This window comes from Corythoichthys intestinalis, chromosome 10 (genome assembly GCF_030265065.1).
Source record: "Corythoichthys intestinalis isolate RoL2023-P3 chromosome 10, ASM3026506v1, whole genome shotgun sequence".
Classification (NCBI taxonomy): Eukaryota; Metazoa; Chordata; class Actinopteri; order Syngnathiformes; family Syngnathidae; genus Corythoichthys; species Corythoichthys intestinalis.
Window position 1 is genome coordinate 46,341,980 of NC_080404.1, and position 144,179 is coordinate 46,486,158.

General features: G+C 38.6%; 3 protein-coding genes across 12 annotated transcripts; 1 reads left to right on the forward strand and 2 right to left on the reverse strand.

The window, feature by feature from the left end:
* The first annotated feature begins 20,790 nt into the window (after positions 1-20,790).
* Positions 20,791-83,898, forward strand: fancl (FA complementation group L). Of its 3 annotated transcripts, none has more exons than XM_057848164.1 (15): positions 20,791-20,888; positions 20,982-21,115; positions 23,965-24,023; positions 25,016-25,076; positions 25,764-25,820; positions 29,225-29,322; positions 43,817-43,913; positions 46,457-46,525; positions 57,046-57,196; positions 59,621-59,704; positions 69,367-69,412; positions 73,983-74,064; positions 81,445-81,561; positions 83,319-83,390; positions 83,771-83,898. In XM_057848164.1, exons 2-15 carry the CDS (start codon positions 21,029-21,031, stop codon positions 83,804-83,806), a joined length of 1,116 nt encoding a protein of 371 aa, XP_057704147.1. In that variant the 5' UTR covers positions 20,791-20,888; positions 20,982-21,028; the 3' UTR covers positions 83,807-83,898. The 3 variants fall into 3 exon arrangements, with proteins under 3 accessions (XP_057704147.1, XP_057704149.1, XP_057704148.1); XM_057848165.1 differs by having other exon boundaries at positions 20,813-20,893; XM_057848166.1 differs by lacking the exon at positions 23,965-24,023.
* LOC130922906 (uncharacterized) lies at positions 63,681-67,200 on the reverse strand. Of its 5 annotated transcripts, XM_057848169.1 has the most exons (13): positions 67,122-67,200; positions 66,309-66,435; positions 66,049-66,186; positions 65,872-65,947; positions 65,490-65,593; positions 65,360-65,414; positions 65,038-65,205; positions 64,824-64,939; positions 64,551-64,622; positions 64,392-64,463; positions 64,142-64,228; positions 63,930-64,041; positions 63,681-63,832 (listed from the first exon to the last, which is right to left on the reverse strand). In XM_057848169.1, the coding sequence occupies exons 6-12, from the start codon at positions 65,406-65,408 to the stop codon at positions 64,015-64,017; spliced, it is 591 nt and encodes a 196-aa protein (XP_057704152.1). In that variant the 5' UTR covers positions 65,409-65,414; positions 65,490-65,593; positions 65,872-65,947; positions 66,049-66,186; positions 66,309-66,435; positions 67,122-67,200; the 3' UTR covers positions 63,681-63,832; positions 63,930-64,014. The 5 variants fall into 5 exon arrangements, with proteins under 5 accessions (XP_057704152.1, XP_057704153.1, XP_057704154.1 ...); XM_057848170.1 differs by lacking the exon at positions 64,392-64,463; XM_057848171.1 differs by lacking the exon at positions 64,824-64,939 and having other exon boundaries at positions 65,136-65,205; positions 67,122-67,199.
* On the reverse strand, positions 83,882-112,296 carry vrk2 (VRK serine/threonine kinase 2). 4 transcript variants are annotated; one of them, XM_057848161.1, is made up of 15 exons: positions 112,111-112,295; positions 111,709-111,771; positions 111,403-111,537; positions 106,723-106,778; positions 106,530-106,599; positions 105,088-105,175; positions 104,900-105,008; positions 102,636-102,728; positions 102,403-102,535; positions 100,045-100,165; positions 99,483-99,541; positions 94,888-95,069; positions 92,143-92,205; positions 88,651-88,806; positions 83,882-84,200 (listed from the first exon to the last, which is right to left on the reverse strand). In XM_057848161.1, the coding sequence occupies exons 3-15, from the start codon at positions 111,530-111,532 to the stop codon at positions 84,006-84,008; spliced, it is 1,455 nt and encodes a 484-aa protein (XP_057704144.1). In that variant the 5' UTR covers positions 111,533-111,537; positions 111,709-111,771; positions 112,111-112,295; the 3' UTR covers positions 83,882-84,005. The 4 variants fall into 4 exon arrangements, with proteins under 4 accessions (XP_057704144.1, XP_057704145.1, XP_057704143.1 ...); XM_057848162.1 differs by lacking the exon at positions 111,709-111,771 and having other exon boundaries at positions 102,409-102,535; positions 112,111-112,296; XM_057848160.1 differs by lacking the exon at positions 111,709-111,771 and having other exon boundaries at positions 112,111-112,292.
* Between the last annotated feature and the right edge of the window lie 31,883 nt (positions 112,297-144,179).

Consider the following 144,179-nt stretch of genomic DNA (forward strand, 5'->3'; position numbering starts at 1 on the left):
AATTGTCCCCACCAACTTTTAAGCAACCTTATTTGCATTTTATAAAGACTTGAGTCATATAGGTCATTTAGATTGTCTTCCCATATGTTAAAAGGATAGAATTGACCATTATTAAGTAAAATATTTTCATTATGTTCAGACTTACATTTACCCCTTTGTGCCAGTCCAATTTTTTTCCCCTCAAACGAACGTTTGATTGACTGATTCGTTTTACAACATGTCGACAACATGCCACCTCCTAGGCCCCCTTCGAAGAGGAGGAATATTAGACTGTTTTTTTTTTCCGGCCAGAAGCACGAGCAGCCGCTGCAAGTAATATAAAAAGATGTCAATGTTGTGGAGGTAGGGAACATATGACAAATTTTGCTACTGAAAATCCGACGTGCATCAGCGGTAGCATAACATTAAACTGAATTTTCGAACCTGCAAAACTCGGGTAGGAATCTGTTTGGAGAGAAGTGTCCTCCTAAATGTGTTTCCTACTTTTAACATTAATTAAACTGTGGGGAATGTAGTGAAACGAGGTTTACCCCCTTCTTCCCAATTGTCATTTTTATTTTATTTACGTGGTCTTAAAGCAGCCCAAAGGAGCTTTCATTCTTTGTTGTGTTTGGCCGTGCTTGTTGACAAAAGCAGTGGTGTTTTACCTAAAGGAAGGATCTATTTTTATTATCTGGGTTTTTGAAAAAGACCAGATAGCGTTGTTCTGCAACTTTAGCCTAATTATTATTATTATTATTCAATCATTATTCTCCGCGTTTTTTCGGTGCGCCGCGCAGCCCGAACCGTTGCACCGATCGGCACCGTTCGAGTATCGGCACGACCGGAATTATCTGGCAACACAGGGAATTTTTCAAACGGCCCCGAAAAATTTTTCGTTCGCCCGTAAACGGCAATTTTCCGAAAAAATTAAAAGTTTCAAAATGTATCTAGTTTATTTTTGTTATTTTGAGTTATATTTAATTTCTTTACTTAGACAGACAACGTTGAGTGGTCTTAAGTTGATTAATAGGTTAGTTAATAGGTTATTAACAAGTTTGTATTTATTGTGTATGTTCATAAAATGTAAGTTATTTTGCAAATATTGCCATTTAAATTTGCTAATAAAATCCAGACATTTATTCTGGAAATTTTCTAAATGTTTCTTTCGTAGCTTTTGAAAACAAACAGTTTGAATCGAACGGTGTATCACCTGAACCAATACACGTGAAAGTATAAATCAATACAGATTTATTTTGCATTGATCATTTAGCCTATCCATTAATTTGGTTGATATTCGTATTGGAGCTGAAATGAATACTCGAGCAACTCGAGTAACTCGAGTTTAAAAACTGATCCGAGTAATTTTATTCACCTCGAGGAATCGTTTAATTTTGCCAGCTCTAAGCATCACGTTTTGCCCCGACTACTTTTAATGCGGGACAACGCACCGATATCACGCGCGTAGAGGAGGAAGCAATTTTTTTTTAAAAACAGCCGCTACAAACTACACCGATGTTGCTAAAAACTACGCCCGCATGATGCTAGTGTGGTAGCAGATAGTGTCCGATGCGTCTCATAGTTATCGCATGCATTTAGGACTAGATGCGAAATGACAGACTCGGCCGCGTCTGGGCAGCGTTAGTAAACAGCCGCCATCTTTAAGCAGTAGACTTCTCATCGCTAGTAAATATAACGTTACTGTCATTCAATCACGTACAGTAACGTTAGCCCCTCGGAGGGCTTGGTTTCTATTGATTATGACCACTGTCAGTGCGTGGCTAACGTGTCTTACATACAGGCTTTATTTAATCTGTAAAAAAACAGCGCTGTAGAGTGATGAGGGTGTAAAATTAAAACATAATAAAGATCACTGTCAATTTTAGCTCAGTAGTCACCAAGTAGCACTGGTCCCTAATGTGCTCCAATACAGCAGGTATTATAAATTTATTTTGAACACTGCAAAAACTCAAAATCCTATCAGTACTTAGAGTTTAGACTAACTTAAAACTTAAATAGAACTTAAAAATAGCTTGACACAAATGGAAATTAAATTGAAACACGTGGGAAAAACACATAGCTTTCAAGTGATGTGTGTTATCAAGCGTAATTACATTTTTAGGTAAGACATATGTTTTTTGTTTTTTTTTTATAAGATCTAGAAGTTTTGGGAGTGAAAGCAATTAATTTTTTTTCTAGTCACATCTTAGATGCAATTGTTGGCTGTTTTCAACAATGTACATGGAAAATAAAGACATTGATTGACTGAGAATGGTTCAATATTGGATTAAATGTCCTTTTTTCTCATGTATATGTATAATTGCTCTTTACCTAAAAAAAAATGTTTTATCCGATTACTGGATTAATCGATAGAATTTTCAGTCGATTACTCGATTACTAAAATATTCGATAGATGCAGCCCTAATTCGTATATTCAATCTTTTGGTCATATTAGTGTCTCGTCCCCAACAAAAAGTGTACTTTCAAGTTATGCTGTTACATCGTCCCTATCCATTGTTGAGACCAAACCTACGCCCTTGGTGTGAGAGAGTTAAATAAGAGGGGAGAAGATATTGGGTGGGTGGTGGTTGTTGGCATCGTGGGGTGGGCTGGTACGACATCTGTCATCATATCATCAATGCTGTCACATCATAGAACAAATGGGCTGTGAGATTTTTACAGCCTAAAATACAAGCGATGGCAAAAGGTGCCGTTACGTCTGATCTATTGCTGCTGTTTTGTGCTTTTTTCAATAAAGCACAAAGCTCTGACCAGCACGTCAACTCATGAAAATCTTAGAATGGGAAATGGTTTTTTGAGAGAGAGCACAGATGCAAATCTGACAACTCGGAGATAAATTTAAAAAGGCGCCACAAGCTTTTGAATGCAAACGACCTTGTCTGAGGCCCAAAGTCACTTTCGGGTGTGTAGAACAGCCACTTCTGCACGATGATGAGTGCTTAGACTTAGAGACGGGAAACATATTATGTTTAATTTCTCCCATCACACTTTTTATTTTTGAAGCAGGTCACCACACTGAGGCAAGGTGTTCTCTAATGAAACCTTGGCTGTGAAGAACTCCATCCTCTGCTTTGCTACCTGGCGCCTATGTGACAAGACGACCCGCTTTGTTGCCAGGAGAATGAAGGAGTGCTTTGAACTGCTGACTGACAGCGCGAGGAAGCCGTTCCAGGCATAAATGTAAATTATTGTTACTTACACGTTTAACCCAGCACCTACAACCCCCCATCCTTTTTCTACTCACCCGGCTCCTCATTGGGTTTGCGGTGCAGTGGTTTGCAGGACCATGAAGGGGGCGGGGGTCCAAAACTGACATCATGTTGCCCTCTTTTGGCAGGTATTTGCAACTGCCTGTCACTGTCTTCTCACCTCAAAGGCAGCAGCTCATCTATTCTCAAATTCAAAGTCGTGAGAATCTGTAAAATTGTGGAGATTTTTTTTTTCTTTTTGCTGGGGGGGACTAGCTGATCGAGAAAATTCTTAAATGGTTAGATTGGGAAACTTAAAAATGTATAACAATTTATCCATCTCAGTACAGAAAGCAAGTGACAAACTAAAAAAGAAAGTCCAGCCTATAGAAGAAAATTTAATTGAATGTGTCTTAATTCTTTATTTTTATTACCAAAATCAAGGAAATAAGAATGCAGATTACACCAGTTTTTTTACACACACCTAATGCTCAAGAGTAACTGGCATTTAGTAAAATGTTCTGTGCATTTTCAACATTGCGCAACTAATATTAAAATGTCAGTCAGCATGTTGTCTATTAAAAATGGAGGGTGCTAATACCCGCAATGGGACAAATCTGGATGGCCAAATATATTAAGATTTGCAAAAGAATGAAGTGTGTGGAAAAGTCTATCATGCACATAAGGATTCCGTGCCGATGCAAAAGATCATCAAGTTTAGTCGATGACAGATTGGAAATAAATAACTTTAAATTAGGGATTGAGACTTCTATTCTAAAATTAATCATATTTTACATGCAGCCACTCCAGGGCTGAGCTAGCTGGCACTGCCTGTCATCAGGCAACAATCCAAGATTTTTCCACCAGATGCATCTCGACGAAATCAATAGGGCCCTCGCAGCATATCATTAGCCATAAGTATTTTAATTACTTGTGTTATTAATTTTGCCTTAATACCAGGGATAATATGAAATGTAATTCAGCCCTGTTGAGGGAGGCGAAAACAAGATAATCACAAATGCATTTCTTACGAAAGTCAATGTTGTAATGGATATTCCGATAATACCGCTGTATTTTATTCTCATGCATATCCAACAATCATTTTCTGCATTCATCTGGAAAAAAAAATATAGAAAGATGCCCGACATATTTCACATGGGTGCCCGAGACGGAGGCAAAACAATATGGATTTGTGTTGCCTTGCAAACAATTTTAATAAAAAGCAATTGATTGGGCATCGAGCAGCTAGCCCGTAGGCGTGAAGCACCAGACCCCAGTGGGTCCAGATCATTAAAGTCCTCAACTGCTGGCGCAAATTTGTTCAATAAGGCACTGGAACTCATGCTTGAGGGTTTGATTGTGATACCGCCATGTCAAGCTGTTTGTGGCTGTTTCACAGACCGCAAATGACTGAAAGTGTTCTGAAACCAGACAGCCAATTTTGCTGAAACATGATAGTCATATGTGATTGGAAAGATAAATAGTGCAATTTTATCTCATCTTGAATGGGGTTAAATGAATATAATAAATGGAACTGCAGAGGAGTCTGCCCAGACATTGATGGAAAATATCGCCTTACAAGAATATGCAAGTAATAACTAATGAGACAGTCATTAGATTACAAAATGATATCCATGCTTAAGTTGTACCATAAACACACAGTCCGAAACTAATTTCTCTGTGTCAAACTTCACCACAATTTTTACACCTATTATATGCCCATGAAGGCAGATTCGTGGGCAGGCAGACTTTCTGGAGTCAGGAATAAAAGCTTTGGTCCTGTGACACAGTTTTTAATTACCAGGTACTTTATTTATGCTTAGGATTTCAATTTCTCACTACAAAGCTAGTAATGATATTCAAAATGCCTGCTGGCAACTGTGAATCCTTATTGTCTGCCGTCTTTCCTTCCCTCTAAAATATGAATACCTAGTTTTATATGGCTTATTTGTCCTGCAGTCACTTTGTAAAATCTTTATTCTGTGGCACATATATTTTTAAATGTGAGGTTCGCTGCAAGGAATGGCAATAAAGCGGTTTTTGGGGGGGGAGGTTGTGAGGAGGATCAATGTAGAATGTATTATCCTGCACTGCTGAGACTGACTTCAATAATAAAAGAATTGATCCTTTAAAGTGAAGCTTATTCTGGGCCAGCATGGTAAAGGAGGACGTTCCATTTCAATACTACACAGATGGAGAATCACAGCAGGCAATTTCACCCCCTATCCCAAAACTTGTATATTATTTCAAACCGATGTCAGATTCAGATAGCAATTACTACGTGGAATCGCACATAATCTAGAGAAGCATGTCCAACAATAAAGCCAATGGGATAAGCAAGCTAACCAATGGCATGCATAAGGCACTAAAGACAAAAAGGATGTGTAAGCAGTATGAGTCAAAGGCAGATTGCGTGGTCTAAATTCACTTAGTAGATTTACCTGGATGAAACGATAGTGCCATTGTCCTGAATAGATATTTTTTAATTAAAAAAAAGGGCTGCACGTAACAAGAATAGCTTAATTCACGTGTCACGCACTAATCCCCTCAAGTGGACTTGTGTCATGTGTTACTACTCTGCTAAAATGTTAGATGACCAAAGCAGTTACCGTATTTTTTGGACTATAAGTCGCACCTGAGTATAAGTCGCACCAGCCATAAAATGCCTAACGGAGAGGAAAAAAACATAAAAGTCGCACCGGAGTATAAATCGCATTTTTTGGGGAAATTTTCTTGATAAAATCCAACACATAGAACAGATATGTCATTTTGAAAGGCAATTTAAAATAAAAATACAATACAGAACATGCTGAATAAGTGTATAGTATGATAATGTTACATGATACATGAACAACAAAATGCGAACATGGACGGTATCTTAACCTAACATAGCTATTAAGAGTTATTCATAGTGATGGGACGAAATGAGCCGAGGTTCCGAAGCTTGTGTCGAGTAATGGGAGGGGGGTTTCCACGAAGCTTGTAGCGAGGCGCGCTTCATTTCGGCAAAACCCGGAAATGATGACGTGGGAAGCCTCGCCGGCGGCCGGCTGAATCTCGTGAGTGCTTCGGAAGTGATCCAACGTTTGGCACATATTGCAAAAACAGGACAGACTACGGTATAAATTGGTTGCAAAACGCAATGGCGATCGCCTGTTATCTCACATTTTGTGGATTTCGGGCTCCTGTACTTGTTACATCTGTGAACAGTGCAACCGGCGCAATCTTTTTTCGAGCCTTGTCCTTTGCTTGCGATGGAACCTGCGCGAAAAGAGCGATCCTCCCCTGTATGGGAACATTTTGATTTGATTGCTTTCAATAAGGTAAGGGAGAAAAACTACTTTAATATAAATGTGAGTGTGTGTGTGTGTACCTATCTGAACCAAACATCAACAGAACGAACAATCCATTAGTGTACTGGGAGGCACAAAAGAATACCTACCCAAATTTATATAAACTGGCACTCACACATTTCTCTGCACCCCAGCTTCATTTGTGCCTTGTGAAAGAATATTTTCTAAAGCTGGTGAAATATTTTTTTTTTAAAAAAGAAACTGTTTAAAGCCAGCCACTGTGGGAAAGCTATTATTTCTAAATAAAAATGAATAACAAATTACCCTTAGCACTTGTTGTATTTTGTTCACATACTAAATTATTAACACAAGCACATTCATATCTTTGTCTTAAGCCATTGAATTCTCAACAATGTTGACCTCTTGGGCTTCTAGACCACTTGATGGCGCCATAGGGTAAATGAAGCACCATGAAGCTTTGCTACATGTGCAAACCAATTGGCTGCAAAGCTTCATTGCTTCATGAGGCTTCATTTGGCCATCACTAGTAACTTATTCAGATAACTATAGCATAAAGAACATGCTAACAAGTTTACCAAACCATCAGTGTCACTCCAAAACACTAAAACAACATGTGAAATGATATAATAATTAGGGTTGTTCCGATCATGTTTTTTGCTCCCGATCCGATCCCGATCGTTTTAGTTTGAGTATCTGCCGATCACCGATATTTCCCGATCCGATTGCTTTTTTTTTTGCTCCCGGTTCAATTCCAATCATTCCCGATAATTTTTCCCGATCATATACATTTTGGCAATGCATTAAGAAAAAAATGAATAAAACTCGGACGAATATATACATTCAACATACAGTACATAAGTACTGTATTTGTTTATTATGACAATAAATCCTCAAGATGGCATTTACATTATTAACATTCTTTCTGTGAGAGGGATCCACGGATAGAAAGACTTGTAATTCTTAAAGGATAAATGTGACTTTGTATATTGTGACTAAATATTGCCATCTAGTGTATTTGTTGAGCTTTCAGTAAATGATACTATAGCCATTTAACTGTTCTGCCCAAATGCATGATGGGAAGTGCAACCATGACTGTGCGTAGTGACACCAATTGATATATCTTCTCTGTGTTGAGAAATAACATATGGTGTTAAGAAAAAGATCAACTACCACCTTTCTTCCCCACATTGCTTCCCACGATATTTTTAATTGTTAAGAGGGGGATTTTAAGGCTTTAGCCAATTAAATAAAGGCTCCAAAGACTGCCTAAATTCACTCTACTCATTTTACACTGCCTTTTAGCTCTATATATATAGGTAAAACGGCGCCTTTATAAATTGAACGTGACAATGCGTGAGTGGGTCGTGCAGCACATGCATTAATTGCATTAAATATTTAAACGTGATTAATTTTTAAAAAATTAATTACCACCGTTAACGCGGTAAAGTTGACAGTCCTACTTTAAGCCAAAACTAAAAACTCTGGATGAGTGTAAGACATTTTATCTGTAACGTGAAATACAATTAGAAAACGATTTAATTAAAATATATATATGTTAAAAAAAAGGCATGTCCGATATTTTTTTGCCGATTCCGATACTTTGAAAATGACGTGATCGGACCCGATCGATTGGGATGCCGATCGATCAGGACATCTTTAATAATAATTTGGTAATAATTCCACACATAAGTCGCTCCAGAGTATAAGTCTCACCCCCAGCCAAACTATGAAAAAAACTGCGACTTATAGTCCGAAAAATACGGTAATATAACCATAAAATGCTATTTCTGTTGAAATTACATGGGAAGGCTTTCATGCTGTGATACGTTTTTGGTTAAAAAGAAGAAAAAAAAAGACCTTTTGGTCTTAGGCGGAGTTTGAAGGGGGGCAGTAGGGTCAATGCCCCCCCCCCACGGTGGCCGAAAAATGTCATTGCATGTAATTGACTTTCCTATAAATTCATTTAATGGGGAAGTTCAGAATTTTTGACCGAAGGCTTAATCTTCGGGTTAGTGGGGGTTTAAAGTGCGTAAAGTGTTATCTAAGTAAAAAATCTTATATATCATTATTACATGAATTAGAATCATATTTTGAGACGATTCGACTATATACAATAATTTGGCAAAGCGCAGATGACGAGAAATTTGTGTTTTAATCTGCCGTCTAGCCACGCCTATCATTATTGGGCTCTACCGTCCCCAACAGGTGGATGACGTCAGCGGTAGAAGGGTTTCATCTGATTTAGTATGCAGCCCATTGAGTGAGAATTAATCATAACGAGGAAAATGCGACGAAGAGAGCTCCAAAATGTCATTGTTTCAGTCTCTCTACTGCAATATTTCTAAAGGATATTCTTTTTACCAAAGTATTTTTCCCAATTGCTAAATAAACGGTAGGGTCATGAAAAATAATAATCTTGTGCTAAATGGAATATGAAATAATAAAAATGCATTTATCCTAGGGCTGTCAAACGATTAAAATTTTTAATCAAGTCAATCACAGCTTAAAAAATCGCAATTAATCGCAATTCAAACCATGTATAAAATATGCCATATTTTTTTGCAAATTATTGTTGGAATGGAAAGATAAGACACAAGACGGATATATACATTCAACATACGGTACATAAGTACTGTATTAGTTTATTATAACAATAAATCAACAAGATGGCATTAACATTATTAACATTCTCTTAAAGCGATCCGTGGATAGAAAGACTTGTAGTTCTTAAAAGATAAATGTTAGTACAAGTGATAGAAATTTTGTATTAAAACCCCTTTTAATGTTTTCGTTTTATTGAAATTTGTAAAAATTTTCAATCAAAAAATAAACTAATAGCTCGCTATTGTTGATGTCAACAATGAAAGCCATAAAATCAGTTGGACCCAAGCGCCAGCAGAGGACGCCAAACATCAAAAAACAAGTAACAAGCAGACATTACACTCTGCTGTCATTTTAATCTGTTTGAGCGGGGCATGTGCGTTAATTGTGCCAAATATTTTAACGTGATTAATTTAAAAAATTAATTACCGCCCGTTAATGCAATAATTTGGACAGCCCTAATTTATTCAGTACGACATGGCAAAATTACTCCGTAATGGTCATAACTGTCGACTTCACCTTTACTGTCGCACCTCCCGAACGCTATATTATACTGCTGTAGTTAGTCAGGCTTTGGTCATTTCCCTGTTTCCCGGCTTCGGAGAATGTAAACAAACCAAGAGGCGTGACAGCAAGCCGACATGCTAACCCGAACCGAGTGACGTCTCAAAGTCTTATTTTGCTTTTCGAAGCAAAAAATCACACAAAACTAGCCCGTATCATGTCACTCTGCCGCGGGGTTGTCGGTTGTCTTTGCCCGTCGGCAACTCGCCCGGCGGAGAGCAGGTTACAGCTCGTTCCCCTGCTACTACGGAAAGGAGAGCTCGCCAGGGAAGCAGCTGGAGAATACCGCCGGACAAACCGGCCGACGTCGGAGGAACGCGTGGCTGCCACATGGTCAACACGAATATAATGAAAAATAATGCTTTACAACATGGCGACGACGTAAACAAAGAGCGGCGTGCAGTTGTTGAGCAGCTAACATGACATACAGAATGTGTTTTAGGAGATCTTTAGGAGTATAGTGCTCTCCCGGCGGGGGGATGTGCGACTCGGTCGTCGGCCGAGTGGTCCAGGAGCATGTTGGCCACAAAATGCAAGCCACCTATGTATTAAAATGATCCCAGTATTTTACATAATACAAAACACGATGTTTTCTTTTCATATTGTGTCGAAGTATGGGGGAACACTTACCAAAGTGCATTATATCCATTGATTACATTACAGAAGCGAGCAATTCGGATTATACACAAAGTGGGTTTTTTAGATCACACTCATGATTTATTTACTCAATCAAAACTGTTAAAATTTAATGATCTTGTAAAATAAAACACATCAATATTTTTATTTAAAGCATTTCATAAGCTATTACCCCTCAATTTACAATGTCTTTTTACAGTGCAAGAGCAATCTCATAATTTGAGAAGATTTGCCAACTTTTCACAACCAAAATTCCATACTACTCTTAAAGGATTCTGCATGTCTGTATGTGGGGTAAAACTCTGGAACAGTTTGGGATTACATTATAAGCAGTGTCAAAGTATCCAGAAATTCAAATTGCTGTATAAACATCAGGTCTGGTCACGATATACAGAAACAGGCCTTTAAATGTCTTGGGTGTATGTAGAAATATTACATGTTTTATGTATAATATTTAGTACATATGTAATAGTTACTCATATGTATTATTCGTGATGTGTGTGTGTATGTATATATATTAGAGCTGTCAAACGATTAAAATTTTCGAGTTAGTTACAGCTTAAAAATTAATTAATCGTAATTAATCGCAATTAATCGCAATTCGAACCATCTCTAAAATATGCCATATTTTTCTGCAAATTATTGTTGGAATGGAAAGATACGACACACGACGGATATATACATACAACATACTGTACATAAGTACTGTATTTGTTTATTGTAACAATAAATCCACAAATGGCATTATTAACATTCTTTCTGTTAAAGTGATCCACAGATAGAAAGACAAGTAGTTCTTAAACGATAAATGTTATAGTTACAAGTTATAGTAATTATATATTAAAACCCCTTTTCATGTTTTCATTTGAATAAAATTTGTAAAATTTTCAACCAAAAGTGGAGTTAATATAATAATAATAAAAATAAATATAACACTATTAAAAATAGAGTGACCAAAGTCTAAGTTTTACGTGTATTTTGCATAGCTATTTTGATATGGAATGCCAGTTCATTTTGCATTGTTGTTTAACTGTGTGTCAGAATAGGGCCTCATTACTATCAAAAAGAAAGACCGCCGGTTTTTGGGGGTGGTCCAAAAGTCGATGAGAGCCAAAAGGTATTATTTTTGTGGGTCCCAGCTTTATTGTGAGATTTGATTATTGGTTATTGGACTTTTTTTTGTGGGTCCAAGAACATTGACCGTGGAGTCAAATAGCTCCAAAGGGTTCAATGTGTGCTTTTTTGGTGGAATCTTCCACTATTTTTTCAAGAGGAGCAGACAAAACAGTTAGAAGGTTTCGTTCTTTTCTTTTTTTTTTTTTTTTAAATAATTTTGCGGGTCCGAGATGAACGTTAAAAGGTGTGAATCGAGAAATGTTTGACTGTCTCCATCCCTAACAATGTGATTTGAATAAGCAAATAAGCAATGTCGATGTGCTAGGTTCGGTGTTGTTACTAACGGCATTAGAGTATAACGGCGTTATTGGCTCGGAGCATTAGCATAGCATTAGCGTTAGCATTAGCATTTAGCGTGGCGAACGTCATCTTAAACTATCGGGCAACTATTTTTTATTACTAACTACTTTTTTTTTTTTTTTTTTTGCATTCGGTTCGTGTTGTCCAGGTGAGTACAATTAATTGAAAATGTACTGTTTTCCACTCATTGTGCATTATCATTACCAAGTTGGTGTTGTCCTTGTAGATGCTACAATATAATATATACAGTATATCTTTTTTTAATTAATAAAAATAGTCATTTGCCCCAAACCAGACATGTCCAAAATCCGGCCCGGGGGCCAAATGCGGCCCGTGGTCAAATTTCATCCGGCCCCCAGCATCTGTCATAAAATCAATAACGTCTGGCCCACACACAGACCCAATAAATTTGTCAGCAGTACTGCTACCAGCATATGAGGTAGCTTACACACTAAATGCTGCTCCTCATTTATCCACTAAAAAGCAACATTACTCTAAGCAACATTACCCCGTGTGACCTTTTACTCGCAATTTTCTAAAATGACGACAATCAACAAAAAAAAAAAAAGAAAGTTGACTGTGACGGCCGACGCTTCAAAGATAGGTGGAAATTGGACTATTTCTTCACTAAAATACGCAATAACTGTCTGCCTCATTTGCAAAGAGATAGTCGGTGTTTTTAGAGTTCAATGTATGACGATTTTACCAAACAAGACAAGCTGACATGTACGATAAGATTACAGGGAAGATACGTAGCAAGAAATTGAAGCAACTTGAAACTAGTTTAATGTTACAGCAGCAGAGTTTCACAAGAGCCCAAGAGTTGAAAGCTTAGCCACAAAGGCTAGTTGCGAGATTGTTGAAATTATTAATTTAAAAAATAATAATAAAGCAAATGTGACACACATAGTGGCTCGCTAAAATTTGCTTAAATATATTGTTTAAGATAAAGGACAACAGCCAAGGTCGGCCACCCACATGTTTATCACACCAAATCTGGCCCCCTTTGCAAAAAGTTTGGACACCCCTGCCCTAAACTTTTCGTGAATGATGTATTCATCAACCTTGTGTGATGTTTTTAATCAAAACAACTAGAGCAAAGACAGAAGAGGCAGGAGATTCAGAGGCTCACCTGCATATTAAATATATCTACACTGGGGAGAACAAGTATTTGATACACTGCCTATGGGTTTTCCCATTGACTGTGTATCAAATATTTGTTCTCCCCACTGTATATATATGGCGGAAAACACAGACAAGACTTAAAAAGCAGTTTCTGCTCTTGCACTCCTTTTTAAAAGAAACTGCTGTATTTTAAGCTAAAACAACAGTTGTGTTTGATAGAACAATATGTCTATATGCTGCCATAGCAGATTCATGGTGCATGAAGCTCCTGAACTATTTTTAATTTGTCCATTTTACCCTGAAAACCCCCGTTTACAGACGTCGTGCAACCGCTTTTGTTTTAACCCGGCCATAAAAGAAAGGTAATTAATTATATTTATTATTCAAAATGTCTGTCGTTTTTAGCTCAGAATCATTAATTGATGTCTCATATTTCGTTTTTAAAAAAAAAACAACTTTAAAAAATTATTCACTCACATATTTCAAACTTTTAAACAAATTATGTCACAATTTAAAAATTGGCGTCTGTAAAAAAGTCACGGATATCTACCTCATAACTATCGCTTAATTGTTTTTTTTTTGTCACTGTCGCATTTTCTCCGATATTTTAGATTAGAAATAATCGACCCAAACAAAAAAAAAAAAAAATTGAAAGAAACGTTTAAAAGGGAAAACATATGAAAAAGAAAATCTCGACCACTCCTTGATGTCTGCGATTTCTGCATCGCGACCCTTGTCATATTACCATGTTTCACACATACAAACCCCCCAAAATCCAGCTTTGGCCATTCATAGCAGTGTCTTGACACTCAGTGATACATAAAACATGGAGTTTTTGGATAAAAACAAGATAAGTATGGGATAATATCTCGTTAAAGTCATGGCGTCTGTAATTCTGTTCTCGCGTGCTCTCACCTCCAGATAGGGTTTTGCTGTTTAAAAAATATATTTAAAAAAAAAGCCCTCCTGCTCAAAATTTTTCTTACGCCAGAAAATTGAGATTTTAAGCTTTCCAATGATGTATCACACATGCATATCGAACAATTTTGAAAGTTGGCTAAATTGGGGGTCTCAGAGCGGAACTTCAAGTCACCTGAGTGTTTTCCGCCATATATTAGGGGGGCGATGATACATACAACTCAGTCGGTTCAGCACAACGGGAAAACCAAAAAGGCTTTTTTTTTTCTCACAGCATTTGAAAGTTAGTTTGTATACCATTCCCGTTACACTCTTATATAGGTGAAATTTAAAACAAATAAATGAAAAGAGTGACCTACATTTTTTTCTTTAAGAAAAAATCAATTAAATTCAATCAGTTAATATAAACATCTTTGATGTGAAAGATGTTCCAGAATGTATAATATAATAACGTGTAGAACATGAAAAGTAACGTCAGTTACTTTGCTGACTAATTACTCTTACAATGAGGTAACGAAGTTACTAACTCAATTACAAATTACTTTTCTCAAAAAGAAACTGTTACTAACTACTTTTTAAAAGTAAGATTAACAACACTGGTTGGTTAAATGTGCAATTGGAAATGAATGAGGAGCCTTTTGTCAAAAATTGCTGGAACAGTGCGTTTTTGGAAATGACTTATTTTTCTGTAGTTGTAGAACATAGTGTTTCAAAGTTTTGTTGGTGTTGTAAAGCCACACACACCTAAACACACACAAAAAACCCAACTTTCCATCTCATGCCTCGGTCACCCATTGATGGATGAGGTGTGGGGGGACAGGGCAAATACACACTCTATGTAATCCCATCAACTCTTGTCAGTCAGCAGTCCAGACAGAAACCTTTTATGAAACCTGTAATCCTTGGCTAAAACCTCACACACTGCCCTCCCACTTATCTGGAAATGTGCACGTGCACACACACCCACACACACAAACGCTATTAAACATGCTTGGAAAGGAATGATGGCTTCTTGAAACGTAAAAGAAGCATGCACATGGTGTCATTGTGTTCTACCAGACAACCAGCATGCTTTGCCTTCAATTTAAGGTTAAGGTCAAGTTCGACTCATACACAAAAAGTAAATGTAAAAAAGAAACTAAATTTCAGCACATGCTAAAGTTACTCTTATTTAATAAGAGATTGTGAAAGCAATTAAAAGTAACTTTTTGTTACAGTCTGGATTCTACGAAAACAGCACCGCATTATATATTTTATAATGCATATACTGTAATTGTATACAGTAAGTCATATGTTCAATTCAGTGTATGAAACTACCATCTTACGTTGAAATGAAAATGACGAATGAATTCACTAGGGAAGAGAGTTCTTGTTGCTTTAAGTCTGATAGCTGTTTTTAACAATTTTTTTGGGTACGGAATCCAAAATTGATCTCACTTTTCCTATCAGTTTTTTTAAGTATAGGATCCCAGTTATCCTGATGCTTGTTTTCAAAAAGAATTTAAATGTTGACATAAAATGAAATATAAAAGAAATAGGCATGACAGTAAAAATGTTTATGGCAAGGTGTGTACGTGTAGTAACAACATATCAAGTAATAAATTTATGTTCTTGCTTTCTTTTCAGATCGATTATTTTGTATAAAATTTGAAACCCCACAAGAGTTCCTTGCAATCTCAGTTCACACGATTTCCAGGTTGCTTGAGAAATTGTTGGTTAAATTCTGTTACCAATATCGAATTTTATACAAAACCCTATGCAATAAGCTTTCTTCAATTTTGTTCATTTTTAGTAAGAGTTATATTTTAGAAATAAATCACAAGTACTCAAAAGTCAGGAGTTACTTTTCAATCACCCTGTGAAGATTAAAAACATGACGTGATAGAGTAAACAGATAAGTTTTCCATTCTGCACCAAAAACACAGTTAAAAAGAGCTGTAAGACTTAAAACAACATTTCTCCCAGTATTATGGTATTCAGTCAAAATGTGACATGAAAAGAAAACGCACCAAGAATTATATAGGACGAATGCACAAAATACTAAATCCTTCAACCATTAAATCAATAAGCAGTCCTGGGAACAACATGTTCATGTCCATTATCATTCAGGTAAATTCAAAACATTAATGCAAAAAAACAAAGTGCGAGGGAGAAAGGTATCTTGGACACTTGCAGTTTTTTTTGCCTTGCTTCAAAGCAGAAAGAGCGAGAGAGAGAGAGAGAGAGAACGGAAGGGTACAGGACCCACACGGTGTAGTTCCAGCCAATTGCATTCCAGAGAAGTGACCATGGCCAATGATAAACAAAGCACCATACATCATTCCTCACACAGACGGAGCCCAGCAGTGGAGACGGAGGAAGTGAGAGCAGTCAGAGGCTGAGAAGGAGAAGCAGACCAAGAGAGACGGCAACAGAAAGCTCGGCACCTAAATAATATGCATCTGCTTCTCTCCTCTCCACCCTCGCTAACATTTTGTTGCATTTTTTTGCAACTGGAATGCTATGAAAACCAGTCATGCTGCAGTCTTTTAGATTTTCTTTCCAAAGAATAAGCCGCGGAGAAAGGCTGCGAGAGAAAAAGGGAAGAATGCTGATGGTTCCCCTACGGCTACATTGCTGCACGCCCTATAAAATAAATCCTCTGATTGTTCCAATTTCCCTAAGAGAACCAGAAAAAAATTGCAACACTTACCCAATCCCAGACACAACATTCAGGATCATTAGAGCCCAGTGTGCGCCACAACAGAAAGCTGATATATTACTCCAAAGCAGATGTGGGGCTGAGAGGTTCTCTCTCTTTTGTTTGGGAGCTGAATATGCTAGATTCCACTGTTTGCATCAACTGGCTGTTTGTTGCAGCTTTGAAGCAGGTGCATGACAAAACATCAATCTCTCTCAGCACATTGTGTGTGGCATGCATGCATTGAAGCACGTCTCTCACTGGGTCTTTACAGAACATTAACACATTCCTATTCTCTGCTTACACATTCAGGGTGGAATATGAGTTAAAAAGGTACAGGAGGTGTACCATTATGAACTAATAATGCTGTATTTGCTGTAATTTGACAATTTGCCATACCAGGGCAATTTGATAGGTAAGATATTAAAATGTGAATTTACAGAGGGAGTTCAAGAATAAGCTGTCATTTTTTTGTTTACCTCATTGAAAAAACATCATGCATATGATAATTATCTTGAATAGAAGGAAAGAACAATATTACTATCAATACAAAAATCCAGGATTCCTTAGCTTTGATTAAATATCCCCCCAAAAAGAAAGATAGATAGATAGATAGATAGATAGATAGATAGATAGATAGATAGATAGATAGATAGATAGATAGATAGATAGATAGATAGATAGATAGATAGATAGATAGATAGATAGATAGATAGATAGATAGATAGATAGATAGATAGATAGATAGATAGATAGATAGATAGATAGATAGATAGATAGATAGATAGATAGCTAGCTAGCTATACACAGTACAGTGGTACTTCAACATACGATCGCATCGACATACGATCCTTTCGACGTAAAATTTGACTCGTCTTATAACTGTAAGCGGCCATGCTCTTATTTGAAGTTATTTGGTGGAAATTTGATGTTTAATCCATCTTTACAAATGTAAAGTTGCTCAAGTCTTCTTTCTAAAGAGGCATCAAATTTGAATTATGTACGGTGGAATGAAAAAGTATCTGAATTTTTTGGAATTTCTCACATTTCTGCATTAAATCACCATCAAATCTGATCTTTGTCAAAACTACACAGATGAAAAAACAGTGACTGCTTTAACTAAAATCACCCAAACATTTATAGGTTTTCATATTTTAACGAGGATAGTATGCAAACAATGACAGAAGGGGGAAAAATAAGTAAGTGACCCATCACACTTAATATTTTGTGGCCCACCCTTTTTCAGCAATAACTTCAACCAGACGCTTCCTATAGCTGCAGATCAGTCTGGGACATCAATCAGGACTAATCTTCTCTACAAAACTGCTGTAGTTCAGTCAGATTCCCTGGATGTCTGGCATGAAAAGCTGTCTTTAGGTCACGCCACAACATCTTAATGGAGTTCAAGTCTGGGCTTTGACTTGGCCACTCCAGAACGTGTATTTTGTTCTTCTGAAACCATTCTGAAGTTGATTCACTTCTGTGTTTTGGATCATTGTCTTGTTGCAGCATCCATCCTCTTTTTAACTTGAACTGTTTGACAGGCGGCGGCACGGTGGCTGAGTGGTTAGCACGTCTGCCTCACAGTTCTAAGATCAAGGGTTCAATCCCGGGCTTCGGTCCACTCCTGTGTGGAGTTTGCATGTTCTCCCCATGCCTGCGTGGGTTTCCTCCGGGAACTCCGGTTTCCCCCCACATCCCAAAAACATGCATGGTAGGCTGATTGAACACTCTAAATTGTCCGTAGGTATGAGTGTGTGCGTGAATGGTTGTATGTCTCCTTGTGCCCTGCAATTGGCTGGCAACCAGTTCAGGGTATCCCCTGGCTACTGCCCCGAGTTAGCTGGGATAGGCTCCGGCACCTCCGCGACCCTCGTGAGGAAAAAGCGGCATGGAAAATGAATGAATGTTTGACAGGCGGCCTCAGGTTTTTCTGCAAAACATCCTGATAAACTTTTCAAGTCATTCTTCCATTAATGATTGCAAGCTGTCCAGGCCCTGAGGCAGCATGACAGCCCCAAATCATGATGCTCCCTCCACCATGCTTCACGGTGGGGATGAGGTGTTGATGTTGGGGAGCCGTTCCATTTTTCCTCCACACATGTTGTTATGTGTTACTCCCAAACAATTCAAATTTGGTTTCATCAGTCCACAAAATAATTCACCTAAATTTCTGAGGAGTGTCCAAGTGCCTTTTGCAAAAATTAAACGAGCAACAATGTTTTTTGTTGTTTTTTTAGAGAGCAGTGGCTTTCTCTGTGGAGTCCTCCCTTGAACACCATTCTTGGCTATAGTTTTACAAATAATTGATGTGTGCACAGAGATACTTGACTGTGTCAGTGATTTCTGTAAGTCTTTAGTAGACACTCTAGGGTTCTTTTTTACCTCTTTGAGTATTCTGCGCTGAACCTTTGGCTTCATCCCGGTGGATGGCCACTCCTTAGGAGAGAAGCAACAGTGCCAAACTCTCCATTTGTTGACAATTTCTCTGACTGTCGATTGATGAACATCCAGACTTTTAGAGATGGTTTTGTATCCTTTCCCAGCTTTATAAAAATCAACAATCTTTGATTGCATCTTCAGACAGCTCTTTTGATCAAGCCATGATGTACATCAGACAATGCTTCTCATCAAGACAGTTCTTACCAAGTGTGTTTTATAATGGGCAGGGCAGCTTTAAACCGCTCATCAGTGATTGGGCACACACCTGACTTAAATTGTTTGTTAAAAAATGGTTTCAATTGCTCTTTAAGTCTCCTTAGGCAGAGGGTTCACTTACTTATTTTTCCTCCTTCTGTCAATGTTTGCATGCTATCCTCATTAAAATAAGAAAACCTATAAATGTTTGGTTTCAGTTCAAGCAGACATTGTTTTTACATATGTGTGTTTTTGACAAAGATCAGATCACATTTGATGGTGACTTTATGCATAAATGTGAGAAATTCCAAAAGGTTCAGATACTTTTTCATACCACTGTAAGGCAAGCACATCGGTCAACTCCTGTGCTAATAGGTACACATTTTAAAAAATGAAAACAATGAAAACAAAATGAGATTACTTGCGCGTTAACTTTGGACTGCATGCGATTTAATCTTTTAATCGCTGGACGGCACTAGTATTAATACAGGGTGTTCCAAAATGGTTGAACCCATTCTAAATGCACATATCTCCGAAACTACTTGATGGATCTTAATGAAACTACCGTAAATACACTTTATGTTGAAGGTAATAACTTGCATTGGTTAAATGTACAAAGAAAAGTACAAATATTTTCTGGTTCTGTGACAGATTTTCATAAATTTTCAATATGAGCACCGCCTGTGTATTCAAGCTCGTGCCAAACTCGCTGAAATCTCTTGAAATTTTTGGTGCCATGTCCTCATTTGTTTTGTAGGTGGTGCCTTCTTTGCAAAATTTGTGAAGACGGCACGCTGCACTGTCTTCGTTGACTGAGTCCGAGCATACTCTAACACGCAAAATGCCTTTTCTTTTAAAGTGAGCGGCATTTCTTACCCCGATAAGATAGAAATGCCAAACGTTACAAACAAAACTTGAAACGTTTCTAAACAAGCTGTGAAAATTTGAGGTCATTCCAACGAAAATTGTCAAAATTATTGCCGTATGAAATGGGGTCATACATTTTGGAACACCCTATATTTGATAAAATAATGGGACAGAAATCAAGCATTTATTTTATTTTTTTACATAAAAAAGTGAGTTAACTACAAGTTAACTATGCAAAAATGCGATTAAAATTTTTCCCGCTTGACAGCATTAATATATTTATTAGCATTAAAATTTATATTGTTTGCAAGTCAAGCTTCCGCTCTTAAGGGCATCAAACCTGTCTAAAGTTGACAAAGTTGGCATTCTTAAGAGATTCCCCCTGGCCTGACCTGAACCATTTTCATATCGCCTAAAACCTGCTTCATATGTCATTAAGCATACATATACGTGTTACAAACACGTGGTGTACTGAATTACCAGTCCGTACTAATGCAGCTGCACTCACAGGCAACAAAGACATAAATTAATTTGGGTGAGACTCAATATTTTTATCACTGCTCTGCTTCATATTAGCTGATCATGCTGGTTCACGTAAATGAATTAATCTTTGGAATTTTACTCACATCCCTCAAATAATGCCTCTTCAAATGCTGCTATACGTAAGACCAATTAAGTATGTAGTGTACCATTGATTTTCTATTGACGTATTGTACATGTGACAATATAAAAGTCTGACATTCAATTTTACAATACTTTCCCTTAGGTCCCTGAACGCACCTCAGTGACGTTTCTGTTTGGATAATCATGGCGGGACACATGGCTTTTTCCTCGATTTAGTCTATCAATGGTTGTGAAAACAACGCGAATAGCCCACAAAGTGTATGGTATTTAAAACGTTAAAGTATCACTCTTTTCAAGTTTAATCCAGGTAATTGACAAAGTACTGCTTTCGCTGGCGTTCTTGTTTTTTAGCGAATGAACGTTCCTCAAAGTAGGTCTCATAACTCAAAGTGAGCGTGATGTCTTCTATATTGGTAAAAGACAACCCACTTCTCTTACCCCTCAACGTTGAGAAAACGATCTACGATGGATTTATCACTGTACAGGTACGATGGCGCGATGCTCTAGTGACAACAGACTCCAAAGAATTTTACTGCGGTCAGGCCATTCTCCAAGTCATAGAGACGAAATCAAGCTAACCGCCCCACATTTGTTTCATTGTTTAAATTATGTGCATTAGGTTAATGCATCGCGGTGGCATCAAAGTGAAAGTCCCTTTATACAAAAAACTATATATTAAAAAAACAGGGAGCTATTCAAAAAAGGGTCTACTTGAGTGGGACACTGGAGCATCCCAAGAGTCTTAAACTTTTTGGGATTTCAAAATAAAAGTACTCTAAAATTGCTTATATGACGGTCATTTCGCCTGTTTAAATAATTTACAACAACAACAAAAAATACTAAAATATACTCCTGGGCTATACTAGACTCCGAGACTCGAACAGAAGTACTCTCATGAAATTGTGATGTGTCATTTAAAAGTACTTTGAAAATTGATTATATTCCCTGTCATTTTGCCTGATTTAAAAATTAACTTAGAAAAAATTCTGTGAGATATCCAAGGACTGTTTTAATGGACTACCCCAAGACTCTAACTAAAGTAAGTAAAGACGCCACTATATATATATATATATATATATATGTATATATATATATATGTGTATATATATATATATATATATATATATATATATATATATATATATTAGGGCTGTCAAAATTATCGCGTTAACGGTCGGTAATTAATTTAAATCAATCACGTTAAAATATTTGACGCAATTAACGCACATGCCCCGCTCAGACAGATTTCAATGACAGTACAGTGAAATGCCCACATGTTAATTGTGTTTTATGGAGTTTTGCCGCCCTCTGCTGGCGCTTGGGTGCAACTGATTTTATAGGCTTCAGCACCCATGAGCATTGTGTAAGTAATTATTGGCATCAACAATGGCGGGCTACTAGTTTATTTTTTGATTGAAATTTTTACAAATTTTATTAAAACGAAAACATTAAAAGGGGTTTTAATATAAAAATTCTATAACTTGTACTAACATTTATCTTTTAAGAACTACAAGTCTTTCTATCCATGGATTGGTTTAACAGAATATTAATAATGTTAATGCCATCATATATATATATATATATATATATATATATATATATATATATATATATATATATGGCGGAAAACACAGACAAGGCTGAAAAAGCAGTTTCTGCTCTTGCACCACTCTTTAAAATAAACTCCTGCATTTTAAGCCAAAAGAACTGTTGTGTTTGATACAACAATAAGCATATGATGCCATAGCAGTTTCATGGCGCATTAATCCCCCGAACTATTTTTAATTTGTCCGTTTTACCCTGGAGACCCCCGTTTACAGACACAGTGCAACCGTTTTTGTTTCAATCCAGCCATAAAAAGAAGGTAAGTAATTATATTTATGACCTGAAATGTCTATTATTTTAAGCTTAGAATCATTAATTGATGTCTAATATTTAGTTTAAAAAAACAAACTTTAAAAAAACAAACTTAAAAAGTTATTCACTCGCATACTTTAAACTTTTAAACAAATTACGTCACAATGAAAAAAAAATAGTGTCTGCAAATAGGTCACGGATATCTACCTCATAACTATCGCTTCCTTGCATTTTTGTTTGTTCCTGCCACATTTTCCCTGATATTTTAGATGATAAATAATCGATCCAAACAAAAAAAAAAATTGAAAAGTTTAAAAGGGTAAATATTAGAAAAAGAAAATCTCGACCACTACTTGATGTCTGCGATTTCTGCATTGCGACCCTTGTTATATTACCGTGTTTCACCCATAAGATCCCCAAAAAGTCCGGCATTGGCCATTCACAGCTGTGTATGGTGATACATGCTACACTGAGTTTTTGGATCGAAATAAGTTAAGTACGCGATAATACCTCGTTAAAATCTGGTGTCTTTGATTATGCGCTCACCTTGAGTTAGGGTTTAGGAGTTTAAATTATTCTTCCACCAGAAAATAGAGATTTTAAGCTTTCCAATGGCGTTTTACACATGCATATAGGACAATTTAGAAATTCTGCCAAATTGAGGGGTCTCAGAGCAGAACTTCAAGCCACCTGAGTGTTTTCCGCCATTTATATATATATATATATATATATATATATATGTATGCTCCCATTACACTTGGCTAAGGCTTTCCAGTGTCTTGTGGTGCATCTGAAACGCAGCCCCTTTGTTTTACCTACATTTCGATTTGTATTCGGCTACCACTATGTTTCACTTGGATTCTGGTCTTATTTGTAATTTGAAAAGTGTTAGCATCAATTGATACCAGAGTATTAGGACTGCAATGGTTGTAGGGTGACCCCCAGATTGATAGCAAAAAATATATTTCCATCAATAAACAATTAACTAGGCGGCACAGCGGCCAAATAGTTAGCACGTCGGCCTCACAGGGTTCAATCAAGGGTTCAATCCCGGGCTCCAGCCTTCCCGTGTGGAGTTTGCATGTTCTCACCATGCTTGCGTGGGTTTGCTTCGGGTTCCACATCCCAAGAATATGCACGGTGCCTGGTGCCTGATTGAACACTCTAAATTGTCCCTAGGTATGGGTTTGTGCGTGAATGGTTTTCTCCTTGTGCCCTATGATTGGTTGGCAAATGATTCAGGGTGTACCCTGCCTACTGCCCTGAGGTAACTGAAATAGGCTCCAGCACCCCACGACCCTTTTTAGGATAAGCGGCTCAGAAAATGAATTAATGAATGAACAATTAACTGAACTAGTTCAGTTTTCATAAGTTATTTTATATGTTAGATAGCTCATTACTTGAAACGGCAAATGCCACTTTGTTTATGTAAACATATTCTCAAAACTAAACCATTTAACTCCCCTTTTTTTAACAGGAGAAAGACCTGAGGCTGAGAATACATTTACCTCCAGATCGGCAACTCAAAAAAGCCAAGTAAAAATTGTCACTATGTATTGTTGCTATAATTTAACATTTTGGTTTTCCAAAATATCTCAATTTTACACAAGGAATTAAACTATTTGATGTAATAAGCTTAACCCCTAGCCCTAAACAATCACTTGTTATTGTTGTTCCTATTCTTTGTAGGTAAAAACATACAGTGTATCACAAAAGTGAACACCCCCTCCCATCGCAAATCTGCAGATAGTTAAGTATATCTTTTCATGGGACAACACTGACAAAATAACACTTTGACACAATGAAAAGCAGTCTGTGTGCAGCTTATATAATAGAGTTAATTTATTTTCCCTTCAAAATGACTCAAAATATAGCCATTAATATCTAAACCCCTGGCAACAAAAGTGAGTACAGCCCTATGAAAAAACATACATCCCTAAATGTCCAAATTGAGTACTGCTTGTCATTTTCCCTACACAACAAAGCCTGCCCGTCTCATCAGACCATAGGATACGGTTCTAGTAATCCATGTGCTTTTTTGGCATATCTTCAGCATTTGTTTGCGGGCTTTCTTGTGTACCGTCTTCAGAAGAGGCTTCCTCCTGGGGTGACAGCCATGCACACCAATTTGATGTAGAGTGCGGCGTATGGTCTGAGCACTAACAGGCTGAACCCCCACCGCTTCAATCTCTGCAGCAATGCTGACAGCACTCATGTAACGAGTCACATGACATTTTGGAGGGAAAATGACAAGCAGTACTCAATTTGGACATTTGGGGATGTACGTTTTTTCAAAGGGGTGTATTCCCTTTTGTTGCCAGTGGTTTAGTTATTAATGGCTATATTTTGAGTTATTTTGAGGGGAGAATAAATGAACTCTATTATATAAGCTGCACATAGACTACTTTTCATTGTGTCAAAATGTCATTTTGTCAGTATTGTCCCATGAAAAGATACACTTATATATCTGCAGAAATGTGAGGGGTGTACTCACTTTTGTGATATACTGAATATTCTTGTGCTTACAGGTTGCATTGCTGTTGGAAGTTAAAACAACTGTTGCAAGGATATGAACACATTCTAAAGCAGGTGCAGTAATACATTACAGTAATCTTTTCTAGTCTTTATTGAGTCAAGCCATACTATCGAACAAAAATGTCATGAAAACTACACAGTCATTAAAAGTCGATATGAAATTTCCTTGGTTGGCTTGTCACTACGTCACGTGCACTGATAGAAGAACAAAGATACAGATATTTGCAGTAAATAACTAATAATGTATACTTAATTAATTTCCTAGACACCTCATAATCTCACATGACACATTCATCTTTCACGGCAAAGATGTTACGCAGCACACTACGGAATGCACATACCATACTGACAAAAATCTTTTGATTGATTGTTTTTGTCCAAGTCATTTCAAATCTTTTGTGACGACTGTGTCATACCTGGCATTGTTCCCGTGCACCCATCAGGCACACTTCACTCAGAAGCGGAGAAAAAATATTTTTCACTGTTTAATTAACACTGCCTGGAAAATGTCCCTATTTGTTATGTGGTCCCTCAGGGTTATTTGCATGAGATTGATATTTCACCTCAGGCTGCAAAGTTCATTATTTTCGCAGCCTTTAAGCTATCATTAATTATTAAAGGAGGTGGCAGCCCCCATTAATCACAAACACGTGTTTGATTTGAATAGCTGGCTTGAGGAAAAAAAAAATAGTGTCACTTTATTATCTTGCCATTCGACGATGTCTGTCCCCTCTCTTGCAGAGGCTGCATCAGTCGACTGACCTCGTCAGTTTCATTCTGGAACTGAAGACAGTCTTGGTAAGCAGGGCAATGATAGACTATGTATTTCTTATTGATGCTTTGTGAATATTGTTGGTTCAAGAAAAACAAATATCAGAATCTCACGCTATTAACTCATTTGCTCCCAAAAACGTATAAATATGTTCTATTTTTAATTGTTTCAGTGTCCCAAAGACGTATTTATACGTCTTTTACGTTTTTTTTCACAAGAGACATCTCTAGGTTCTGATGCAACTTACCTCCAAAGCACAATGCTGAAAATCCATTTCAAAGCAATAAAACTGGCCACTGGATTGCAGTAGCGCATTTTATAAGACCCGCAACCCGATTCAACGGAACGAACGGCCAGGGTGCCGGCGGAAGACGACCGAATAGATGACCAAGACGCCAGGCGCGAGAAGTCTGAGCAGGACAACCGGGACCACCAGTGCAGCCGACATTGCCGTTGAGTCCGTGCTGCTCGCCGAGCAGACCCCGCGCCGCCGTGCTCGGCCACTCACGTCCCCTGCTACCCTCCAGTGTCCCGGGACTCAGCCGGAAATGCGCACGACCAAACCAGTTCCCCCCAGAAACACAACATGCCCCACACAAGTTCACCAGGCGAACTCAGCCACGAGGCAGTGGTCACCACAAAAGAAAGACTAAAAAAAAATCCATCTTGATGAGACAGGCGGCGATTGATGTGTATTTGTTACACTTATAGATATTAGAATGATCAGGCCGTTGTGGGTTAACACAATGTAGCACACGTCTTTAATCTCACAACTTTGCGCTGCGCCGCACACATCAAACATAAACATATATTCCCTGCAGACTCAGACATGACATGTCGAACAAGGATGTGTTTCCCAGGGCAAACCAATCGATCTAGGATGACATAGATCATCCTATCAATATATTACAGCGATGAGGGAAACGTTTACCCCGGCTCTCGCGGCCACAACAGTGTCATCTCTCAGTTCATTAGTTTAGTTATGTGTAAATAAATTGTTACTTTGCTAACAAAAGCTCTATTTGTCTTGTTGTTTGTTATTTTGTAAAAGAAAAACATTATTCAGATGTTTGGGATGTAATAAAAGCCGAAAATAGCTGTGTTAAAGTCAAAGTTATGTTTGAAATGTATGCTTTTACAAAATGCTGAATTTCTCAGTTTTTTTCATCAGAAATGGGAAAATTGGCCAAACTAAGCTATTTTCAAATGCTGATTTCTTTTTTTTTTTTTTTTTTTTAAACCTGTCCTGTTTAGCTGTTTGACACAGAGAATGGAAGTCTAAGTGCCCGGATTCTGAACAGTTTTAATGTTTCACATTGAGAGTCTGACATACTCCCATTGTGATCATTCAAAATACCTTTTTATTATGACAAAGCAGCGAACAGGAAGGGATTATGGGGGGACAGAAGAAAAGAAATACAAGAGAAGAAAGAAAAGAAACACATACACAAACAACAACAAGAAATACATTGAACATCTAAACTAGATACTAATATGCTGGTGCTATCGTCAGCGAGATGTATTTCCGGTTTACACCATGTGGGGGCCTATTGGCCAGTGAAAGAGGAGAATGGGGGTGGGGGTGTCTATAAGACTATAAGCTAAGTGATTGAAAGGGGTAGAGTGTACACAAATCAGTTCTGTGGTCTAGAACCCAGTAATCGTGTGAATCTCTTATGAGTGTGAGCCCGTTGGCGACCAACCCTGAGCCGCCGCATCGCCAATCCCGGCACCGGAACCCCCAACCCGAGCATGCCCTACCACATCCAGCAGCATGCAAGCCCCACCGGGCGCCCGACAGCCACGCAGACGGGCGGAGAAACCGTGTGAGCGCCAACCCAGGGCCACGGCCCCCACCCAGCCAGCCCGGGGAGGGAGGGCGGGCGGGGGGGTGGGGGAACCATGCGCAGCCCATCCCTCCTCCCGCCGCCCAGCAAAGGAGCCATCGTCCCCCCCCCGGGACCCAGGGTGGTCCCCCGGGCCACCCGCGCGCCCATCAACCGGCCTTCAGGGATGGCAGGAGGGGACGCATCACCAACCCCACGCCTACACCCACCCCCGCCCGCCCACCCGGGCCACGAGCCACAGCCACAGCCCCCCAACCGGCACGGCACGCCACGGGACCCCCAGCGGTCCACCAAGCCCCAGGCAAGGCAGGGTCCCCCGCCGGTGCAGGCGACACCCCGCTGATACACCGGCGCCCAGCCAGCACCCGCGACGGAGCGCAGGGCGGATGCCCAGCCAGAGAAGAGAGGGGAAGGCGGAGGCAGGAGAACGCCCAGGAACTGCCACGGGGCGATGCAAGATCGGAGACCCGACCCCCCAACCCGCTCCCGCGGCCGGCAGCCGAGGCAGAGGGGAGGCCACACCCCGGGAGCCACGCCATATAGAAAAAGTGTGGGACCCACCTACCACCCTATTACTGTGGCTGCCAGGTTCCCGACTGGCAGCCATCACCCATCACCCAGCACCGTGATGGGGGTGTGAGGGGAGGGTAGTGCAATGTATGCATTAAAATAGGAGAGCTTGGCTTGGGGCAGTGGGACCGCAGCATGGAGTTTCTGCCCAGCCGCCCGTCCCACCGCCCTTTGCCGGAGCTCTCCTGTGAAGTATGATGTGTGTGGTGCATTTAAAAAAGGTGCAGGGATGGCGGGTCCTGTGGTGAGGAGGCAGCCGTGAGGCCCCCCCCCCCCCCCCCCAACAGGTCCCAACCATCCCACAACCTTGGTGTGTGGTGCATTAAAAACGGGGGAGTCGGGCTGGGACTGTAAAGCCCCGTCCCAACTCTCCCCGGAGAAATGTATGAGCATGTAAGTGCCAGGGTGAAAAATATTTACAGTGCCGAAGTGAGAAGTGCATGAGTTAAGAGGCAGGCTCCCGCGGGCGTGGCCCCGTCCACCAGAACCACCGGCCCCAGGGCGGAAGAAGCGTCAGGGCCCCGATCAATCCCCGCCCCAGACCACCCACGCCGCCTCCGTGACCCCCCTCCCACCCACCGAGCACCCACCCCGCACCCCGAGCAGGCGCCACACCAAGCGCCGGCGACCAGGGGGCGTCCACCCCACCGGCAAGGGACAGCAAGCCTCACCCTAGGCTCAAATGCTGATTTCTAAAGAATGGAAAAATATATGAACTATTTTCTCCTGCTGAAAAAAAAAAAGAGTCTAATCTTTCTTTTGGTGGGTTCCATGTTTATATAGCAATAGAACAGAATTTTCTGTGGGTCTTGCAAAATCAGTCAAAATCCAGTAATATGGCCGGGAGCGAAGGGGGTTGCACCGGTGAAAATGGCTGGGCGTGAATGAGTTAATAACATCAATTTTGTAGGCATATGTAAAAATACTGTATGTGTGTTGATGCAGTATATTTATAATTATGCAGTGCAAAGTGTTGTGTGCATTGTAATTCGGGGTCATTGTTGTCTCTGCAGGAAGTCTCCATAAAAAATCATCCTGTGTCTGACTCCATTCCACCTCCACAGTACTACTCCCAACTCATTTTGGAAATGGAAACCCTCGGGTGGGACAAGTAAGTGAGGCTCTTGGAGATCAAGCACATCACAAATACAGGCAACAATATCTATCTTCCCAAAAATTGTAAAATCTTTCGCTTCATATTAACAGCCTTGTCACTTAGGGCTGTCCTAAACAATTATTTTTCTCCTGATTAGTCTGCAGACTTTTTTAACGATTATTCGACTAGTGTAATAATTTTTTTGCTAACGAAAGATTGAAAGGTAAACAGATTCGGAATGTTGTGACTTAAATTTTCTAACAGGATTCAAAACAATTCTTACTTTCTCTTTTTGTTATATGTCTATATTGTTCTCAGCATTATAGTGAGAACCAGCATCATATATAAATGAATGTCACGTATCACGGGAGTGAAGTACATGAAAAAAACTCAATGATGCACGTTGATACAATGCTACGACGGGTTATTAGTAGAGATGTCCTGATCGATCGGGTCCGATCACGTCATTTTCAAAGTATCTGAATTGGCAAAAAAATATCGGCCATGCCTTTTTTTAATATATATATATTTTTTAATTAAATCGTTTTCTAATTGTATTTAACGTTACAGACATAATATGTTACACTCATCCAGAGTCTTTAGTTTAGGCTTAAGGTAGGGTTATCAAATTTATCCCGATAACGGCGGTAATTAATTTTTTAAAAAAATGTATCATGTTAAAATATTTAACGCAATTAATGCATGCGCTGCACGACCCACTCACGCATTGTTGCGCTCAATCTGTAATGGCGCCGTTTTACCTATATAGAGAGATAAAAGGCAGCGTAAAATGAGTAGAGTGAATTTTGGCAGCCTTTGGAGCCTTTTTTTAAATTGGCTAAAGTCTTACTATCCCTCTCCCTACGATTAGAAATATCATGGGAAGCAATGTGGGGGAGCAAGGTAGCAACTGATCTTTTTCTTAACACGATATGTTATTTCCCAACGCAGATAAGATACATCAATTGGTAACACTACGCACAGTCATGGTTCCACTTCCCATCATGCATTTGGCATGGCTACAGTATCATTTACTGAAAGCTCAACAAATACACTAGATGGCAATATTTAGTCACAATATACAAAGTCACAAGTCTTTCTATCCGTGGATCCCTCTCACAGAAAGAATGTTAATAATGTAAATGCCATCTTGAGGATGTATATATTCGTCCGAGTTTTATTCATTTTTTGCTCAATGCATTGCCAAAATGTATATGATCGGGACAAATTATCGGGAATGATTGGAATTGAATCGGGAGCAAAAGAAAGCAATCGGATCGGGAAATATCGGGATCGGCAGATACTCAAACTAAAACGATCGGCTCGGGAGCAAAAAAACATGATCGGAACAACCCTAGTTATTAGGGCCAAAAAAATAATTTTTAAAAAAGGACTTCGAGATTAAAGTCGTACTATTGCTACGGGGGAAAAAAAGTGTCATTATTACGAAGGGGTAATGTAGCTGTGAGCCACTACGCACTTTACATGCATGTACCTTAGCTGGGAGCTACAACGAAGCATTAGTATAATCTTCTATTGATTATAATTTCATGTAGATGAAGTGAAGTAATGATTTCCTTATTTGTAAAACCGATTCTAAAACACAAGATGCTTTCAATATTGTTGATTTTAACAGAGGCGGCAATGCGCTACGTACAGTGGTATAAAAAAAGTATCTTAACCTTTTGGAATTTCTCTTATTTCTGCATAAAATCACCATCAAGTGGGATCTGATCTTTGTCAAAATCACACAGATGTAAAAACAGTGTCTGTTTTAACTAAAACCACCCAAACATTTATAGGTTTTCATATTTTAGCGAAGATAGCATGCACACAATGACAGAAGAGGGAAACATAAGTAAGTGAACCCTCTGCTTAAGGAGACTTAAAGAGCAGTTGAAACCAATTTTTATCAAACAATTTAAGTCAGGTGTGTGCCCAATCACTGATGAGTTGTTTAAAGCTGCACTTCGCACTGTAAAACACACACCTGGTAAGAATTGTCTTGATGAGAAGCATTGTCTGATGTGCATCATGGCTCGGTCAAAAGAGCTGTCTGAAGACCTGTGATCAAGGATTTTTGATTTGTATAAAGCTGGGAAAGGATACGAAACCATCTCTAAAACTCTGTCAGAGAAGTTGTCTACAAATGGAGATAGTTTGGCACTGTTGCTTCTGTCCCAAGGAGTGGTCTTCCACCAGTGATGACACCAAGAGTTAAGCACAGAATACTCAAAGAGGTAAAAAAGAACCCTAGAATGTCTGCTAAAGACTTACAGAAATCACTGGCAGAGTCCTGTATCTCTGTGCACACATCAACTATATGTAAAACTATTGTCAAGAATGGCGTTCATGGGAGGACTCCACGGTGGAAGCCATTGCTGTCTAAAAAAACATTGTTGCTTATTTAATGTTCGCAAAAAGGAACTTGGACACTCCACAGAAGTTGTGGCAAAATATTTTGTGGACTGATGAAACCAAAGTTTAATTGTTTGGGAGTAACACACAACGTCATGTGTGGAGGAAAAATGGAAAAGCTCACCAGCATCAACACCTCATCCCCACCGTGAAGCATGGTGGAGGGAGCATCATGATTTGGGGCTGTTTGGCTGCCTAAGGGCCAGGACAACTTGCAATCATTAATGGAAGAATGAATTCAAAAGTTTATCAGGATGTTTTGCAGGAAAACCTGAGGCCGTCTGTCAGACAGTTGAAGCTAAAAAGAGGATGGATGCTGCAACAAGACAATGATCCAAACCACAAAAGTAAATCAACTTCAGAATGGTTTCAGAAGAACAAAATACACGTTCTGGAGTGGCCAAGTCAAAGTCCAGACTTCAACCCCATTGAGATGCTCTGGCATGACCTAAAAACAGCGATTCCTGCCAGACATCCCAGGAATCTGACTGAACTACAGCAGTTTTGTAGAGAAGAATGGGCCAAGATTAGCCCTGACCGATGTGCAGGACTGATATGCAGCTACAGGAAGCGTCTGGTTGAAGTTATTGCTGCCAAAGGGGGGGCACAAAATATTAAATGTATTGGTTCACGTACTTATTTTTCCTCCTGTTGCTGTTTGCATACTTTTCTCATTAAAATGTGAAAACTAGGGCTGTCAAACGATTAAAGTTTTTAATCGAGTTAATTACAGCTTAAAAATTAATTAATCGTAATTAATCGAAATTAATCGCAATTCAAACCATATATAAAATATGCCATATTTTTCTGTAAATTATATCTATATTCTGTAAAATAAATTGTTGGAATGGAAAGATAAGACACAAGATGGATATATACATTCAACATACGGTACATAAGGACTGTAGTGGGCATTTCACTCTACTGTCATTTAAATCTGTCTATGCTGTCCTCACTCCGAAGCGTCTACTTTTTCCAAAGCTAGACAGCTAGTGAACGACGCCTTAATAATCAGATTTCTTCCTTTTTCATCTGATTTATTGATAAAATGGCCTCAAACCATTGCCCTCTTTAGACCGTCGTATAACTACCAAAAAAAAGGTACACAAGCATTGCATTAGCAACAACGTTAGCTTAGCATGCTATACAGGTTCACTAAACATAAACAAAAAGCGTCTCATACAAAAAATATAACATTTCGCTTACTAACATAATATGTACATTCTTTACAACAACCATACTTACGGACAAATCTTGTCCAAGGATCATAGAAGCACAATATTACAACGTAGGCGTCAGCCCGAGACGTCATGCAGCCATATTGAACTGGCAAGAAAATAAATCATGTCGCAAAGCGACCACAAGAGTTCGCTGTTAGACAGCACAAAAAGCCTTGCTGTAAAATTTACCAAAAGGCAGAATACTGTCTGAGCAGGACATGTGCGTTAATTGCGTCAAATATTTTAACGTGATTAATTTAAAAAATTAATTACCGCGCGTTAACGCGATAACTTTGACAGCCCTAATGAAAACCTATAAATGTTTGGGTGGTTTTAGTTAAAGCAGACACTGTTTTTTCCATCTTTGTGATTTTGACAGAGATCAAATCACATTTAATGGTGATTTTATGCACAAATGTTAGAAAGTCCAAAAGGTTCAGATACTTTTTTTTTATTCCACTGTAAAATGCGCAGCTGCTCATTCAGCTACATTAGCCACTAATACACTACATTAGCCACTAATACTCCATAGTACAGCGCACATACTGTAAAGGAAACTTCAATGAAAAATGTTGTTAAATGGACTTACGATCCCCCAAATTGTTGTTTCCTGTCGTCTTCCAAAATTATACCTGGGTGACGGCGTTTCAGGTGTTCATTCATGGCCGATGTGCTGCCGTGGTAGGCAATCCCTGCATTGCAGAGACTTCACACGACAGTGACACACTCTGTTTCGTCAAAATAAATGCATGCTCTGGCCACTCTGGTCTGCTTTTTGGGCTTTGTGCCACTTTCCCCACTTGCAACCCGAGTGTCTGCCATTTTTTAACTCGCCTTTTAACGTATGATGGGATGTTGTGCTCGTCAACGCGTTTACGTCATCGACGTTGACGTAGTCGGAACGGCTCTAATATCACTGCTATTTTACCTCAAAGGTATGTTCAGATTGGCTGGCTGCAACAACTTAACTCCACTCCACACTCACACACAGTTCTTAATGGCTTCCTTATTTTTACTTAAAGTTATACTGGTCTCATTTAATAACTGTCAGCCCACATGTTGGTACAAGCCCTGTAAATAATACTGACTTCTCCCCTTAGGAGGAGTGGAGAAGCAAAATGAAGATATCACTTCTTTTCGAGCCTGGATTAAACCTTGACTACTACACTCATTTTCCACTTTGCTCTTAATGACCACAGCTCCAATTATGATATTAGTAAAATGCAAATAGCTCTAATTGAAGACTCTCAGGTTTTAATAGAAGGGGGTAAAGATATGTTGGAAATTGGACCAACATCATTTTCAATGTGGCAGTATGGTTATGAGGCATTATACACAGTGGGCCTCAATCTCTAAAGCACTTGAGATTCGCTTAGCGTCTTAATTGGCATGGCTGTGTTAATAGCCACTAGGGGTTTTTAGATGTAATTCTGTCTGCTGATTGGGCCAGGTGAATGAGTTGTGCTCTTTCTAGTTTCTATTACTTTGGACCTGTGTCTCTAATTTTTGTATTTTGAGAGTGTGGTCATTAGGGGTGTTAAAATATATATTCTGACTTATAAAGCAATATTACGTCACGCAATTCTCATATTGATTAAAAATCTCTCTTTATCGATCTTTACTCGTGTGTTTTGGGTGCATATAAACGATTCACTGCACTTCTACTCCCATCCACGAGTTGGCAGCGCACCGCAGCATTGCCTTGCAGTCTGCTAAAGTAACAACAACATTAGACTAATCCGAGTAGAGATTTGTGTATGTCGCCCTCTAGTGGTTGGCCGCCACGACTGGGGTGTTTACACACTTATAGCAGCCTAGAGTCAGTCAGTGTAAACAGTAACATTAGTTGCTGTTGGAATTGTGCTGGGGGCGGCACACCCCAGCAATGGCGTATGGATTTGCTCTGATTAGTCATCTAAAATTGGGCTCATTATGGCTTTTACTGCAAAAACGGAGGCGTGGAGTATTTAGAATCCTGCATTTAAGCAGGTTTGCACCAAAAAAAGAGAGAATTTTATAATGAGTTGTTCAAACAAAAGCATTTTCACTTGAGTGCTGGATGAGGTTTTAGGAAGAAATTGCTATATATGTACTTTTATGCATATCTGGAGATTGAGGGGAGACATGCGGGGAAGTGCCCCCCTAGTGGCCGAAAAATGTCACTGTGACATCCTATATATATGAATTTAAAATAAATGAAATGCGGTCTATATAAGTTGTAAAGCAAGAAATCAAACAACAAAAGTGAGTGATATGAACAAGAATCCTACAAAGTACAGTAGTTCATAATGGGTCACAATTATTTTTTGAACAGATCATGCGACTAGTCTCTTAGAGACGGTCCTTTGCTTTGCTTAGCCAAAACTACTCCTGAGGAGGCAAGATGAATATTTTGAATTTGGAACACACGCACACAAAAGTCAAACCCTGCCTATGCTTTTATGTTCGTTTTTTATCTCTAAAGTGGTATACAAATATAAATAATCATCTGTGTAGTATCTTGATTAATCTGGATCGAACCGTGACATGTGAATCGTGATACAAATCGTATCACCAGACATGAGGCAATACAGACTAGGGCTGCAGCTATCAATTATTTTAGTAGTCGATTAATCTATCAGCTAGTTAGTTCGAATAATCGAGTAATCGGATTAGGAACATTTAATGCGTTGCAGAATTCATTTTAGGAGATGTAAAACAAAGGCTTAGCCTCAAATGATATAAAAAATAAATAAATAAATGAGGATCGAAGTACAACAAAAGAACAAGTGGCTAACTTGCATCGCAAAAGTCCGCTAGCTTAAATGCTATAGAATGGTAACATATTTTTTTAAACAATGCTCTTAATAAATCATTCAAACAAAAAATGGCTAAATATACCTATAAATTAAATTACGAATCCATAAAAAAAAAAACATTAGGTCACATAAAAACTTACCTTATGTTGGTCTTAATAGGGAGAAGATGGATTCAGCCATATTCAATAAGTTAAGTCATATTCACTTTTGCCACTAGAAGGCAGTGTATCCACCCAACTCAATAAAACTAAATGCAAACACTTTCAAAACAAACAATTACAAGGCCACTGTAATTAAACGAATACGCAAAGCAGCAAAAGCAGCAAAATTTGATTCGAAGCTTTTTTTCATAAACGAATTACTAGAGTCAATCGATTAATTGTTGCAGCATTAATACACACCCCTAGTGGTCATGTTAACTGGTCAAAGCTGACATGGGTTCCATAACAGTCTTTCAAAATATGCGTGACGTGGTGTAAAAGCATGTTGAAGACTACTGCTGTAAATTATACATTTACATTTATTTAATTAGCACAAAAAAACAGTCAAGTCTACAGATACTGCAGCCATATAGTGTACCTGGCACACGTGCATGTTGCACTGTCTGGAGTCATCTCAGTTGGCCATGGAGTTGCAAATGGGATGCTCTCATCAGTCTTCCCAGCATGATGTCTGACTGTCACGCTGTTTCCATCATGGCCAAGTAGGGATAGTAACTTGCTCCTGCTAACATGTGAGACACCAGTGGAGAAGAGGCAGAAATGTGTGTCTTATTCATGCTCTATTGAGACTAATGTCCAACACGAGTGTGAAAATCAAAACGGTCCACTTGTAAAAAGAAAAAAAAAAATATTGGCAAGTACCGTATTGGCCCGAATATAAGACGGCCCTGATTATAAAACGACACCCTGTTTTTCAAGACTCATGTTTGAAAAAAGACTTTTTGAACACCGAATTAATTTTTATACAGAAAATAATTACAGTACATCCGAAACAAATGATTATAACAATATATTTGAGAGACAAGGCATGTTATTTTGCCTCATTCAAATTTTAATATCTGAACATTTAAATATGTAAACTAAAGTGCAATCACATTCGGAAATGAATGGCTTTTGTTTTTTGAAATGTAAATAAACCAATCAATTGTGATAAATCAACAAAATTGCAATAATTGCATCAGGGGTCGCGTTAACCGAATATTTTCCATCGTTGACCGGTATTTTAAAACGGTGACGGAAAAAACAAGTCCGTCCGTCATTTTGACAGGTTGCAATTCACACCCCAGACCACAGGGTGGCGAGTGAGCATATTAATTAGCTATTGTCTCTCTTAATGCATGACGTCGTTGGCTATTCTGTCAGAATATTGTAGTGTCACCGGGGTCTGGCGGCGGCACCGTGATTGACACATCAATGCGAGGTTCTTATTGGTGCACCCGGTGTGCCAGCGCGTCATCCAATTGGTGGACTAGATTGCCGCCTGTGTATAGACCCCAATCACATGACGTCACAACTCCGCCCCCCTGACTGGAGCCGCCATATTGTCCGTCAGCTCGTCGTGTTTACACATTACCGCTACGTACATGCCTCCTATTACGGCGTGTTTTTCTGCTCGTTAACATTAATAATCAAAATGGTGAAGGTGTGTGTGGCGGTTGGTTGCAGTAACAGAGAAGATAGACGGAGAGACTTGAAGTACGAAGAGGAGAGCGAGATGGACTGCTGTAATTCGACAAGAAATCTGGGCACCAAACGATCACCACAGACTATGTAGTAGTCATTTTATATCTGGTAAGATGCATTTAATATATATTTAGAAGATTTTGGGCTGACAACCACAATTAAGATCATTGTGTGACGTTGGTGATTGGGGTCTATATAGTTGCCTCTTTTTCTTTGGGGGTGGAATTGTTGTTTTGTTGGTGTTGTTGGCGGTAGGCAGAGTAAAAAGAGGGAGAAAAATACACGACTTCCGTGTCTAATTTTTCGCCGCCAAGCAAGCGTTACAATATTGATTAAAAATGAATGAAAACTAAATACTATTGAATATGTCATCATCATTTTAAAAATTTAAGTGACGGGTAAAAATAGATTATGACCGGGTTTTTATGACCCTGTCAGTCAAAATGACAGACAACGAAAATGTCTAGCGCAACCTCTGAATTGCATTAACTATCAAAGTGAAATCTATCTGTAACTGTAGTCTTGAAACAAATCTGAATAAGGAAAAACATTGCAATAAAATAATGCAAACTGGTTAAACTTGAGAGTAGCTGAGATCTGTCATGACAGAACATCGCTTCAATGATATTAGTGCTGCAACGATTAATTGATTAACTCGAGTATTCGATTAGAAAAAAATTTCGAATTGAATTTTGTTGCTTCGAGTATTCGTTTAATTAAAGTGGCGTTGTAATAGTTAATTTTGAAAGTGTTTGCATTTCGTTTTATTGATTAGAGTGGATACACTACCCTCTGGTCTGCCTCATTTCATATGGCTGAATCCAACTGCTCCCTGTTCAGACCAACGTAAGCTAAGTTTTTGTTTGAGCTCACGTTTTTTTTTTGTTTTTTAATGCATTCGTAATTTAGTTTATAGGTATATTTAGCATTTTTTGTGGAAATGTGTGTCTGAACCATCTGTTAGGAGCATTGCAAAAAAAAAAAACGTGTACATAGATCCTTATTTATTTTTTTATACCTGCTGTGGCTCAGCTCAGGTATTTAATTTTTCATGTTCCTTATCCGATTACTCGATTATTCGAACTAACTAGTTCATCGATTAATTGACTACTAAAATAATCGATAGCTGCAGCCCTAAATGATATCTGGTGCCATCTAGCGTCGTGAATGGTTATAATGTCGAGACCGCAAATATAAGACGACCCCCTCTTTTTCAGTCTTATTTCAATGCAAAAAACACCGTCTTATATTCGGGCCAAAACAGTAATTGAAATAAAACCAAAATTAGCATTCATAATCTATACAATTTTAAAATGAGAAACCACCTATCACATGTGAAGCACAAGATGTGAATAGGCTTTCTCCTACTCTGGGGTCACCATTAAAATTAACTTGCATGATTTATTTGGCACCCTTCTGATTTGCTTGACGTGAAAATCAGCTAGCCAGTTAACTGTTGATGTTTTTTACTTGTTTCTCCGGTGGCTAGCAAATTTTTCAGCTCGCTAATTTAGCGTGTTGTTGTCAGTTGGAACTTGGTATTTCAAAAGACATGAGGCCTATTGCTGTTGCTATGACTGAGCTGCGATGTCACTCGATTTGATTTTTTCTTTTCATCGAGCCACAATTATTTAATTAATGTATTTCACAAAGTGTCAGCTCTTTGGATGCTTGTCACTTTGTTCACTTGGACAGATCTATTAAATGCGTGACAGATTTGTGCATTTATAGCTGTTAACCGTAATGGTTTTTTTATTGCTCTATAGTATTTGAGTATGAGTACTCGAGGATATTAAGTTATCATGATGCAGAAGCTGTCTTCTGCTGCTAGATTATATTTATCTACTGTTGGCATCTTGCACTCCTATCAGTATCAAAGTGAAAGGAAGTATGTGTGCAAATTACAAAAAAAAAAAAAGATTGTGTTTGAAGATAAATATAGAGATAAAGTAGATATAGAGCGATTGAGGATAAGAGGTGGGGAAAGAGAAGCAAATTGGCCTTATCATTACATTGTGTATTTACAGTGTGATATGAGACTTCAACATGGATGCCCTTCACTTGTGTACGTTTGCAAGCGTGCGATTGAACAGTCACATTTATGAGCTACTTTCTGCAGACATCGTCTGCCATCATTCCATCACTTTCCTAAGAGCGTGTATGTGTGTCATCCCTGAGGACACTGCTCCCATCACTCCTCCCTAACACACTCCATAAATCCTCGGCAGATATACAGCCACGTCAAGCTCAGCACACGTAAGGTACTGTAAATCTGGAGGAGGACTCTCCAAGTCCTTTGTCTTAGATCAGTCTTTTGTCTCGAAGTTTCAGTTGACTGGAAACTGTACTGGAGGGTAGGCAGCTCTGACTCCTTTATAGTGTGCCGGAGCAGCCAACAGGGTTGTAAATCTGACCGTGGTGTCGGTGCATGATCGAGACTGATCAGTGCAGTGTCCTCTGCCTCAGTAGGTTGTAATCAGCTCAAGAAAGAAAGGTGTAATTTATTGGCCAAGTAGAGCTTGTGACCATGATCTCACTTGTAAAGTCATCCATAGACGCATTATTTTATTAGCTTCAGTGTTGTTTTTGGCAGCCCTTTTAATTTTCATCTTAGTCTATTGGACTTTAACACTAATTAGTCGTAGTCATATTTTAGTAATCTCAAAACGTCTTCGTCTAATTTTTCTTTGACAAAAAAACTCAAGACTAATTTCGTCTAGTTTTAGTCGACGTTTGGTAAAAATGTTTTAATCTGTAAAATTAAAAAATTTTACTCCCCCCAAAAATAAAAAGATAAATAAAGGTTTCCAACTATCTCGCCAACGGCAACTTGGTGACTAGACACACTCAGCAGGAAAATAGTAAATAGTTTTTTAATTACACCCACCTGGACACCACAAACTATGTAAAAATAGTAGGGCTGTCAAAATTATCGCGTTAACGGGCGGTAATTAATTTTTTAAATTAATCACGTTAAAATATTTGACGCATTTAACGCACATGCCCCGCTCAAACAGATTAAAATGACAGCACAGTGTCATGTACATTTGTTACTTGTGTTTTTTGTTTTGTTGCCCTGTGCTGGCGCTTGGGTGCGACTGATCTTATGGGTTTCAGGACCATGAGCATTGTGTAATTATTGACATCAACAATGGCGAGCTACTAGTTTATTTTTTGTTTGTAAATTTTACAATTTTTATTAAAACGAAAACATTAAGAGGGGTTTTAATATAACATTTCTATAACTTGTACTAACATTTATCTTAAAAGAACTACAAGTCTTTCTATCCATGGATCGCTTTAACAGAATGTTAATAATGTTAATGCCATCTTGTTGATTTATTGTTATGATAAACAAATACAGTACTTATGTACAGTTTGTTGAATGTATATATCCGTCTTGTGTCTTATCTTTCCATTCCAACAATAATTTACAGAAAAATATGGCATATTTTATAGATGGTTTGAATTGCGGTTAATTATGATTAATTCATTTTTAAGCTGTGATTAACTCGATTAAAAATTTTAATCGTTTGACAGCCCTAAAAAATAGTTATCCAAGAGTTTAAGAGGACGCTCGCCATTAGCATTAGCCTAATACTAACGCGAACGCTATGCTAATGCTACGTGTTACAAGGGTGGGGGGGTGCAGCACGTCACAACCAAACACTGCTACAATTCAGGCTAACTACACATAAAATGTCACACATTTTGAACATGTGACGGAAACTACTGCATATTTTTGGCTCGTTCTCGTCTCGTCAGACAAAAACTGGCATTTGTCTTCTTATTCTTTAGTCTCCCAAAACAGGATTGAAGCTCGTTATCGTCGCGTCATCTTCATGAAAAAAGTGTTGGTTGACGAAATATTTTCGTTATCGTCATTGTTGACGAAGACAACACTGATTAGTAAGTCAAATTTGTCCCTTTTGTTCCTTTTTTTTTTTTGTTTTTTTTTTTTTTTAAAGAAATGGTGCCAAAAATATTCCAACTGATCTATACTGATGAGAAATGACAGTGCTGCAACGATTAATCGATTAACTCGAGTATTCCATGAGAAAAAAATATTCAAATTAAATGTTGCTGCTTCGAGTATTCGTTTCATTAAAGTGGCTTTGTAATGGTTTATTTTGAAAGTGTTTAAATTGAGTTTTATTGATTTGGGTGGATACACTGCCCTCTAGTCTGCCTCATTTCACATGGCCAAATCCAGCTGCTCCCTGTTAAGACCAACGTAAGCTAAGTTTTTGTTTCAACTAATGTTATTTTTAATTAATTTGTAATTTAGTTTAAAGGTATATTTAGCCAATTTTTGTGGGAATATGTGTCTGAACCATTTGTTAAGAGCGTTGTTTAAAAAAAAAAAAAGTTAGTATTTTATAGCATTTAAGCTAGCGGACTTTTGCTATGTACGTTAGCCAATTGTTCTTTTGTTGTACATAGAACCTTTTTATTTATTTTCTATACCGTTTGAGGCTCAGCTCAGGTATTTTAATTTTTTATGTTATTTTTCTGATTACTCGATTATTCGAACTAACTAGTTCATCGATTAATCGACTACTAAAATAATCGATAGCGGCAGCCCTAAAATGTAGCATGGTAAGCTACAATAAAATGACAAAAGTAGCTAAATTATACCAGAGCTACTTAACTCACTAGCTGCTACTGACGATGATGCACGTCCAATCCATTTGGAGTAGGAATGTTGGCAGTCAATGAACGGATTTTCATTTACTCCCACCCTCCCCTTTCAAATGGATTTGACGCCTTCTAGTGCTAAACTAGTGTCAAACCCATTTAAATTCATAGCATAAGGATAAAAAGAGCCACTTGATTAAACGCCTATCATTGTCAACGGCACTGAAAGAGTTAAGTTGGTATAAAATTACTATTGGGCTATAAATGAAGTGTTAAATATTTGGATAATCATACAAATTCATCTACCACTGCAATATCAATGTGTCACAGACTAAATCTAGAGACAGCACTGGGTTATTGTGGAAAAGTGTGTACCGTATTTTTCGGACTACAAGTCGCACCTGAGTATAAGTCGCGCCAGCCATAAAATGCCCAACAAACAGAAAAAAAACATATTTAAGTCACACCGGAGTATAAGTCGCATTTTGGGGGAAATTTACTTGATAAAATCCAACAACTAGAACAGATATGTTATCTTGAAAGGCAATTTGATATAAAAATACAATAGAGAACAACATGCTGAATAAGTGTACAGTGCATTAACAACGAAATGCGAATATAATGTCCTCACCAGGACGCTACGGCTCGGTCCTGGCTATACAGCGAGCTAAACTCCCAAATGACGATGCCTGGACGTCCGTATAATTTGCTGAATCAAACAGGTTCGCATCAACGTAAATAAATGATAATTAGGTGCTATTACAGCAATAACACAAACGATTAGCATGCGTTCGCTAGCATTAGCACATCGGGGTGGCGTGGCTCAGTGGTAGAGTAATTGTCCCCCAACCCAGAGGTTGTGGGTTCGATTCTCCGCCCTGATGAACACGTCTAAGTGTTCTTGAGCAAGACACTGAACCCCACGTTGCTCCTGGTGCTGCGTCACCAGTAGGTGGATGGTGAGATAGTGTAAAGCGCTTTGAGCGCCTTGAAAGGTGGAAAAGCGCTATATAAGTGTAACACCATAACCATAACCATCGTTCAAACAACCACACAACTGGCTCTAAGTGTCCGATCGCAGGTGGAAAACACACAACAACAGAAAAGATGATACACACAGGTGTTGCCCCTGTAGAGATATTTTACAAGCATAAACAATAGTTCATAAGAACATAGGTTCACAGCCATGTTTCTCTCTCGCTAACTCGCCACTACTGTCCATCTTTTTCTGGCGTGTGAGCGCTGTTCTTCGCGTAAACAAATGCGAGCGCGCCTCCACGTGGGCGTGAAGGCGCCACAAACTAAAAGCATGCATTTCAATATTAAAAAAAATCAATAATAGAATTGAACACACATTGTCAAAGGCAGAACGCGAACGTGGCCATAGCGATTAAGAGTTATTCAGATAACTATAGCATAAAGAACATGCTAACAAGTTTACCAAACCATCAGTGTCACTCTAAAACACCAAAATAACATATGAAATGATATCATAATGTGTTAATAATTTCACACATAAGCCGCTCCTGAGTATAAGTCGCATCCCCAGCCAGACTATGAAAAAAACTGCGACTTATAGTCCGAAAAATACGGTACCTAGGAAAAAAAAAAACATTACCATTTAATGTTGACAACCAGAAATGCAAAAATGTCCAAATGTCGCATTCCGTAGGTATTTTTAATAATGTTGCATGTACTGTATGTTAAATTGTTAATATATCGGACATGTGCATGGTGTGTCGATCCGCAGGCTACTTTTCATCGACACCCAGTTTCAAATGTTGAAGATGAAAGCTGAGGACTCTTCTGGGCGGCAGCATATTCTTACCATCAACCTTAAAAATAAGGTAAGTCTTAACTTAAATGTATGAAAACACAGTCTACATTCACTAGGTCATCTTCATGATGAAAATGAGTCTTTATCGCGTGGAACGGGATGTTGATATTCAGCCAATCCAGATCCAGGTCTGACTTCATTTAACACATGGGCCATTCAATTTGCTGATAGCAAATCAGTGATTTACATCTGGGTCCTCAAATCTGGGGCAAACTGGAGAGCTTGTACAGACACTTGATAACCCGCTGTGACTGAGATGTAGCACAGATAAAACATTTCCGCACAGACCTCAACGTGATAGAAAACGATCCTCTATGAACACAGAAAGCAAGTACCCTTACTCTTATCTACAATGGCTTGGTGCCACTTGTAGCTTTTAAGACTGTGTCTAATTTACATGGACAGTACCAAACCATACTACAGTATAAATGGCTAAAAGGAATTGTGTGTCAGGAAAATGAATTACTAGGGGTTAGCTTTTAACTGCCGTTAAAGATGAAAAACAATGATCACAAGACAAATGCTTAATTTCATTTTTAAATGTACAATTCCTGTTAACTTTCTGTTAATGCTTACTGCAAATACAGTTTAACATGGCCAGGTAATATGGCGCTTATTACGAATAAAGACTGTTGATTTACGGCATTAGTTTGACTTTATGACTGTGAGACGATGCTTAGCTAAGCCAAACTGACATCCACCTGGGACAAGAGAATGTTGAGAGCTCACTCTGTGCCCACCTGCCCATCTGGCCATTCACACTCTTCTGGAACTGTGAAAGTACCATAGAGTTTTTCCTGCCTTCCAGCTACTTCCACCATATCTAGCGCCAGGTTATCCCTCACTAAGCACAGCAAGAGGGACACAGTGCTGAAGGAATTGGCGGTGAATTGGAAGGTAATGCTAGGGTAAAATGGAAAGTTATGTATTGTTGGTAAAAGGGTGAAGAAATATGTTATTTGCTTATCATTACATATATCATAGACTTCACTATCAGTGGACAGGACACGGGGCTCGGGGCCGATCCGTAGGGGCCTACTTTCAATATTCATCCAAAGCCGCAAGCAACCTAAAACCAAAACAGGCACCTCCCTTAGGCATATATGAGTCTCCATGAGCAGCAACATAAAAAAAATTCAAAGTCGTTCCCCAATAAAATCTCGATTAATTATTTTTTATACAAGTATAACAAAACTTAAAATGGCTTTTAAATTCTCAAATTTCACGCTAGATGCACAAAAATCACCAAATGCATAGATAATCGCCTATATTTTCAGGATCAATAGCAATATTTAACATATCATATAAGTTTTTGCCCAAAATAGCAACTTATTTTTTTTTATTTAGCGCAAGTTTTCAACAGCTATTAAATCACTCAGTTTTCACATCAGAAACTTAATATTTAAGGAAAGCATGCAGAATCATCATAATTCCAATCAACAAAAGCAAAATTTGCATTTTTCTAAATACAATCACAACTTATTTAGGTTGAATTCCGATGTTACCATTGTCTCAGCACAGAGGCACGTCTTGCCACGTCGTTTTTGGATTGAAATGTTACATATAATAAAACATGTAAAAGACAAAATTTTGTTTTTATATGGACGCAGAAATGTCTACTTTTTTGTGAAAAACGGGCAGTTGGCCAAAAATTACCTGATCATTTGAATGTAAACTTACACTACTGTGTATGGATACAACATGTATCACAAAACAAAGAGCTTCTTAAGTTGAAAATTGCAATTTCTATAGATATGAACATAGAACAGTCTAGCTTCTTGGTTAAAAAGCAAAAAAACGGGCAGTTATCATTCATTTTACGTAAATATTTCAAGCTAAAATTACGCTATTGTGTACATAATCCAACGTGTCGGTCATCACAAAACAAAGAGCTTTTTAATTTGAAAATTCCTGTAAATAAATGCGTCCAATCCCTGATTTTCTATAGATATGAACATAGAACAGTCTAGATTCTTGGTTAAAAGAAAAAAGGCATTTATCATTCATTTTACATAAATATTTCGAGCTAAAGTTACGCTAATTTTTTCCCATTCATTTTTTTCACGTTTCAAAGTCAATGCATAGGACTGTTTTATATAATAATTACCCTGAATCCTTGACCAAATCACTCTTGAGACACTGCATAAAAATTTTTTCCACCTAAATCCGGCAAGCGCAGCGTGTTTTTGAGTTTATCACAGTGAAAGCCAAATGCTCTGCCTTGGTAAGCCCCCAACAGGAAGGCATGGCACAATGTTTGTGGTAGCTGTCTTGTCAACTGATGGTGATTATAAGTCTCTGCATATACGATTAAGTGTTGCAATGACGCCACGACTGTTAAAAGCATGCGAGTAATACAGTAATGCATGATAGACTAACCAGATCAATCCAGGTTTTTACTACATTTTTTATTTCTACATGGCAAACAATTTACCAGTAGGTGCAGTAGATTCTCAGAAAAACACTCCGCTCTTTATGAGCAATGTTATTTCAAAACAAACCTTGAAAATGACTTCACAGGACCTTTAATTGCCTAATCCTCCCTATCAACAGCACCCAGCAGAGGCCCCTGAATGCTCAGCTGACCTGCCAGTTCCCTTCCTCTTAAAATGGACACCACAGGTATGTTTTTTGGAATAAGAGACTAGAAAATTCAAGTTTTAAGATGGTGTTATGGGGTTTGATTATAGGGATGTCCCGATCCGATTATATGATGGGAAATCGGGTTGATCGCGCCGTTTTTCAGTGGATCTGAATCGGGTGGAAATAATCGGGTTTTTAATTTTAAAAAAATATATATAGTGATACCTCTACATACGCTAATTCGTTCCAGGACCTTGTTTGAAGTCGAAATGATCCTATGTCGAGCAGGATTTTCCCAAAACAATACATTATAATTCCATTAATTCGTTCCACAGCCCGAAAAACTATACTAAATCTTTGACAAATACTGCTGGTACTATTGAAAATAGCAATTACACGAAGCAAAACAAATAAATATGAATAAAAATCAGAATAAGAATGTAATAATAGGCATAGAAATAATAATAATACTTATAATAATGTAACGAATCGGGTTCTAATGTGGTGGATGTGTTTTGCGTGGTGTACCTGAATGCACCATGTGGCTGACGTGATAGAGTGAGAGAGGACTTTTTACTTTCACTTATCATTTTCAGCTGCGGCGGACAGTAGGCATGTTGCACAAGTTAATAAATGATTAAAAACCTGACGAAGCTGGCGATTTCTTTGGCGATGTTACCACAATAAAATTGTCACCTTAACTTATAAAGACTGGCAAAGGGAGGTCGGAGGAGGACCATCGAGATCGTAGACATTCTACGGCCGTATTGTTTTGCCAGTTCATGAATGCGCACACCACGGTCATATTTTTCTATCATTTCCATCTTCATTTCAATGTTAAGCCTCACCTTTTTCACCACCTGCACTAACATTCTTGGAACCCATGTTGATTTCTCTCACAAGAAAATCCGCCGTGCGTCTGTCTTGCGGGAAAACAAAGAAACTGTGGCGCTGTCATAAATCGTCGTATTTCGAACATGTCGTCGGATGTAGAAACAAATGGCGAGTCAAATTTTACGTCGGATGTCAAAAAGATCGTGTGTCGAAGCAATCGTATTTCGAGGTACCACTGTATTTGTTTTTCTGCTTCATGCTCGTACAGCATCCTGCTGCTTTTCTTGGTTATCAGTGCACTGGAGTTTGCTCGTTAATGTTAAGAATGAATGACAGGCGTTTAAGCTTTGATCTTTCCAGAGAAGCTTAAGAGCGCTACCTTCAAAGGCACGGAATGCATAAATCATCGTTTAGCTTGTTAAACACTAGCGATAGTGTGCTGTGGCAACTCATTGTGTGTAAGTGAGCAGCGTAATAAAAACAACCATATTTCTACGTTATTCTTGTTTAGAAATAATTCAAATTATGAAAGCAGCACGGTGGGACAATAACATGCTTAAAACCTTTTTTTTTTTTTTTTTTTTTTGAACAACACTTTTTTTTAGAGATGCACGATAATATCGGTCACCGATAATTATCGGCCGATAATGGCAATTATGACGTCACACAGATAATCCAGATAAAACGAAATTCAACCGATAATGCAATCCGATAATTATATACTTGATTTAGCCTCCAAATGTGCGCAATCAACAGTTTTGTCCTATTCTGCTAGTTTTAAGGAGGTGTTTTTGCAGTATAGTAATGTGATATATGTTAGGAATGGCTTACTTTTAAAGGCATTTTTGTGAAACTTGGGTGTTTACTCTCTAAGTAATTGTTGCCAAAAGCTTACCATTACACAATGTCATTGCTATTGTTTAGATGTTGGAATTTACTTGTTTACAGATGATGTGGAAAAAAATAGCACTAAATTACATTTTTGCACAGTAACATTTGATCTTTGTATACTTAAAAAATTTTGAATTATCGGCGTGACATTATCGGTTATCGGATGGAAGGGGCAGGAAATTATCGGTTATCGATATCGGTTGAAAAATGTATTATCGTGCATCACTACTTTTTTTCGGTAATTGGGACTCGGTATCGGCAGATTATCAAAATCAGGTGACTCGGACGCAAAAATATGTGATCAAGACATCCCTATTACATTATAAAATCTTCGTCTCTGTCTCCACTGTACAATGATTGATTTATCGGCTCTCATTTTTCAAAATTTTGTAGTACAGTGATCCCTCAATACTTCGCGCTTCAAACTGTGCGCCCTCAGTCCATACTGGATTTGCTTATTAAACTTAACGATATTGACAAATGTTTGGGTTTGATCTTGCCAGAGCTGCGGACTTCAGAGCGCCACATGTGTCAATCATCGATTAACTTGTTAAACAGTTGCTGTGGCAACTCATTGTGTTTAAGTGAGCAGTTTGGGGGGACTCACTCAATGAAACCTTTAACTGATTAACTCCCAGCCATTTTCACCGGTGCAACCCCCTTCGCTCCCGGCCGTTTTACTGGATTTTGACTGATTTTCCAAGGCCCACAGAAAATTCTGTTCTTTTGCTATATACTAGTAAACATGGAACCCACCAAAAGAAAGATTAGACTCTCTTCTTTAAGCAGGAAAATAAATTTAGTTCATATCTTTTTCCATTCTTGAGGAATCAGCTTTAGAAAATAGCTTACTTTGAGCAATTTTCCAATTTTTGATGAAAAAACAGAGAAATTGAGCTTTTTGTGAAAGCATACATTTCAAACATAACTGACCCAATCCGGGACTTTTGGCAACCCTATTCCTGATGCTCATATAGACCCTACCCACGTGACGTCACAACTCCGCTCTCCTGAATGGTACCGCCCAATTGTCCGTCAAAACATAGTGTTAACCTGTTACGGCTACGTACATTCCTCCTATTTACGGCGTGTTTTTCTGCTCCTTAACATTAATAATCAAAATGGTGAAGGCGTGTGTGGCTGTTGGTTGCACTAACAGAGAAGATGGAAGGAGAGACTTGAAGTTTTACCGTATTCCGAGGGATCCAAAGAGGAGAGCGAAATGGACGGCTGCAATTCGACGTGAAAACTGGGCACCAAAAAATCACCACAGACTATGTAGTAGTCATTTTATATCCGGTAAGATGCATTTAAGATATACTTAGAGGGTTTTGGGCTGACAAATAACCACAATTAAGATCATTGCTAGGCTAATCGTCGACAACATACACGTATGTATGTAGTGAGAGTGCTATCGCTAAACCATATAAACATTAAAAGCCTTAACTCCATTGACAAACGACATGAAATACATTAGACTTGACAGTGGATGTTAGCAATAACAAAAGATTTTGAATTGAAAATTTCGTAACTCACCTTTCCAAGCACAAGATAGATTCCTGCCGAATTTTCGTGGACGAGGACCTGTTTCACCCAACCAGCAACGAAGTATTTATAAGCCTCCAAGCTCTTGAAGTTTTTCAAATTTTCGTGAGAATAGGCTGATTTTGTGTGGACAAGATAATTGTAAATATCAGCGTAGCAGATGTCAGGCAGACAGGGCGAAGACAGTGGGTTGAAAAACATCGATTTGGGCATCAAATATGGATCTGGCGACTGTATAGAACGAAGCTTTTCCACATAACGCCTTTTATGCAACACATCCAGTGAGTTTACGGCATCAGAAAGCACCGGGTCTTCCATGAAATGCATTTTAAATTCCTTGATCAATTGAAACCAATGCTAATACAGAGACAAAATGACGGACAAGTGGGCGGAACCATACAGCGAGCACGTGGTTTTGTGACGTCGGTGGGTAGGGTCTATAGGAAAACGTGTTAAAAAGATGGTTTCATGTCAAATAAACTCAATTTTTTTGTGACTTATTCCACCTCGCTGTGGCTTTTGCGTTAATTGCTTCCACTTCCTTTCACTTACGGCCCGTCATGCCAATGCTTTGACACTCATAAAAACCATTGCTTAATATCAACAACATTGTTATAAGAGTTTCAAAGACATTGTAGGAGGGACTGACTGGGGGTGTGCGTGCATATGTTTTTGAACGTGTGTCTTTGCGCGTGTGCATATTTGTGCATGTGTGTGTTGATACATGGCAGGCGTACAGTGAAGACCAGCTCAGAACAGTGCTACCGTATGGAGCCTGTCTTCCTGCTGGGCTGGTGATGGATCTTTCCCCCACTACAACATGAAGTGTGTGTGTATGTTGGTTGGGGTGTGTATGTTTGTGTGCGTACATGCACATTTAAGCCAAGTGCTTTTTTTTTTTGTCTGATGAGTGATGGGTAAGTGTGTGTGTACGCGTGTGTAGGGCAGGGGGAAGGGCCTGTCTGTCGGCAGTCCTGACATGTTCATTTGAAAGACTAATTATTGCTTGCTCTATTGCAGGTCCAAGACGTGCTTCTCAGGGCAGAAATTGGCAACAATGCGTGTCCCAATCTAACAGTGCATACAGTATATAGTTTCAGTATTGGAATTGATGCATATGGCTTTGTAGCAGTATACTGTAAAAGTTTGATAAACACTAATCAAAATTGAATGATCGAAAATACTATATTTTTCGGCCTATGAGTCGTTTTTTTTTTTTTTCATAGTTTGGCTGGGGGTGCGACTTTTACTCTCGAGCGACTTATGTATGACATTATTAACACATTATTATATCGTTTCACATGTTATTGTGGTGTTTTGGAGTGACACTGATGGTTTGGTAAACTTGTTAGCATGTTCTTTATGCTATAGTTATCTGAATAACTCTTAATAGCTATGTTACGTTAACATACCGGCCACGTCCGCATTTCGTTGTTCATGCATCATGTAACATTATCATACTGTACACTTATTTAGCAGCAGTGTTGTTTTTGGCAACCATTTTAATTTTCGTCTTAGTTTTCGTCTTTTAGACGATAATACTTAGTCATATTTTAGTAATTTCAAAATATGTTTGTCTTCGTCTAGTTTTTGTTGACGAACACTCGAAACTAATTTAATCTAGTTTTAATCGACGTTGGCAGATGAGCAAATATTGTAGCATCTACAAATCTAATAATACACACACACAGCAGGAAAACAGTAGGTTACATTATTTTAAATTAGTTATACCCGGCTGGACACCACAAACTGTATGTAAAAAAAGTTGTGCAACAGTTTAGGACAGGGGTGTCCAAACATTTTGCAAAGGGGGCCAGATTTCGTGTGGTTAAAATTAGAGAAGTCCCGATCAATCGGCATCCTGATCGATCGGCATCCCGATCGATCGGGTCCGATCACGTCATTTTCAAAGTATCGGAATCGGCAAAAAAATATCGGACATGCCTTTTTTTAATGTGTATATTTTTTTTAAATAAATAGTTTTCTAATTGTATTTACCCTTACAGACATAATATGTTACACTCATCCAGAGTCTTTAGTTTAGGCTTAAGGTAGGGTTATTGAATTTATCCCGTTAACGGCGGTAATTATTTTTTATTTTTTTAATTTATCATGTTAAAATATTTTACGCAATTAATGCATGCGCTGCACGGCCCACTCACGCATTGTCACATTTAATCTGTAATGGCGCCGTTTTACCTATTTATAGAGCTAAAAGGCAGTGTAAAATGAGTAGAGTGAATTTGGCAGCATTTAGAGCCTTTTTTTAATTGGCTAAAGCCTTACAATCCCTCACCCTACGATTAGAAACATCGTGGGAAGCAATGTGGGGAAGAAAGGTAGTAATTGATCTTTTTCTTAACACCCTATGTTATTTCCCAACGCAGAGAAGAGATATTAATTGGTACCACTATGCACAGTCATGGGTGCACTTCCCATCATGCATTTGGGCAGAACAGCTGGCTAAAGTATCATTTACTGAAAGCTCAACAAATACACCAGATGGCAATATTTAGTCACAATATACAAAGTCACATTTATCTTTTCTTTCTTTCAAATTTCTTTTTATTGGTTTTACAAAAATACAGAACACCCCCCGCCCCCCCCCCAAAAAAATGTTTCACTCTAAGTTATCCAACACAACCAACCATGAAGTCTAAGTCTAATCGTAAATGTCCAGAGAGTCATAGAAAGTTCTTCCGTGCCATCACTTCCAATACATAATTGTTACAGAATAAAAATACAGTGCAATACATTCAAATGTTCCACCAAATAGGAGCAGCATGGACAGCGACCGTACCGTTGCCCATCCCCCATGGCTAAATGAGCAATATAACAGTGCATATGTCATTCCTGCACTTGTGTAGCGGTGTTGTCAAAGAATGAAAGAAAAGGTCCCCATGTTCTATAAAATTTCTTTTCAGAACATTTATCTTTTAAGAATTACAAGTCTTTCTATCCGTGGATCCCTCTCACAAAAAGAATGTTAATAATGTAAATGCCATCTTGAGGATTTATTGTCATAATAAACAAATACAGTACTTATGTACTGTATGTTGAATGTATATATTCGAGTTTTATTCATTTTTTTCTTAATGCATTGCCAAAATGTATATGATCGGGAAAAATTATCGGGAATGATTGGAATTGAATCGGGAGCAAAAAAAAAAAAAAAAAGCAATCGGATCGGGAAATATTGGGATCGGCAGATACTCAAACTAAAACGATTGAGATCGGATTGGGAGCAAAAAAATATGATCGGAACAACCCTAGTAAAAATGTGGGGGGTCGACCTTGGCTGACGTCCTTTACGTAGAACAATATATTTAGGCAAATTTTAGCAAGCCATTATGTGTGTCAGATTTGCTTTATTATTTTTTTAAATTAATAATTTCAACTCGCAACTAGCCTTTGTGGCTAAGCTGTCGACTCTTGGCCTCTTGTGAAACACTGCTGCTGTAACATTAAACTAGCTTCAAGTTGCTTCAATTTCTTGGGATTTCAATCTTCCCTGTAATCTTGTCGTACATGTCAGCGTGTCTTGTCTGGTAATATTGCCATACATTAAACTCTTTAAAAACAGCAACTGTCTCTTTCCAAATGACGCAGACGCAGTTGTTGGGTATTTTAGTGAAGAAATAGTCCAATTTCCACCTATCCTTGAAGCGTCGGCCGTCGCTGTCAACTTTCTTTTTTTGTTGATTGTCGCCATTTTAGAAAATTGGGAGTAAAAGGTCACACGGGGTAATGTTGCTTAGAGTAATGTTGCCTTTTAGTGGGTAAATGGGGAGCAGCATTTAGTGTGTAAGCTACTTCATATGCTGGTAGCAGTACTGCTGACAAATGTATTAACTCTGTGTGCGGGCCAGAGGTTATTGATTTTATGACAGAGGCTGGGGGCCGGGTGAAATTTGACCACGAGCCGCATTTGGCCCCCGGGCCGGACTTTGAACATGTCTGGTTTAGGAGGACGTTCGCCGTTACCAATAGCCAAATCTAACGTGGAAGTGAATGCTATGCTAATGCTACAAGTTACATTTTGCACTCAGCATAGATTTTTAAAGGCGAAAACAACATTGCATATTCTCTCTTGTCAAGATAAGACAAATAATACCATGTGTGTCTCAGAACAAGCAATGGGGAGACTGGCGAGGACACTAGATTAGTGGGTGAGCTGGGGGGTCGCTCACAACCAGGCAGGCTAACTACACATAAACTGTCACACGTTGTTAACTTGGGACGAAAACTATGGCACATTTTCGTCTTGTTCTCGTCCTGTCAGGCGAAAACTGGCGTTTGTGTTGTTAAGTTTTAGTCTCCCAAGATAGGTTTTTAGCTCGTTATCGTCTTGTCATCGTCATGAAAAAATTGTTCGTCGACGAAATATTTTCGTTATAGTCATCGTTGACGAAAACAACACTGTTCAGCATGTTGTTCTATATTGTATTTTTATTTTAAATTGCCTTCGAAGATGACATATCTGTTCTATATGTTGGATTTTATCATGTAAATTTCCCCCAAAAATGCGACTTATACTCCGGTGCGAATAATAGTCCGAAAAATACAGTAAATGGGCACATGTATAGTTGGGAAAGAATGTTACAGGTAACCCACAATACAGACTTTATTGCTTTTTTTGGCCCACTGTTCATACTTTTTTTTGGTATGTATTTATTTGCGCAACTGCAGCGTCTTCTAGACCAGGGGTCCCCAACCTATTCCACTAAGGCACACTGTGGGTGCAGGATTTCATTCTTACCAAACAAGATGACAACACTTTTTCCCCAATCTGGTGTTTTACAAGTGCAATCAGTTGATTGCAGTCAGGTGTGGCTTGTTTTAGCAGAAGCCTCATTGGTTCAACTGTCTCTGCTGGATCGGCTGGAACAAAAACCAGGACCCACAGTGTGCCTTGAGGACTGGGTTGAAAACCCCTGTTCTAGACGTTACAGACACATGCCTTTAAAACTTGGAATCACTTAGGATATTTTTCTCAGATGTTTTGAGGACACATGATGAATGTCATCGTCGTGAGATTCCAGTCAATCTATCATTAAAAGAATTCAGATAGCCAATAAGCTACAGCTCACATACCGTCCTTATTGAATTCCTGCTTTGCCTCATCGTACTCTTGCCTTAGATACACAAATTCAATTATCAGTGCTTCTATTTCTTTTCTTGACTTTTTTTTTTTTTAATCTCCTTGAACTGGGTTCAGCATAGTTATCCTGAGCGCTAACCATAATCATGCCACCGGCATTAATTGGGCTGTAATTGCCGAGGCTCTCAGCACCTGGACGATGCTTAATTGTGTGCACTGTGCTGGCACAATGACTTATAATTTTTTGGTTCATTTTTTTCCACTCTGATTTCTTTCCCACTCATACCATCTGTATCGCTCACCCACACCTCTCTCAGTTTTCCTTTTACTTCTCTTTGTGTGTGTCTATGTTAATGCGTCTCACATCAGTTTTACTTCTTAAAGTCTGGTCACTTATATCGTACACACCATTTACCTGCATTAAGGTGAAAACATTATTTTTATTCGTGAATGCACTACTTTGTAGGATTGTATTCATATTACTACAAAAGAGATTTTAAATGTATTTACAGTGGGGAGAACCAGTATTTGATACACTGCCAATTAAGGGTGTAATGGTACATGTATTTGTATTGAACCGTTTTGGTTCGGGGTCCTCGGTTCGGTACGGGGGTGTACCGAACGAGTTTCTGACGAAATGTAAAGTGCTGTCAAATTTAGCGCGTTAACGGGCGGTATTTTTTTTTTTTTTTAATTAATCACGTTAAAATATTTGACGCATTTAACGCAAGCGCGGAATGCCCACTCATGCTTCCCCTAATCCCACTGTTACGTCCCACGGACGGCTGCTAAGGGCGTAACATAAAACGAGACACGCACACAAGTTGCAAGTGGACACAAATTTATTCACACATGTCGAACTCGCAATGAACAAAATATACAAAATGCGGAAGAAGCTAGCTTCACCGTAAGCCCAGGCCAAAACAACTAACAAAATGAAACTACACTTGAACCCCACCTGCGAAGTAAACCCTGATCGTAAAAAAGAAAAAACAATACAGTCACTAACCTGGCTTCTACACTAAACAAAACGGGTTGAACGAAAACGGCAGTTTACCTCTACTGCTCCGGTGCTCTTATTTACAGTGGTGAACAAAAACGATCCAATAACGAATGAACACAAAATACCTCACCGAAAAAGCGGGAGTGTAACAAAATAGCGATCAAATGCAGAGGTGAATGAATAGCGAGCAAACAGCTGGCGAGGAGGTACGCGGCACGTATGCTGTCAAATGCAAAGTTGCGAACTCTGAGTGTTGACTGTAAAATGACGAGCGGTCAGATTACTTTTGTTAACGCTGCCTTTATTTGGTTAACAAGACTCAGGCACAATACAACACACACGCGGGTATGCAAGCTCAAACAACGACCTAATAGTATTACCCTACCTTGTATCGGATTAGCTGCCGTAAAGCAAGTGTCGTTATTGCCACAAATGTAAACAAAGCGCTGCATAATGGATGCATGTCAGACAGTGGCTAGTTCGGGTGACCCGTCAGCGGCGGTGACGTTGTCAGCCCGTCCGGCGTCAATCAGAGTGTGCCACGTTGGGAGGGGAGGCAGCCAGGTGGCGGACGCGGCGATCAGATGACTGACAGTGTCAAAAAAGATAACAATTAAACGGCCAGGGCCGTCGCACCACTCAGAAGTGCAGTGAGCAGCGTGGGTAACGGTTAAATGTTAACATTGAAGATGGTTGGCCCTCTGGGTGGGGAATTCAAATGGAAAAAAGAATATAGATGAAACAACTCTTCACTTAAGTGTTGCAACTGTTCAATTTTGCACATCAGATATTTATTTTAAAGAAAAAGTCTTAGCCAAAGTTATTTTTATTTTGTTTTTCAAAATATCTACATTTCAGAATATTGTATTTTGTATTTTTGAGCAGAATTCTAGCTTTGTATAGGCTAATGTTCCTATTGTTGAAAGCACAAAAGTGTGTAATAATAAACAACTAGCACATTTATATTTTGCATTTTGTTTTCTTACTGTACCGAAAATGAACCAAACCGTGACCTCAAAACCGAGGTACATACCGAACCGAGATTTTTGTGTACCGCTACACCCTTACTGCCAATGGGAAAACCCATTGGCAGTGTATCAAATACTTGTTCTCTCCACTGTATGTTATTCCACAATGCAATGCCTGTAGTAAGAGAGCTTTCTGCTTGCTCTCTGATTCTTTTAGTCTTCATTGAACCAACTCCACAGCCAGTTCCTGCTGGTTATCGAGGCTCTGACTGAGTTCTGGGACGTTCTTGACGAAATTGACGCAAAGACCTGGATCCTGGAGCCTGAAAAGCCAAGTCGTTCTGACACTGTGAGGCGAATAGCTATTGGTAAGGTAATATATGTTGGTTAAGAAAATACGGTGTTCCTTGAGTGACCAGCTGACAAGTTTTATCACCGGGCGATTTTTAAAAAATTTTCCTTAAGAGTTAGCTTCCATAGCTGGGCGTCGGACCGCCAAGGCCCCCACCTTTGGGCGCAGCCCAACTCACTACGCACCCAGCCCCCTTTGGCCCCTCTCACAGGTGGTGAGCCCATGGGAAGGGGGACCCACGTTTCCTTTTTGGGCGGTGCCCGGCCGGGCCCCATGGATACAGGCCTTGCTCCAGAGGGGTGACCCGGTACCCTGTGTCTGGGCAAGGGAAAACTGACTCCATTTTGTTTGTCATCATAAGGGGTCTTTGGAGGCAGGCTTTGTCTGGTCCCTTACCTAGGACCTGTTTGCCATGGGTGATCTTGCCAGGGGCATAAAGCCCCAGACAACGTAGCTCCTAGGATAATTTGGACACGCAAACCCCTCCACCACAACATGATCGACAGGCGGATCGGTGCAGCGTCTGCTGCATTGATGCTGTCTCTGTACCGGTCTGTTGTGGTGAAAAAAGAGCTGAGCCAAAGGAGAAGCTCTCGATATACCAGTCGATCTACATTCCTACTAGGCCTGCACAATATATCGTTTGAACATCGCCATCGCAATATGTGCTTGCGCAATAGTCCTAGACCCTACCCACCGACGTCACAAAACCACGTGCTCGCTGTGTGGTTCCGCCCACTTGTCCGTCATTTTGTCTCTGTATTAGCATTGTTTTCAATTGATCGAGGAATTTAAAATGCATTTCATGGAAGACCCGGTGTTTTCTGATGCCGTAAACTCACTGGATGTGTTGCATAAAAGGCGTTATGTGGAAAAGCTTCGTTCTATACAGTCGCCAGATCCATATTTGATGCCCAAATCGATGTTTTTCGACCCACTGTCTTCGCCCTGTCTGCCTGACATCTGCTACACCCCGCTGATAAACCGGCGCCTGGTGTGTTTTTTAAATTTTTTTTAAACAGCAAAACCTTATCTAGAGGTGAGAGCACGCAAGAGCAGAATTACAGACGCCGTGACTTTAATGAGATATTATCGCGTACTTACCTTGTTTTGATCCAAAAACTCTATGTTGCACGTATCACTGAGTGTCAAGACACAGCTGTGAATGGCCACAGCTGGATTTTTTGGGGATTTTATGGGTGAAACATGGTAATATAACAAGCGTCGCGATGCAGAAATCACAGACATCAAGGAGTGGTCGAGATTTTCTTTTTCATATATTTACCCTTTTTAACGTTTTTTTTTTTTTTTTTTTCCAATTTTTCTTTGTTTGGATCGATTATTTATCACCGAACATATCGGGGAAAATGCGACAGTAACAAAAAAAATACAATTAAGCGATAGTTATGAGGTAGATATCCGTGACTTTTTTACAGACACCATTTTTTTCATTATGACGTAATTTGTTTAAAAGTTTAAAATATGCAAGTGAATCATTTTTTAAAGTCATTTTTTTTTTTTTTTTTTTTTTTAAACTAAATATTCGACATCAATTAATGATTCTAAGCTAAAAATTACAGACATTTTGAATAATAAATTAATTACCATCGTTTTATGGCTGGGTTGAAATAAAAGCGGTTGCGCGACATATGTAAACGGGGGGTTTTCAGGGTAAAACGGACAAATTAAAAATAGTTCGGGGGCTTAATGCGCGATGAAACTGCTATGGCAGCATATAGACATATTGTTCTATCAAACACAACAGTTGTTTGGCTTAAAATACAGCAGTTTCTTTTAAAGAGGAGTGCAAGAGCAAAAACTGCTTTTTCAGCCTTGTCTGTGTTTTCCGCCATATGGAAAATGAATGAATGATATCGCACAACCCCAAAAAGTCGCAATGTAAATGTTTTCCCAATATCGTTCGGCCCTAATTCCTACCCTGACCTATGGACACGAGATGTGGATCGTGACCGAAAGAACAAGAACCCGAAAAGAAGCGGCCGAAATGAGTTGCCTCTGCTGGGTGTCCGGGCTCTCTATAGGGTGGGAAGCTCGGTCATCCGGGAGGGACTCAGGGTTAAGTTGCTACTCCTCCGCATTGAGAGGAGCCAGTTGAAGTGACTCGGGCATGAGGTTCAGATGCCTCCTGGACACCTCCCTGGAGAGGTGTTCCGGGCATGTCCCACCGGCGGAAGGCCCCGGGGACAACCCAGGAGACACTGGAGAGACTACTAGTATGTCTCTCGGCTGGCCTGGGAACGCCTTGAGATCCCGCTGGAGGAGCTGGGTACAGGAAAGTCTGGGGTTCCCTGCTAAAGATGCTGCCCCCACAACCCAACCCCGGATTTAGCGGTAGATGATGAATGGATATTTTCAGTAAGGTTTGGCAAATTTTACCTATAACACAGCATTAAAATGTTTTTTGGTTGTTTATGTGCAGGAAACAATGTCTCCATTAAAGTAGAAGTGGATCCTCGACACCCAAAAATGCTGCCAGAATGCTGCCTGCTGGGAGCCGAGCATGGTCAGTAGGACCTGATTCAAATGGTAACGCTTGAGTGTTATTTTAGGCTACGTGTACACTTGGACGGATAATTTTTTTGTCCTGTAATTCAGACAATATTTTATACCTGTCCGCACTACGTTTGAGGCCTGATTCATGCTTTTGCGTTCCATTGACGGCGGAGCAACGGCGTAGATGCTACGTCGTTAGTGAGCACTCGAAGTTCTGCAACAAGGGAACGCGTTAGTCTGTAATTCACTGCCAAGCCACTAGAGGGGTGTGGGTTTGACGTCGGAAGCTTATAATTCTCCGGCATTGTTCGATGTCTTTTCGAGACATATTCAAGCATAACTTTTACAAATTCTTTCAGTTGTAAAAAGAAGAGCAGGAAAACCACGTCTGTAACATTCGCCTCCATTGTTTACGATGCAGTAATGCCACACAAAAAAATGACGGCTACGCTAGACCGGATATCTGGCATTGAACAAATTACCTGGCTCGCTAGCTCGTATAATAAAATATCCGGACAGGAGGTACATTATTGTAGCCGACATGCTGCACAGTATAATAATTGGAACGTTTAAGTTAGAGATCAACCGATATGAGTTTTTCGGGACCCATACTGATTATTAGCAGTCAGAGGAGCCAATGACCGATTTTTGGAGCCGATATTCATTTTTGGTAAAAGTGTAAAAATTGGCATGAAAAATTTGAATAACGCAAACACTGAACTTCATTGAAATGCCTAAAGCACATTTATTGAATCACACAAATAAAAAAATAATAGCTCCAGAAGTGCCTGAATTTCCTAGACTTAGAAACATCTCTTATAAAGTTGAATACAGGGTTAAATATATAGTTCTCCTGTGTTGTTCAAAAAAAAAAAAAAAAAAAAGTTTTAAGCATGTTATTGTCCCACTGTGCCGCCTTCATAATGCGAATTACCGTATTGGCCCGACGGTGTTTTTTTGCATTGAAATAACACTGAAAAAGAGGGGGTCGTCTTATATTCGCGGTCTACACATTATACCCATTCACGACGCTAGATGGCACCAGATATCATTGAAGCGATGTTCTGTCATCACAGATCTCAGCTACTCTTTTTAGTTGAACCAGTTTGAATTATTTTATTGCAATGTTTTTTCCTTATTCAGATTTGTTTCAAGACTACAGTTAGACTTCACTTTGATGGTTAATGCCGTTGTTCCAATTTTGTTGTTTTATCACAATAGATTGGTTTATTTACATTTCAAAAACTAGAAGCCATTCATTTACGAATGTGATTGCGCTTTAGTTTACATATTTAAATGGTCAGATATTAGGACTTGAATGAGGCAAAATAACATGCTTTTTCTCTCAAATATATTGTTATTATCATTTGTTTCGGATGTACTGTAATTATTTTCTGTATAAAAATTAATTTGGTGTTCAAAAAGTCTTTTTTTTCAAGCTTGAGTCTTGAAATTGTCTTTTATTCGGGCCAATACGGTATTTTTAAACAAGAATAAAGTAGAAAAATGTTTGTCTTTATTAAATGCTTCATTGAGTGAGTCCACTCAAATCCACTCACTGCTGAGAACAGCCACGCGTACACACACAATGAGTTGCCACAGCACACTGGTGTTTAACAAGCTAAACGATGATTGACACATTCGGCGTCTTTGAAGGTAGCGCTGCCAAGCTTCTCTGGCAAGATCAAAGCTTCAACATCTGTAAATCGTCGTTAACTTTAACAAGCAAAACAGCAGGAGGGAGAGTGAGGCGGCTAAAGCATAAAAACTAGGGCTGTCAAACGATTAAAATTTTTAATCGAGTTAATTACAGCTTAAAAATTAATTAATCGCAATTAATCGCAATTCAAACCATCTCTAAAATATGCCATATTTTTCTGTAAATTATTGTTGGAATGGAAAGATAAGACACACGACAGATATATCCATACAACATACTGTACATAAGTACTGTATTTGTTTATTGTAACAATAAATCCACAAATGGCATTATTAACATTCTTTCTGTTAAAGTGATCCACGGCTAGAAAGACTTGTAGTTCTTAAAAGATAATTGTTATAGTAACAAGTTATAGTAATTTTATATTAAAACCCCTCCTCATGTTTTCGTTTTAATAAAATTTGTAAAATTTTCAATCAAAAGTACAGTTAATATAATAATAATAAGAATAAAAATAACAATAATAAAAATAGAGTCACCAAAGTCTAAGTTTTACATGTATTTTGCATAGCTATTTTGATATGGAATGCCAGTTCATTTTGCATTGTTGTTTAACTGTGTGTCAGAATAGGGCCTCATTACTATAGACTGAAGTGCTTTTCTTTTTGTGAACATTATTGTTTTTTTGGAGAGACAGGAATATTATTTTTGTTGTGCTTTCACTAAACGATACTTATGTTTTTTGTGAAGGAGTTGCCGAAACTTATGTCAATAAACTATGGGGTCAGATTAGTCTCATAAGTACTCGTACATACATTGTGGGATTCGTAAACACATAGCACGCGAAACACACACACATTGTGGGATTCGTACACACATAGCATGCGAACCACACGCAATTGTGGGATTCGTACACACATAGCACGCGAACCACACACATTGTGGGATTCGTAAACACATAGCACGCGAAACACACACACATCGTGGGATTCGTAAACACATAGCACGCGAAACACAAACACATTCACCAAATGTGTGTGTGAATTGTTTTACGCGCATTTGCAACGTGCTTCCAATTACAAATTCCCACTTACGAATACAAATTCCCACTTACGAATGTGTGGATCGTTTTGATACCCGTCATGCGCAACTGAGAAGAACACATGCATTTTTTTAACTGGAGCCCGTCTTCAGCCAATCAGACGTCTTCTTCTTAAACAGCCAATCACAAGGGCTGGGCTGTTTCGTTACGTCACTGCTGTGCGCCTTCAAGTCCGGTGTACTGAGTGACAAGTGACAAATGGGGAGCTTTTGTAAAAGTAGGAGCCCCGTTTTTGACAGCTCAACTCGACCGCGGGGACTATCGATGCAAGGTGTCCCGTCGAACAAATGTAGCGTACGTGTAGCATACGTTTAACGGTTTTGCCTTTCTCTGTCATTGACAGCTGAAGACGTCCCATCCATTTTGAGTGGGAGGACCTCCCATGCACTTCAAATGTATTGGATGTCAACTGGTGAAAAACTCATTGAACCGCTCAGCAGAGGGATGATGAGAGCAAGATTAGATGTCTAATACTGTACTATATGTGGCACATTTTTAACAGGCTTTTTTTCCGCTAAATAAGTCTTTTTAAGATTACTTTCTCCATTTCAAGCCTATTTGAGAGTCATACTTGGGAAAATTCAGACTTCTTAATGTATGATTGTGATGTCTATGCTTAAACCAATTTAAGACCATTTTAAAAGGAAAAAAATAGACATTATAAGCCTGTTAAAAATGCTACCTACAGTGACAGTATTTAAAGGATGGTAGTCTATTACGGATATAAAAAAATATATTTTTGAAAGACTTGGAGCAACAGAGCTTTCTTGCCAAATGAATCACATTTGATACACTTAGGATTTAGAACTCTTTCCTCAAAAAAAAAAAAAAAAAAAAAAAAAGGATGCAAGTCAACTCATGCATCTGCATGTTCCATGAGAAAAACAGGATTTAACAAGGAAAATAGATATTAGAGCGCTTATTACACATTTTTCTTTACAAATTTGGAAAAAAAAAGGTTTAAGACCTTATTTTTCACATTTTGTGATTCTCTGACAATTGCTTCATATTGCAGGCATTAAGGGGTTAAGACCTGCCACATGAATTTTACTACCTTTTTAAACACTTTTTTTTATTGCGACAAACCTAATAAGTGATCAATGATGGCAAGAGAGGATAAAGCGCAGCAGCAAATCCTCAGATCTGTTCTTTGGATGCCTTTGAAAGTAAATAGTGACATTGAGAGCAATCAGGAGTTCAATTATGTGAGGTGAGGAGACCAAGTAAGTTTTGAGACATTTTTTTAATTTAAATAGACATCTCAGACTCCCAGCCTGTAGGAGGGCACAGGCTAGATCTCCTCGAGCCTTCAGAACTTCGGGAAGGTGGGTCTGGTTGTGCCTGAGATCTCCATTGGCCATATACTCTTCCGCAAACTGAAATGGCATTTTAGGCATTCTGTTACATATCAGTGCTAAACAACAACAGCAGCAAAGTTTTACTGCAGAGACTCCGAAATCTTAAAATCATTACCTTTAATGTGAAAACCCCACAGCTACTGTTGTTCTGCTGCTTGTTATGGGCCACAGTTTTGGTAGTCCAAGTTTCTATTTGGAACTCACGGCCCGCCAACCTCAAGAAGTTCCTAATTATTGTTTTATAAGCAAAACAATGAAGATGAACATTGAACTATTAACTTCCATATTAACATAATACTAGGAATTTAAACTTTCTGAAGCGGTTACCTCCAATTCCGCAAGATTTTGCTCATATTTGTCCTCGTTACTCAAGGGATCGTTGATCACCAGTGTTCTCTTAGAAATGTGGACAATCTATAAAAGGTTAGTTCCTTTGTGTAATTCTGCACAATGACAGATTTATGTAGTTGACTTACTAATGAAATTTAACTTCTGTATGGCATCAGCTAAATTAATAGCTATATATAATACATTCCAGAATCGGTAGGTCTTAAGAAAATATAAGAAACCCACTAACCACTAAAATCCAATGAGCGCATACAGGACAGGACAGGACAAATACACTTTTTTTTTCAACAGGGAATTTCCTCTGAAGAACATACAATACCAAATTATTGTTATTTTGGGTTACTGGCGTTAAAATAATATAGCTAAATATTGGCATGAAATGGATTACCTTTCTAACAGGCTGAAATTTTCCCAAAAGCAGACTCCCAGCTACCACAGCAGAGAGTTGGTGAATGGGCTCCTGTTAAAAAAAGGGGTAACAACATTACAACTATACTCCGGCAAAAAATAAATGCATTGAGAAAAACTATATCCAGCACTTGGCTGCTGCCTTTCAATGAGGATATGCATGTATGCATCAAATACTTGCATAGCAAAATAAAAAAATTGGCAAAAGGCAAGAATCTTTGTTATTTGCTAAACACTTATTGCTCCCACTGACTTCATCAGACAGCCAGCCGTTGCCTTTTAGCGTATGAAAAGATGTGTCGTATAATTTATACGGTCCAACGACAGCCTCCACCTTGCCTTGATCCTCTGCAGCCCACAGTAATTTAACTGAAAACACAACATTGTTAAATCAAAAAAGTTATTATTTACAGCACTTGACCAGATGACCATCCGGTCAAAATTATCTACTGAATAGGCCAAACCACCAAACAAATCCTGTCGGTCGTTCACCAATTTTGTAAGAGCTGTACGAAGTAGAAGGGTACAATTAGATATACATTTTAGAACACCAACAACAACTTGCCGTTTTATGTTTGCTATTTGTCCTCTCATCCAGCCCATTCGTCTTAGGATGATATGCAGCTGTAACACTCCTTTCAATGCACAGGAGGCACAAAGGTTATCGTTGAGCTGAAAAATTGATACATTGTAAATAAATCCAATTAAAAAAATAAAAAATAAATAAAAAAGGGGGAAAACAACAATGCCAAAATCCCACTGTGAAAATAATTTAATGCATTCAGATACCTAATTGACAAATTCTCTTCCTTGGTCGGACAGGATTCTTTGGGGGCATCTGTGTCTATAAACAATTGAGCAGATACGTTATGCCACTTCTGATGCTGTTTTGGTTTTTAAAGGAAAGGCCTCAACACACTTGGAAAAATAATCGGTGGCAGTAAGAATGTACTGAAAGCCATCCTTGGTTTTTGGGAGAGGCCCAGTCAGGTCTATCCCAACCAACTCCCAAACAGCAGACACCTGTGAAAGGCAAATCCAATATTGAACATATCTCTTACAGCTATTCCTACAAAATCTGAAGAGCACCATGTTTTATCTTTGAAGTTTTTAACTTAATCTGGGTAGATGGCTCCCACCTTGATATGAAGGGAACACATAAAAACCTAATTTTCACGCATGTCCAAATATTAAATACATGCGTGACATTAGACAAAGCTGTTTCCAATTTTTCACGCATGTAATAAAAACCAGAAATACATTTCTTTATTTGATTACACACGGTCACTATGAAAATATACCTTAATGCTTTGTAATGGCTGTGTCACACACAGCCAAAGAGTTACCAGTCCTCTGACATCCGTCGCATTCAGAGACCTTAAAACAAATCGTCATGAGAAACGGGTCAGGTTAATAAGATCTGAAATAGCTCACCAAAATTAGTTAGTGACAAAATGCAGAAATAAACCATCACATACCCATCAGTCAATGTCCACCGTCATGCCATCCCAATAATTTCTGGAGTACATTGAGGATCTGGTTTTAACAGTGCCTGTGTGTGCACCAATTGAAGCCGAGTGTACTTCATTAAACAGTGATCGTGCTTCTGTTTGGGACTGGATCACATATAAACACAAATACACACAAATAACAATTATATAGCTGTATACACACACACACACACACATATATATATATTATAAATAACAGCAACATCACAAATACTTTGCCTACTCACCCTTCAGTTTGAGCTTCTGCATATATCTTCTTAAAGCACATTTCTGAGATTCACTATAAATTAGGGAATTCACCCCTAGACATAAAATTGAAATCTCCTGGAACCTCTTCTCCATGTTGTACACCAACTGTAAAGCACATGCACAGAAAGACAAATTTGAAAAATGACTTCCAAATACTTTATACATACACTCCCGAAAACAATGATTAGCAGTTAAGCTTTTTTGAAAAATTTTAATATATATAGGACTTAGCCTTCTCAAAATATAATGACTTAATTGGGTCACTAGCCATTTGTAGATATGGTTAATTTCTGTATGATTTCAAGCACGAAACTCCATTAAAACCCAGGTGACCCAAATGTTTAATGCTTATATCATACAATGCTAACTTCCGTACGCTGTTAACCGGCTATAATGTAAAAAAATCTCTCTTGAACAATAACCGAATCGCCATTAAAACTTTGGCGACCAACATGTTTACTGCTTAGACGTTAACTTCATTACGCTTTTGTCTTGCAATATCATCAATATTCCAATTCAGTCTTTCGTGTATATGTATTTGCTTACAGAGGTTAGCGGACAAAACGCACTATACAATGAATATACTTTAGAAATATTACTCCCTTCTAACGACAACAATAGAAGCAAGGAAGCTAGTGTTTACTCCTTATCATGAGACGTTAACTTCGTTACGCTTTCGTCTTGCAATATCAACAATATTCCAATTAAGTATTTCGTGTATATGTAATTGCTTACATAGGTTAGTGGTCAAAAGGCACTATAAAAAGAAAATACTTTAGAAATTTACTTACCCGCACGACAACCGCATGAACTGCGTTGTAGTCTAAAAGGAATCTCTAGCCGGACTTGAAGGCGCACAGCAGTGACGTAACGAAACAGCCCAGCCCTTGTGATTGGCTGTTTAAGAAGAAGACGTCTGATTGGCTGAAGACGGGCTCCAGTTAAAAAAAATGCATGTGTTCTTCTCAGTTGCGCATGACGGGTATCAAAACGATCCACACATTCGTAAGTGGGAATTTGTATTCGTAAGTGGGAATTTGTAATTGGAAGCACGTTACAAATGCGCGTAAAACAATTCACACACACATTTGGTGAATGTGTTTGTGTTTCGCGTGCTATGTGTTTACGAATCCCACAATGTGTGTGTGTTTCGCGTGCTATGTGTTTACGAATCCCACAATGTGTGTGGTTCGCGTGCTATGTGTGTACGAATCCCACGATGTGTGTGTGTTTCGCGTGCTATGTGTTTACGAATCCCACAATGTGTGTACGAATCCCACAATGTGTGTGTGTTTCGCATGCTATGTGTTTATGAATCCCACAATGTGTGTACGAGTACTTATGAGACTAATCTGACCCCATAATAAACGGCGTGGTTCAAAGAACGCCTGTGTCCACTCGCCTTTACTGTATAACATATATCTGTACATATCTTACTCAAAATACAACAAGAGACACATAATTGCCACTAAAAGAAAGAAAACTTACCGAAATATGTGTGGAGCACAAATAGCAATTTGCATTGCATTGTGAATACAGCATAAACGTCTCACAACTACTAATTCTCCCACGTTTAGAAGAAATAACATGAGTATGGAACGGCGCTGCCCCCAAGCGGCCGGTGGCATTCTCTTCACGCTTAATGTCCATAAACGTCCTCATTGTAATCTGTTTGAGGCAATGTGCGAGCAGGTCATTTGGTGCATGCGTTAATTGCGTCAAATATTTTACCCGTGATTAATTAAAAAAAATTAATTAACGCCTGTTAACGCGATAATTTTGACAGCCCTAATAAAAACTTTTAAAAAATTTTTTTTTAATTAAAAACCCAATCTTTTTCACCAGATTCCAATCCTCTGAAAAATGGCACAATTCTTACCCCTAGTTTTAAATTGACTTTTTCAACAACAACAAAAAGTCCGATGCCGATATATGTCAACCGACATATCGGCCGGCTGATATATTGGTCTATCTCTTGTTTAAGGCCATTATCCGTAGTTTAGACGTAGCCTCAGATGGTGTAAGCAAAAGACCTGCATGGTTCATTCATATTGTGAATGTAGGATCTTAATTTCACAATACATTTTGGTGTTGCTAATTTCATTTAATCTTACCGATGAAGTGAACTGAAGGGGTCCTTGAAATCATGTATCTTCTCTCATGAAAGAAACAAACTAATGCCCACCAAACATAAAAGACCAAGGTGGAGTGTCTATCTCATGCAAATTCTTCAAGCCTGTGCCTTTAACATCTGTTCACAATGCCGGCATATCTTAACTTCCCCACTTTTCACTACATCCGAGGCCGTTTCTAATTTTGCTCTCCGATTGTTTCTCACTGATGGCGGTGTGTCCCCATAGACATCTGCCCTGTCTGACACAATAAGCCACACGCCATAGATAAACTCAGGTAATAAAAAACAAAATCACCATTATTCAGATGAGCTAGGTACGACACCATCATGTGAGGGGGAAAAATCACTACGTCAATTTCCTTAGGTTTGAAGTTGAGCTGGGGTGCTCATGTTGATTATTGTCTTTCGTCATGTCAGAGCGCTTGCCTTCAGACTGGCACGATTTCATTCTCGTAGTCACAACCTCGGAGACATTCCGGGAGCTTTCTCTTTAATTCCCCATCAATTGTCAGCCATTGTTTCTGTAAATCCAGGGTCGTGAAACGCCAAGCGTGTTGCCTAGCAATGCGACTCAAATGATATTAAATACACACACTTCAGCCCCCCGAGACACGAGGCAGGCGGCGACCCTCAAATATGAGGTGTTGCACAGAAATATTGCTTTTTGCATGCAGGAATAAGAAATTGTGAAAGTGATGAGCACTACTCAGAGACAAGGCTCCCCTGTGAAACACAGGATATCTGCATGTACTAACCTTGGCTGTTAAATATGAACGCATGTGCAAAAGAGTAATATCAGGTAATAATGCATGTTGGGGAAATCAATAAAGAATTGGAAAACGTCTGATGGTATGACACCTAAGTAAAATACGGTGCAATTGTTAACCCTTTTTCTGTTGCAGTTGTGACTCCGCTGAGGAATAAACTCAACGCCAACATGCATTTGTGGTAAGCGGCATCACACGCCGGGTTCCGGTTGAGGCTGATCAGTTCGTAGTTGTTTGCCGGCTTTTATTTGATCATCCTTCAAATAGATTTTATTTGAAATGACAAGAGAAGGTAGTGGAATTAAACAAAACAAAAACAAAAAAGGAAAATAATAGCTACACATAGACTTCATAATAAATTGACGGGACGCGGGGCCGATTCATAGGGGGCCTCTCCGTCAAAGCTGACCAAGTGGAAACAGACGAAGAGCTTTTTCCGTTGAAAATTCTTGTGAATAAATGCTTAAATCCCTGAATTCTTTATAGATATGAATGTAAAACAGTCTCGATTTTTGGTTAAGGGCAAAAAACCGAGCAGTTAGCATTTATTTTACGTAAATGTCGAATGTGATGCTAGTCTTTAAGCCAGTGTGGCGAAGCCTTATCACAACAAAGAGCTTTTTACGATGAAAATTCTTGTGAATAAATGCTTAAATCCCTGAATTCTTTATAGATATGAACGTAAAACTGTCTCGATTCTTGGTTAACAGCAAAAAAAAAAAAAAAACGGGACGTTAGCATTTATTTTACGTAAATATGTTGAATGTGATGCTTGTCTTTTAGCCAATGTGGCGCTGCCTTATCACAACAAAGAGTTTTTTTAAGATAAAAATTCTTGTGAATAAATGCTTAAATCCCTAAATTCTTTATAGATATGAACGGAAAACAGTCACGATTCCTGGTTAAAAACAAAAAAACGGGCAGTTAGCATTTATTTTGCGTAAATATGTCAAATGTGATGCTAGTCTTTTAGCCAGTGTAGCGCCACCTTATCACAACAAAGAGCTTTTTACGATGAAAATTCTTGTGAATGAATGCTTGAAACTCTGAATTTTTTACAGGTATGAACGTAAAAGTCAATTCTTGGTTGAAAGCAAAAACCGGGCAGTTAGCATTTATTTTGCGTAAATATGTCGAATGTGATGCTAGTCTTGTAGCCAATGTGGGGCCGCCTTATAACATGAAAGAGCTTTAATAAATGCTTAAATCACTGAATTCTTTATAGATATCGACATAAAACCGTCTCGATTCTTGATTAAAAGCAAAAACCGGGCAGTTAGCATTTATTGTAAGTAAATATGTTGAATGTGATGCTAGACTTTTAGCCAATGTGGCGCCACCTTATCACAATAAAGAGCTTTTTACGATCAAAATTCTTGTGAATGTATGCTTGAAACGCTGAATTTTTTTATAGATATGAATGTAAAACAGTCTCGATTCTTGGTTAAAAGCAAAAACCGGGCAGTTAGCATTTATTTTGCGTAAATATGTCAAATGTGATGCCAGTCCTTTAGCCAATGTGGCTCCACCTTATCACAACAAAGAGCTTTAATAAATGCTTAAATCACTGAATTTTTTATAGATATGGACGCAAAACAGTCTCGATTCTTGATTAAAAGCAAAATACCGGGCAGTTCACATTTATTTTACGTAAATATTGCGAAGTAAAACGCCAATGCTGTAACGCCTGATTTCTCCCATTGATTTTTTTCACGTTTCAAAATGCATGCATGGTATGAAAAATATAATAATTACCTTAATTCCTCAAAAAAATCTCTCCTGAGACAATCCTTCCTGTTTGTATGCTGTACAGCTTTCGTACTTTTTCAACCTAAATTCGGCATTAGATCGCTGCGTGTGTGAGAATAACTCCTCTTGATGCTAGGTGTGGGCAGGCTCCCTACCCGAAGGCGTGGCGTAGTGTTGGCGCCCCGTGTCCCATCAATATATTATGAAGTCTATGAGCTACATTTGAATTAGAGCTGTAGCTATTGATTATTTTAGTAGTCGATTAATCGATGAACTAGCTAGTTCGAATAATCGAGTAATCGGATAAGGAACATAAAAAATTAAAATACCTGAGCTGAGCCTCACATGGGAAAAAAAAAAAAGAGTATCTAAGCAAAAGTCTGCTAGCATAAATGCTATAAAATGCTAACTTTTTTTTTCTACAATGCTCTTAACAGATGGTTCAAACACATATTCCCACAAAAAACGGGTAAATATACGTATAAACTAGATTACGAATGCTTTAAAAAAAAACATTTGGTCAAACGAAAACCTTGCTTATGTTGGTCTTAACAGGGAGCAGCTGGATTCAGCTATGTAAAATAAGTTACATCCTATTCACTAAACTAAAAACTAAATGCAAACACTTTCAAAACAAACCATTACAATGCCACTTTAAATAAACGAAGAATACTCGAAGCCGAAGAATACTCGAAGCAGCAAAATTTAATTCGAATCTTTTATCTAATCTAATTACTTGAGTTAATTGATTAATCGTTGCAGCACCAATAGCGTACCGCACGTAACACGTCACCTTTGCTCATTAATATTCATGACGTTAGCAACTGTTGCTAGTGGGGTCAAACTCGCGTTTGTCCTTCATGCTAGTATGTAAATACTGTATGAACGAGATGTTTACTGAGCTAAACCTACCAATTCAGTCCGAAAATTATGTCCCTGGTGCCAAATTCAATGGTAAAGATATGGAAAAACATACAAATGAGATGACTTGAGTGTCGAGGGCTGGAAAAGACTGGGAAAAAAGCCGATTTGATCCAGAGGTAGCTTTTTCTTGTGTGCATTGCCTTACGCCACTGACAATGACATTCTCCTGTTTCAACAAGCTACCCTTTACCACCATATGTTCTGTCTTTCTTGTATATTATATCCTCTGGTTGTCTTACGTCTCTGACTGTTCTTCGGGGTAATTTATATTGCTATTTTTGTGTAGCTATCACAACAATTTAAAAAAAAAAAAAAAAAATTGGGCTTACCTCTTCAGGGCAATCTGTAGCAGGCAATGGATCTGTAGGACCATGGCCCCGAACAAAATGTTTACGGCATATGGTGAATGGTTTAACCTTGCTGGCGTTAAACTGGTCTTTTGGATGTCCGCACAAGTTGATCCATTGTTCACATGGCTTTGGGAATTGTATGAAGAAAACATCCTTCATATGTGGACGGTCGTTATGTCTAGAGTAGAGGTTGCGCTAGACATTTTCGTTGTCTGTCATTTTGACTGACAGGGTCATAAAAATCCGGTCATAGTCTATTTTTACCCGTCACTTAAATTTTTAAAATGATAATGATGACATATTCAATAGTGTTTAGTTTTCATTCATTTTAATTAATATTGTAACGCTTGCTTGGCGGCAAAAAATTAGACAGGAAGTCGTGGTATTTTTCTCCCTTTTTACTCTGCTTATCGCCAACAACTCCGCCCCCAAAGAAAAAGAGGCAACGATGTAGACCCCAATCACCAACGTCACACAATGATCTTAATTGTGGTTGTCAGCCTAAAATCTTCTAAATATATATTAAATGCATCTTACCAGATATAATGACTACTACATAGTCTGTGGTGATCGTTTGGTGCCCAGTTTTTTTGTCGAATTACAGCAGTCCCTCTCGCTCTCATCTTCGGGTCTCTCAGAATACGGTAGAACTTCAAGTCTCTCCGTCTATCTTCTCTGTTACAGCAACCAATCACCACACACGCCTTCACCATTTTGATTATTAATATTAACAAGCAGAAAAACACGTCGTAATAGGAGGCATGTACGTAGCGGTAATGTGTAAACATGACGAGCTGACACACAATATGGCGGCTCCAGTCAGGGGGGCGGAGTTGTGACGTCATGTGATTGGGGTCTATACACAGGCGGCAATCTTGTCAATCAATTGGATGACGCGATGGCACACCGGGTGCACCAATAAGAACCTCGCGGTGATGTGTCAATCACGGTGCCGCCACCAGACCCCGGTGACGCTACAATATTCTGACAGAAGAGCCAACGATTATCATGCATTAAGAGAGACAATAGCTAATTAATATGCTAACTCGCCACCCTGTGGTCTGGGGTGTGAATTGCAACCTGTCAAAATGACGGACGGACTTCAGTTTTTTCCATCACCGTTTTAAAAAACCGGTCAACGACGGAAAATATCCGGTTAACGCGACCCCTGGTCTAGAGTCATTTCTACAAGTTCCACAGCAGCAGTGTTTACTCGGCAAGTTCTTTTTTGAAAGATTACCAGCAGAAAACAAGCAGTACTTGCATGGGTTGTATGCGGGCGCTCTTCTATGTTGACCCCCGTTCCGGTTTACGATGGTGACGTCACGCAGCCTTGCGGTCTAAAAATAGCATTCGTGCGGTACGCTATTTGAATGCTGCTTTTGTTTGTGATCTCATTACTAAATCAAGTGGAAATCATTCAATGATTGTCCAAAAATATTTAGGCCGGGGATCAGAATTACTTCTCAAATGTAAGAATTTTACAATCACCACAGGTTACATTTATCTCACTGTATGACACGTGTCAAGTACTGCGGGCTATCTTAACACTCTTCAATTTAACACAGCGGCAGCACAAATGCTGCTATTTTTTTTCTCCCTGCCATCACCCCGTTTCTTTTTTTAAACCAACGGTGAAAGTCTCTTAATCATCCCCCAGTGTCTTTGCAGGCTCATTTGCATGTGGTTAATTAGTGTGTGAAGGAGCTGTCTGTGGTCTGCTGGCAGGAACGCGGACTCTGGTGTCTTGCAGAACCTCCAGGATGTTTTGGAGATCGAATTCCCGTCACCTGCCACCCACGAAAAATCTGTATGTCACATAACCCCCTCCTCCTTTCCCCAAACATGTCTGTTTTCATTGCGATTACCTCAAGGAGCCGTATGTGCGCGAGTGTTTCACATCTCAGCATGCATCCTCCTGTTTGTGTGTCTGCATGAGCGTCAAATCTTAGGGGGCGGATATCTACTATTGTCTCTTGTTGTCTCTGTTGCCATTGCGTATTTTGTTTTCCGGAGAGGTGCGAACAACTTCTTCTCTAATTGGGTTGTTTACAGATCGGACTATTAAAAACAACAAAGATGGCACAATTCCGTGCGCTATCGCAATCACTTTAATCACGGAAAACCATTTATCTTTTTTTTTTTCTTTTTCTGGTGGCTCTTCTCCCCTTCTGTCGCAGCAGTTGACTTGAAAGAACACTGTATCCACTGCCGCGATGAATGCTTCAGCTTCATTAGCATTCAGAAAGGAGTTTTTAAAGAAAAAAAAAACTAACATCTGGTCCACTAATCTGGGACCCTTTATGAACCCTTTATAGGCTAAGTGACTATTTTTGGTCATTTAAAGAAACACACACATAATTTTATTTTAATTTCATAGTATTTAAAGTGCCTGTGACACCATAAAAATATCTTAAATAGCATTATTATGTGAATTAAAATCATATTTTGAGACGATTCGAGCATATACAACTAGGGATGTCCCGATCCATGTTTTTGCACTTTCGATCCGATACCGATATTGTTTTGCACTTCCGTTCCGATACCGACCTATCTGAGCATGTGTTAAAGTTTAAAGTTATTTAGCCTCCTAACTTAGTTGTCAGACTCATGTTGAAAAAGGTTTTAGTACTCTTGATAACAACTAGCCAGCCGAATTAGGTGAGTTTGAATAACACACAACGGTTGGTAACAAGAAACTGAACTGTTTATTCAGTGACGAACACAAAACATTATAAATAACAAACAGAAATGGCATAGTCAGTCAGTAAAACGTGCAAATGATATTGTAAACTGTCTTTAAAAAAGCAAAACACACCAACAACCTCAGTGGAAAATCCCACAAACTTCCCAAGCTATTAAATACTTTTAATGTTTCGTGCATTAGTTACAAAAATTGTATAAAAAGCCTCTCAGGTTTAAATAAACGACTATTTCAGTATCAAGTTAACATTTTAAAACAGTAAATAAAATACTCAAGTCCCCATTCTGTATCGGTAGCTTTAAACTACATTCAAATCATTTAATTTTGCAAATCAACTGTTAAAGTTGTTAAAATTGCTCCCGTTATTCCGTAATTTCCCTTCTGTCTACTTTCGACATGTGAAAGTTTTAAAACTGTTTTGAAGATGGATTCGAGTCAAGATTTTGCCGATTTAGGAGTATTTTAGATAAAAGGTTAATTAGGTTCGCTTGGAAGGATCACAACAGCCTAGTAGGGAAGTCTTCTGCTTTAAGATGGCGGCTGTTTACTAACGCATCTGGTTTTCAATACTTCAGTGTTGCCAACGCCGTCGAGTCTGTCGTTTTGTATCTAGTTTTACATACATATGATATCTATTATCTCCAGTAAAACGACGTTGACATAGATTGTAGCGGCTGTCAGCAGCAGTCAGGTATTCTTGTGTTTTTTATCCAGCGGTATGAGTTGAGCTAAAGCCGTGAGTTGAGCATTGGCATTACCCGGGTCTATGACAAGCATTATGTTTACTTTCGGGACGCAATGCAGTCAGTTTCTCATTGCGTCCCGAAGACCACGCTGTGTATTAGTTCCGCTTTACTTGACATATTTCAATAATCGGAATTTGGATGTTTGTGAATCGTTCTCGAATCTTCCACGACCGAATCGCTCAAGGACGTAATGACGGCTGGGCATGTTGTACCGTGGTTCTAAGTGTTGGATGGTGCGTCCTTACTCACGTAAGATAATGGCTCGTCATCCAGAATGAATTCTTCGGCAATGACTCTTGTTTTTCCCTGGGTTTTGGGACTGTTGGGTGCCAGTTTGTCACGCATAGCAAAAGCGTCTGCCAGTGTTAGTTGCGTAGGACCTTTCTTTTTGTCTTCGGTTTTCTTAACATACTCCTCATATTGTTTGTGGTGGTATTTTGCTAAATGCTTGATTAGGTTAGTTGTATTAAAACTTCTTACAGCTTTACCACTATGCTTGACTTTATTGTGGCATATGTTGCACTCTGCCTCTTCGTCTTTGTCGTCCTTTAAGGTGAAATGATCCCACACAGCTGGCATTTTTACCAATAAAGTCTCTTGGTAAATTGGGAGACGGTAATGTTGTTTGTTGCAGGTGTGCCGTAAAATGCGGACCGGATTTTAGGGAAACCGAAGCAAAAACTGGAATGGATTATGTAAATCGGTGCGCTAGAAAACCCGGACCGGACTTTAAAAAAACTGGATCGGAATTTTTCCGTCTTCCGATCCGATACCGATGCGCATTTTTTTTGCGCATATCGGCATCCGATCTGATCCAAATATCGGATCGGGACATCTCTATATACAACAATTTGGCAAAGCGCAGATGACGAGAAAGGAGTCTTTCAGTCTGCCGTTTAGCTACTCCTGTCATTATAGGGCTCTGGCGCCGCCATCTGGGTGATGACGTCAGCAGAGTAACGATTTCATCTGATTTAGAATTCAGCCCAATTGAGGAGGGAGATTCAGAACGAGGAAAATGCAACAGAAAGCAGCAAAATATCATCATTTTTTATCTCTCTTCTCCAATACTTTTACAGGATCTTCTTTGTATCTTAATATATTTTCCCCGATTGCTATTTAAATTGTATGGTCATGACAATTTGAGAAATAAGTCTTTTGCTAAATGGAATATGAAGTGTTAACATGCATTCATTCAGTACGACAGGGCTAAATTACTGCATAATGGTCAAAACTACAGACTTCTTAAACCTCCCGAACGGTATTTTATGCCACCGGAGTTAGTCAGCTCTTGTCGTTTCTCTCTGGGGTCTAAAGATAAGGAAAGATAGTAATCAAAAGAGTGACAGCTACGCTACATGCTAACCAGAACCGAGCAGCTCTTCCGAGTCTCTTCCTCGCCTTTCGAAAATGAAAAAAATCACACAAAACTGTCATTATAGGGCTCTGGCGCCGCCATCTGGGTGATGACGCCGGCAGAGTAACGATTTCATCTGATTTAGAATTCAAGCCCAATGGAGGAGGAAGATTCAGAACGAGAAAAATGCAAGAGAGCAGTAAAATGTCATCGTTATTATCTCTCCAATATTTTTACAACATATTCTTTTAATCTAAGTATTCGTCCCCAATTAATTGTCTGGTCATGACAAATAAGTATTGTGCTAAATGTAATTTGAAATAATAAAAATGCATTCATTCAGTACGACAAGGCTAAATTACTGCATAATGGTCCAAACTGCAGACTTCTTAAACCTCACGAACGGTATTTAATGCCAATGGAGTTAGTCCAACTCTTACCATTTCCCGGCGAGGACTCAGGAGGAAAGTTTAAACAAAAGGGGGGTGTGATAGCTAGGGTACATGCTAACCCGGACCGAGCGGTTTCCCTTCGGGGACTAAAGATAAGGAAAGAGTGTAAACAAAAGAGTGACGGCTACGCTACATGCTGACCCGAACTGAGCGGCTCTTCCAAGTCTCTTCCTTGCCTTTCGAAAACGAAGAATCACACAAAACTACCCCGACTCATGTCACACAGAGCGGCGGGGGTGAAAGCCTCCATCGATCGGCCAGCCCTCGAGTAAGTTTCGGCCTGTCGCTGAATGCTTAAAATGGCGCATTTTCGGTGGACAAACCGACCGACGTCGGAGCGCGTGGCTGCCCGAGCCCAAGCTGAGGATAGTGTTCTCTTGGCGGGCACACAAAGAGTGCAGAGAGGGGTGAAAGTCTCTACACAATCAAGAACCGTAGACGAGAGCGTGTGGCTGCCAGAGACGGACGCTCATCGGTCGGTGACAATGGTGTGCGACAAGCCGCCAGTCGTCGGCCGAGGTAGGCGGCCACTCCCGGTTTTTCGGTGGACAGGGAGCATTGTCACCCACAAAATGCAAGCCACCTCCTTATTAAAACGTGTGCCATGATCCCAGTATTTGACATAATATAAAACACGTAGCTTACTCACTACCTTGTCCGTCCAATGGTCTTACAGTTTTCGGACTTGTTTTGCTCATTCGTCAACATGAACAGGAGATTTTCGAAACCAAAAAGGGTCAACCCTCTCCCTGGTGCAGCAACAAAAGCCTGCATGCGATAAATAAACGAATTAATCTGCAAAATCAACTGAATCCGCAGTCCCTCTGTATAATATAGTAAGGGCTGTATTGTGACGATGATTAGTTCGCTGACCTCACATTCGCCTTCTTCCTCAAACTCTGGACGGAAGTCACTCATTTTCATGGCGCGGGATTAAAAAAAAAATTGAATAAATATATCGATCGCTTTCACACACATCCAAGCGGTCCATTTCATTCAGGAGCATAAAATGCCGCGTAAAATATGAAATAAACATGCTTTTTGCTGTCATAGGCACTTCAACTCTTTTCCTGCCATTGACTATGATGTCTATGACAAAGGATTAGGCCCAAATAAAGGAGAAAAAAAGGACTGGGATTAAAGTCATACTGGTGCTACGGGGAAAAAAAAGTTGTATTAATACATATGGTGAACCGTGACGTACATGTACCTTAGCTGGGAGCTAAGACGAAGCATCAATATAAAGCCGTATTGAGCATAATTTGATGTAGATGGGCCAAAAGATGAACGATTTCAGAAATTCAGAAAACACTGAAAAAGCAGTTTCTACTCTTGCACTCCCCTTTAAAAGAAACTGCTGTATTCTAAGCCAAAACAACTGTTGTGTTTGACAGAACAATATGTCTATATGCTGCCATAGAAGATTCATGTCGCATTAAGCCCCTGAACTATTTTTAATTTGTCCGTTTTACACTGGAAACCCCCGTTTACAGACGTCGCGCAACCACTTTTGTTTCAACCCAGCCATAAAACGAAGTTAATTAAATATATTTATTATTCAAAATGTCTGCCGTTTTTAGCTTAGAATAATTAATTGATGTCTGATATTTCATTTAAAAAAAAAAAAAAAAAACAACTCTAAAGAATTATTCACTCGCATATTTTAAACTCTTAAATTACGTCACAATGGAAAAAAATGGTGTCTGTAAAAAAATCACGGATATTTACCTCATAAATATCACTTAATTGTATTTTTTTTTTGTTACTGTCGCATTTTCCCCAATAAATTGATGATATGATGATGAATAGATGAAAAATAATCGATCCAAAGAAAGAAAAATTGAAAAAAAGTTTAAACGGGTAAATATATGAAAAAGAAAATCTCGATCACCCCTCGATGTCTGCGATTTCTGCATTGAGACCCTTGTTATATTACCATGTTTCACCCATAAAATCCCCCAAAAATCCAGCTGTGGCCATTCACAGCTGTGTCTTGACACTCAGTGATACATGCTACATGGACTTTTTGGATCGAAACAAAGTACGCGATAATATCTCATTAAAGTCATGGCGTCATTAATTCTGCTCTCGCGTGCTCTCACCTCCAGATAGGGTTTCGCTGTTTGTTTTTTTTTATCTGGTCTTTGCCTTTTTGGCAAAGCCAGATAATGTTATTCTGCGACTTTATTATTATTTATATTTTATTTATTAATCAACTTATTCTCCGCGTTTTTTCGGCGCGCCGCACAGCCCGTACCGCTGCACCGATCAGCACCGTTCAGGTATCGACACGTCCGGAATTTTCGTGTGACTGTGGCTTTTTGTCAAACGGCCCCGAAAAATTTTCCGTTTTCACGTAAACGCCGATTTAAAAAAATTTTTTTTAAAACGCTACTTGTCCTACCTACAATTTTTGACCAAATAACATAATTTGGACATAAAAAAATTCCGGGAGGGTGAGGGGCATAAAGATTGTATACAGAATTTGGAAAAAATTTACAGTTCCTCGGGAATTTGCCAAAAACTTTCCCGTTCATTTTTAATGGGAAATGTCCCATTCACTTTGAATTGGGATTTCCAATAGAATCTACATTGCATTGTTGCCATTGACGGCCATGTATGTCAAATCTGTTGATGCTAATGGACTTGAATTCTATCAACGCCTATGTAACTCAATGCCATTGACGGCCATAGACGTCCAAAATGTTTCCCATTCATTTTCAATGGGAAAAACAAAAAAAATCCCCAAATCAACAGGAAATGACCAGATATCAATAGGACGTGTCCCCCAAACTTCCCCGATTCCATTGACGCTTTTGAAGGGTGCTGCCATTGACGGCCATAGACGTCCAAATTTCCCATTCATTTCTAATGGCATTTACTTTGTTTAATGCCATTGACGGGCACATTTGTCCATTCTATTGATAGCCCCGGGCGGGGGTAAGATCTGTATCGCCACACGGCAAAGACCAGAAGTAATTTTTCCTGAAATTGCAGTTTCTAGTTTACAAATGCCCTCCTGTTCAAAATTTTTCTTCCCCCAGAAAATTGAGATTTTAAGCTTTCCAATGTATCACACATGCATATCGGACAATTTTGAAAGTTGGCCTAATTGGGGGTGTCAGAGCGGAACTTCAAGTCACCTGAGTGTTTTCCGCCCTATTGATAATGATTTGATGTAGATTAGCCAAAATATGAAGGATTTCCTTTTTCATATTTGTAAAACTGATTCTAAAACACAAGATGCTTTCAATATCGTGGATATCGAGGCACAACATTACCGCTAAATAATAGTACGACTTTTTTCTCATAGTACGACATTTTTTATCGTCGTAACAGAACGTTTTTTCTCTTAATAGCATGACTTTTTTCTTGCACAATTACGACGAGAGTCGTATTATTTCGTTGGGCTACCGTAGCTGAATAAACTGCTACTTACTTTACGTAGCGTTTCGCCTCCGTTAAAATCTACAATATTGAATTTATCTTTTGTATTAGCGTATTGGAATAACATTGAGCATCTCTTGAGTATATTTTAGAATCTGCTTCAAAAATAAGGAAAATATCTTTTGGCTCATCTACATCAAATTATAATCAATAGATGGCTTTATATTGATGTTTCGTCGTAGCTCCCAGCTAAGGTACATGTACTTAAAGTATATAGCAGTGTACCATATGTAATAATACGTCTTTTTTTCTCGTAGTACCAGTACGATTTTAATCTTTAAGTCCTTTTTTTCCCCCTTCTCCTTTATTTGGCCCTAATCCTCCGTTGTAGATGACGTTCAATTCAGCCTGTGACTTAAATGTTAATGAAGAAAGATGCTCCGTTACACAAAAATGCCTGCAAGAGCCACGCCTCAACTGGATTATTAGGTTTTTGAGGGCATGTTATATTTAATCTTTCTCATGTTTTCACATTTGTATATAGATGTTCAGTGTGGATTGTGGGATCTGTTACGCCTATCGCCTTGAAGCTGCTATCCCAGACCAAGTGTGCAACGATCCTCGCTGCGGGCAGCCCTTCCATCAAGTGTGCCTCTATGAAGTATGAAGCCTAAATTGTCCAATCAAATTCAGTAAATCAATGTATTTAATGTTTCAGCTCGTATTCATACCTGTCAACCCGAGGCCGTTGGCAATCACATTGCGAACTATGACGACAATGCCGTAGCGGCTAATTTCTCCCATTAATTTTTTTCACGTTTCCAAATGTATGCATGGTACAAAAAATATATAATTACCTTGAATCCTCGAATAAATAACTCCTGAGACGATCCTTCCTGTTTGTATGCGGTACAGCTTTCGTACTTTTTCAACCTAAATCCGGCGTGAGATGGCTGCGTGTTTGCAAATAACTCTTGGTGTGGGCAGGCCCCCGACTTGAAGGCGTGGCGGAGTGTATGACCCGTCAATATAATTATGAAGTCTATGCTCTGTGTAATTGCTATTTGCAATAGTACCAGCAGTATTTATTAAGGATTTAGTGTAGGTTTTCGGGTTGTGGAACGAATTCACAGAATAATGTATTGTTATGCGAAAATCCTTCTCGACGTACGACCATTTCGACTTACAATGTCCTGGAACAAATTAACTTTGTATGTAGAAGTACTACTGTATTCCTTAACTCATTCACTCCCAGCCATTTTCACCGGAGCAAGGCCCTTCGCTCCCGGCCATTTTACTGGATTTTGACTGATTTTGCAAGGCCCACAAAAAATTCTGTTCTATTGCTATATAAACATGGAACCCACCAAAAGAAAGATTAACTCTCTTCTTTCAGCAGAAAAAAAGTAAGTTCATATCTTTTTCCATGCTTTAGAAATCAGCATTAGAAAATAGCTTAGTTTGAGCAATTTTCCAATTTCTGATGAAAAAACGGAGAAAATGAGCTTTTTGTAAACGCAAAAATTTCAAACATAACTTTGACTTTAACACGGCTATTTTTTGCTTCAGTGACATCCCAAACATCTGAATAATGTTTTCCTTTTACAAAATAACATGAACAACCAGCCAAATAGAGCTTTTGATAGCAAAGTAATTTATTCACACTTACCTAACTGAGAGATGACGTTTTGTGGCTGCGACAGCGGTTAAACTTTTCCCTCATTGCCGACTGTCTCGTAAAGATGGATTTTTTTTAGTCTTTTTTTTTTTTGTGGTGACCACTGTCTCGTTCGCCTGGGGAACTTATGTTCCTGGGGGGGAACTGGTTTGGCCGTGCGTGTTTCCGTGCAGGACACTCGAGCGTGCGGTGGACCTGGGCAGCAAGCTGCGGAGGGGCTCTGCTAACTTCCCTAATAAAGTTGTACTGTTTGAATTGGGTTGTGAGGTCTTAACAAATGCGCTACTGCCCTCCAGTGGCCAGTTTTATTGCTTTAAAATTGGTTATAAGGCTTGTTTTTTGTTTCGGCGATAGATCGTAAGCTGCTTCTTGTACAAAAAAAAACGCAAAAGACGTATAAATACGTTTGTGGGACAGTTAAGCATTTAAAAATAGAACGTCTTTATACGTTTATACGAGCAAATGAGTTAATATGGAAAATTTCCAAACCTTTACAACCAAAATTAAATTCCATAAAGTATACCGAAGCATTGTGCTCCAATCAAACGGCTTCTGTCTTATTAAAAACCAGCAAAGGTTGGGAAAATATGGTGAGACTTTTAAACGCAACTTTGCAAAGTATTACTTGAACCTTTTTCAAGTGTACAGTACATTTAAACAAATGTTACCACTTGACACGTCGGATTCAAGGTGACGATTTGATTAAGTAGTCTTTTCTCTTTTGTCTTTTTCCCTTCCAGTGGCTGCGTGTGCTACCTGCCAGCAGGCAAAGCTTTAACACGGTTTTTGGAGAGTGTCCTTATTGCAGCAAGGTACGCCCGCACATTGTGACTGACAGCGCCTTCATAAAGGCCTTTGCTGTATAGTCAATGGATATTCAACATGCTTAATTAGTATAGCTAGGTACATCGCGTGGCCTTGTCTTTGCTGAAAGGCTATTGGCAGCAGAAAAAGGTGCCGCATTCATCGTGAAGCTACTCGTTCTATCATTATAAAGGAGTGAGTAAATTATGTGCCAGTGAATGCTGCGTGTCATTGAATCAAAGTCAAAAGTGAACTTATTTGTGAGCGTGCCTTCCAGTGTATTTGATATCGCAGGTAGTCAGAAATGAGAGCGCATTTTATTACATTGTTGTAAAGTATCCTTCATAAAGCATTATTTGACTAATAAGCAGCGCTCTTTCTATTTCAGCCCATTACTGTGAAAATGGCAGCTCTGCAGTCCTGAGAAGTGGCTTTGCGTGCCACATCAACTCAAAGAAACTGATTGAATGCTAATCCAGCCAAGTGGAGGAAGAAAAAATGAGATTTGAAAGTTTTTATTGAAGTATTTGCTGAAACATTCAAATAAAAAGAAAATATTTCTAACTTAATTTTTTATTTTGGTGTAGAAATTCTAGCAAGCAATCGGCACGGAGTTCTCGTTCTCACACCATTTTAGGACGCCCTCTCTTTCCTTTTGGGGGGCCTCTTATGTAACGCGGATCAATGGGGTTGCTTCTGACATCCTCTTCTTTCTCCTCCTCTTCTTCGTCGTCATCATCATTCGTGCTGTCATCTTCCTTGTAAGACTTCAGAGTCCCAGCCCTCGACCTCAGTGATCTTGTGACTCGATCGCTCTTCTACAAATGGGGGAAAAAGACAATTACAGTCTACACTCACCGGCCACTTTATTAGGTACACCTGTCCAACTGCTCGTTAACACTTAATTTCTAATCAGCCAATCACATGGCGGCAACTCAGTGCATGTAGGCATGGTTTTAGGGCTGCAGCTATTGAATATTTTAGTAATCGAGTAATCGGATAAAACAAATAAATTTTTAGGTGAAGAGCAATTATAAATATACATGAGAAAACAAGACATTTCATCTAATCTTGAACCATTTTCAGTCAATCAATGTCTTTATTTTCGATGTATATTGTTGAAAACAGCCATCAATTGCATCTCAGATGTAACTAGAATAAAAAAAAAAAGACTAATTCACTGCTTTCACTCAAAAAACTTATAGATATTATTAAAAAAAAAAAAAAATATATATATATATATATATATATATATTAGGGCTGTCAAAATTATCGCGTTAACGGGCGTTAATTAATTTTTTAAATTAATCCCGTTAAAAAATTTGACGCGATTAACGCACTTGGCCCAGCTCAGACAGATTTAAATGACAGAGGAGTGAAAGGCCAACTTGTTAATTGTGTTTTGCGGAGTTTTGCTGCCCTCTGCTGGCGCTTGGGTGCGAGTGATTTTATAGTGTAAGTAATTGTTGCCATCAACAATGGCGGGCTACAAGTTTATTTTTTGATTGAAAATTTTACAAATTTTATTAAAACGAAAACATTAAGAGGGGTTTTAATATAAAATTTCTATAACTTGTACAAACATTTTTCATAAAGAACTACAAGTCTTTCTATCCATGGATCACTTTAACAGAATGTTAATAATGTTAATGCCATCTTGTTGATTTATTTTTATAATAAACAAATACAGTCCTTAAGTACCGCATGCTGAATATATATATATATATATATATATATCCATCTTGCGTCCTATCTTTCCATTCCAACAATAATTTGCAGAAAAATATGGCATATTATATAGATAGTTTGAATTGCGATTAATTGCGATTAATTACGATTAATTAATTTTTAAGCTGTAATTAACTCGATTATAATTTTTAATCGTTTGACAGCCCTAATATATATATATATATATATATATATATATATATATATATATATATATATATATATATATACCCAAAAATGCCGTTACGCTTGATAACACACATCACTTAAAAGTTAGGATTTTTCCCCACGTGTTTCAATTGAATTTCTATTTGTGTCAAGCCATTTTTAAGTTCTAGATAAGTTTTAAGTTAGTCTAAACTGTAAGTCCTGATAGGATTTTGAGTTTTTGCAGTGTTCAAAATAAATGTATGATACAGGCTGTATTGGAGCACATTAGGGACCAGTGCTACTTGGTGTTTTATCCAGCAATGACTACTGAGCTAAAATTGATAGTTAGCATGATTAAGTTTTTATTTTACACCCTCATCACTCCACAATGCTATGTTATGTTAAAGCCTGTATGTAAGACACGTTAGCCACGCATCGACAGTGGTCATAATTAATAGAAACCTAGCCCTCTGCAGGGCTAACGTTACGTGAGCTAGTAATGACAGTAACGTTAATCTTATTTATTAGCGCTTAGCGCTCTTCTGCTTTAAGATGGCGGCTGTTTACTAACGCTGCCCAGACGCGGCCGAGTCTGTCATTTCGCATCTAGTTCAACATACATGTGATCTCTATGAGACGCATCAGACGCTACCTGCTACCAACGTAGCATCATGCGGGCTAGTATTTAGCAACGTCGGCGTCGTTTGTAGAGGCTGTCGGCTGCAGTAAGTTTTTTTGTTTTGTTTTGTTTTTTTCCCTTCTTCCTCTCCGCACGTGACATCAGCGCGTTGTCCCGCATTAAAAGTAGTCCGAGCAAAACGTGATACTTAGAGCTGTCAAAATAAACGATTACTCGAGGTGAATAAAATTACTCTGATCAGTTTTTAAACTCGAGCTGCTCGAGTATTCGTTTCAGCTCTACATGGTTTAAGACAATCTCCTGCAGTTCAAACCGAGCATCAGTATGGGGGAAAAAGGTCATTTGAGTGACTTTGAACGTGACATGGTTGTTGGTGCCAGAAGGGCTAGTCTGATTATTTCAGAAACTGCTGATCTACTGAGATTTTCACGCACAACCATCTCTAGGGTTTACAGAGAATGGTCCGAAAAAGAAAAAATATCCAGTGAGCGGCAGTTCTGTGGGCGGAAATGCCTTGTTGATGCCAGAAGTCAGAGGAGAATGGCCAGACTGGTTCAAGCTGATAGAAAGGCAACAGTGACTCAAATAACCACCCGTTACAACCAAGGTAGGCAGAAGAGCATCTCTGAACCCACAGTACGTCGAACTTTGAGGCAGATGGGCTACAGCAGCAGCAGACCACGCCGGGTGCCACTCCTTTCAGCTAAGAACAGGAAACAGGCTACAATTTGCACAAGCTCATCGAAATTGGAAAAACGTTGCCTGGTCTGATGAGTCTCTATTTCTGTTGCGACATTCGGATGGTAGGGTCAGAATTTGGCGTCAACAACATGAAATCATGGATCCATCCTGCCTTGTATCAACGGTTCAGGCTGGTGATGGTGGTGTAATGGTGTGGGGAATATTTTCTTGGCACTCTTTGGGCCCCTTGGTACCAATTGAGCATCGTTGGAACGCCACAGCCTACCTGAGTATTGTTGCTGACCATGTCCATCCCTTTATGACCACGATGTACCCAACTTCTGATGGCTACTTTCAGCAGGATAATGCGCCATGTCATAAAGCTGGAATCATCTCAGACTGGTTTCTTGAACATGACAATGAGTTCACTGTACTCAAATGGCCTCCACAGTCACCAGATCTCAATCCAATAGAGCATATCTGGGATGTGGTGGACCGGGAGATTCGCATCATGGATGTGCAGCCGACAAATCTGCACCAACTGTTTGATGCCATCATGTCAATATGGACCAAACTCTCTGAGGAATGCTTCCAGCACCTTGTTGAATCTATGCCACGAAGATTTGAGGCAGTTCTGATGGCAAAAGGGGGTCCAACCCGTTACGAGCATGGTGTACCTAATAAAGTGGCCGGTGAGTGTATGTCTATTTTGATTTTTCTAAAGTGATATACAAATATCGCAATAATTGTCTTAAAGTGTACTTTCGGGATTCTTAGAATCGAATCAAATTGCCCCCTGCCAGTCACTGTTTAATCCAGCTGGGACTCGGCCCACTCGCCTGGTTCTCGATCGATTCTACTTGTTGCACAAGAAAACAGCGAGTCTTATTTTAAGGAGTAGGAGAGATTGTACCGTATTGGCCCGAATATGAGACGACCCCCTCTTTTTCAAGACTCAAGTTTGAAAAAACTTTTTGAACACCAAATTAATTTTTAGACAGAACATTACAGTAAATCCAAAACAAATGATTATAACAATATATTTGAGGAAAAAAACATGTTATTTTGCCTCATTCAAATCTTAATATCTGAACATTTAAACATGTAAACTAAAGTCCAATCACATTCGTAAATGAATGGCTTCTGGTTTTTGAAATGTAAATAAACCAATCTATTGTGATAACACAACAAAATAGCAATACCTGCATTAACCATCAAAGTGAAGTCTAACTGTAAATGTAGTCTTGAAACAAATTTGAATAAGGAAAAACATTGCAATAAAACAATGCAAACTGGTTAAACTTGAGTAGCTGAGATCTGTCATGACAGAACATCGCTTCAATGATATCTGGCGCCATCTAGTGTCGTGAATGGGTATAACGTCTAAACCGCGAATATAAGACGACACCCTCTTTTTCAGTCTAATTTCAATGCAAAAACTACCATCTTTATTCGGGCCAATACGGTAATAACCTTGTAAAGCGCTTTACTACTTTCGGCAGGAACAGAATAGTTTTTGTTGTTGTGAACTGTAGTTCCACACAAACGTACATCGAGATATCATTTAGCTTAGCAATTGGAGGCGTGAGAGCCGTTTTTTAAGTGTCCCAAATTTCAAGAAAATGCATTTATTAAGGTTTACTTGCCAGTGACGTGTGTCCCTGTCCACCGAACAGCATGCTATCACTATGCCAGCCCCTCTGCTATTGGACAGAGTTTGGCACAAAACACTCACTGCCGCTGGGAACACACCCTTCCAGGGGGTTTCAGAATTGGTACCTTTCAAACTAAATTTCTAAAGTCTCTGGGGTCGCAGAACAATTTGAAAGGTGTTTGCGTACTTGTGAGAAAGCCGCGTACTTTATTTCTGCCCCGTCACAAAAAAAGTTTTTTTAAGTAGGATAAAGTTTAAAAAGGTACTGGAACAAACTAGAAAATTTGTCTTGAAAGTCCTTAAAAAGTGCTTGAATTTGGCGATGAAAAAGGTGCACGAACCCTACATGTATCAAATCGGCCTCATGCCAAAGATTCCCTAACAATGGGATTGTTATAATTTTTCCAGACCCTACCTGTGGAACGTTTTGCCGTCTTCTGTTGCAACTTGCTTGTTTTAGTTTCTTCTCTCTCCCTCCCTCATCCTCCTCGTCGTCATCCTCCTCGTCGTCATCCTCCTCTCCAATGGCTACAGGCTTGGCTTTGGAGACACCTTGACCTTTTGCTTTTCTCTGCAACATTAAAATACAACACAAATTTCAACTTAAAAAAAATAATAATACAAGCAGTGGGACCCATTTTCAGCCCTGGAGTTTCATGTCTCAGACGCACACTTTATATCATTTATATATATATTTAAATACTGTATTATGTATAACATTACATGTCAAGTACAGTGTTCCCTAAAGCAGTGGTTCTTAATCTTGCTAAGGGTACCGACACCGAACCCATCGGAATTTCATAATAATTTTTTTAAATTCAAAACCTAGCAAGCTAACAATTAAGTGAATTCCTTACCAACTTTCTTCCAGATTTCAAATTTAATACAAATTACTTTGCCTTTTGCTGTCGATTTTTTACGTTGGTAAATGAAATTAAACTCATTTCATTTCCCACTCTTCCTTTTTTGTTTTCATGTCTACATTCTCATTTTATTGTCACATCCTTGCATCACATACTATTTTCATGGTGTAAAATGACGCAATTTTTTTTCTGAATTATCTACGCAGTTCACGCTGTCTGTGAATCTGTTATACTTCCTCATACACCTTCCACTGAGCAAACTGATTTCTCCTCCTATTGGATAAAACGTAGCGAAGATTTAGTCAGTGTACAAAATTTCGTTTTTAACCTTCACCGAACCCCAGTTAAGAGCCACTGCTCTAAAGCCTTGTAATTCAGTGTATTTTTCTTTTTAAAAAAATCCAATTCAGTGCAAGTAACGTGTTGTTTCAAAATGGGGATTTATTTCAACTTGAGTGCAGATCTCCAACATTCTTTCCAACACAACATCCTTTTCAACAAATTTAAAAATGAATTTTAAAAATATATATGAAAAAAAATTCAAGTATTGCACTCTAAAACAATTGTTCCTACACTGCAGCCAAATGTGCAAAAACCAGCAGCTTTTAACTAAAACAACTACCGTAATTTTCAGACTATAAGGCGCACATGACAATATGCCGCCACCCACCAAATCTGACACAAAAACTATTTTATAGATAAACCGCACTGGAATATAAGCCGCAGGACGTACAGTGGGGCAAATAAGTATTTAGTCAACCACTAATTGTGCAAGTTCTCCCACTTCAAAACATTAGAGAGGCCTTTAATTGTCAATATACTGTAGGTAAACCTCAACCATGAGACACAGAATGTGGGAAAAAGACAAAAACAAAATCACATTGTTTGATTTTAAAGAATTTATTTGCAAATCATGGTGGAAAATGTCACATGTACCCATGTTGACAATTACAGGCCTCTCTAATATTTTCAAGTAGGAGAACTTGAACAATTGGTGGTTGACTAAATACTTATTTTCCCCACTGTTATGCTCACTATGTCATGGGATATTTACACCAAAGATATTAACCGGTAACACTTTATTTGACAGCGGCATCATAAGACTCTAATAAGACTAAACTGACGTCATTAAGCTTTGAACAAATTGCCTGCAAAGCTTCATTGCTTCAAGAAGCTTCATTTGGCCATCACTGCTCCCTTGGGGGAGAAACTACCTCTGCTGTCAACACTGTTGTCGTCCAACATGCCTCCTAGCCTTGATTGCAGCGCCACAGGTGGGAATTAAAATTAAAATTCATGTTCTGTGCCAATTGTTTCGTCAGTTACGGTTCTAGTTGTTTCTTTGTTTTCTAGTCATGGTATTTGGTAACACTTTGACAGTGGTGACATAAGACTGTCAAAAAACAGCCATGACTAGAGGTGGGAATCTTTGGAAACCTAACGATTCGAATACGATTACGATTCAGAGGCTCCGATTCGATTATAAATCGATTGATGCCCCCCCCCTTAATGTTTTGTACATTAGTTCCAAAATTGTTCAAAAATCCTACTATTTTAGTAAGTTAACAGTTCAAAACAGTAAATAAAATACTCAAGTCCCCATTCTGTATCAACAGCTTTAAACTACATTCAGTTAATTTAATGTTGTGAATCAACCATTAAAGTTGTTGAAAATTGTTAAGATTGCTCTGTGTTCTTCCATAATTTCCCTTCAGTCTACTTTGGACATATCAAAGTTTTAAAACTGTTTCATCATTTAAAGATCGATTCCAGTCAAGATTTTGCCGATTTAGAAGTTTTTTTTAGATAACAAGTTAAGTTCGCTACAACAGAGCCTTCTAGAAAAGTCTACTGCTTTAAGATGGCGGCTGTTTACTAACGCCGGCCGAGTCTGTCATTTCTCATCTAGTTCTCTAATACATGTTCTAACACGGCTGTCGTCTGTCAATTTGCATCTAGTTTTACATATATGTGATATCTACAATAGCCGTACGTAAGGTTGGGCATGTGGCCGTATGTTTGCAGCAACTAGCAACTGGGCGTTGTTTGTTTGTGCGGCTGTTGGCCGCAGTCAGGTATGATTTTTTTTTTTTTATCTAGCGGCATGAATTGAACATGATATTTACTCTCGGTCCGTTCCTCATTGCGCCCCGAAGATCGCGCAGACTGTGTGTTAGTTTTGCTTTACCTGGTATAATTCAATAATCAGAATTTGGATGTTTGTGAATCGTTCTCGAATCTTCCACGGCCAAATCGCGAGTAATCTAAGAATCGGAAATTTCGCACCACTCTAGCCATGACCATTAATGAATTCTTATGACAGATATCGTTTTGCGAAATGGAGTTGGTGACATAATTTGCCGGATGACACTAAATGACAACCGTCATAAGCATTCATTGATACTCATGACAGTGTCATGTCATAATTAGGACCGTCTTATGGCAGTCTTGTGACTCCGCTGTCAAATAAAGTGTTACCTTTTCACCCAAATAAATCAACATATAAGCTGCACCGGACTATAAACCGCAGGATTCAAAATAAGGGGAAAAATTAGTGGCTTATAGTACGAAAATTACGATAGATCACTGCTTGGATTTCACAAATAGTGTCTCAGAATGTTCTTTTCTGCAACATCAATCAATCATCACCCTAATTTGTCCCAGTGGGTTGGCAGCGCCTTGCATGGCAGCAAAATTTGTACATGAATTTGTGGTAACGTAAAGCGCTTTGGGCATGGTAAAAAAAACAATATGTAGCTTGTAGTTATTTAGTTCATTTACCGTCAAACATCAAGCAAATTAGTGCTTACTAATAGCTAATCCATAAACATAAAGAATATGTATTGCACTGTTCACAGCAGGTTTTTTTTTTTGTTTTTGTTTTACAGAATGACATAACTAATCCAGACTCTATGGGATATCGTTTTTTTTAATGGCGCTTTAAAGACGCCATGTGATTGTTCATGCTGGTGTCATCATAGGGCTCAAAGTGGATACTCTGATATTATTTTCTAATATTCACTCAGTTAACAGAGCAATCCTACCTGGCCATTCTGCACCTCTATTGAGCTCATGGCTGGCTGGTGCTTGGTGCTGCTGCATCTTGCCTGTCAGGGGCAACAAAACAACGTTTCCCCAGTTATGTGTTGTTGTCGCTTCGCACTGTGCAAGTTGCATTTTATTCAACATCATGCCTTACCAGATTTATTGTCATCCTCTATCGTTTCAGACCATGAGCAGGTTTTATTTTAAACAATAAAAAATAAACTGGCAATTTTTTGCACATTTTGCTGCATCATTTTCAAGCACTTTCCCCTCATCTTTTCCATATAATATCCTTGCTTTTATTTTTTATCCACCTTGCATGAATGAACACCAAACCATAAAATCATAGCAATATACTTAAAAAAAAAAAAAAAAGAAAGTATATTAACACCGGGCTCCCTGGCCCAAACGTCAGGCCGACCCACCAGGATTTGTCCCGGTTCTTCCGATTAGCCACTGCGGGCTTGTAAACAAGTATTTTCTTCATTGTTTAACTTGCTGGCTTTCGCTGAATATAGCTGCAAATAATAATTGACCAAATGACACTGGTGACTAATGTATCTGAGAATGGCCTTTGTCTCTGCTGACATTTCATCTCTTCACTAAACTGCCCTATAAATGGCCACTTCTGTTTAACTAGGGATCAAACCGGCCAACACTTTCACATGGAAATTAAATGACTCGGCGAGGAGAGAAAAAGGGGAGTGAGCATAATTGGACACATAAAGTGTGTGTCATCAACTTCTTGAAACGGTGGCCTGAGGGGTCGGGAAGTGATTGTGGTGAATTGGGTGAGAATCCTTCAGTGTTGGACCTGCTCACCTCTGGTAGACATGCTGCCCCTCAATATGGTCACATTGCACACGAGGTTAAGAGACTCAGCAGCACAAATTGGCATACTTGTGACCGGTGGCCAATTTGCTGAATGCATTCTAAAACTGACTAAATGTTGTTTTATATTACTATTTATGATATATTTATATATTAAAGAATGAATTTCTAAGCGCTCAGGAGCTAGTGTTGTGACAGTAGAAATCAATTTAGTGTAATTGTTGGACAACATGACACACCTATCAAATTTTACAAGAACAGTGTACTTTTTATATTAAGGGATGTCCCGATCAGATCACGTTATCGGAAATCGGGCCGATCGTGCAATTGTTTAGAGGATCAAAATCAGGTGAAAAGGATCGGGTTTCTAATTCAAAAAATATTTTTCTGCTTCATGTTCATAAAGCTCCACACCCTTCCACCTCCTGCTGCTGCTAAGCAATGCGGCCAAACTGTTCGGCTTGTGTTTGGTACTTAAAAGTAAACTGTTCGGCTTGTGTTTGGTACTTAAAAGTAACGATGACTGACAGGTTTGTAGCTTTGATCTTGTCAGGGAAGCTTGTTAGCACTGATATCAAAGGCGCAAATGTTTCAATCCTCGTTAAACTTGCATAAGTGTGCTATGGCAACTCATTGTGTAAATGAGGCTATTCTCAGCTGCGTGAGAGTCAAAGCACGAGTGGAAGCATTCAATTCAGACAAGCATTTTTCTACGTTATTCTTCTTTAAAAATAATTCACATTATAAAGTAGGGGTCTGAAAAAATATCGAAATGGTGATATATCGTGATACTTTGTGTCCCAAAAGGTTATCGATATGCTCCTGTCAAGAATCGAGATATCGTTTTAAAAAGGTGTCAATGTGGAAAAAAATAAAAAGGAACCATCAAGTTGCTACCAAAATCTTCCACCCTAATAGTGTCTCAGTTAACTCTTAAGGCTGCATTGACAGTGCACGACGCCCAATCCATTTAGACTGGGAACGATAGTTCATTCGAAACCAGAGCATTCACAGTCATTCTGTCCAATTTTCAGGGCATTTACAGGTCACCTGCGGTTCATTTTAGGGCATTTCCTATTGAGTTTGAGTCACTGCCTATTCATTTGGGTGATTCCCAAGTCACTTCCTGTTCTGTAACTCAAAACAAACAGGAAGTGACCCATAAAATACCCCAAAATCAACAGGAAGTAATTCAACATCAACAGGTAAATGACCTTAAATGGCCCAAAATTACCTCATTGCCTGGCATTGGCTGCCACTGACCACCATAGACGTTCAATCTGTTTGAAGTGGGAGGGATGGCAGCGAATGAACGAATGTTCATTCGCTGCCACCCTCCCACTTCAAATGGATTGGACGTCTATTAGTGGTAAACTCATTACAATTCGCAGCAGAAACTTGTTTTTCTGTTTATTAGTTGTTTGTAGAATATCCTAGAATGATTTCCAGACCAATGTATCGATAATTGTTGTATCGCCATATCGTCAGATCATCGTTATCGTGAGCTTTGTATCACAAATCGTATCGTATCGTGAGGTACCCAGAGGATCCCACTCCTATTATAAAGGCAGGATGGTGAGACAGTACCACGCTTGAGGGGGAAAAAAAGGAAAAGTTTTTTCAGTATCTGATCGGGACTGTATCGGCAGATTCTCAATATCAGGTGACTCGGACTCGGGTGCAAAAATATGTGATAGGGACATCGCCATTTTATCTACTGGTATTTACGCTGCAGGCATCCATATTATATTCTCGGATATTTACACCAAAAGACATGCAATTCATTGCCTCTGGAAATGGATGGATGTCTACTAGTGATAAACTCATTTAAATCCACAACAGAAAGGATGTTGATCATCGACAATGGCACCTAAAGACTTAACTCCGGGCACCCCTTCCTTATATGTTCTCACCTTGCCCCTGTTGGGGGGCTCAAGCGCCTTAGACGCTGACTTCTTCTCCCCGACTCCACGTGGTACAGAGAAATCCAGTTTTTCCTTTGTCCCAGTAGACAATATTTGCCTTAAACGCTGGTAGTCAGGCTTGTCATGGAAGTTCAGAGACTTCACATACAGGAGCAGGGAAGCAACCTCAGCTGAAGAAAAGAGAGGCACAGAGTGGGTGACTTAAATCTTAATTAAAGTAAGAGTTTAGCTCAGCGAGTAGCACACTTGACTCCAGACTATTCCTCCACAAAGATGACATCAGTCACCATTACTTCATATGATAACAGTGTAGTGCATGAAGACGTTAATATTTTGGGCGAACGTGAATTGAACGCATCATATTTCTTTCTCATGAACGTTACTGTGATCGTGTACATTCTAGCGGTTGTTACCAGTGTTCATAACTTCGTTCATGAGTTCTGAATTTTATAAAGTGCTTCTTTAGAACCGACAGGCTCTGTGTGCGCATAAGCGGAGGGGAGATAGTGAAGCCCGCGCTGGAGTGGATGTGTGTGTGGCGACGTTTGAGGCAGCCGGACGTGTTGTGTTCGCGGCAATAAACACCACATGTTAAAAGTGATCCTGAGCAGTCTGTCTTCTACATGTCACTCCAAAGTCACAACTATGGGGGGTAACGAGAGCCTTTCCGACAAAGCCGCAGATAAAGCCATAAGCTAAAAAACACACTATAAAAACCAAACCTTAAACTATCCAACCTGGCAACCCAAGCTGCCGATCATGGCAGCTCACATTACCAGGGGTTTTTAATGGCGGCGAATAAGCATTCTTTTACATTCAGACTCAATATTATCCAAAGGTGCTGAATAAACAAGTTACACCAAAAACGTGCAACATGAATACAGCGTAAATGTTTAACGGCACGGGGATAACGTTAACAGTAAGAGAGAAGTCGAATTGAGCACAGCCACATGGCAGTATGTGAACTTTCCTTCATGTGCATCCAGGACCAAACGTGAGTACTTATTCCTTACTTTGTAGAAAGTTTTTTGTCTTTACTCTGGAATCGCTGCATTCACGGCTGTTTGTAATGTTACACGCATGTGCAGAACCGCAAAGTTGCAATTTCTGATGAGGTGCAAAATCCGACAGAACAACGGCTCAGTACCAACATTTAAGCGTGTTTTACGAACAGGTCAGTGCCGATGCGGATTTGAAATTGAATCTGACAGTTTAAGTGTTTAAGCAGATAAAGTAATTGCTGTCCGTGGTTCCATATCGACTGTCAATAATAAATTGCAGCAATTATTGGGGAGAAGAAAGAATAGAACTACGAAAGTTCATTTTTTGGAACCTCGAACTTTAGCTCAAAATTTTGAATCAAACTATGAACTGCTCAGTTCATTTTAAAATTTGAACAGGAATTTGAACACTCATTATTAAAGGCAAGAAGGCGCCGTTTAGTTGTACATAAATTTGACTGTTAAAGCCTTCTTGGGTATTCGATTAATCTTGTCAGCTTTACATCTTAACCTTCACAAAGGACTTATGCAACTTTCCTCTTAGAATTAGGCAGCATAGTCCACTCAACATGTGCGTCAACCAGATCCAGGGCATTCTGTGTATTACACATAGATCTTTAGAACTTGTATCATTGACTCAGAAATTGCATTTGACACATACCCCTTGTCTTATCTCTGACAGGCAGCTTGGCTTTGTCAGCAGAGGACTATTCGTTCCTTAACCATACACATTTGACTTCTCCTTTTAGAAGTAATAAAGCAAGTCCGATTTTGATATAGTAGTCGAACAAGTATTTCATGGTACAATTACTTTACAGTTCCTTGGACCTTAAGTAGAGATTATTACAAATGTGACAACCAGTATCACTTAAAATGGACTATTTCAACAGTCTTTTACATTTAAATTGAGAAAGATTAATTAAAACGGATAAGAAAATAAGCTTGTTTACATTCTGACGACTTCTGATCCATGCAAGTCGTTGAACATTGGTGATAATATTCAACCATCGTCAACACTTGCGTTCATCTGTTCCCAGACTTTACGATTGAATCGTGGCATCCTGAAAGTTTGGCGATTTAAAAAAATATACATCAACCTCGTAAAGCCCTGATATCAACATACGTGGATATGGTATTATGGGTCAATAAACGTCCAATTCATTTAAATTGGGAGGTCTGCCTCATGTTTCAGTGACATTGACTATACTAGACTTTAGGGCTGCAGCTATCGATTATTTAGGTAATCGATTAATCTATCGATTATTTCGAATAATCGAGTCATCAGATTATAAAAATTTAATGTGCTGCAGAATAAATTTTAGAAGTAAAACAAACAAGCATTTATGCCTGCTGTCACATTTATTTTGGCTTGCTAAGATTGCACTTTCAAAAGAGCACTAAAGGCAGATAGAAAAATAAAATGTTAAAATGTAAAATGTTTCTTCAAACTACTCAAAATTACACTTGCATTTCAAATAAATTAAGATACCAGAGTTTAGTACAACAAAAGTACAATTGGCCAACTTGCATACAGCAAAAGTCCACTGGCTTAAAAGCTATAAAACTTTTTTTTTTTCTTTTTTTACAAAGCTCTTAACAAGTCATTCAAACACATATTCCCACAAAAAAATTGTTACACTTCTAAACTATATAAAAAATGCATAAAAAAACATTAGCGCAAACAAAAATAAACCTTATCTTGGTCTTAACAGGGAGCAGCTGTATTCAGCCATGCTAGACGAGTTAATCACTGTTGCCACTCGAGGGCAGTATATCCACCCGAATCAATAAAACTAAATGCAGCACTTTTAAAGGGTATTACAACACCTGGGGAAATGCTAATATTCCATCATTTATCCATAAATGCATGCGTTTTGGATTCATATCATGCCACTTCGTGTAATTACACTCATCGCAACACCAAGAAATGATAGAAATTTGGATCGATTGTCAAGCTAAAACAACCGGCGCCCGAGATCCCGCAAATCTAGCATATTGTGTGCGTGACATCACAACAGGAAACGCCCGCCTGAGTGCTTAGTACTGAATGGCGGCGATGATGGCGGACCATTTTGTTTCTAGTTGCAGCGACGAATCCGACGTAACGAACGTACTTCTAATGGTGACGAGGAGAGTTATGAACCTTTCTTTGGTGTTTGGGGTTATCAATTTGAGCCCAAACGAAAGCCAATGCAGCCTAATGAAACGATCATTGAGGGGAGCAATCACACTGATGAAACACCGGCAACAGATCCTGTGGGAAACACCGAATGGTTTTGCATTTCTCTTTGTGAAGCTGATACACCGTGACCGCAAAATGAAGTAATATGTAGAATAATTATCATTTATTGTGGTATCATAGGTTTTCGCTCTGCCAACAGACACAAATATGAATGGGATTAGAGGATTTGCTGTATATATTTTACAAGCGATAATTTATACATGTGTCCAGTCCTATATCCAATGCGGGATGTTTTTTATTATAAAAAAGTACTCACTCTGGCCATTTCCCTCCTTTGCTTAGCCTGGGGTGGTGGGGTGGTCTCATCAGAGCCAGTCATCGTCGTTTTTCTTGATATCTCGGGACATTTAGGTGGCTGCGCGTGTATGGTGGGCACCGCATCTGCTTTCAGCGGCAATTTCTTAGCAAAATCTGATTTCATTTGTCCATAGTTCAAATAGCTTTCAGGTGTAAAATGCGCACCACACAAAACCATGCAGGAGGCTGGGTCTGCAAAATTAGCCTTCTTAGCACGGACGAACTTTACTCATTGTCTGCGTAGTCCAGCTCTTTTTCTCGCGTTCGGGAACTCATGAGTACTACATTGCGACAAATGGCTATTTGTACACCACATAGCATGATAGGTTTGAACCATTTTAGTGATTTTTTGATAAAACACGAACGCAACTCTCTCATCCATAAACAACGATGGCACCTGCCTGGACCTTTTGTTTCCTTGCTGTGACGTCAAAGCCCCATTCGGTTGTTTCCAGAATACTTTCGGAAATGTTCATAATTTTCGAAGATTGCTCATGAATGTGATTTTTTTTTTTTTTTGTTAACTTTATGAATAATTGTTATCTTGCCACATAACGGTTCTATTGATATCTCACAGCCCCTTAGTATTATAATACCCTTCAAAACAAACCATTGCAACGTCACTAACTAAACGAATCCTCGAAGCAGCAAAATGTGATTCGAAGCTCTTTTCTAATCGAATTACTTGAGTTAATCAATTGATTGTTTCAGCACTACTACACTTCCAATCCATTTTTATTTTTTTTTTAACCTGTCGTGTTCAGCTGTTTGACACGGAGAATGGAAATCTGAGTGCCCGGTTGGTCTGAACAGTTCATTCCAATCCATTTTGATGAAGAGGCCTGCCAGCCAGTGAGTAAAATTGGTTACCTTTTTAGGGTTACCAAAACAAGACATATAAAATACTGTAGAAGAATGCCAATCCCTTAAGATCATTTTGCTGTTAAGCAATTTGAGTTGTAAACACACTTTTTAGATATATTATTTTGTTTAAAATAAAATGTTTCAGTGAAGTCTTGAAACTTCAGATTGTTGCGACTTACCTGTGCTGGCTCCATTCACTGACAGCTGCTGGACAGACTCTGGCAGACTATCCATCAGTCTAAGCACCAGGCAGGGCAGATAAACAGCGAGGGAATGAGAAGGAAAAACCGTTATGAGAGGGCAAACATTATTGAGAAGGAGATAGCGGGGTTGGGAAAAGGACATTACGGCAACGACCTAAATTGAGGCAAACTATTCTACTGATTCATATTACAAAGTAAGCGAGCAGTCATAATTGGATTAATGACAACTCTAACTTGTAATGTGTGAGTGGGTGATTCATGTGCTAAGCTATCTGATGTTAAAACAAAAGCAGAACATTATAAACTTAACCCCAATTTATTCTGATCAGATACATGGTGAAATATCCCACCTTATATATTTTCCCCACTGAATAAATGGCACTTGACTTAGAGGTTGCATCTTTAGAAGCTGAAGAACACATCTTAAAAATGGTTTCCAGTCATTTTGGAAGGTGCTGTAGCTCAACCTTCTCTTGCTGACCTAAACTAGGATTAGATCAATAGCAAGAGGGCCAATAACAAGTTTTGTGTTACCTACCTATCCTTAGCTTCCATGACCTTTACTGCATTCTTCAGATCACCGTCCCAGGGAAGAGACCCACATAACCAGTGAAGAAGACAAAAACCAAGAATCTGGATATCGCCACGCCTGGATCCAGCTGTGGATTGGGGGGAGAAAAATTAACACATTTTTGTAATGATCCATTTTAATCCCATCTTTTCAGTTTTGACATTAACTCGCTAGCATTTGGTTGTGTAGATACCTGGTCATAAATGAGTATTTAAGTACACTTATAGGATATTTTAATACTTTCGTGATTCCAACATGATATTTACAATTCTAAAATCTGCTGCTCATTGCTCCGATAATGTGGAAACTAGTGAAATTTGTATAGTCACTGCGTGGTTATTGTTTTATGGCCGCTACATGGACTGATTAGGCTGTCTTTCCATTGTGAATGAATTTAGTATAATACATGTTTAGTGAATGCTCACATTAGGCTCACTTTCTAACTGATCCAGCATTAAGATTCGAAAAAAGCAAGACTTCAGAGACCTGATATGGTTGAGTAGTTTTCTCCGGAAAATGAATTTATACTAGGGTTGTCAAAATTACGCGTTAATGGGCGGTAATTAATTTTTTTTACTTAATCAAGTTAAAATATTTGACGCAATTAACGCACATGCCCCGCTCAGACAGATTTAAATGACAGTACAGTGAAATGCCCAGTTGTTAATTGTGTTTTATGGAGTTTTGCCGCCCTCTGCTGGCACTTGGGTGTGACTGATTTTATAAGCTTCAGCACCCATGAGCATTGTGTAAGTAATTATTGACATCAACAATGGCGGGCTACTAGTTAATTTTTTGATTGAAAATTTTACAAATGTTATTAAAACGAAAACATTAAGAGGGGTTTTAATTTCTATAACTTGTACTAACATTTATCTTTTAAGAACTACAAGTCTTTCTATCCATGGATCGCTTTAACAGAATGTTAATAATGTTAATGCCATCTTGTTGATTTATTGTTAGAATAAACAAATACAGTCCTTATGTACCGTATGTTGAATGTATATATCCATCTTGTCTTATCTTTCCATTCCAACAATAATTTACAGAAAAATATGGCATATTTTATAGATGGTTTGAATTGCGATTAATTGCGATTAATTAATTTTTAAGCGGTAATTAACTTGATTAAAAATTGTAATCGTTTGACAGCCCTAATTTATGCATTTTCGTACTGCTGCATTTTAATTTGTTAACTACTGAATATGCAGCAACTAAACACAAGCTTCTTAGTAAATCTTTGAATTAAAATTTCAGTTTTAAATTTGTTGTCAGTCAAATGTTTAAAGGCTAAGGTTTTATAATCCAGTACGAACACCAATAAAAATATACACAGTATTTTAAAAATGTGATAAATTCAAGAGAGCTTGCATTTAAGAATGTTAGAGACACTGCATGGATCTACATTAATGTGTGAAGTGCATCAATACTCAAAAATCAAGTTCATCCAGAAGGGTCAAGCCCGGGGAGTTTTAGCAACTCAATATAGTAATGGCCGTCACACGTCTTTGGAGAAATTACGTATTGACTGGCTTCATCTGAGGGGAGAAATCTCCTCCCTGAGCCATGACTGGCATTGATTCGCCTTAGCCAACAGGGATGTCTGATTAAGGAAGCATGGTCCTGGCTATCCAGGACAAGTAATCAACGAGATTCTGGTAATCTTACTGCATGACAACAGGTATGTAGCTGTAAATGTTTAAGCATTTACAAATCATGATTTAGTCATCTTGAATTATTACGGCTTTACAAGATTTTTTTTTAATTCTGTTGAGCCAAAATTCAAACATACTTGACCGATTTTCACCAGTTATTTCACAGTATTGACCTGTTTGGAAATGGAGTTTGCCAGCGTGGAGGTCATGTGAGGCTCGTGCCTCCTGCTACCTAAACATCAAAGTCGCCAATTAATGGGGGATGAACGCATGTTGCAGGTTATGACTTTTGCTAATTAGGAGGTTGTTAAACAGAGACTGTGCCTGGGAATTCTTCAGAGGCAGTGGACAGGCAATCGATGGTCAATGAGTAGAGAAGGATACAAGCAGGCAATTTGCCAGTTAATGTTTTCCCGATATCAATCAAGCAAAGTGGCAACTGATGGGCGCAGAAAGTGTTCTACACGTACTGACGAACAGGGTTCAAGAACAATAAATGTTGTAAGAGTAGAACCTCAGTTTTCTAAATATCTGTCAATAAATGTTCTTGTATTCTACTACAAAAAAACATTCTCTCCCTCAATAAGATACAACTAATAAACACCGGATTTTTCTTCATTTGGGATATGATTTTTTTTCCCACTTGTTTCTTAATCTCATTGAAACTTACTAACACCTCTGTGAGCATCTAGACTGGTGTATTCAATGGTGCCATCGTGACCTTTCCGATGATTTTCATGATACTGTTTTTGGACTCCATCATTGCAGTACCGATTAGCCAGTCCATAGTCGGCTAGGTAGAGCTACAATCCAGGAAAAAAAAAACAACAGATCATTACATACATGTACTTGTTCCTAATGCTAGTTTTGCTGTATATATTTCTCAAATCCCAACAAACTAACCTCTTGAGGGTTTCTATGACCCAGCATAAGGTTGGAAGCTTTGATGTCTGCATGCACAAATTCATTCTCGTGGATATATTCCAGTATGTCTACCTGAAGGAGAAGAACACAATGGCATGATTTAACTGGTATTCCATTTGGCATTACCAATGCACCAACTAGACTTTCAGGTGTGTAGACCACAGTGATTTTCAAGATGTGATCCCTGAGCAGCCACAATTTCTCTTAGATATTTTGGCGGCGTAGTAACTTGGGCGCATAGCTTGATGGCCAAGTTTTGAATTAGGAAGTTGCAATTGTGCCGAAAAGCCACTGATTGCATTTAGTCTTTGCATAATAGGAGAGGCAGGCCAGAAATCCTTTTTTTTTTTCACTTGTTCTTTTCAGATGCTTAGACACAGAGAATGGGAATGAGAGTTTCATTTTAGCAGGGGTCTCCAAAAAGGTCCTCAAGGGCTTCTGTCAGTCCTGGTTTTGGTTCCTACTGATCGAGCAGAGAGTTTAACGAATGATGTTTTTGCTAAGACAAGCAGTATTCAACTGATCACACTTACAAATAAGTATTTAGTCAACCACCAATTGTGCAAGTTCTCCTACTTGAAAAGATTAGAGAGACCTGTAATTCTCCACATGGGTAAACCTCAACCATGAGAAACAGAATGTGGGAAAAAAAAACAAAATCACATTGTTTGATTTTTAAAGAATTCCAAATTAGAGTGGAAAATTAGTATTTGGTCACCTACAAAGAAGCAAGATTTCTGGCTGTCAAAGAGGTCTAACGAGGCTCCACTCGTTACCTGTATTAATGGCACCTGTTTTAACTCATTATCGGTATAAAAGACACCTGTCCACAACCTCAGTCAGTCACACTCCAAACTTCACTATGGCCAAGACCAAAGAGCTGTCGAAGGACACCAGAGACAAAATTGTAGACCTGCACCAGGCTGGAAAGACTGAATCTGCAATAGGTAAAACGCTTGGTGTAAAGAAATCAACTGTGGGAGCAATTATTAGAAAATGGAAGACCTACAAGACCACTGATAATCTCCCTCGATCTTGGGCTCTATGCAATATCCCTACCCGTGGGGTCAAAATGATAACAAGAACGGTGAGCAAAAATCCCACAACCACACGAGGGGGCCTAGTGAATGACCTACAGAGAGCTGGGACCACAGTAGCAAAGGCTACTATCAGTAAAACAATAGGCCGCCAGGGACTCAAATCCTGCACTGCCAGACGTGTCCCCCTGCTGAAGCCAGTACACGTCCAGGCCCGTCTGCGGTTCGCTAGAGAGCATTTGGATGATCCAGATGAGGACTGGGAGAATGTGTTATGGTCAGATGAAACCAAAATAGAACTTTTTGGTAGAAACACAGGTTCTCGTGTTTGGAGGAGAAAGAATACTGAATTGCATCCGAAGAACACCATACCCACTGTGAAGCATGGGGGTGGAAACATCATGCTTTGGGGCTCTTTTTCTGCAAAAGGACCAGGACGACTGATCTGTGTAAAGGAAAGAATGAATGGGGCCATGTATCGAGAGATTTTGAGTGAAAATCTCCTTCCATCAGCAAGGGCATTGAAGATGAGACGTGGCTGGGTCTTTCAGCATGACAATGATCACACACACACAGCCAGGGCAACAAAGGAATGCTTCGAAAGAAGCATTTCATGGTCCTGGAGTGGCCTATTTTTTTTTTATTTGTTTTATTTATTAGGAGAAAGCAGCAGACACGACAAGGTTTTGGGGATACAGAGAAAAAGAAAGTCAAAATCATTAAAAACCCATGATACCTAAGCACATAGTGGCACGATCATAATCTAAATCTATTTACCTTTGGACACCCCGTGTGTGTGTGGGTGCGTGGTGGCTGGTAACAGAGGTGAAAGAGGAGGGGTGAAAGTCTGAAAGAAGCGTCATCAGGCAGGGTGGGGCATGCACAATTCCAGCAACATGAGGTAGTGAACCCAGTATAATGGGCCTATTGCAAAACCACGCCCCTAAATTAGAAAAATCGACGATTTACTGGCATCAGTAGCTAGCCTGTTCAGGCCCGCCCATAAATTCTTGCTGGCTGGAGATGAATTGATAAAAGTTTATCTTTATAAATCAGAAATCCAGCACAAAATTTCTCCTAGTCTATGCACGTTTTCAGCACTTATCTTAAAACACATTATTTAGAAACAAATAATGAATATGACTTTACAGGACCTTCAAAAAAAAATCAATGGTGTAGGTCCTCTTTTTGTGAGGATAGACTTACCAGAACTTGACCAACTCGGAGCACCGTAGCCTTCTTAAAGCGACCGCCATTACGTTCGCTGATTTTCTGAAGGTCCGTGCCGAGTCGCTCCATTACCATAAAACGATACCTAAACAGAACACCCATGAGAGATTATCCCAGGTACACAATATTTCTCAATCAAAATTTAGACCAAGATACAACAATACTTGATGCCATTATACTCTGCTTGCCCTGATGCCCAGTATTTTGGGATGCCGAGGTGGTCAAGTCTTTTACTTTGCATCCATTTTTGCACTGAAACAGTTAGACAGAAGTGATAAAGGATATGCCGTTAGATATCTGAAATCTCTGGTGGCTCAGCTCACTTATCTTTGTTGACAATGAGTAAATGATAAGAAAGTATGATTAATAAAAAAAAAAAAAATCCCTAATTTAAGATTCAGAACCTTTTTGATCAAGAATAATGATTGGACCGTGAAATTGTTGACATGCATGGAGATATTACACATTTGTGATACATACACGAATATAAACAAACATACAGAACTCTAGACTAAATAAAACAATGAGGCTTGGCTCCGATCTCACTGCTGCTGGTTTGAATGGCACACAACCAAAATGACAGCTGGTCAGAGGTTTAGTGGGGGTTCTAGAATCATTGTGAGATTCTTCTCTAAGCCTCTCCAATAAATGCATTGGTGAGCTCAAACAAGCAAAAGAGGGCTAACTGCCACCTCGGTGCATGTTTATTCCTGGTTCTTATTAATTACTGTGAATCAGGCAGAAGCGCCTCTTCACGTCTTCTTCCGAATACACTGTGGTACCAGTGTAATTTTTGTCACCAATAGCGATAACGAAAATATTTCATGATGATGATGATGAGCTAAAAATGTGTCGAGGGAGACTAAAACGTCACGATAGGAATGCCAGTTTCCGTCCGACCAGACGAGATTGAAAATTTGCCAGTTTCTGTCATACGTTCACATTTACTTATCGTACTGTATAGTTAGCACGCACCGTAGCAGCGTTTGCATCACTCATGTGACGTGCAGCGCCCACTTTGCCCCACACACACGCTTACACATGGTGTCCTCTCCAGACTTGCCTTTTTTGAAACACATGTCAGCTACTGCTTGGTAGGTTTTGTTTACTTATCTTGGCTATAGATATGCCATGCTGCTTTAGCCTTTAAAGGCATGTGCTGAGTGATCATCACACACTAAATGTAACTTGTAGCGCTAGCATAGCGTTCACATTAGCATTAAGCGTGGTCAGTGATGTCTCACACTTGGAAAACTTTTTAAATACAATGCGGCATCCAGGTGAGTTTAATACATTGAAAATAATGTACTCTTTTCCTTCTGTGTATTATCATCACAAAGATGGTGATGCACTTTTAGACAATTATGTGCTATTCTGTCAATGTTCATTCGAAATTGTTGGAAACCTTTTATTGATTTATTCATGGAATAAAACTTGAAGTTTACAGATGAACATTTTTTGAGTAATTGTCGACTCAAACTAGACGAAGACAAGCACATTTTGAAATGACTAAAATTTGGCTAAGAAGACTTCATAAGTATTTTCATCCAATAGACCAAGACGAAAATTAAAAGGAATGCCAGAAACAACACTGTCTGGTACTCACTCATTTCTGGTCTGCCTGCCCTCTTGTAGAAGCTGAGCTCACAGAACAGAGGGCCATTCTCATGATATTCCTGTACAAATGATTCGTCAATTAAAAATCTCTTAATTCAAAGTGAATTCTGTCCATATTGGCTATGTAATAAGAACTGTGTTTTTAAAAATAACGCATATTTCCAGACTGCCAATATACTCACCACTTTTACAACAAAGTCAGTATCTGCTGAGACGGCGCTGCCAATGTCTTGGGATGCTTAAAGTTGTGAGGAAACACATGTGAAAGAGGAGTTTACACATAGTTCAGTTATATGTCATGAATGATATTTGATTACAAGTCCAGTAGTAGTAATGTCCAGAATTCTTTCAAACTGTTCTACAAAGGAAACTCGAGAAATGTATTTTTGAAAGGTGCCGATGCTGAACCCCACCTAGCCAAGGGTGGCATAGCGCATCCAATAGCAGAGAAGCTGGCGTAGTGATAGCATACTGTTCAGTGTACAGAGACACGTATGTCACTGCCAAGTATACCTTGAGAAATGTGCTTTCCTGAAGTTTAGGACATTGGAAAAAGGCCTCTCACTCCTTCAATTGATAAGCTAAATGATATCTTACGTTTATGTACGTTTGAGTGGAATTCACAACAACAAAAAACTATTGTTCTCACCAAAACTGGTAAAGCTCTTTACATGGCTATTACACTCTTGTACTCTTTAAAATAAGTGGCTGTGTTTTTTGTCTAACAAGTGGAGTTGATTGAGAGCCTGTTGAATAGCCAGTAGACCTAGCAGCGCCAAAACCGAGCAAAGTGGGTTTCCCAGCCGGAATAAACGGCGATTGGCAAAGCGGGTGTGGAGATTGCGGAAAAAAAAATTGACAAAAAGAAGAACTGGTCATGTGATAAAAGTACAGTGGTACCTTGACATACGATCGCTTTGACACATGACCTTTTCGACATCGGACATAAAATTTGACCTAAAATTTGTTTCGCCATCTGACCATATGCTTGAATTACGACGATTTATCAACATGGGTTCCAAGAATGTTAATGCACGTGATGAAAAAAGGAAAAAGGTGAGGCTTACCATTGAAATGAAGATGGAAATTTAGAAAAATATGAGTGTGGTGTGCCATGAACTGGCTCGAACTGGCTTGTAGAATGTCTACAATCTTGACGGTCCACTTCCCACCATTGTTGGCCAGTCTTTATTATAAGTTAAGGTGACAATTATTATGATTGTAAGATAAAAAAAAATTGCCAGTTTGGTCAGACTTTTAATCATTTATTTCAGAACTTATGGAACACAACAGCCCGACTGCCCACCACAGCTGGACATGAAAAGAAAACACGGTCGCCACATTAAAACCGGATTCGTTACATTATTACAGCAGGGTTTCCCCTACATATTCAATATTGTGGCGTAAAGCCACACCAAAATAAAAGTCACCACGCCGTGGAAAAGATTTTTTTAAGGCAGTTTCAAACTAGCAGCAGCCTAATATGAAGGGTTCAGCGGCAATCCATTCATCGTGTACTGTAATGTCTGTAACTACCAAGGCCCCCTTAAGAGACCATCGGACGGGGAGCTTTGACGTAGAGGGAAGCGAGAAGGAGAATGTGCGAGATAGCGGTCGCATGTCGCTGAAGCCCGCTATTATTTTTTTAATCGTTTTTCTTTATTATTGTTGCCACCGTAAAGTGGGTAAGCCAATCCAGACTCCTCTCCTTCTTCCCCACATCCGGGGCATCACAGTGTTTTGGATCTGACTTTTCGGCGATAGTAACCGGTGGACGGCCGTCTTGGACAGAAAGGCAAGTTTGAATGAAATTGCGCCGAGAGGCGGGTAGAGCGCCGCCGCGCGAATGTCAACAACACATCCAATAGCAGAGGGGCAGGCGTACTTATATCTTTGTTATCAGCTGTTTCGGCGGATGGAATCACGGCTGACGAAACCTTGATAAATGCGCTTTTTTCGCGAGCTCTGGGACACTCGAAAAATGACTCTCATACTTTTCCTTGCTGAGCTTCAATGCAAAAATAAATCTGTATTGACTTGTACTAACTTTCACACTGCAAATTTATAACGTTTTAATCTGATTTTTCTTAAATCTATTCGAATAATTTTTCCCATCTTGTTTTGAGTGTTAAAGACTAGTTAACAGAATGAAGGGTCGGATTATTCAATTAACTTTAGGTAAATATTACCATTTGTTCTTATTAAGCCCATACATCAAAAGGTTGGTCATTTTTCACCAAAATCAAGAGGAAAAATGCTGTCAAATAATGTTTTGAACAATATCACAATGAACAATATAATGAAAAAAGCTTTTTTTTTTTTTTTTTAGATTATATACATAGTTTATATATTTTAGATTATATACATATTCACTTTTTGCCATTTTTCTTATTTCAAGAAATCAGAAAAATTTACAGTGGGGAGAACAAGTATTTGATACACTGCCAATGGGTTTTCCCATTGGCAGTGTATCAAATACTTGTTCTCCCCACTGTACTTGAGGCACTGGCAGACTGTCATCAGCCAATCAAACGTGCATTTGAGGGGGGGGGGGATGGTGTCAGTGTAAGTCTGAACATAATGAAAGTAATTCACTTAATAATGGTAGGGTCAATTCTATCCTTACAAAATATGTGAAGACAATCTAAATGACCCTTTAACTCAACTCATTATATAATGCAAATAAGGTTGCTTAAAAGTTGGCGGGGACAATTTGAGCATCCTAAAAAGTTCCTAGTGTATGTCTCTAACGTCCCTATGCAAACCTACAACATTGGTCCAATAACAGAAGGACTATTATTGTTGTGCTAATGTAATACATATTAGAGCAAAATAGGAAGAAAAAAAAAGAAGGACTACGAGATGTAAGTCGTACTATTGCTACGAGAAAAAAAGTCATATTATTACGTAGGGTAATGTAGCTGTAATCAGCTACGCATTTTACGTACATGTATCGTAGCTGAGAGCAAAGACATTACTCTGGCTAATTAAATATTTCAAATGGATCTTCGTTATGGTTCTCCATTGAAAAAAATGTGGGAAAAAAAAAAATTAATTTGTCATGATATGACGCAATTTTGCCGTGGCACGACATGGTGAGGCGGTCCGACTCAAATGCAGACCACCACCGCAGCTTCAAAAAATCCAAGGGGAAACCCTGTACAGGTATTATTATCACCATTAATATATTATTATTATGATTGTTATTCATAATTCATTTGTTTTTCTCTGTGTAATTGCTATTTGCAATAGTACCAGCAGTATTTATTAAGGATTAAGTGTAGGTTTTCGGGCTGTGAAATGAATTAATAGAGTTATAATGTATTCTTAAAGGAAAATCTTGCTAGACATACGACCATTTCGACTTAAAAACAAGGTCCTGGAATGAATTAACTTCGAATGTAGCAGTACCACTGCATTGTGCTAACTGTATCTTCAGCAAATGCACACATATACATAGAGTTAAATACTACTTAAGTTTCGGGTTGTCCTGATCATGTTTTTTTGCTCCCGATCCGATCCCGATCGTTTTAGTTTGAGTATCTGCAGATCCCGATATTTCCCGATCCGATTGCTTTTTTTTTTTGCTCCCAAATCAATTCCAATCATTCCCGATAATTTTTCCCGATCATATACATTCTTGCAATGCATTAAGAAAAAAATGAATAAAACTCGGACGAATATATACATTCAACATACAGTACATAAGTACTGTATTTGTTTATTATCACAACAAATCCTCAAGATGGCATTTACATTATTAACATTCTTTCTGTGAGAGGGATCAGCGGATAGAAAGACTTGTAATTCTTAAAGGACAAATGTGACTTTGTATATTGTGACTAAATATTGCTATCTAGTGGATTTTTATGAGCTTTCAGTCAATGATAATTCAGCCATTTAACTTCTGCCCAAATGCATGATGGGAAGTGCAACCATGACTGTGCGTAATGGTACCAATTGATATACAGTATCTTTTCAGCGTTGGGAAATAAAATAGGGTTTTAAGAAAAAGATCAACTACTACCTTTTTCCCCACATTGCCTCACACAATATTTCTGATCGTTGAGAGAGGGATTGTAAGGCTTTAGGCAATTATAAAAAGGCTTCAAAGGCTGCCAAAATTCTCTCTACTCATTTTACGTTGCCTTCTAGTTGTATGTATACGTAATACGGTGCCATTATAGATTAAACGTGTCAATGCGTGAGTGGGTAGTGCAGCGCATGCGTTAATTGCGTAATCTATTTCAATGTTATTACCGCCGTTGACGCGATAAATTTGACCGCCCCACTTTAAGCCAAAATTAAAGAATCTGGATGAGTGTAAGACATTTTGTCTGTAACGTTAAATACAATTAGAAAACAATTTAATTGAAAAAAGGCATGTACGATATTTTTTTTCCGATTCCGATACTTTGAAAATGATGTGATCGGACCCGATCGATCGGCATCTCTACTTTATTTGTATACTGTTCACTTTCTTTTTCTATTGAGGTGAAAACATCAAAGCTTTTCATGGATGCACAACAGTAATGAATGTTACATCGAAAATCAGTTTTAAAAAGACATACAAAATACTATTTTGGTAACAAATCGTGGACTGGGCCGTATTATACTGTAGAGTGTAGACAAAACCATCTTTCAACTAAAAATGAACTATTTCAAGTTTTCATGACTATATCCCTGAAATCTTCAAGGACATCATAGAGTTCAGGAAAGTTTCATGAGAATCACCCTGGTGACTGGATTGAATTTTTATATTTAAATTTAAAACGATTGATTGATTAGCCTTTGGATGAGTGGGTGTGTTGGTGACTAGAGTGTATGTTAGCAATTCAATGCTCTGAGAATGTTCTGATTACCATAGTAGATCAGTCCAAAGCCACCTTGACCCACGACTTTCCCCAGCCTCCATTTCTTCTTCACATTATCAGTCAGTATGAAGCCATCTGGGAGCGGTTTGGGTAGCCCTCTCTTTTTCGGTGCTGACATTGAAACTACACATGATGGAAGAGCAATGTGTCACAACCAAATTCAGTTTTATAGAAATTATAGCAAACCATACGGGAGGGAAATCAAATGTAAACATTCTAAAACCAATACATTTATTTGATTAACTGTCTGGTCATGTCAATCAGAAGATGCCAAGCAGGTCGGGGATTACTCACTTTATCAACATAATCTTCCAGCATCATTGTTTTTCAGTGAAATACCAAGCCCAAGTGTTTAAACTGCGAAAAACAATGACATATTTCGAACTACTTGGGATATGTTGACGATATATCACGCGTCACAAAACGTTTGCAGTCTGTTACGAAATAAAGTTGTGTTGTTGTTACTATTAACATTACTGTGAATTCGATACTCACGGCAACTCCACAGACAACGTCATCGTAACTTTTCATATTTGTATACCATAACGGAAAACTCAGCCATACCTAATCCCTTAACAAATCAGTTGTTAAAACAACTGCAGCTGGACAGACATTGTTTGATAGCAAAATCGAAGTAACGGCTAACTTAGCCATGTGGGCAGCATTGTACACACGGAGTCATGTGAAAGTACATACCGACCACCAAAGGCAATTATCAGCGTGTTCCTATGTAGGATTATGATAATGTGCTGTCCTCGGTAATCAAATGCGGATGTATTGTCGAAACTTTTGTGAGCAACAAACTATGAGCCGGTTGAAAATGGAACCCGATCACTTCCTGAAAGTTTTCCCTCCTGCTCGAGTAACAGCCAATCACAAGGCAGGAAACATCTCGAAACGACCATGAACCAATTGACGAGGTTCACACTGCACGAAGATGGCGCCCGCTGACGGAAGTGGGTGCTCGGACTTCCGGTGCTTTGACTGCAGAGGGCGGGAGGTATTTGAGCTGGAAAAAAGCAACTATGGAGAAAAATTGGAAGGATGAGTCTTTAACAAGAGCATAGGTTATGTCTCAACATTGGTGGGAACGATATAACAGCATAACCTGCATGTACACTTTTTGCTGGGGACGGGGACAGTAATCAGACCAAACAGATTGGGTGAACGGGGGTCAGTGCTACATTTCTCATGGAATATGAACCTAATTAATTTATAGGCTAAATGATCAATGCAAAATACATTTTTATCGAGTTATACTAACTTTCACATGTATTGGTTCAGGTGATATACCGTTCGAGTCAAACCTTTGTTTTCAAATACTACTAAAGAAGAAGCATTCTGAAAATTTGTAGAATAAATGGCTGGATTTTATTAGCAAATTTAAATATTTAAACATAGCTTAAATTATATACACAATAAATACAAACATGTTAATAATCTCTAACTATCCAGGAATGCAAAAAATAAAGATTTGTCTTAAGAGCACTCAATATTGTCTGTCTAAATAAATGAATTAATTATAACGTTGAAAAAAAATAACTTCTTAGTCAGGGTATAACAACAATAAATCAAAATCAGGTAAAACACTACTGCTTTTGTCCACAAGCACAGCCAAACTCAACAAAAAGTGAAAACTTCTTACCTGGATTATGATTCATGTATGTATTATTAGGGGTGTCGAACGATTAAAATTTTTAATCGAGTTAATCACAGCTTAAAAATTAAGTAATCGTAATTAATCGCAATTCCAACCATCTATAAAATATGTCATATTTTTCTGTAAATTATTGTTGAAATGGAAAGATAAGACACAAGACGGATATATACATTCAACATACTGTACATAAGTACTGTATTTGTTTATTCTAACAATAAATCAACAAGATGGCATTAACATTCTGTTAAAGCGATCCATGGGTAGAAAGACTTGTAATTCTTAAAAGATAAATGTTAGTACAAGTTATAGAAAATTTATATTAAAACCCTTCTTAATGTTTTCGTTTTAATAAAATTTGTAAAAATTTCAATCAAAAATAAACTAGTAGGTCACCATTGTTGATGTCAATAATTACACAATTCTCATGGTCATAAAATCAGTCGCACCCAAGCGCCAGCAGAGGGCAACAAAACTCCAAAAGACAATTAACAAGTGCACAAGGCCCTGTACTGTCATTTTAATCTGTTTGAGCGGGGCATGTGCATTAATTGCGTCAAATATTTTAACGTGATTAATTAAAAATAATTAATTACCGCCCGTTAACGCGATAATTTTGACAGCCCTAATGATTATCTGAAAAAATGTCTGCGTAGGCTGCAAATAAATATGTTTTTAAATAAATGATTTGGGGAAAAAAAACAACATTTTAAATAAATGCAGGTCATTAGCCAATCAAACGTACGTTTGAGGGGAAAAAATGGACCGGCACATTCAGCAAATGAAAAGGGTAGGGTCAATTCTATAGTTACAACATATGGGAAGACAATCTAAATTTCCTATTTAACTGAACTCATTATATAATGCGAATAAGGTTGCTTAAAAGTTGGTGGTGACAATTTGAGCATCCTGAAAAGTTGGTAGTGTTATGTCCCTACCGCCCATATGCAAACCTCTGCCCCTGATCTTTAAACATTAAGAAGGGACGAGTTTCCTTTCAGAAAGTGTCAAACCTTCACTGTTGTGTGCCATTGTGTGCTGTTTCGTCAGGCAAGCTGGATGCAGGAAATCCGGAGGAAAAACTCTACTCCGGCTAAAACCACCTGGGTCTTTAGCTGACATTTTAAGAAAAAAAATTGTTTAGTGGCAGATAGGATTATAAGGAAATTTACCACTGACCTGCACTGAAAAAAGTACATTGGCTCAATTTAAAAAAATATTGGCTCATCAATCACACCTCAAAGTTAACTGCTAATCCAATGTAAATAAATGTATTTATAAATTAATTTACATTGTATTAGCAGTAATATTTTAATATTACAATAACATTTTAGGTGTGATTGATGAGCCAGTATTTTTTTTTTTTAACAAATTTATTTACAAACTAATTTATTTACATTGTATTTCAATGAACATTTTAGGTGTGATTGATTGACCAATATTTTTTAAATGTTTACTTTTTCAGTGTGACGGTCAGTCTCCCTGTCTGCTCTTTTGTTTGACACTGGTCTGGAAATTCTACATGATTTTAGACAAGACACAAAGGACTGCATTCCAGCGGAGTACACTCAATCAGAGGTAACATTTTTTTTTTTTTTTTTAATTTTAACACACAAACAGTCGATAAAATCACAAAATTTTAACACACAAACAGTCAATAAAATCACAAAACATAACCATACCAGAATTATTAATTAACAAATATGCCAGGGGGACGTACAGTACACTCTATCGACATATATTAATTGCTAACAGGGTTGCCATCAGTGCGCTCAGCCGCGCTAGGCATTATGGGCAATGTAGTTTTGAACTGCTGCGTTTGGAAACATGCTGGTTGAATAGCTTGTCAGTTTATTTCGGTTATTGTTTGCGTACAATCTAGAACACTGAATGAGAATAAAAATTGAGTGGGAATAACAATTTGTCAACGACAATTGTCGTGATAGTAATTTATAAAAATGTTGAGTTTGCACATAACCTACTGTGTGTGCGTATTGACTGGACTATATATTTTTTAAAATCATTCTTAGTTTTTTTAAAAAAAATTTTTAAGGTTTGATTATTTTTTTAGGAAGAATAAAGCCTGTTGAGTAACCAGTTGAGTAAAAAAATATTTCCATATAGTGTATGTTTTTTTTTTTTAATAAAACTGAATTTTTCTATCCAGACGGAGGAGGCACACTTTAAATATATTAAAGTAGGGTTGTTCCGATCATGTTTTTTTGCTCCCGATCGGATGCCGATCGTTTTAGTTTGAGTATCTGCTGATCCCGATATTTTCCGATCCAATTGCTTTTTTTTTTGTGCTCCCGATTCAGTTCCAATCATTCCCGATAATTTTTCCCGGTCATGTACATTTTGGCAATGCATTAAGAAAAAAAATGAATAAAACTCGGACGAATATATACGTTCAAAATACAGTACATAAGTACTGTATTTGTTTATGATGACAATAAATCCTCAAGATGGCATTTACATTATTAACATTCTTTCTGTGAAAGGGATCCACGGATAGAAAGACTTGTAATTCTTAAAGGATAAATGTGACTTTGTATATTGTGACTAAATATTGCCATCTAGTGTATTTGTTGAGCTTTCAGTAAATGATACTATAGCCATTTAACTGTTCTGCCCAAATGCATGATGGGAAGTGCAACCATGACTGTGTGTAGTGGCACCAATTGATATATCTTCTCCGCGTTAGGAAATAACATAGGGTGTTAAGAAAAAGATCAACTACTACCGTTCTTCCCCACATTGCTTCCCACGATTTTTGTAAATGTTGAGGGAAGTATTGTAAGGCTTTAGCCAATTAAAAAAAGCCTCCAAAGACTGCCAAAATTCGCTCTACTCATTTTACGCTGCCTTTTAGCTCCATATATAGGTAAAACGGCGCCATTATAGATTGAATGCGACAATGCGTGAGTGGGTCGTGCAGCGCATGCGTTAATTGTGTTAAATATTTTAACATGATTAATTTTTAAAAAATTAATTACCGCCATTAACGCGATAAATTTGAAAGCCCTACTTTAAGCCAAAACTAAAGACTCTGGATGAGTGTAAGACATTTTGTCAGTAACGTTATATACAATTAGAAAACGATTTAATTAAAAAATATATATATATTAAAAAAAGGCATGTCCGATATTTTTTTGCCGATTACGATACTGTGAAAATGACGTGATCGGACCCGATCGATCGCCATCCCGTTATATAGGCATCTTTGAGTGGACTTCGAGTAAAAATCTCGTGGCCGGGCCGAGTGTCCTCTTTTTTGGAAATCAAAATATGGTCACCCTAAGATATGACAAAAAATGGAATTGTGCATTAAGGCCTGCGGTATGAACCTACCCTTAGATGTCAAGTAGGAGGCCACAAAATACTGTCCTGTGGGCCATAATTATCCCCCAGGTCACAACTTTGAAACCCCTGCCAAGCACCATTTCATTCTACAACAGTGCTTTGAGAACTTTCCTTCAATACTTTTTGAAACAAATCTTTTGTGGAAATCGAAGCGATTTAGCCAACACCAGTTTCACATGGAGAAAAATATCACATCGGTACATGTGAAGAAATTGTGGTTAACTGTTTCTATTCATAAATTTACTGTGAAGCAGGTACCAGAAGTGGCACAAGAGCTTTCAAAGCGGTCTCTTGTTAACTGCTTATTTAACATACGTACTGAAATCAATAGCAGCTCGTTTACAGGACTTCAAGCGTACCAGTTGTAACGCAGCCTGATCTCTCTTTTGCTGTACAAGATGGTCAATACCACGCCTGGCTGATAAACACTGGCTGCAGGAGCAAATGCAGTACTTGCAATACTGGCAGAGAACAAACACACATTCTCGCACTCCCAATCAAGCTTGTTCAATTTTGATGAAAGAAGAAGGAAATACAGGCCTGTGTTGTCTCTGCAAAGTGCCCCTGCTGTGAGTTTATCGATCTGTACGAAACTTCAATACCTACTTTCCGAACCGAGGAGTCTCATTTGAAAGAAGGCAAAACCTTGGGCAATGTAAAAAAAACACGGTCTTCTCTTAAGCCCTGTGAAGGAGATTGTATCTTTTCTCATAGGCACCGTCCAACTGTTTGTATTATTATAACGCACTCAATATAATCAATAAGGGCATAGTATATTTTCTCGTATTTACCGATCGACTGTTTGTATTACTCTAACACACCCAATATAAAATAAATAGCACTTATACTATAGTTTAAGGAAAACAATCAGAATTTAGGGCATAAAAGATACTTGACGCCTTGTTATCACGGAAGCCCAACGTGTGCGTCATGCAACTGACTGAGCAAGATTGACGCTGACAAGCCCACGTCTGCACCACCAACTCCCGCAATCAGTTCTCCCAGACAATCCAGAACAAATGGCGGGACGCTCTGTCCCAACACGAGGAACACCAGAGAGCGGCCGATATCCAACTGATAACAAGACTGATAAGACTCCAAGAGCCCCTTTGACGCTGAGGTGGCAAAATCCACAACCCTCGTTGCCCTGACAACAGTAACTCCCGAATCCTCCTGTCCAATCCACAAACATACAATAATCCTAAACACACCCTTCTTCCGGCCCACAGCCCGCCCCACGAGAGCCTTCAAAAGACAATGTTTAACTAAGCGTTGTCATTTTTCTCAGGAACCTTTTGTTGACGTGTGATAGGGTGACCTTGCCTCCCCGCCTGAGTCTGTTTCTATTTCGCCTTGCTGTTTGATCGCTGTCGACCTGAATAAATTGTCAACTTGTTTACGGTGAGTCTTCTTTAAACCTTTCAAAATGGAGTCAGTACAAAGGGTTAAGACTAAGGTGAACGCACGGAGTTTGGCCTTTAGGCTGGGATGTCGGCATCCTGCCAGCCCGGGTCGTTGGAGCCGCGCCAGCCCGGCAGTTAGGCTGGTGCCATTCCGGCAGTCTGGCTAAAAGGTCAGATTCTTTCACCTGTAAAGCAATAACCATGAAATAATTGTGAGAAAATTATATTTATTATTTAATCATTATGATCTGGGTCTTGTTTTTTTTTTAAATTGGATTTCTTCAGCGCGCCGCACAGCCCGAACCATTTGACCGATCGGCACCGTTCGAATATCGAAACGACCGGAATTTTCATGCGTCGCAGGAAATTTTTCGAACGACCCTGAAAATTTTCCGTTCACCCGTAAACGACGATTTTTTTACCGATTTTTGGGGAAAAAAACATTTTAAAAAATTTTCAAAATGTATCTAGTCCTACAATTTTTGACCAAATCACATTATTTTGGACATCAAAAATTCCGGGACAGTGAGGGGCATAAAACTTGTATACAGATTTGGTTCAAATTTCCCATTCACTTCCAATGGAAATTACAGTGCATTGATGCGATTGACGGCCATGAATGTCGAATCTATTGATGCCAATGTACTTGGATCCATTGACACATATGTAATTCAATGCCACTGACGGCCATGGACGTCCAAATTTCCCATTCATTTCCAATGTCATTCGCATTGCATTGACGCACAAGTACACAATTGCAAATGAGGGCTATGCACGTCTTTGCCATTGACGACCATGTATGTCGATTCTATTGATGCCAATGTACTTGGACTCCATTGACACATATGTAAGTCGATGCCATTGATGGCCATGGACGTCCAAATTTCCCCATTCGTTGCCAATTGCATTAACATTAAATTGAGGCCAATTTAGTCAGATGCCATTGACGGCCATGTACGGTATATCAATTCTATTGATGCCAATGTACTTGGATTCCATTGACGCATATGCATGTCGATGCCATTGACGGCTATGCTATGGACATCCAAATTTCCCATTCATTTTCAACGGCCATGTTTCTTGATTCTATTGGTGCCAATGTACTTGGATTCCTTTGACGCAAATGTAAGTCAATGCCATTGACGGTCATGGACGTCCAAATTTCCCATTCATTTTCAAAGGCAACAAAACTAATATCCCCAAATAAACAGGAAATGACAAGATATCAATAGGACGTGTGCCCCAAATGGCCCCAAATGACCTAATTTGATGAGGCCATGCCCCCCTGGCTCCAAATTACCTGATATGACCAGGCCACGCCCCCCAAATGTCCCCAAATGACCTGATATGACCAGACCACGCCCCCGAATGACCTGATATGACTAGGATAAGCCCCTAAATGACCTGATATGACCAGGACGTGTCCCCCAAATGTCCCCAAATCCACAGGAAGTTACCTGATATTGTCCCCGAATTGTCCCCAAACCTACCTGGCTAAGATCTGTATCTCCACCCAGCAAAGACCCAGAGTAATTTCTCCAGAAATTGCAGTTTCTAGTTAAACGCCGTTATTTTTTGTAATGCAATGGTGGTACAACATCATTTTTTTATGCTCGTGCATTTTGCACCTGTTCTCTTCCCTACACTAAAATGCTTTGACATGGCCAGATACTTTATATGACAAGCAAATTAATTTACAATGTAACACTAACAAAAGGTGTCAAGTCCAGAAGAAATATTGTCGGATAATTTGTGCAGCAAACTCTACATTCATACATCAAACATAAACATTTGCACGGACATTAATGTCAACACAGCAGAGGAGGTGTCCAGGCTGGACTACAAATATAAAAGACCACTATAGTAATTGATCTGCGGTCACTGTGGCAATGACAGTCATGCTACTTCACTTATTACAAGCCAGTGTACAACATGAATTTTAAAATGTTTGTGAACCACATAAAAATTGCAGTGTGCTTTTCATTTCATTAAATTGTTCATTGCCTTGTTATAACAGCAATTGGGGATGTTTAAAAACTCTGGATGAGGAAGCAATATAACGTATACATACCTTGTGGATGACATTGTGCGAAAGACAGGTTAGTTCCAAGACTGGTCGCGGGTTAATCACAGAGTTGAGCAACTATTCACAGTCACCTCAAACCAACACTTCATGCACAGATTTCAGGTGGTTGAACCACTTGACTGTCGGAGACCATAATTGGAAACTTCACTTCTGGTCAAAGTGCACTCTACACTCCTCACTATTGACCCTTTCACACTAAAATTACCAGCAACAATAATCAGAGGACATTGCTTGGATTTTATTTGATATGTGGTGAATGCACTATCAAGAAATGTTGAATACATGAAAACTCATGTCAGACAGTAGACTTATTTTGTTAACAGTCAATTTTAGTGTGATCATTTTTAATCCATCTATTGCGTTACTGCGGACTTTGTCTTTTAAAGAACTTAAAATTACTCATTCCAGCAAACAGTTACTCAAGATGCTACCCAGTGTCCGAGATTTGGCCTTACATGTAGCAAAAGTAATAATGATAATAATAATTATAATGCATTTTATTTGAAGGCGCCTTTCTGGCACTCGAGGTCGCCTTATAATCATTTTAAAAACATTTAGACAGATTTAGGATTGAAAAACAGTAAAAATTAATATAGAATGTTTAAAGTGCCTGTGACACACACCAAAAAAACATTTCATATTATTTCATATTACAGTACACGCGGTATTTTATGCTCCTGAATGAAATAAACCGCTTGGATGTGTGTGGAAGCGATTGATATATTCAATATTTTTAATCCCGCACCATGAAAATGAGTGACTTCCTGCCAGAGTCTGGATTGAGGAAGATGTGACGTCAGCAGACTAATCATTTTCGCATTATACAGTCATTACTATAGTATGCAGAAGGACTGCGGATTAAGCTGATTTTGTGGAAAAATGTGTTCATTTTTTGGGTCACGCTAGCCCAATGTGCTGCAGACTTTTGTTGCTACACCCAGAAAAGTGGTGTGACTCACACAACTCTCCTGGGTGTAGCAAGGTGTGAGGCTTTTTGGATTTCCAAAAGATCCTGTTCACCGCAAAGAACGGGCAAAACAAGTCCAACAATCTAGAGACCATTGGACTGATGACGAAGTGAGTAAGCTACCTGTTTTATGTTATGTCAAATACTGGGATCATGGCAAATGTTTTAATAAGGAGGTGGCTTACATTTTGTGGGTGACAATGTTCCCTGTCCACCGAGAAGGACATTCGCCGTGACCGCCTATAGAGCGCTATCCTCGGCTTGGGCCCGGGGAGCCCCCCGCTCTTGTGTCCGGTTCTCGATTGGGTCGAGACTTCCAGCCCCCTCGGCCTTCACGTGCCAGCCGAGAGAGCGCTATACTCGGCTTGGGCTCGGGCAGCCACGCTCTCTGACGTCAGCTGGTTTGTCCACCGAGAATGCGCCGTTTTTGGCGTTCATTCCCCTCTGCGTCCCCAGCGACGAGCACTGCCTGCCTGCTGGGGCCGCAACAGAACGACGAGCCGAAACAAAGAGCTCTCTCCATGGTGCTGAGGCTAGCGGGGGAGGGGGGCATGGTGGAGACAGACAGGTGTATGGACAGTGGTGTTAGCAGGATGCCAAGTGTGGGTGGGCATTAGTCTTACCTGGGGGGTATGGCAAAAAAAACAAAAAAACTACAATGCTCAAGTAGGTCGAAACCCAGCATAGGGCTACTGCACCTTAAAACATGGTTTGTTTTCTCCTTGAGATACCTGTTGTTCTGAATTGGTGTAAACAAATAAAAGTTGATTTGGTTTTATTTGAATTAGAACTAGGGCTGCAGCTATAGAATATTTTAGTAGATTAATCGATGGACTAGTTAGTTCGAATAATCGAGTAATCGGATAAGGAACATGAAAAATTAAAATACCTGAGCTAGGCCTCAAACGGTATACTTTTTTTTTTTAATGAGGATCTATGTACAACAAAAGAACAATTGACTAACTTACATAGAAAAAGTCCGCTGACTTAAATGCTATAAAATGCTAAAATTTTATTTACAATGCTCTATACAAATGGTTCAGACACATATTCCTACAAAAATCAGCTAAATATACCTATAAACTAAATTATGAATGCATTAAAAAACATAAACTCAAACAAAAACTTCGCTTATTTTGGTCTTAACGGGGAGCAGTTGGATTCAGCCATGTGAAAACAGGCAGACCAGAGGGCAGTGTATCCACCCTAATCAATAAAACTAAATGCAAACACTTTAAAAATAAACCATTACAATGCCACTTTAATTAAGCGAATACTCGAAGCAACAAAATTTAATTCAGATATTTCTCTCTAATCGAATACTCAAATTAATTGATTAATCGTTGCAGCACTACTTAGAACACATCCATAACTGAACTTGCCTGGCACGGCAAGACTGTTCTCCCTGTATTTTTCAAACACTGTGAGAATAGCCTGGGACGCAGCCAATTAACGGCCTCTCGAGCAAGAACAAAATCAACCGTTCAATCAGATTCGTTTATTTGCGTGATGTGTTCTCAAAGAGCAACGTCACTCTTCCGCGTCGGAAGTCGTCTCCACAACAACACAGATGGCGAACAAGAGAGCCGAGAATATGTTCCAATCCACGGTAAAATCAGTTTTATATTGCCAAAAACACATTCGACACAAGTCATTGACAACAGTCTGTCTCGCGCTAGCCATGTTGAATAAACTCCGCTCTCGTATGTGTACTTCCGTGCGCAAGTCCCTCGTCGCTTTAGTAACGTCACGTCCGCCTGTCGCTGATTGGTCCACTCCGCTGTCTGTTTGCTGTGGCTTGCTCCGCCCTGGAAATTTTATCCGCTGAATGGTGGCCAGACTCAATAGCTGGAACAGCGTTGAGTCTGGTGTACCAGGCTATTACTGAACAATATGGACATGCTGGTGACAATGTTTTTTTTAGGTAACCTATTGTGGTTCCTCGGTTTTATTCTTTGTTCCGCAGCCCCTTTGAGCTCAATTTGACCCCATTAAAATGCTTCAAAATGCACCAAAATCGGCAGGCAGGTCAAGACAGGTGCAATCTTTGATACCGTGTAAAGACGAATTCCAAATACACTATGTAGCGCACCGTAGCAGTCATTCTTTGTCCGGCCGACGCTTTGAGCCCTACTTTGACCCCCTCAGAATGCTTCAAAACTCACCAAACTCAACAGCCTGGTGAACACTGGTGAAAACTTTGATAAAATGTAAAAAAAAAAAAAAAAAAATCCAAATATGCGTAGATGTGTGTAGCGCCCCCTACAAAACAAAACCAACATTTCATTTTTTTTTTAAGGTGAAAAAGGAGGTAACAAAGCAAAGGTTAAAACTTAGAACACATCAGACTGCCGTTAGTACTACATCCAGTTTTCTTTGGGTGGGCAGAGCGTGTCCGTGGGTGGGCACTGCCCTCCTGGTAACGCCCCTGTGTATGGAGGTGGAGGATCTTAGGGCACGGGAGGTAGTTGTAGCATGGAGGAGGTCAGACATGTATGACGGGGCAAGGTTGTGGATGGCTTTGTATGTGAGCAGAACTTTGAACTAGATGCAAAAGTGGACCGGAAGCCAATGGAGCTGGTGGAGGATTGGAGCGATTTGGTGGATAAAGGGGGTGCGAGCAGCTGAATTCTGGACATGTTGGAGTTTATTCAGTTTCCTTTGAGGGAGGCCAAAGAGGAGTGTAGTGGACCAACATACACATGGACACTGGTGTTTCAACATAGGTGAAAATCCAATTTAATAAAAGTCACAAAAGAAACAGTTTAACAAAATATCTTGGGCCCAACATAAAAGAGGCCAACATAACAAAAGGCTTCAACCAAACTGACCTCCAGACACATCTCTGTGGCCGTTTAAATCAGGGCGCGGACTCAACTAACGGCCACCTGAAGGAGGTATGACAAAAAATAACCAAACATTGTCAACTTAATAAAACGACAACAGATGGAAAATATACATATATTCAAACAATAATTATTAGGGCTGTCAAACGATTAAAATTTTTAATCGAGTTAATTACAGCTTAAAAATTAATTAATCGTAATTAATCGCAATTAATCGCAATTCAAACCATCTATAAAATATACCATATTTTTCTGTAAATTATATATATATTCTGGAAAATAAATTGTTGGAATGGAAAGATAAAACACAAATGGATATATACATTCAACATACGGTATATAAGGACTGTAGTGAGCATTTCACTCTACTGTCATTTAAATCTGTCTATGCTGTCCTCACTCCGAAGCGTCTACTTTTTCCAAAGCTAGACAGCTAGTGAACGACGCCTTTATAATCAGACTTCTTCCTTTTTCATCTGATTTATTAATAAAATGGCCTCAAACCATTGTCCTCTTTAGACCGTCGTAAAACTACAAAAAAAAGTACACAAGCATTGCATTAGCAACAACGTTAGCTTAGCACACTATACAGGTTCACTAAACATAAACAAAAAGCGTCTCATAATATAACATTTCGCTTACTAACATAATATGTACATTCTTTACAACAACCATAATTACGGACAAATCTTGTCCAAGGATCATATAAGCACAACATTACAACGTAGGCGTCAGCCCGAGACGTCGTGCAGCCATATTGAAGTTGAACTGGCAAGAAAACAATAAACCATGTCGCAAAGCGACCACAAGAGTTCGCTGTTAGACAGCACAAAGAGCCTTGCTGTAAAACTTACCAAAAGGCAGAATACTGTCTGAGCGGGACATGTGCGTTAATTGCGTCAAAAATTTTAACGTGATTAATTTAAAAAATTAATTACCGCGCGTTAACGCGATAATTTTGACAGCCCTAATAATTATGTAATGTGCATTTAAACAAACAGTGAAAACTTTACTCCATACAATCATATTTAAACCAACTTAAATATCCCCCCTTCAGAATGGTAGGTGCCAGATCTTACACAGCTGTGGTCGTTACCTCAAATTGGCAAATAAAATCTAGTAAGCGTTCAGACAAATATTAACTTAAGTGTGCACCCATTAGAAAATACATGTCCAAAAAAATATCACATAATTAACTAAATCTTGAAACACTAAATTGTGGTGGTAGTGGTAGCCACCACAAGGCGAGAGTTAGGGCCCAAGTACACTAGATGCATGATCGTTGCGGTTCCGGTCCGGTTCAGTGTTGACTGCGTGCCACGCAGTACGTCAAAAACAGGCAAATCATACCGGCTGCGCACGGTTGCGGCCCGCCAACTCCGTCCCCTCGTGAGCTCTCGTGTGATCGCGCAATAATGTGCCATTTAAAACAACGACAAACACACGGAGTCTGTACTCATCAAAGAAGCAGAGAGAGAGCACATTTTTTTCCTCGCATATTGATAATGTAACGTTTGCTAAGCGGAAGTTTGGCCGCGAAAACAACACACGAGCTTCAACGCCTTTTTCCTCTTTTTCTTTATTAACTTCCCGCCTCCTCACCAATGCAAAAACAACAACTATATACAGTGCCTTGCAAAAGTATTCGGCCCCCTTGAACCTTGCAACCTTTCGCCACATTTCAGGCTTCAAACATAAAGATATAAAATTTTAATTTTTTGTCAAGAATCAACAACAAGTGGCACACAATCGTGAAGTGGAACAAAATTTATTGGATAATTTAAACTTTTTTAACAAATAAAAAACTGAAAAGTGGGGCGTGCAATATTATTCGGCCCCCTTGCGGTAATACTTTGTAGCGCCACCTTTTTCTCCAATTACAGCTGCAAGTCGCTTGGGGTATGTTTCTATCAGTTTTGCACATCAAGAGACTGACATTCTTGCCCATTCTTCCTTGCAAAACAGCTCGAGCTCAGTGAGGTTGGATGGAGAGTGTTTGTGAACAGCAGTCTTCAGCTCTTTCCACAGATTCTCAATTGGATTCAGGTCTGGACTTTGACTTGGCCATTCTAACACCTGGATACGTATATTTTTTTAACCATTCCATTGTAGATTTGGCTTTATGTTTTGGATCATTGTCCTGTTGGAAGATAAATCTCCGTCCCAGTCTCAGGTCTTGTGCAGATACCAACAGGTTTTCTTCCAGAATGTTCCTGTATTTGGCTGCATCCATCTTCCCGTCAATTTTAACCATCTTCCCTGTCCCTGCTGAAGAAAAGCAGGCCCAAACCATGATGCTGCCACCACCATGTTTGACAGTGGGGATGGTGTGTTCAGGGTGATGAGCTGTGTTGCTTTTACGCCAAACATATCATTTTGCATTGTGGCCAAAAAATTCAATTTTGGTTTCATCTGACCAGAGCTCCTTCTTCCACATGTTTGGTGTGTCTCCCAGGTGGCTTGTGGCAAACTTTAAACGAGACTTTTTATGGATATCTTTGAGAAATGGCTTTCTTCTTGCCACTCTTCCATAAAGGCCAGATTTGTGCAGTGTACGACTGATTGTTGTCCTATGGACAGACTCTCCCACCTCAGCTGTAGATCTCTGCAGTTCATCCAGAGTGATCATGGGCCTCTTGGCTGCATCTCTGATCAGTTTTCTCCTTGTTTGAGAAGAAAGTTTGGAAGGACGGCCGGGTCTTGGTAGATTTGCAGTGGTCTGATGCTCCTTCCATTTCAATATGATGGCTTGCACAGTGCTCCTTGAGATGTTTAAAGCTTGGGAAATCTTTTTGTATCCAAATCCGGCTTTAAACTTCTCCACAACAGTATCTCGGACCTGCCTGGTGTGTTCCTTGGTTTTCATAATGCTCTCTGCACTTTAAACAGAACCCTGGGACTATCACAGAGCAGGTGCATTTATACGGAGACTTGATTACACACATTTGGATTCTATTTATCATCATCGGTCATTTAGGACAACATTGGATCATGCAGAGATCCTCACTGAACTTCTGGAGTGAGTTTGCTGCACTGAAAGTAAAGGGGCCGAATGATATTGCACGCCCCACTTTTCAGTTTTTTATTTGTTAAAAAAGTTTAAATTATCCAATAAATGTTGTTCCACTTCACGATTGTGTCCCACTTGTTGTTGATTCTCGACAAAAAAATTCAATTTCATATCTTTATGTTTGAAGCCTGAAATGTGGCGAAAGGTTGCAAGATTCAAGGGGGCCGAATACTTTTGCAAGGCACTGTACACTGACGCTATCTAGTCCACCAATCAGAGCGTCGCGCTGGTGCACCAGCACACCAATGACAGCCCCGCGTTGGTGCATAAATTAACCCACCGGTGACAGCCCTGGCGACGCTACAATATTTTAGTTGTGTCTGTCTCTTAATTCCAGATTGACTGCATCATGTTGAGATCAGGGCTCCGTGTGTGGGGGGAAGGGGGGCTATTATACCTTTTGACGTTAGGCCCAGCTCCGCCCATTTTGTCGGATGCGTGTCCGGCAAAAATAGAAAATAGCCTATACCATCCGGCGGGCATGTGGCACGCCGGAGGTGGTTCGCAGTCAATCCGGAGCACTGACGCGGCCGGTATACGTTGAACAATAGGATATAATGGGAACGGATTGACTCCGGCGCTATTTATTACCGGAGTCGGACCGGAACCGCAACGATCATGCATCTGGTGTATTTGGGCCCTTACAGTAGTCGAGGTGGGAAGTAACAAGACTGTGAACCAGGATGGCAGCAGAATGGGGGGTGAGGGAGGTGCGGAGGCGATTGATGGTGCGTGGATGGAAGTGAGCAGTCCGGGTAATGTTATTAATGTGTGATTGGAAAGAAAGTGTACTGTCCAGGATGACATCTAGGCTCTTGACTTGGAGGGAGGGTGAAAACCGTGGAGTTGTCGATGGTGAAGGGATGGTTATGGTTTTTTTTTTAATATGTTGGTTTTGGAGCCAATAAGGAGCACCTGAATTTTACTGCTGTTGAGTTTCAGGAAATTGTGGGTGAGCCTTTTTGTGAGTAGACCTTTATATAAATGAAAATGCAATTGAATAAAAGGATTAGTTCTGATCCTCAAGTGCAAATACAGAAATCTAACTAAACATCAGTCAATACAAAGGAAAGAAGCTGTTTGTCTGCCTGCTGGTCCTACACCGGATTCTCCATGGCCGTCTGCCTAAGGGGGAGTTGATCAAAGCAAGCACTTGCGTGGGTGGGTGGAGTCCTTGATGATGCAGAAAGCCCACTTCTGCATATGCTAGGGAATACAGTACAAACTGAACTGGATGCATTGTTGGGAAGGCTGATCCCCATAAGCTTTGGAGTAGCCTTTACCACCCTCTGCAGAGCTTTCCTCTCAGCAGTTAAGCAGCCGCTGCCGTCAGATGAAGGCCGAGCTGCTGCAACGAGCCCGCTGCCCTTACGCCGATCTTAAAGGACGCACGGCAAAACCTGCTTGTTTGCACGAAAGAGCTAGTGTGATTTACGCTCATAAGCATGATTTTGCAGAACCTTTAAAGACTTGTACTAAAACAGTCTAATAGATTAACAAGAAATTTGAGGTACAGTTTCAAATGTTAAATAGAAGATCAGTTAATCTATTTGTGATCAATACCTCATTGATATTGTTCAAGTTTTGATTACTTTATTTGCATTTGTCAATTATTTGGGTCATATTGTCAACACTTTTTGTGAGAACTTGTTAAGTTTTATTAACTAGTTCTCTACTGCACTGCCATCTCACAATTGATAGTATTGGCTACATTCCTTGAAATTATTATGGTGATGAGGGCGATGGTGACGATGTTTATTATAATAATGATGAGGGTGATGAGGAGGAGGACGACGACAACAATTAAACAGCCAATGATGACATAAATCATTTTTGTACGCCTTGTTTCTAAGCCCTTATCATTGCAACAAATGTTGCCATTTCATGCTTCAATCATGAATATGAATTGAATTGTCACTTCAAATGAATTTCATAGAAATGTAATGGCTTCTAATGAGATTTTGTTTTGCCATTTTGGACATGGGAAGGGTCTAGACTAATGTATATTCGCTGTGTGAGTTTGTGCTCTCCAAATTGTAAATGATTCTAAAGCATATTTTCTGCACTAGGGAGCAAACACTGACCAGGATTTTGATTAGACCCTAATGGCCTTCAGGCCTCAGGCTAAATTGATATGAGAAAGAGAGAAAAAAACTAAACCAAACATAATTCTATCCTTTATGGTGCTCAGTGAGTGGAAATTGGAGCCATTTAGCTGTTGAATTATAATTTTCACATAAGCACAGCATTGACAACAACTTACACATCCATTTGCATTGTAATGCTGATCAATGAGCTTCATTTCAACCTTGTACAATAGTTAAGTATAGTAAAATACTGGTGTTTACACCAATATACAGTATAACATTGAGATGATAATATTGTACAGTGGGGCAAATAACTATTTAGTCAACCACTAATTGTGCAAGTTCTCCCACTTGAAAATATTAGAGAGGCCCGTAATTGTCAAAATGGGTAAACCTCAACCATGAAAGACAGAATTTGGGGGAAAAAATCCAGATAATCACATTATTGATTTTTAAATAATTTATTTGCAAATCATGGTGGAAAATAAGTATTTGGTCAATACCAAAAGTTAATCTCAATACTTTGTGATGTTCCCTTTGTTGGCAATAACTGAGGCCAAACGTTTTCTGTAACTCTTCACAAGCTTTTCACACACTGTTGCTGATATTTTGGCCCATTCCTCCATGCAGATCTCCTCTAGAGCAGTGATGTTTTGGGGCTGTCGTTGGGTAACACTCCCTCCACAGATTTTCTATGGGGATGAGATCTGGTGGTTAGGCCACTCCAGGACTTTGAAATGCTTCTTATGAAGCCGCTCCTTTGTTGCCCTGGCTGTGTGTTTGGGATCATTGTCATGCTGAAAGACCCAGCCACGTCTCATCTTCAATGCCCTTGCTGATGGAAGGAGATTTTCACTCAAAATCTCCCGATACATGGCCCCATTCATTCTTTCCTTTACACAGATCAGTCATCCTGGTCCCTTTGCAGAAAAACAGCCACCCCCATGCTTCACAGTGGGTATGGTGCAATTCAGTATTATTTTTCCTCCAAACACGAGAACCTGTGTTTCTACCAAAAAGTTCTATTTTGGTTTCATCTGACCATAACACATTCTCCCAGTCCTCTTCTAGAGCATCCAAATGCTCTCTAGCGAACTGCAGACGGGCCTGGATGTGTACTATCTTCAGCAGGGGGGGACATCTGGCAGTGCAGGATTTGAGTCCCTGGTGGCGCATTGTGTTACTGACTTTGTTTTGACTTTGTTACTGTGGTCTCAGCTCTCTGTAGATCATTCACCGTGTGGTTCTGGGATTTTTGCTCACTGTTCTTGTTATCATTTTGACACCACGGGGTGAGATCTTGCATGGAGCCCCAGATCGAGGGAGATTATCAGTGGTCTTGTATGTCTTCCATTTTCTAATAATTGCTCCCACAGTTGATTTCTTTACACCAAGCATTTTACCTATTGCATATTCAGTCTTCCCAGCCTGGTGCAGGTCTACAATTTTGTCTCTGGTGTCTTTCAACAGGTCTTTGGTCTTGGCCATAGAGGAGTTTGGAGTGTGACTGACTGAGATTGTGGACAGATGTCTTTTATACCGATAATGAGTTAAAACAGGTGCCATTAGTACAGGTAACAACTGGAGCCTCATTAGACCTCGTTAGAAGAAGTTAGACCTCTTTGACAGCCAGAAATCTTGTTTGTTTGTAGGTTACCGAATACTTATTTTCCACTCTAATTTGGAAATAAATTCTTTAAAAATCAAACAATGTGATTTTCTCGGGTTTTTTTCCCATTCTGTCTCTCATGGTTGAGGTTTACCCATGTTGACAATTACAGGCCTCTCTAATCTTTTCAAGTAGGAGAACTTGCACAATTGGTGGTTGACTAAATACTTTTAAATTTTTAATGTCACGTTGTGAATTCAAACAAAAATGATATAAATGCAAAAAAAAAAAAACATTAATTCAGGTCAATCAGCATAAAATAAGAAAATTTACTAAAACTACATTTGGTTTTTCCTCATGTTCTGTAGCATATTTTCCTAGAGTTCACATTCTTTCCTTTAAAGGTGCATCATAAGCAGTTGTCCTTCATAAGTATGCAATTCTTTAAAATGTTTTATCTGTAGATAGAAAACTTAACCAGATATGTTATCTTGGTACTTGGAAAAACACTTCCAACAGCCTTATTAACATAATCTTTTATTGTTCCCAAGGGATTTGAGCAGAGCTGTAAATCAGGCAGCAAACAGCAGCAACGCTAATTTTGTCTTTAGACTAATTTTAACCATGTGTCATAGCCTGCATTCTAATTACTCCTGAGGGCTCCTGGAAGTACATGATTCACATATTATTCAGCACAAAGCCAGTTAGCCGATCACAATGTGACGAGATTCCACATCTTTCAAGAGAAACAAGTTATTTGATGTTATTTGACATTTGAGATAGTAACATAACACAACAGACTTTCAAAAGAACCTTAGTTATTTAAAAAATTCATAATTGTATCATGGTCACAATTTTGACGTCTATTAATCGCATGCCGATATTTTTTACACTCATTATTTTTTTAATCACATTTTTTTAATATACCATAAATAGACGCCATCATCCGACATGATAATCCAATTTGGATTAGACTGGCAGTCTTCCGGCCCATATCAGGATCCAAAGCCAGTCTTTGGAAAGCCCGTGTTTGGATGCAGATGGTAATCGCCTTGGTAATTAACGCTCTCTCTCTACCAAGGGGGGTTGAACAGAAATGATCCGTCAATGTTTGAGGAGCAACATCAAAGTGTAAAAGTAGTCTCAAGCAAATGATAGTTGGGTAATTGCCCTGTAGTACCTGGGAGGAGTTCGATCGTCTTCGTCTCAAGAGCAAACACACGCACGGCTATGCGCGCATACATAGGATGAAAAGAAAATATTTTTACTGAGATGAGTATGAATTACTAATGAGACTTGATATGATGCAAAAGAAAAAAATAGAAATAATTTCTTTTGTTGTTTTTGGATATTATTAATTTCATGATCAATTATAGGAGCACCGTGAGAGCAGATCTCCTCCAAAGCAGCCAATTCAATGCATCAGCATATTTGGTAGAGTGGGCACTCCCTTCACGTATGAAACAAAGTCCCCGGTTTGCGAACGAGTAACCCGAATTCTGCGTAAATCGGAATTAACCTTTTAAGTACCCCTAAAAAAAACAAATCTCAAAATAACTTTCCAAAAACATGTATTATACGTCATTGTACTGTTCTCGCCAAGGCGTTGGAGCTAAGTCCTAGCTAGACAGCGAGCTAAACTCCGAAATGACGATGTCAGATGTCCGTGTGGTTTGCTGACTTTATTCAGCTGCTCATGAAATCAACACTTGCATTATGAAATTAAAATAAAAATTAAATTAAGTCAGTTTCATCTTCAATAACAGGAATTCAAATTTCGTTTTTGCTACTGATACAGCAATAACAATCCACATAAACGATTAGCGTGTATCAGTTAGCGTCCGCACATAATAAAAAACAAGCATATAAACTCGCCCCAAGTATTTGACGACAATTGAAAACGCACAATAAACAGTAAAAAAGGTGTTATATAGTCCCTGACAAAAGTCTTGTCGCTTATCCATTTTGTAGAAACAATTGCTAATAACTCGGGGTGCACGATATCCATTTTTTGAAACCGATACCGATATCGATAACTTCCTTCTCCTCAAAGCCGATATCGATAACCGATAATAAATATATAATTTTTTAAATGTATAGCCTGAGTTTTTGAACACCTGGAGGTTAAAAAAAAAACAAAAAAAACCTAGTGGTGGATTGAACATAGATTTGCCTTTGATCTCATCAGATTTTTCATAATGACATGAACAAAACAGTGCGGTTCACTTCTGCACTGCCCGACAGCCAGCTAAGAATGAATGCACTTCCATAAACCACAAGGCTTGGTCTTTCCATGCTTTTATGGGAAGACACTCGTCTTAATATTGTGAAAGTACAACAGAAAAATACACATATTCAATACTCAATATACAACTAACTGCACAATAAACATATACACAACTATTATATGTATAGCATAGCGCACTAGCTTGAGCTACTAAAGCATTGGCTGGCTTCTATAACACGAATTATGGAGTTCTATATATATGACCCTTCACCAAAGATGTAAACATATATTGCACATGCATATGTTATAGTAAACAATAACAATACTTACATATATTTCCGAGGTGGAAACGTAACAGAAAGTATTCACGACTGTCAATGCGCCCGCTAGACAGTGCAATGTGTAAGTGATTGAACCAAACTACTGCAACAAAAAAAATAGTTGCAGTGAATTATTCTGACCAGCAGGCGGGAGCAATGGCCCGCAAATGGTCAACTGATTTCCCATACTAGAAACTGTAGAGCCAGAACAGTACATATTATCGGTCCTGTTATAAATGTTATAGTTCTTATTATCGGACCGATAATTATCGGGCCAATAATTATCGTGCACCAGTACTAATAACCTGACTTTTAATTATTCATTTGGTTTCAGAAATGGCTCATATGAAAGCTAAGACCCTCCCAAATGATGTTAAATGTGAATTTTTTTTTTTTTTCACTGAAAAAAGATTTTTCATTTAAAGAAGACGTAAAGGTCAAATTTTGGCAGGACAAAAGTTTTGTCGCCTACAGAAAGTAGTGTGACAATTGAACAAACAATGTACTTCAAATCCAAATATATGTTACATAACATTAGCGAAATAAGTAGTGGTGCTGTGAGATCCAAATTTAATATTTTGTATGACTTCCATGGGCATGAAGGACTGCATCCATGCGGTTCGGCAAAGATTCATACAATCTGAACATCAAAGAAAGCAGTCTTGCATGCCTCCCAGTGTTCATCAACATTCTTGGGTTTCATCTTCCATGCTTCCTCTTTCATCCTACCCCAGACATGCTCAATGATGTTCATGTCTGGTGACTGGCTGGCCAGTCCTGGAGGATCTTGATCTTCTTTGCCTTGAGGAACTTTGAGGTAGAGATTGAAGTATGCGATGGAGCACCATCCTGCTGCAGAATTTGTCCCTTTTTATGGTTAGGAATGTAAGAGGCAGCTAAGATTTGTTGATATTTCTGACTATTTATGTTGCCTTCCACCAGACATGAGCATCATTGAGCATGTCTGGGGTAGGATGAAAGAGGAAGCATGGAAGACTAAACCCAAGAATGTGGATGAACTCTGGGAGGCATGCAAGACTGCTTTTTTGATGTTCCTGATGACTTTATCAATAAATTGTATGAATCCTTGCCGAACCACATGGATGCAGTCCTTCAAGCCCATGGAAGTCATACAAAATATTAAATTTGGATCTCACAGCACCACTACTTAATTCACTTATGTTTTGTAACATATTTTTGTATTTGAGGTACTTTTTTTTTTTTTGTTCAATTTTCACAGTACTTTCTGTAGGCGCCAAAACTTTTGACCTTCATGTCTTCATTAAATGATAAATCTTTTTTCAGTGAAACAAATATATTTTCGTTAGGGCTGTAAAACGATTAAAATTTTTAATCGAGTTAATTACAGCTTAAACATTAATTAATCGAGATTAATCGCAATTCAAACCATCCATAAAATATGCCATATTTTTCTCTAAATTATTGTTGGAATGGAAAGATAAGACGCAAGACGGATATATACGTACATTCAACATAATGTACATAAGTACTGTATTTGTTTATTATAACAATATATCAACAAGATGGCATTAACATTAACATTCTGATGAAGCGATCCATGGATAGAAAGACTTGTCATTCTTAAAAGATAAATGTGAGTACAAGTTATAGAAATTTTATATTAAAACCCCTCTTAATATTTTCGTTTTAATAAAATTTGTAAAATTTTCAATCAAAAAGTAAACTAGTAGCTCGCCATTGTTGATGTCAATAATTACACAATGCTTAAACCAATAAAATCAGTCGCACCCAAGCGCCAGCAGAGTGCGACAAAACTCCAAAAACACAAGTAACAAGCGGCCATGGCACTATGCTGTCATTTTAATCTGTTTGTGCGGAGCATGTGCGTTAATTGCGTCAAATATTTTAATGTGATTAATTTAAAAAATTAATTACCGCCCGTTAACGTGATAATTTTGACAGCCCTAATTTTTGTACATTCAACATCATTTGGGAGGGTCTTTGCTTTCATATGAGCCATTTCTGAAACCAATTGAATAATTAAAAGTCAGGTTATTAGCAATTGTTTCTACAAAATGCATAAGCGACAAGACTTTTGTCAGGGACTGTAGACTAATCAGTGACCTTGGACACTATACCCTTTGCAATCAAAACAATACTCGTCTTCGGTATTTACGAGGTAGACAGACACAATGCTATGAGACTATACTAGAGGTGTCCCGATCATTCGGCATCCGGATCGATCGGGTCCGATCACGTCATCTTCAAAGTATCGGAATCGGCAAAAAAATATCGGACATGCCTTTTTTTAATATATATATATATATATATATATATATTTAATTAAATCGTTTTCTAATTGTATTTAACGTTACAGACATAATATGTTACACTCATCCAGAGTCTTTAGTTTAAGCTTAAGGTCGGGTTATCAAATTTATCCCGTTAACGGCGGTATTTAATTTTTTAAAAAATTTATCACATTAAAATATTTAACGCAATTAACGCATGCGCTGCACGACCCACTCACGCATTGTCGCGTTCAATCTGTAATGGCGCTGTTTTACCTATATATAGAGCTAAAAGGCAGCGTAAAATGAGTAGAGTGAATTTTGGCAGCCTTTGGAGCCTTTTTTTAATTGGCTAAAGCCTTACAATCCCTCTCCCTACGATTAGAAATATCGTGGGAAGCAATGTGGGGAAGAAAGGTAGTAATTGATCTTTTACTTAACACCCTATGTTATTTCCCAACGCTGAGAAGATATATCAATTGGTACCACTACGCACAGTCATGGTTGCACTTCCCATCATGCATTTGGGCAGAGCAGTTAAATGGCTACAGTATCATTTACTGAAAGCTCAACAAATACACTAGATGGCAATATTTAGTCACAATATACAAAGTCACATTTATCCTTTAAGAATTACAAGTCTTTCTATCCGTGGATCCCTCTCACAGAAAGAATGTTAATAATGTAAATGCCATCTTGAGGATTTATTGTCATAATAAATACAGTACTTATATACTGTATGTTGAATGTGTATATTCATCCGAGTTTTATTCATTTTTTTCTTAATGCGTTGCCAAAATGTATATGATCGGGAAAAATATTATCGGGAATGATTGGAATTGAATTGGGAGCAAAAAAAAAAAAAAAAAAAAAAAAAGCAATCGGATCGGGAAATATCGGGATCGGCAGATACTCAAACTAAAACGATCGGATCGGGAGCAAAAAAAACATGTTTGGAACAACCCTAGACTATACTGTAAAACATTATGTGTGACAATGTGAAATGAACAAATATATATTTATGTGAATAAAAGAAAATATAAATCCACAATACGTACATAATTAATGTTTCCGAAAACAAAAAATGGCTTTAAATGCTTACTGATAAGAACACCAACATAAATGGAAGTAATGGTTTAGACCAGTGTCAATTTCAGTTTGTAAAGGTTGTAATAGTCCCAATAAACTGTGGGGCAAACTGAGTTCTGCTTGGTTTACCTTCCATCAGAAACACACACACATGCACACACACACATCACTTTGTCACTCTGATGCCAACAACAGATATGTCCATGTTTTTCTTTTTTTTTTTCTTTTCTGCCCCCGCTCATCGGTAGCACGGTGGGAATGCATTATTCAAATAGATCTTTGTTACTTCTCCAAGATGATTGTGGCACAATCAGCCATGAAATAAGTTTGCTCTTTTAAAAGTGTTATTCTCCCTCCAGGTCTCTCAGGTGTAGCTTTGTATTCAGGTCGGCTTGCCGGCGCCAAAAATCAATCTCAATCAAAGGTGGCGAGGAGTTTATCATAAATTATCATGAAAAGGGTTCCCACTCAGTAGATGCTTAATTACAATCTCATTTGAATAAGTTTGCATATTAATGAATTTGCAATGGAAATGGTTTTCAGGGTTTGTGATGGAGAGCTGAGGGGTAACCCACAGCGATAATGACCATCTTTTAAATGTAACTGTATTTCATAAACACACACACCGACACACGCACGCAAGTGTACAAAACACAAAGCACAGTCAGAGTCACTAAGTTTTTTATTTTGCTTTTTTATGATAGACTTTTTGCCCCTCATCATTTTTAACTGCCCCCGCAGTTGTTACGTCTTATGACTACACACACACACTACGCACCCCCCACACAAAAAAAGACACATGCTCACAGCTGGAAATAGCACTTGGTTAGGCATCCACACACTCATGCATACACACACTGGCTATTTGACGTTAATGCAGGCACACACACACACTCAGGGGCATTTTAATATGATTAATGGCTGGGTGTCTCTGACATTAATAAACTATAACAAAATTAAAGACTTCATTAGTTTCAACTTGGGCGTGGCGTTTGGTCACACGGTGAATCAGCGCTGTGTGATACTGGCCTCACGTAACTTTTTGTACTTGTTGTTTTACACGCATTCGAGTTGAATTGATGCATTTCATACTACAGATGTTGAGGTTTGCGCTCATGCTGCCAAAAGTTACACATAATTTATGTGAAGAAGAATAGGAATGGGTGGAACTGATTACTTGAAACATTCTGCCAACATGCTTCCATATATCACCTATAAAGCTGCTTTCTATTTTAAGTCCAAAAGGGGAGTCTATAGTACTCGTACATCAAATAGTCAGAAAAGTGATTTATTCTAAAACCATAAGCAGAGTTTAAGGGGGGGCCAGCCCCCCCCCCCCCCCAGTTGCCGAAAAGTGTTATTGCATGTAATTGACCTTCCTATGTTTATGAAAGTTGTAAAGCAAGAAAACAAACAACAAAAATGAATGCAATCAACAAAAAAACTATATTTTTATAATGGGTCAAAATTATTTTTCAAACAGATCATATGACTAACACTTTAGATGGTCATTGGCTTTGTATATTATTTTCCCCCCAAAAAATAAAAAATAGGGAATGGCAATTTTATTTTTCTTTCTTGGAATGAAAATTCTTTTCTTTTAAAAAAAAAAAAAAAAAAAATGTATTAAAGCAACTTTTTTGGAGATTGACTGATTTAGACACCAGTGTCCTACCCGTAATAAGGCCCAAACACAAAAAGGATTGCCAAAATCAAAGAAAACTTTTTAAAATGAAACATTAAGTGTCCAAATGCAAATGTTTCAGTCTCAAATATTTTTTCGCATTCAAAAACTTATTTTCTATGATTGAAAATTTTCCTTTTTTTTGATTGAAGTGATTTTTCTTTTGAAAATATATTTTTTTTGTATGAAGCAACTTATTTTTTGATTGAATAATACAGACACAAATGTCCTAGCCAAAATGATGCCCAAACACAAGACAAACATTACTTCAATCAAAAAAAGTTGACTTCAATCCCCCCCAAAAAATTCAAATAAAAATAGCTTTCAAATGCATTTTTTTTGTTTCAAATTTATTTTTGCATTCAAACACATTTTTTTTTGATTGACGTGACTTTTTTTTTTCATTGAAAGTATATATTTTGATTGAAGCAACTTTTTTCTTTTGATTGAAGCAACTTTTTTTTTTTTGATCGAATAATGAAGACACAAATCTACCTCCATATGGCTCCGCCCAGGGGATACAATTTTTGACTGAGGTAACTACATTGGCACGACACCGGCGGGCGTACCATATTCAATGGATGATGATCTTGGCGAAAAGTATTGCTGTCCTGCCAGCAGGCTGATTTAGAATTCCCCTCAAGAACGATGGGAAACAAAATAACGCTCATTTTCAATTTATTATTATAAATATTCTTGTAAATTAATTTTATTGCTGACACTGCGTCTCGGGGTCATCAATATGTTGTGCCCCCCCCCCCCCGCCCCAAAAGTCAAACTCTGTCTATGTCTAAAACAGATAGCTGGACAGTGCTTACAAAGCTCTAAATCGTTATATTGCAGTGGTTTATTTTAGGTTTACTAGTACACAGTGTGAAACAATAATTTTTAGTAATATCTATAAGCCTGTTGCAATATGCAATAAGTCAAATTATCGCAGGATAATGTTTATTGGCCATCAACACGCCGTGGTGTCCGAATGAAAGTTTGGACATACAAAATAAGGAAACACTTCTACATTAAACATTGTAAAACGTTAGCATTGCTACACTGAGGCTGATGGAAAAAAGACAATGTACCAACCACTTAAGTCTGCTATAAAACATTGACAGTCTTCTCCACAACGCAAAATTGCAGTTATAAGGTGACACATCAAACATGAAAACTCGCTGGATTAAAGAATTTGCAAGTGATGCGAACAAAAGAAAAAAAAATCTATAACTGATTCAACATGCATGACGAAAGAGAAGTGCATTTTGTTTTGTTTCTTTTTACTGAATGTAAAGGTTACGGTTAGTGGCTTAGCAAATGTACTTTCGGTGAACATTTCAAAATAAAAGCATGTCATGTTCAGATTACTGGAGGCAATCACATATACTTCAGATTCTACACTAAGAATGAATTTAAAATGACATCCATTATGAAAAATCTGATTGGCAATGATGACAAGATGTCATTTTGGATCAAATTAACACTTGTAATGGGCTGTAATTGGGAGACAACAAAAAAGACAGTGGGTTTCTCACCTATTTCATATTCTGCAGCTAACGAGCTTTAAAATGACTCATTATGCATTGTGTGTGTGTTTTTTTTTAATATGTATGAATACATTTTAATATAGTTTGTGTTTTATTTAAGAATACCAATTAATGGCATTTCAATATGTGATTTATTAGGATGTATTGTCACTATATTCGTGTTTGAATAGGTAAAAAAAAAAAAAAAAACAAGGCAATAACATCGCATTTCGCAATAATTAATGAGACAATATATCGCCTACTAAAATTTGTTATCGTGCCAGGCCTAAATATGTAAGGTAATTAAGAAAGTGTAAGGCAGTTATTTTGGTTGTTTTCATAACAATTTAGGATATAAAATGATGCTATCACATCTTGTTCAAAACTTTTGTATCACTCAAATAACAAAGGCAACACAAAATTCCTATATTTTAGTATATTTAAAAAAAAAAAATGTCCATTTCACTGGTGCCCAGCATGACAAATCTCTTGCTGCCAGAATTAGGAACGCAAAGAGTGTATTAAGCGGTTCTGTCAGGAAGGACTTAATGAACTGACAGCTCATGCTGAGATGATTTTGAATAGTCAGTCAGAGTTGATCCACTTCAGCCAAACCTTTCAATTGCTATGCATACAGGTGCAGGGTATCCAACTATCCAAACTTCCTTTTACTTTCTCTGACAACATTTCTATCAGATAATGTGAGCGAACTGGATTGCGCCATGTGTGCAGATGCGGATGCTGTTTGCAAGACAGGCTACAGCTTCTCAAAGTGTTCCATTTAATGTTGAAGCATTCCTTAAAATAAGATTGTAATGCGGTTCTGAATATTCACTGCTGTCAGCGCCCATATAAGGAGACTTAAAGAGTTTATCCCTGCTGCTAATCTGTGATGACCCATTTATCTGCAGCACCGTGGGGAAATAAGTTGACACAATGGAAATAAATCGGAGACTAGAGTACCCACCAGGACTGTCTGACAAGGGGGAAAAAAGATTTGCAGGGCTGATGTGAAGATAGAGTCTTTATTCTTCATTTAAGGGATTTTAATTTCTGACTAAGAACAATGCTTTCAATTTATATTCTTTTTTTTTGCAGGGTATTTAAAATCACACATTTGACTCTTTGATTTCAGAACAACTGCAATTTGATATTGCTATTTAGAATTCATGACTGCAAAGCTTCCACCATTAACGGTCACACAAATAGTGTGTTGTCTGATTGCCTAAAACTTTGAATGAAATGAATTTTATTTGTGTTTGGTTTCAAGGAAATCATTTCAGGATATTTTTAAAGGTTTTTTTTTTCTTTTTTTCCAATACACCTTCCTTTCTTGATAGATAGCATTCATAAATGATGAACTAAAACGGACTAATATAATCCCATTCAACCTAATCAATAATGTTGGAAAGAAGAATAAAAATATTGGATTAATTGCTATTCCATCATAAAATCACGAGTTACGTTTTCATATGTTCATGCATGCTAATTAATGAGTCCTTTTACCTCATTGTGTTACAAACAATGTATTTTTATGGCTGTGTAAATAACTGTTCTGAAATTATAATCAAATCAAAATATGAAGATCATGTAACTATCTTTTTGATTCTAAGGCAATTTATTGTTTAAAGATTTATCAAAGAAAAGTTGAGGAGTAAATAAATCATTCTATTTAATGGCGACATTGTATTTATACATATTTAGATATACATTCAGTCGAAATATTTTTAAAAAAGTTTTTTGGGGGAAATATATAACAATATTGTTCAGAACTTTTAACAATCATTTCAACCAATAGTCCTCTTTTCTGTTAGCATGGGGTGGACAGGCATACACTGAGACAATACAGCTGTCAGTGCTTTGACGACAATTCAATAGTGCCTGAGAAACCTTGAGTTTTCAAGACATAGAGAACTAAGTGGGTTAGTGTGTTGTATGCGTTTGTGTGTAGGTGATGATTTATCCTTGAGGCAATAGCGTGGACTAGCGGTAAATTCTGAAACTGCATCTAAATGAATGACCACTGAATTTCACTCTCAGCATATCTGTCTCCCTCTCGGCTTCTCTATCATTGCTATCCTTTCATTCCTTTCTTGTTCACCTTCCGGACTTGACCTTATCTGTCTGTTTGCAAGATTATTAGGGCAATAGTTATTGCAGATAGGGATGAATCGTGTGTGTGCGTTCTTTGTGATGAAGGAACATTTACAGACTCACATTAGAAGCTTTTTAATATATCTGGACAAAGGCACTTATTGACTTTTTATATAACCTGAAGGGCACAGGCACAGGTGAAACCCCCCCCCCCGAATTTTCTAAATGTATAATTTTGTGCTATTGAGTCGTTTCCCCACTTCTGCTAATTGAATTGAGAAATAAATAGAACAATTATTTCATGTTTTAACTCATTGTCTACCATTGACGGCGATAGACATCCAATACATTTGAAGTGTATTAGGTCTGTAGCTATCGATTATTTTAGTAGTCGAAATAATCAATGAACTAGTTTGTTTGAATAATTGAGTAATCAGATAAGGAACATAGAAAAATAAAATACCTGAGCTGAGCCTCAAACGGTATAGAAAAATAAATAAAGGAGGATTTAAGTACAACAAAAGAACAATTGGCTAACCTACATAGCAAAAGTCTGCTAGCTTAAATGCTATAAAATGCTAAATTTTTTACAGTGCTCTTAACAAATCGTTTAAACACCTATTCCCACAAAAACAGCTAAATATACCCATAAACTAAATTATGAATGCTTTAAAAACAACAAAAACTTAGCTTATGTTGGTCTTGACAGGGAGTAGCTGGATTCAACCAAGTGAAATGAGTTATATCATATTCATTGTTGCCACTAGAGGGCAGTGTATCGACCCAAATCAATAAAACTTAAATGCAAACACTTTCAAAACAAACATTACAACCCCACTTTAAATAAATGAATACTCGAAGCAGCAAAGCTAATTTAATAGACAAATAAATAGAACATTGATTTCATGTTTTAACTCATTGTCTACCATTGACGGCGATAGATATCCAATACATATTAGGGCTGCAGCTATCGATTATTTTAGTAGTCGATTAATCGATGAACTAGTTTGTTTGAATAATCGAGTAATCAGATAAGGAACATAGAAAAATAGAATACCTGAGCTGAGCCTCAAACGGTATAGAAAAATGAATAAATGAGGATTTAAGTACAACAAAAGAACAATTGGCTACACTACATAGCAAAAGTCGGCTAGCTTAAATGCTATAAATTAAAAAAGAAAAAAAAAAACAACGTAGTAGTTAATTAATTGATGAACTAGTTTGTTCAAATAATCGAGTAATCAGATAAGCAACATAAAAAATTAAAATACCTGATCTGAGCCTCAAACGGTATAGAAAAATAAATAAATGAGGATTTAAGTACAACAAAAGAACAATTGGCTAACCTAAATAGCAAAAGTCCGCTAGCTTAAATGCTATAAAATTTAAAAAAACTTAGTAGTTGATTAATCGATGAACTAGTTTGATTACTCGAATATTCGAACAGATAAGGAACATAAAAAATTAAAATACCTGATCCGAGCCTCAAACGATATAGAAAAATAAATAAATGAGGATTTAAGTACAACAAAACAGTTGGCCACATAGCAAAAGTCCGCTAGATTAAATGCTGTAAAATTTCAAAAAAAAACTTTTTTTACAGTGCTCTTAACAATTGTTTAAACACATATTCCAACAAAAAACAGCTAAATAAACCTACAAACTAAATTACGAGTGCTTTAAAAAAAAACAGCTCAAACAAAAACTTAGCTTATGTTGGTCTGAACAGGGAGCAGCTGGATTCAGCCTTGTGAAATAAGTTATGTCATATTCACTGTTGCTACTAGAGGGCAGCGTATCCACCCAAATTAATACAAATAATGCAAACACTTTCAAAACAAACATTACAACCCCACTTGAATTAAACGAATACTCGAAGCAGCAACATTTTAATTCAAATCTTTTATTCTAATGGAATTACTCGAGTTAATCGATTAATCGTTGCAACACTAAAGTATATCAAATTAACTTCAAATGGATTGGACCTCTACTAGTGATAAACTCATTTCTATTCACAAAAACAAATAATCAGATTATTCCATAGAATTAGAAAACAAAACCCACAAGGGCAGGAGGTGGAGTGTTCAGCTGTGTGGAAGGATCTGATCTTAATAAGAGTTGAGGGCCGGCAGATTAATTGCGGCAATTTTTACACACATAACCCCCCAAAAAAGCACACGCACACCATGGGACGTAGAGACCGGTAGGCCTTGCTTATAAAGCAGCATGCTAATGAGAAAGTGTAACCCCTTAAAAAAGAGAAAAGAAGAAAACAGCCATGGATCAAATCAGTCATAAAGTCACACTGATGTGTAAGTGGAGACGTTAAGCCTCCATTAACGGCAACAAAAGGAATGCATCATGCTCCATCACCAGCACAGGCAATGGGGAGAAATGGGAGATCACAGACAGTTTGTCATTAAGGACATCATGTGACATCCTCGCACATGCTTGCACACTTCGTCATGTTTGC

Coding starts and splice junctions, on each gene's coding strand:
- LOC130922906 (XM_057848167.1), bottom strand. CDS start 65,408: ATGCCCCCAAAGAATCCTGTCCGACCAAGGAAGAGAATTTGTCAATTA. Junction 65,206..65,359: donor GAAGAGAATTTGTCAATTAG/GTATCTGAATGC, acceptor GTGCATTGAAAG/GAGTGTTACAGCTGCATATC. Junction 64,042..64,141: donor AAAATCTTGCGGAATTGGAG/GTAACCGCTTCA, acceptor AACAATAATTAG/GAACTTCTTGAGGTTGGCGG.
- fancl (XM_057848164.1), top strand. CDS start 21,029: ATGTCTTCTATATTGGTAAAAGACAACCCACTTCTCTTACCCCTCAAC. Junction 21,116..23,964: donor ATGGATTTATCACTGTACAG/GTACGATGGCGC, acceptor TTTTTTTAACAG/GAGAAAGACCTGAGGCTGAG. Junction 24,024..25,015: donor CGGCAACTCAAAAAAGCCAA/GTAAAAATTGTC, acceptor TTGTGCTTACAG/GTTGCATTGCTGTTGGAAGT.
- vrk2 (XM_057848161.1), bottom strand. CDS start 111,532: ATGTCAGCACCGAAAAAGAGAGGGCTACCCAAACCGCTCCCAGATGGC. Junction 106,779..111,402: donor CTTTGGACTGATCTACTATG/GTAATCAGAACA, acceptor CACAACTTTAAG/CATCCCAAGACATTGGCAGC. Junction 105,176..106,529: donor GGCAGGCAGACCAGAAATGA/GTGAGTACCAGA, acceptor TAACTGTTTCAG/TGCAAAAATGGATGCAAAGT.